Source organism: Aquarana catesbeiana, linkage group LG02 (genome assembly GCF_042186555.1).
Source record: "Aquarana catesbeiana isolate 2022-GZ linkage group LG02, ASM4218655v1, whole genome shotgun sequence".
Classification (NCBI taxonomy): domain Eukaryota; kingdom Metazoa; phylum Chordata; class Amphibia; order Anura; family Ranidae; genus Aquarana; species Aquarana catesbeiana.
The window spans coordinates 401,720,955-401,839,008 of NC_133325.1; the positions used below are offsets into that span (position 1 = coordinate 401,720,955).

At 43.5% G+C, this 118,054-nt stretch overlaps 2 protein-coding genes and 2 non-coding genes across 8 annotated transcripts; all 4 read right to left on the reverse strand.

Moving 5' to 3' along the window:
* Positions 1-297: 297 nt before the first annotated feature.
* Positions 298-24,960, reverse strand: PPIE (peptidylprolyl isomerase E). The gene is made up of 10 exons (XM_073615278.1): positions 24,850-24,960; positions 24,542-24,640; positions 16,304-16,347; positions 15,338-15,364; positions 9,746-9,827; positions 9,431-9,531; positions 8,744-8,867; positions 3,837-4,022; positions 733-875; positions 298-583 (listed from the first exon to the last, which is right to left on the reverse strand). Exons 1-10 carry the CDS (start codon positions 24,878-24,880, stop codon positions 515-517), a joined length of 906 nt encoding a protein of 301 aa, XP_073471379.1. The 5' UTR covers positions 24,881-24,960; the 3' UTR covers positions 298-514.
* Positions 24,961-37,093: 12,133 nt separating this feature from the next.
* Positions 37,094-62,626, reverse strand: PABPC4 (poly(A) binding protein cytoplasmic 4). Of its 5 annotated transcripts, none has more exons than XM_073615280.1 (15): positions 62,048-62,626; positions 48,022-48,215; positions 47,815-47,930; positions 47,283-47,422; positions 46,945-47,039; positions 46,666-46,803; positions 45,421-45,516; positions 44,835-45,107; positions 44,235-44,322; positions 43,719-43,835; positions 43,299-43,417; positions 39,722-39,815; positions 39,507-39,637; positions 38,265-38,364; positions 37,094-37,389 (listed from the first exon to the last, which is right to left on the reverse strand). In XM_073615280.1, the coding sequence occupies exons 1-14, from the start codon at positions 62,238-62,240 to the stop codon at positions 38,278-38,280; spliced, it is 1,881 nt and encodes a 626-aa protein (XP_073471381.1). In that variant the 5' UTR covers positions 62,241-62,626; the 3' UTR covers positions 37,094-37,389; positions 38,265-38,277. The 5 variants fall into 5 exon arrangements, with proteins under 5 accessions (XP_073471381.1, XP_073471380.1, XP_073471382.1 ...); XM_073615279.1 differs by having other exon boundaries at positions 39,722-39,818; positions 62,048-62,625; XM_073615281.1 differs by having other exon boundaries at positions 39,722-39,818; positions 62,478-62,590.
* LOC141130747 (small nucleolar RNA SNORA55) lies at positions 43,550-43,681 on the reverse strand. The gene has a single exon (XR_012242509.1). It is a non-coding gene; the product is annotated as a small nucleolar RNA SNORA55 (small nucleolar RNA).
* Positions 45,195-45,323, reverse strand: LOC141130746 (small nucleolar RNA SNORA55). The gene has a single exon (XR_012242508.1). It is a non-coding gene; the product is annotated as a small nucleolar RNA SNORA55 (small nucleolar RNA).
* Positions 62,627-118,054: the final 55,428 nt, after the last annotated feature.

Genomic DNA, 118,054 nt, shown 5'->3' on the forward strand with positions numbered 1-118,054 from the left:
AAGATTGTTGATCTCAATATTACCTCTATTTTACGTCCATCATTCTTTTATTATACTTCTATTTTCCTTTTATATTATTTTATTCTTACTCCAAATTTTTCATTTTTTTTAATTCTAGTATCTGAGTACTACTATAACCGAAATATTTACTGTACATTTGTACTGTACATAAGACTGTCAGTTGTCTTGTGGAGGTTATTCCTTCTTATCTGTACCCTTTATACAGTTTTATAATCAGTTTTATATTGTAAAAACTTCTTAACAATATACGAAAAGAAAAAAAACAAAAACACAGTCTTATCTGAAAGTAGTACAGTCTTTAATGGTGTAGCCACCCTTTATTTTATAAAAAATAAATCAACACACCAAGTTACAAAACAATATTTATTTATGCATAGAAAATGTACAAAAATCACCAGTGGGGAGATAAAGCCTTCTTGACATGATGTTGGTCAAGTCCCAAACAGATGGGTCACATCAGCCTCATTTAGCCGTAGCTCCTTTTTAAACAATGTCATACATATTCTCCACAATCTGAAATAATGACTTTCTGTTTAGGTTTTCCATCTTTGCTTCCTTGTGCCTTTTAAATGACAAATCCATAACACAAGCATTAGTAGATTCAACCATAAACATAGCATTTTATCTTGGAAGATTCACCTATTTCAAAGTAAAAAAGATAAGAAAAAAAATCTGTTACAAAATATACATTATAAAAGCACCAATATTCACCTCAATCTGACGCACCACATCAATTCCTTCCATCACTTCTCCAAACACTACATGTTTCCCATCAAGCCAATCCGTCTTGTCACATGTGATGTAGAATTGGGATCCATTTGTATTGGGACCAGAATTTGCCATAGAAAGCAAACCTAAAAAATAAATAAATGAAATAAAAAAACAAGACTAAAATAGAGCCAATTAAACCTTATTGTTTTTTTTTTTTTAATAATAAACATGTTATACTTACCTGCTCTGTGTAATGGTTTTGCACAGAGCAGCCCTGAACCTCCTCTTCTGGGGTCCCTTGCTGGCATTCCTGGCTCCACCTTTTCTGCGAGTGCCCCCAAAGGAAGCCGCTTCCAATGGGAACTTGTGCAAGCTTGATCCCCAGCCGTGCTGCCTGCATCTATATGAATGGCTACAGACAATGATTCCTGCTGTTATCAATCTGCCCATTTAGGAGGGAGAGAGCATCTGTTCTCGGAAACAGCGCTGGATTGAGATCGGGCTCAGGTAATTATAAATAAGTGTTATGGGGGAATCATCTGCACAGAAGGTTTTTTATGCTAATGAATAATATGCAGCTGTCCCTTTAAAGCAGAGTTCCACACAAAAATGGAACTTCCGCTTTTCAGAACCCTCTCCCCTCCAGTGTCCCATTTGGCTCCTTTCAGGGGGGAAGGGGGTGCAGATACCTGTATAATACAGGTATTTACACCCACTTCTGGGCATAGACTCCCGCGGGAGCTACGCCACTTCCCGCCCCACCTGCTGTCTGCTGGGAGACACACGGGTCCCAGAGACAGCAGGGACCATTCGGATTGCGCAGCGCGACTCGCGCATGCGCAGATGGTGACCAGGAAGTGAAGTCGCAAGGCTTCCCTTACTGATTCCCTTACTGAAGATGGCGGCGGCAGCATCTGAGGGGCAGATCGGCTTTGGGTGCCGACATCGTGGGCGCCCTGGACAGGTAAGTGTCCATATTTTAAAAGTCAGCAGCTGCAGTATTTGTAGCTGCTGACTTTAAAAAAAAAAAAAATTTGGCGGACCTCCGCTTTAAGTAAACAAATCACCTATAGCAAAATAAAACAAAAAGTGTGGTGCTTGCAATCTTTCCTATGTAACACAAAGTGGTAGATAACAAACATATACGAAAAGTGATATAAATGTGATATTACTCTCACTATGTAAGAAAATAAAAATATGACCAACAATAAATGCAAAACATGCAGTTGCTGTACACAAAGTGCTACAACTCATGAAATGGGTCCATGAAAAATACAGCGCTTGCAATAATCAATGTAATGTAATGTAAACAGTCCAATAAATTATAATATGAAAATCTTAAAAGTGCTCTGTGCTCTAAACAGTCCAAAAAAAGTGCTGAAGTGCTTAAAAAAACATGGTGTGCCGTGTGTCACACTCACCATATGAAATGAAATCCGTTATACCCCACACCAGTTGTATGCTTGTCTGACCCCCAGACTGAAAAGCTGTGGGTCCATTTCTTTTGGTGAGTGGGGCTACAAGAGGGGAGTGTGACACACGGCATAATGTGCTAGCATGCATCGCATACTAGTACATTATGGGAAACTTGCCTGCAAACAAAGCCCTCCATGGATGTGTTGTCACTGCTGGTCGTCACTCACTCATGACCGCATGATGTCACTCCCACGCATGTGCGCGGGAGCTGCCAGTTACAGCACAGGGCTCTGAAGGACTGGCATGGGTGCCCATTCCTTCAGAGTGCATGCGCCGATTACTTCATCGGCTGCATATACAGTAAATATCTCCTAAACGGTGCAGGTTTAGGAGATATTTACAGTACCTTATTATAGGCTTACCTATAGGTACAATTAATCGATGGGAGTTTACAACCAATTTAAGGCTTAAAGTGGTTCTAACACCTAATGTTTTTTCACCTTAATGCATGCTATGCATTAAGGTGAAAAACCTTCTGTGCTGCAGCTCCCCTCAGACTTCCCTTTATCTTACCTGAGCCAGATCCGATCCAGCAATGTGCACGAGAGCAGCGGCTCCAGCCGCTACCTCCCTCCTCATTGAGCAGATTGATAGCAGCGGAAGCCATGGGCTCCCGCTGCTGTTAATCAAAGGGGGGGCGGGGCCAAGTTCTGCTGTCTGTGTCAATAGATGCAGCAGCAGGGCTCTAAAGCGAGCTAGCATCTGGTGCCCCCATTGAAAGTGGCTTCAGCAGGGGACCCCAGAAGTAGGGTCCAGAAGAGGATCAGGGTTTCTCTGTGCAAAACCATTGCACAGAACAGGTAAGTATAACAGGTTTGTTTTTTAAACCGAGGCTAATTAGGCTCCTTTCACATGGGCGGATAGAATTCAGCTTTTAGCTGCGGATATATGAAGTTGTTTACTGAACCTAAACTCACAAAATGCTTTGCCATGGCCCCATTCACACACATTAGCGACGGTTTCCTTACATGGGGTTTTGTGCGGTTAGAAAAAAGAAATATGACTGCGTCCAGGACCGATTTAGCACAGCCATCTCCACATAACCGCAGGTAATAACAGTGAACTATTTTTCCTGCGGATAGCAGCGGCAACGAGGAAAGAAAAACGGGAAGCACATCAGAAATGGCAAGAATGTTCCGCCGCAGCTAAAAACAGTCGCACATAAACGCTGCTAATCGCAATGTACAACTGCAAGTGATCACTGTGCCCAGAGTCTTGGAATCTCAAAATAAAACAAAACTAGCTTTCAACAGAAGCAGAACAGCCGCTTGTGTGAAATAGGCCTTAATGTCATTTTAGGAACCACTTTAGGAAGAATGTTAAAAAAAAATTGCAAAAAATGATCAGTAAACAATTGACTGAGAAATGCTCACACAGTCAGGCACTTAGATTGTCCCAGCCAATTCCACATCCTTCCCATTTAACATGCACAGTACAATGTAGGATTTCCTTTGTATTTTTTGGAAACAATGCGGCGCAAGCTAAAATTCAAATTCACTTTTCATACAATACAAACCATTTCTACTTCTTTTCACAAAAATCGAGGTAATTACTCTTTTACTTTGCAAGCTAGTTAGGACTTTAAATAAGTAAACTGCAAGCTGCTGTTGGTAAGTAAGCTTACATACCTGGTCCTGTGTGTTTCAAAATAAAGTTCTCATCATCAAACTTCCTTCCATAGATGGATTTCCCTCCTGTCCCATTGTGGTTTGTAAAGTCTCCTGCCTGACACATGAACTGTGGGATGACTCTGTGGAAGCTGCTTCCCTTGAAACCAAATCCTTTTTCATGAGTGCAGAGACAGCGGAAGTTTTCTGCATAGTAGAAAAATAATGTACCTGCTTAGTACAACAATAAAAATTCAATGTCACAAAGTTTTTAAAAAAGAACAAAAACATACCATCATTATGCACAAACCTAACTATACATATATTTGTATAGTACTTGTCAATAATTTCAAGGGCTCATGTGCACCTTCTCTAGAAACCCAAAGATTTTGTTCTAAATAATAAAAATAATAATAAAAAAAAAAAAATCGAATTGGTTATAGGTTAGGGGACACCTTTTGAAGCAGGAAACAAAAAAAGTGTTTGCACATACTGAATGTATTCTATCATGTTACACATGAATTGTCTGTGCCTTTGCCTTTAGAAAATCTTGCCCCCATCTTACTCTGCAGCTAGGGCATGCTCTAAAGTGTTTTTCCCACCCTTCTTCATGCTTAGTCTGCATTCTCCACGTGTGCTGTATTCTGATGGGAGCTAGACATGCCATGATTTTTTTTACCTATCTGATGCTCATCTGTTACGATCTACACAAGTTTTGGATTAAAGCTTTCTACGATCTACGGGATGTCATTTGAATCGAGTCACTGTCTGCCAATCTACTGAGATTGAAAGTTAAAAGGGATTGTAAACCCTCAAGGTTTTTCACCTTAATGCATTAAGAGCCGCTGTCTCAGGTCCTCATTAGATAGATTGATAGCAGCAAGAGGCATTGGCTCTTACTGCGGTCAATCAAATCCAGTGACACGAGGGGGGGCAAGTCCTGTTGTCTATTTCAATAGATGCAGCAGCATGACTCGGGAGTGAGCCCACATGAGTGCCCCCATGGAAAGAGTCTCTCTGTGGGGGCACTCAAGAAGAGGAGCCAGGAGTGCCACTGAGGGACCCCAGAAGGAGGAGGATCGGGGCCACTCTGTGAAAAACCCTTGCACAGAGCAGGCAAGTATGACATATTTATATAAATATATATTACACACACACACACACACCAAACACACCTTTACAACCCCTTTAAGGTATCTCACCACAACTGGAAGCAGAAAATATACAGTGTGTAGGGGTGGGGTCTACAAGACTAAGCATTTGCTGCCCAAAAAATGACAACAAGTCAATTGAAATTACAGCTGGATTTGTCCCGTTATTGAGATGAAGGATTAAACTTCGAGTTCCTAACAAGTGTAATTCTGCTTGCAGTATCAATTAATGTTTAAAGCTATACAGCTTATTTTCCTGTTTTTATTATCCTGTTACCTTCTCTTCTAGTCACCCTTCTTATGGTAGAATATATCTCTTACACTACAATAAATTATATCCTAAAAATCAGGGATGTGTACTACTTCAATTATAAATTCAGGACTATCAACGGTATTCAATAAGGAATAGCACACCAAAAGGCAAGGATGCACCCAACCTTTGTTTGGTCCACTGCTGCTTCATTTAACAATGACAGGTCATGAGAACAATACACAGAATGCTATTGCAGATCTCTTGAAAATGCTAGCTGTATTGCTGGCCTTCTGTTTCAAACATGTTCTGAGTCAATAGGGGGTGAGAGTCACACTGTGTTGTCTCTTCATATTTAGAGAAGAGATGAGCTGTAAGAATACAGCACCAAAATGGTCTGTGAATGTCAGGAGGTGAAGGTTTTGGAGCAGTGCCCTGGATCTTATGTTCTGACTGAATGTCCCATATCAGGAGCTCTACCTTTAAACGTCTTCTGGGTCACAGACTGAGAAAGTATGAACACTGGAATATAAATACCACCAGCCAAGCACAGGAATCTAGATGAAAGGAGGGTCCCTAAGCACTATCACATGAGGAGTACATGCTCTGCTGCTTCTAATTGGGAATGAAATTCTAAAAATGCATTATTTGTAACAATATTGAGAAGGAATCACTGTTATTAGACTACAGACACCATGTGATATATACAGCATATTTATTTTGTGAGTAATAAACAAAACTGAACAAAAACCACCGCAAGCCATAGCCCCACAAAGACCTTTTTTTTTTGCACAGAGTATAAAATCACCAATGAATACCCTTTCCCATTAAAATCCCATATTCCCAGTATGCTCAGAGTGTTCCTTTGCAAACATTTTCGACAAGGATTGCCAATAAATTCATTTACCCTCTGTTCAACTAAGGTGAAGCAAGTTGATGTAAATACAGTATGTATAATATATTACACACACATAAAACACAGTAACCCAGTACAATCAATACATTCAAACCTACAAAAATATAATTCCTATTAAGTTAGACCATAGGTCTACCTTGTGCATAACAAAAAACATAATATTGGTTAAACTTTCACAACTGGGTCTATGTGGTTATAATTCTGTGTCATTCCATTACATTAAGTGTAAGTATATCTAGTTTCATAGAGTGCTGCAACATCAAATACTGAACAGTGAAATATTATACATTCAAAGGAACACTGCTCCTTACAATCATTTCAATAGCCCATACAGGTTCCAGGGCTGACTTTCAAACAGCAGTGGAGCGGATATTGATATTACCCAATGATGGTCTCCACATAACAGATGACTCCAGAGTAATCCGTAATGCCTGGTGTACACTAAGTTTTTTTTTCATTCAACCTAGAGGGCTGAAAGAAAAAAAAAACAACTGACAGATTGCTGTACTAACACAAGTGATGTTAGTACAGCAATCTCCCCCGCTGAGCTATTTTGTTCTGACAAGGTTACTGCTCCTACAGAACACACATTGATCAGCACTCTCAGCCATTGGCTGCAAGAGCTGATCAGATGCTGGTTTTTCGGCAAGCCCATATAAAAGGCCATCGTCAGACGGGCTTCTGTCAGACAGGCTGTAATCAAGGGCTGAATGTCGGCCGGTTTACATGTGTACCAGCTTTTACCATGAACATTAGCAAATACAGATAGACATTCTGAAGGGGTAAGTTCCACTGGATATTCTCAGTTGTGGAAGACAGTGTTTCAGCAATCCCCATAGAAGCAAAAAACAAACAAATAATCTTCTTTTACTGTGGATAACACCCTTCTCCTTTATCACAAGGATCCAGAAGTGTATTGTATACACAGATGGTTACCAGAGATGGGATATCCAGGAAATAATATTTGTACTCCTCCACACAACCACTTCTAAGGGTTTTCATAATGTTTGAACACCAGGAATCCACAAGTCTATTTTGAGGTTGCAACCCTCATGTACACAAATCTTCTATAGAATTGATTTCACCAACTTTTTTTCTTCTTACTAACTGCACCGCACACTTCACAACTGTTGGAATCTATAGACTGGAACTTTTGATGTGGAAGACTGTTACTGCTGTTAGGTTTTGAGCTTCCTTAGTTGCTATGACCATCATATTATATGAATACGTTTTTAGATCTCAAATTCCATGTACAGGGGAAAAGGTCAGAAAAGAAGTTTCTCAACCCTATTCCGGACCACAAACCAAGCTTCAGTGTTCCTTTATCATCACTTCTGGATGCCAAAATCAATTTATGTGACATACAATAAAACAACTTGTTTAATATCCAGGAATAAGGTCAACATGTTCCCAAATACATGGAACATAGTTGCATGGCATCGTCGTCAAATGTCCATAAGATGAACCGAACTCCTCACATGCACTAGTTCCAATAGCGTCGCCAGTTGAACGCAGACAGTTTCTAAATGTAGCCCCACAAACTATCCCCCCCCCCAGACACTTACCCGAGTCCTATATCGATCCAGGGCTGTACCCAGCTGCAAGTCTTCTTCTTCCCTCTTTCTGCTTTCACAGGCTTCACTGAGAGCAGCAGAAGCCATAGGTACAAACGAATGAGTGCCCCTACAGCAGCCGGCTTGGTGAGGGGGCACTCATAAAAAGGAGAGCGCGCTGGTGGAGGATGCTAAACAAGAGGTAAAGGACTGCCCTGAGCAATATAATTTTAATTAAAAGAAAAAAAAAAAAAAAAGGACATTTGAACCACTTTAAGTAATACCCGATATGCCTTTTTGGGGGTCACAGTGGATGTACACAATTGTCACCCCTGAAAGTCTGGTGAGTTTTCTTTTATGTTACTGACTGCTTTGCCATATTTAGTTGTGCGACTGAATCCTTGCTACACAGCCATCATTGGATTTTAATTACAGGTTAAATCTATTGGTGCACCCCAAAACTGCCATAACAGCTTTGGTTGGTGCTGGTCTTTTCACCACACCATTACCATATTTTTATTATAGCCACTGGTTTCTCATTGCACAGAGCAAAGGTTTTACAAAAGGGAACAATGTCTAATGTCGGGAATTGTGTGTTATGCCCCGTACACATGGTCGGATTTTCCGACGGAAAATGTGTGATAGGACCTTGTTGTCGGAAATTCCGACCGTGTGTGGGCTCCATCACACATTTTCCATCGGATTTTCCGACACACAAAGTTTGAGAGCTGGATATAAAATTTTCCGACAACAAAATCCGTTGTCGGAAATTCCGATCCTGTGTACACAAATCCGACGGACAAAGTGCCATGCATGCTCAGAATAAATAAAGAGATGAAAGCTATTGGCCACTGCCCCGTTTATAGTCCCGACGTACGTGTTTTACGTCACCGCGTTCAGAACGATCGGATTTTCTGACAACTTTGTGTGACCGTGTGTATGCAAGACAAGTTTGAGCCAACATCCGTCGGAAAAAATCCTAGGATTTTGTTGTCGGAATGTCCGATCAATGTCCGACCGTGTGTATGGGGCATAAGGCATCTCATTCAGGAGCTTACCTACTGTCATTGGAACAACATCAGCACGAAGCAGAAATCTAACACGCCCAGCAGGCTTGTTTCCGATTTTGATGTCCATGTAAACTTGAGGATTGGCTCTAACCTTTTTAGCGGGTGGCTCTCCCTATAGAAAAATAAATTGTGTAAAAGTAGCACATTCAAAATTTTTAATTTACAGCAACGCATATTACATTTAAGTATTAAAAGATTTAAGGAGAACATTTTATAAATCCAAACAAATGCTGAAAAAAGTAAACACTTTTGAAGGTAACCTTCAGTAAAAACCTCACCAATTAATCAGTGGATCCAGAGATATGGAAAGTTGAAGAAGCTGCAAATCTTGACTTGCCCTATAAACAGTTTTCCTGCAATATCCCCCACACATGCCCCGGTTCAGTGAGGTAGTCGTTCACATTACTACGCAATGGGAGGCTTGGTGGAAAGTGGGGGTGGAGCCAAGCTCTACTTACAGAAAAAATAAATATATAATTGCGGCTCTCTAGATTGGAGGATCTATTGATGTCATCATTATATGTAGTTTTCACCGAAGGTAAGTTTTGCATTTTATTTCCCTGTATTCCAAGTTAAAATTGTTCTGGTTTGTGAACTAAAATTTGGAGGAAATAATTTAAATAAAACTAAAATCATAAAACGTATTAATCTCCAACTGTGATGTTAAAGTGTTACCTCCTGTTCTGTTGGTTTGGGTGCTTCTGTCCCCTCAGCCGCTTCATTCTCTTGTAGCGTTTTTCCAGAAAATTTCTTGAGCCAGTCATCATCAGACCACACTAACATCAATTTAAAGAACACAGCTGAAGAAAGTTGTTGCAAAGCAGAGGCTGATTTGTACAAATAAAAATACAGGGCAAAAAACAAAAAAAAAAACCCAAAAACACACACACACAGATGTGCTGCCAACATGTGCGCACCTGCATTTTACAAATGTTTGCTTCTAGTACAGGTTATAAAATTAAAATATGACACACATCCACACAAACTAACCTGCTTTAGAAGAACCTTCCTTTAATCGCATGGGTTTTGCCAAATTTACTCGTATTGTTCTTCCAAATAATTCTGATTCAGTCTATAAAATAAAAGTCAGCATTAACAAACTAAATTGATATATAGTATAAAGATACTGTATTTTGCAGCCACTGATTACCTTTATAAATACATATGAACTTTTCACTTGAAATGGCTCTAACTGCCTCCTATAGAGATGCTTTGCTTAATGTATCCACTTATAATACACATACACATGCACACAGCACCATCTAGAGGCTAAGGCAGGTATTTAACCTTAATTAGGCTGGCCATACACTGGCAGATTCAGATGATTCAAACAGTTGGTTGTCCAGCTGGCTTGATTTTTGTTAAAAGACAAGCCAAACGTTATCAAACAGCTTCTGCAGTGGATTAGCTACAGACACTGTGTGGGTATTCTGACAGCCAACACTAGCAGCTATCAGAATGCATTAGCACAGCAGGGGAGGATTTGTCCACCCATGCAATTTTTTTTTTAATATTATTTTTATTGAGGTTTTTCAGTAGACAAAACAATACAAAGGTGGCGACAATACAGTTAAGGTTGCCATAAGTTAGGCCATGCAGGGCTGCATAAAAAAAAAAAAAAAAAAAAAAAAAAAAAACCTATAACCAAAGTTAGGTGTTCTAGAAAACAGAGTCCTACTATCTACAAAATATAAAGTAGCCCATCACGTCCCACCCCCACCCCTCCACCCTCCACCCTCAACTTCGTTTCCCTATCCACTTTTTAGCCCTGGGGGGCTGGGTGAGTGAAGAGATATATAGGTGTACATTTTCCAGTATCATAAGAATCTGAAGATCTCTCGAGCCCTCCAAAACTAAGAGCACCATGTCAGAAAGATTTTATAACAGGCAGCATCTCACACCAATAAGAGATAAAAGGATACCAAAGATGCTAGAGGTCCAACTGGCTAATCTGGGTTAACACACAGCTTGACTATCTGTAACATACAATCCCCAATATATCAATGCTATACTGCAGAGTATCACCCAACAGTGGAGGAAGAATCCAACCAAGCCTGCCAAACCTTACTGAATTTCTTTTAACATGCCGGGATATATATGGGGCCTTATAGAATGGGATCATGGAGTTAACCAGGCCCCTCAAAAAGAACACAGTGGGGGCAGGTTTCTTTCACTGAAGAAGAATGGCCTTAGGTGCATAAAACAGTGAAACATTAAGTAGGGTTCTATGAGCATTGGATTGGACTATAGCCTCCACCATGCCAAGAAGACATACTGAGATCGGGGGGGGGCGCGGGGACCTGTTCCCACTTCCAAGAGATCCCTCCACGGCGAGATCACTTGGAATTTCGACCCCCCTCCTCCTTACCCCGCCGCTGGGCCTTTCAGAAAGCGCAGCGTGCTTCACGCATGCGCAGTAGGGAACTTACAGTCAATGGTGGTGGCAGCACCCAAGAGCTGAAGAAAACATTTTCTCGGGTGCCGACATCGCTGGATTCCAGGACAGGCAAGTGTGCTAATATTAAAAGTCAGCAGCTACAGTATGTGCAGCTGCTGACTTTTAATTTTTTCCTGGGGTGGGGGGGGGGGCAGAACTCCACTTTAACTTTTTTTTGCTTTGAATCAGGTAGTTTTTTTTAAAACATATTTAGCTAAACACAATATAGCCGATTTATAAATTCGTCATCAGTAGCAAAATAATGTGTATGCAGACATGCTCAAGGTTTGCAAACATTGTTTTTCATTTAAACAGACATCAAAACACTTATGCCCTGTACACACGATCGGACATTGATCGGACATTCCGACAACAAAATCCATGGATTTTTTCCAACGGATGTTGGCTCAAACTTGTCTTGCATACACACGGTCGCACAAAGTTGTCAGAAAATCTGATCGTTCTGAACGCGGTGACGTAAAACACGTACGTCGGGACTATAAACGGGGCAGTAGCCAATAGCTTTCGTCTCTTAATTTCGTCGGAATTGTCAGCACACGGTCACAATTTACGCAAACATATTTTGTTGTCAGAAAATTTTATCTCCTGCTCTCAAACTTTGTGTGTCAGAAATTTAGATGGAAAAAGTCAGATGGAGCCCACACACAGTCAGAATTTCCGACAACAAGCTCCGATCGCACATATTCCGTCGGAAAGTCCGACCGTGTGTACAGGGCATTCTAGTCGGCAAATTACATACAATAACAATACAAGTGTAAGTGTCGATGCAGGTGACCTGCATTCTGTTCCTGTTTGCCATACAGCTTTCAAAATGCATAGCAGTTGTAATCTGCAGCGGGTGTCAATGTTGTGGTAACGACACCCCAAACGCAGGTCATAATCGCAATGCATTTGCCTGCACCTGATTGCATGGTACAGAAGTACCATGCAATCTGGTTGCAGTGTGTTTTTAAAGTAGTGCATGGTCTAGTGCAATTCAGCCCATTCAAGATGAATGAGATCAAAGCGTACTTCATGCGAATCGCACAGGAATGTGCAGCGAGTACCTGTGCAATTCCTGGTGTGAACTAGCCCTTAGGATGGTTAGTTTCAACCACATCACCAAGTGCGCGACCACTACTATATCTCATCAGTCACTGAGTATCTAAACTAGATTAGTCACCTAGGGTACAGAAAAAAATGATAACTGTAGAAGCCTGTGGATAATTCACAGAGGTGGAGCAAGCTCCAGAGTATATAACCAGCTGTGGTGCTTCCGGGCAATGAAAAGTAGTCTTGTCACTGCAATATGGCTAGGGGGTATAAACATTACCTCATCTTAAGAACCCAGAAGCCATAGAACAGGATCTTGGGGTATAATAACAAATATGGATGATATTGTATTAATAACATCATTCTAATATCTAGTTAACTTAGGACATCTCTAAAACATATATATTCAATTTCTTACATGTCTGTTACATTTGGGGCACAGGGGGGAATCTTTTCTACCCCATCTGCACAATTGAGCTGGGGTACTATATGCTCTATGCAAAAGAAATAAGTGGGATAGTTTCTGAGTAGGATAAAGAAATGAGGGGTATAGATGTCAAAACCGCCTCCCACCTCTCTCCAACAGCCAGCTCCCATTTCCCTTTGCAAGTTAAATGGACAGTATCCTGGGTAAGAGTCAAAAGGTTAGTAAATATAGGAAAAAGCATACCCTTTCTTACTGGTTTCAGACATTATTTCATGGATCACATGTGGCTCCTCTAAAATTAAGGTGAAAAGGAGAGCTTGGGCTTGAAGCACATGGCGCAGCTGTAAATGTCCAAAAAACTGTTGTCTTGGGGTATTGAGCTCTGGTAAGGTAATAAAGGACTTTAACAGGTTCAAGGAATAGAACTAAGAAATGAAATGAATACCCACAGCCTGCCAGGAATCTCCTGCAGTTTAGATAATTTCACATAAGTAAGGTAAGCATTGACCCACAGGCTTGCTTTTAAATATTTCCAGAGAATATTTAATAGAGACAGTGTGACAGATGCTGTCAATTCTGTATCTGAGAAAAGTTAACCTACCTATAGAGGCCCACCCCATAAAATGCTGGAGTTGGGTACCTGATAAGTAGATCCTAGAGTTCAGGACTGCCAAACCCACCTGGTCTTTCCCATACTGTAACATAATGAAGTTAATTCTAGCATATTGTCTTTTCCAGATAAGCCCCCTAAATTGGGTATCTATACGGGTGAAACTTCTTTAGCTCTAGTTACCATTTCTGAATAGCACTCCAGCTTGTGTTGTTGCCTGTTGATTGCCTGACACATTATAAAAAGCGTTCACGTTCAGACAACTGACAGGCAGCAACTATCATACCTATGGCCTTTCCAACAAAAGCTGGAGCATCAGACTCAAACATACATGTATAGGGAAATCCTGGAAAAAAAAAAAAAGGTTCCTTTATGAAAATAAACATGGTACATTTGTGGATGTATCACAACTAGTCCTTCCACTGCCTGACTAGCTTTTTTTCCACTATGCACTAGATTTTGTAACACCCTAGATCAGCCATTCTAAATCAGGGTTCTGTGGAAACCTAGTATACCTCCGAGGCTGGTTAGTGGTTTCTTGAGCTGCGGCTGACCTCCTATCTGGTAGTCCCGTTCATAGTTCCAGATCCAACGCTACTTATCAAAGCCACCAGCATGACTGCAAGGGTGTCTTTTCTGGCCACCCATGTAAGTGTGGCATTCTTACCACTTACCACCACCACCAATGAAGAGGGCTTTTGCCCAATAACGCAGATGGACTAATCTTACGAGGGGTTCCCCGAGACCTGAAACTTATTTCAAGAGTTTCTCTGGGGTAAAAAGGTTGAGAAAAGCTGCTCAAAAACAGTATTAAAAACAAAAAAAAAAAAAACTTAAAAATGCAACACAAAAAAAAAATAAAAAAAATATAATGTAAAGTTTTCATTAATTTGAATATCAAATTTAAAAATACATTTTTGAATAAACATTACTTAGAGAACACAACAGCCTAAGTATACAGATATGTTGTTAGGTGTAATTTGTCTAGTTTAACTTGCTGCTGGAGCCATTTTTTATCTGGTGCTAAAATTTGCATTTTGTACATAAAAAAAAAAAAAAAAAAAACACAACACACAAAATCCCAAAACATTACATATTTTTTGAAAGTAAAGGATCAACAGAATTCAATATTAATAATTGAAATTTTTTATGTCACACAATATTTGTGCATTTATCAAGCCTATATTTTCAGTAAAAAATACACAATGGGTTGTGATTGTCTGTCAAGGTGATGACAACTTGGTCATTGTGCTGGGAGAATGCAGTGAACATGCTCTCCGCACAAAAACCTTTCCTTACTGTAACGGCCATTCTCAACCAGTGCTCCATTAAACCCTAGGGCTTCTCCACAGGTTGCTTGAGCTGTGGCCGATTAACCTCCCATTTTGTGGTGCCTTCACAGGATCAAAGCACTTTTAGTTGTCTTAGGTTGCATTCTCCTACCACCATAAGGGGCATTCTTTCTGTTAACCATTGATGTAAGGGGCATTTTTGCTATTGACCCCCTAATGAACTGGTTTTAGTAAGGGTTCTCTGGGACCTGAAAACAGTTGAGAAAAGCTGCCGAATAGGTTATTTTGTTTGCTGTGCCCCTCTTGGAAGATTTCTATTTACTTTCTGTCCTGGAGATGCAGCAGTGAATAAGAGAAAATTCCTTCAAATTGAATGAAACTTAGGAGGTTTGTCCCCATTGAATTTCATATCCTGCTTTGGTGACAACTCAGAATATTTGATTTCCCCCCACTTTCGATCTGGGCACCAATTGTCACCAAGACTAATAGAGGGGTGAACCTCCCCAGTGGGAACACAGACTGCAGTCAAAACTCGACACATTATCTGTGCCTTTACATACACTTTAGGTTCTATTCAAATGACAATCCATGATCAGACATCCCTCGCGTGATACCGATTCAAATTGTAAATGCTACAACAAATGGTTCCACAGTGCAGCCGATAGAAAAATATTTTGTTAAGCGCTCTGGATTTATTCAGCACAATTCCTAAAGCTACAATCAGTGCTACCTAAACCACTAATATAGCAAAAGTAGTCCATACCATGTTATCAATAGCTGCGGCAGCATCCTGCAATATATATAAAAAAGTTAAATCAATAACCATTAAGTGCAAAAAGTACAAAAATATGATCAAGAACCCAATAACTAGATCTTATCCCCCCCATACATGTACTAAAATTCAGTACTTATTCATCTTGCATGTTAAAGCAGGAGTCCGGCGACCAATCTTTTTTTTTTTTTTTTTTAGGTCATTGAGACACTTTGCTAATCCCAAAATAATACTCACAGTTTGGGTGTAATATTTCCGCCTCTGTCTGTTTTCGTACTGAAGAATAACTTAAAAAATTTGAGGCTGGCTGTTTCCATCTTGCTTGTGGGCATGTGAAGCCCACAAGCATTGATTTCCTGTTCCTGTTTCCAATGCTGTTCATTCACAGCTTGTTCACGCGCATGATCATTGTTTCCGTACTGAATCTTGGGAAGCCTGACACTAAGCTCCCAGGAGACAGTGCGGTGCCGGGGAAAGGCAATAAACACGCCTACTGCCATGGGAGGAGAGACAGGAAGTGCCATAATAAAGTACAATATAAAGGTAATTACAGCGATAAAAAAAAAATTCGTGTGGCATTTGAACATCTATGCAATTAACTGAAGGGGGTAAGATTAAGTTAAAAATTTGAGTGGAACCCCGCTTTAAGGTGCTATGTTTTTCTTAGGGTTACTGACACTTGCAGTATACAATAATAATGTACAAATTGCAGTGCCCCCACAAGTCTATTAACAATCATAAAGTTACACAACATACTGTGTACACATGTGCTAAGCTTTTACATGTGAAGCTTCAAAAGCACAAGCAAAAAGTTTAAAAGTACATGTACAGTATATATAAAATACTTGCTCAAAACTGACAGTGCCGGTGAAACATGCAGTGATTTTGATTGGTTGCCCCACCCAGAAATCATCAGTAGCTATCAAAGTAGGTAAATAAAATAAGATGCCCACTGACCTCTGGAAGCTCAAACTCCACAAAAGCAAATCCTCTGTGCTTCTCTAAACAGAAAAAAAGGTAATAAAAGAATAGTTTTAGGTTTTTTTTGAAGCATATAAAGGACCTATTGTACATCTGGCTTGAGGCACTACACTACAGACCTGTTCACACCAGAACGCAGTGCGGGAGACCAACATTCCATGCGCATTTCCCACACAGCGTTTAAAACACACTGCACTAGCGTTCTGCAGGGGGTGTCTATGCAATGCTAATGACACCCCAAATTCAGGTCACAAATGCAGTGCATTTGCCTGCACCAGATCGCATGGTACATAAGTACCATGTGATTCAGTTGCAGTGCGTTCTGTTAAAGTAGTGCATGCACTAATTTTGGTGCAGTGCGATTTCAGCCCATTCAAATATATAGGCTGAAAATGCACTGCACTCAAATCGCACATAACACGGCATGTTCCTGTGCAACTCCTGGTGTGAACCGGCCCTAAGTAAAATAGCAGTTAGAAACCAGTAACCACTGTTTGGTAGCAGTAGTACCATATTATGTTATGAAGCAAATTAGGTTGATTTATTAAAAGACATATAGTCTGTGCATTGCAAGTGCAGTTGCTTTAGATTTGAGCGAAACATGCAAGGAAAAGAAATAAATTTTAAAAATGCATTTTTTCTTGCACATGATTAGATTAAGGATGAGCTCCAGCCTGTTCGCACACCCCACGTGCAGAGCCCGACAGGAAGTCGGCACCGGGGAGCGCTAATCATAGGCAGTGAGACATTGTCCTGATGCGCGGCTGCAGAGATCGGGAAATGTCTCACTGCCTGTGATTAGCGCAGCGCCGTGCCGACTTCCTGGCGGGCTCTGCACGTGGGCTGTGCGAACACGCCGGAGCTCATCCTTAGATTAGATGATAGGAATCATCAGAGCTTCCCTTCAGATCTAGCGCAAAGGCACTTGCAGTGCACAGACTATTTGCCTTTAGTAAATCAACCCCAATGTGTTACATGAGAGGCAAGATAACCATGTTGCAGAAACTCACAATTTTCAAATGTATTCATACATTGCTGACTATGTAGCAATTCTGCAGTTTTTTTTATATATCCTATTTAAATCTCTAAGGCTGGGTTCACACTATGTGTGGGCGCAGAGCATAGCAAATGGTGTTGCGGCTGCGGGGCACAGAAGGGGGTGCGGCCCTGTTCACCATTTCAGGTCTGAATTTTTGCGTGAATTTGAACCTGAAACTGAGCCAAAGACACACAAACCCTTCTGCTGTGTGCTCTGCAACCGCCCTCGGAGATGTGTGAACCGGCTCCATTGAGAGCCAGTCACTCTCCCCTGTCATACGAATTTGATGCGGAGAAAAACCACATCCAATTCGCAGTAGTGTGAACCCACCCTAAAACAAATTCAGAGAGCTGTTTGATGTAGGGAGTTCCCTATACTACAAATTAATATTTTTGCAATGTTTGCTTTAGGCCTCTTGAACACTGAATAAGATCCTGAGTATAAACATCAGTAAATTATTATGTCTGAGAAAGATCCTGAGTAAAATGTCCTCTAAAGACCTTGCGTATACACACATATAGGCACATAAATGTGCCTATGCATATACATGTGATCCTTCTTCAACCTCTTCCAGTTGCTAGTGTTGCAATATATATATATGTGTATGTGCATAAATTACGGCATGCAAACATTCTATTTATATTTTACAGCTCTGATCTTTACACAGTTGTGTGCATTGTTCCATAGACAACAATGCATCTATACTCAGATGATCAGTAAAAAATTTTTTTAACTCCCATGTGCAAGAGGCCTCATACTGTAAAACAGATCCAAATAACGACAAACTCAGTGAAACCGACTTGTAGAATATATTTTGTAAACTTTGCTGTAAATGTGTAGTAAGCATCCCATACAGTAAACATGAAAAAGAGTAAGAGCATATCCCTATAATTAATATTATGATTAGCAACACACAGAGGCTTTATCTGTATACTCATGTGTACTGTCAAAATGTACAAATTAAAATGCCCACAGCTGTATATGTGCACTTGCAAGTGCATAGACAATTTGCCTTTAGTAAATCAACCCCAATATTTCAGCTCTTACATACACTGAAATCTAGGATCCGTTTTTAGATTAGCCTTTATGGGTGAAATTTGCTGGTTGTTGTCTACTGTTTAACTGCCACTGGTTTATTTTACAAGGTTTGAAGAGTTGTCATTAGAAATTTGATCCTAAAACTAATTTTCTACATACTAAATGATCTATGCTTTATGGCGGGGGTAGGTAACCTTAGGACTCCAGCTGTGCTAAAACTACAAATCCCGTCATGCCTGTCTCTGGTAGTCATGCCTGCGGATTTCAAAATCTTGCAATGCCTCATAGGATTAGTTAGTTTCACAAGAGCTGAAGTGCTGAGGTTCCCCTGTTCTATAGTATATGTATATAACATTTTAAAGCAGAATTAACCGCTTCAGCCCCAGAAGATTTTATCCCCTTCCTGACCAGAGCATTTTTTGCGATTCGGCACAGCGTCGCTTTAACTGACAATTGTGTGATCGTGCGACATTGCACCCAAACAAAATTGACGTCTTTTTTTTCCCACAAATAGAGCTTTCTTTTGGTGGTATTTGATCACCTCTGCGGTTTTTATTTTTGGCGCTATAAACAAAAAAAGAGCGATTTTGAAAAAAAGACGCAATATTTTTTACTTTTGCTATAATAAATATCCCCCAAAAATATATAAAAAAATTTTTTTTTTCTCAGTTTAGGCCAATATGTATTCTTCTACATATTTTTGGTAAAAAAAAAAAAAAAAAAAAAAAAAATCGCAATAAGCGTATATTGATTGGTTTGCGCAAAAGTTATAGCATCTACAAAATAGGGGATAGTTTTATGGCATTTTTATTATGTGTTTTTTTTAATTTTATTAGTAATGGCGGCGATCTGCGATTTTTATTGGGACTGCGACATTACGGCGGACACATCAGACACTATTTTGGGACCATTGTCATTTATACAGCGATCAGTGCTATAAAAAATGCACTGATTACTGTATAAATGACACTGACAGGGAAGGGGTTAACCACAAGGGGTCCGAAGAAGGGATTAAGTGTGTCCTAGGGAGTGATTCTAACTGTGGGGGGATGGACTTCAACTCACATGACAGCGATCACTGCTCCCGATAACAGGAAGCAGTGATCTCTGTCATGTCACAAGGCAGAATGGAGAAATGCCTTGTTTACATAGGCACTTCCCAATTCTGCGGCTCCGTGACATGAACACTGGGAGACCGGCAGACATCGAGCCCACCGGTCCCGCGGGCACGGTCACGCTGTACGTGCCTGCTAGCCCCAGCTTCTAAAGGGGACGTACAGGTACGCCCATTTGCCCACCGCTGCCATTGTGCCGATGTACATCGGCGTGCGGCGGTCGGCAAGTGGTTAAAGTGATTGTAAAGTTGTTGTTTTTTTTTTTTTCTTAAAAATAACAAACGTTATACTTATCTGTTCTGTGAAATGGTTTTGTACAGAGCAGCCCAGATCCTCCCCTTCTCTTGTCCCTTTTCGGCTCTCCTGGCCCCTCCCTCCTGAAGAGTTCCCCCACAACAAGCAGCTTGCTATGGCGCACCCAAGCCGAACCGCAGCTGTGTGTGTCCATTTAGACATGGAGCCCTGACTAGGCCCCGTGCCTTCTCCCTCCTCATTGGCTCACTGATTGACAGCAGTGGGAGCCAAAGGCGCTCCGCTGTGATCTCAGCCAATGAGCAGGAGGGTCCCGGGCAGCTGAGTTGCTCGTGCAACATTTCTGGATAGAGATGGGCTCAGGTAAGTATTAGGGGGGCTGCTACACACAGAAGGTTTTTTATCTTAATGCATTGAATGCATTGGGATAGAAAACCTTCTGCCTTCACAATCACTTTAAAGTTTGGCTGTTAGTAAACTCCTTGAGGGCAGGGACTGAGGTGAACGTACAACAAATATGTAAAGCGCTGTGTAAATTGACGGCGATATACAAGTACCTGTATTAAATAAATAAAATAAACTGCGAGCAGGCAGACGCTTTATTGCATAAGAGGTATGCAATGTCTTTTTTTCAATAAAATACAACCACCTGCATGCTCGCAGTGTTCTCTGGCGTTTTGTGATCCAATGGTGCAACCATTTGTGGTTGGGAATCTTCTTTTCTTTCCAGGTCACAGCTCATGCATTTCTTTTTCAATTATATTTCTCGCACAATTTTCACATGATCGATTAGAAATTTGCTTGTTTTTCAAAAAGTTTCCATCATGCTCGAACACTCAAATTTGATGGCTGCACAAAAACTGGACGTTGCTGCGGCCCACTAATGGTAACAAATTCTAATGAAAATTAGTTACAATTACAAATGAAAATTTGTTCGGAATGCGACCTATGTATGGCTGGGCATTAGTTTTGCTCCTCTTTAAAGTATATGTAAAGCTTAATGATGAGTGGTTAGAATCCCCGTAAAGTTTCTTTTGCGCTGTGTGTCCCCACTGAAATTATTCATGCTTGGGATATCCATATTTTGGCCTTATCATGGGAACAGGAGATGAGAGGAATCTTCCAATGGTCAAACTTTGTTGACAACCATATAAGAGGGGATAAGGCCTCAGTTTGGAAAGACCTCATGTCATTTCTGCTGTGTTTCTGGAGGGAAAGGGAAAGGTTTCTGCTGATACACAGGCAAAAAAAAAATCTAAACACAGCTCTTACATTCAAAAACATGGGCAAAAGCCTACAGGCTGGGGATGGGGAGGGAAAGCGTGCTGTGTCACCTGTGCCATCTTTCCTTTCACATTAAAGTGGGACTCTAGTCAGAAAATGAAGTCCTGCTAGATGACTTCAGGCTGACTACTTCTGCAGGTATAGCTATGTAAAACTATGTGCCTATGCTGTTTAAGATCCAATAATACACTGTCTCACCCTGCTCTGCACATGCTCAGTTGCTCTCCATTTTTTGGCACTGACGAGTTTGTAGAGGCCGATCTGCTGACAGCCTAATGCCCCTTTCACATGGGCTTTTCGATCGGGTCTGTCTGTCAGTTTTTCAAGCGGACATGGTCGGATGCTACATGCACCTATATGGAGCGGCGTATGTCAGCGGAGACATGTCCGCTGACATGCACCTATATGGAGCGGCGTATGTCAGCGGAGACATGTCCGCTGACATGCACCTATATGGAGCGGCGTATGTCAGCGGAGACATGTCTGTGAAATCCAGATGGAGGGAAACCCCATATTCCATCCGTCTGGAGGATCAGATGAAAATGGACAGGTGGTCTGTTTTCATCCACTCTCCATAGAGGACAGCGGGGCTTTGACAGGTCCATCTCAGCACAGTGAGTGGAGACGGACCTGTCATCCGCCTGTTCAGCGGATCGATCCCTGCTGAGCAAAGTGGAGTCCGTGTAAAAGGGGCCTTAAAGAGGAATTAAACCCTTCTACCCTTAAAAGCCAAGGAAGCTGCTTCCGTTTGATTAAGGAACTGTCTGTGCCCTATAAACTACATCAGATACACAACATATGCATTGCTGTGTTCCAGAAGCAGCGCAAGGGTTTCTTATGTGCCGTCAGGAAAAAAAAAATCGAGTCTGGCTGAGCTCTTCTCAAAGACATTCACAGGAAGCCTTGTTTTTTTTCTAATCAAAGAAAACAAGGCGTCTGCAGATCGGCTGAGGTAGAGAGGCTGTTGGATGATCTCCCACATCAGCCAATCAGAGGAAGGCTGATATTCATTCATAAAAATACAAGGCTTCCTGTGAATGGCAGAGAAGCGCTCATCTGGAGTCGATTTTGTTCCAGCAGCAGGCGGGAAGTCCCTGCACTGCTTCCTGAACACAGCAGATTTCAAAGGTTGAGTACTTGGGAACGTACAGTATAAGGTGCAAGTCATGTACTGGGCAATGTTTCCCTGGTTGAGGACAGTGTAGCAGTTTTATAAAAGCTGCCATGTTTAAGCACTTCCTGTCTAGTCAATAGCATATTGACATCCGGGAAGTGGTTCTGTTATCCTGACTGGGCATCATATGACGTCCAGTAGGATAACATGCGGCGCGCACCCGTGGGGGGCGTGCAGCATGGCGATCGTGAGTGCGGCGTGTCAGTCTGACATGTTGCATCTCCGATCGTGATAAGAAGCCTTTGTCAGAGACCAATCACAGCTGATCATAGCGTGAACCAGAAAGTGCCGGTAAACGTCATTCCTCGGTTTGCGTTGACAGGGAGAGCCGATCGGCGGCTCTCCCTGTCAGAGTGCGGGGTCTGTGCTGATAATCAGCACATTGAGCCCCCTCAGATGTGCCAATCACATGCCAATAAGTACCCAGCAGTGTCCCCATAATAAAAGACTGTCAGTGCCCACCACAGTGCCAATCAGAGCCCACCACAGTGCCAATCAGTGCCCAGCAGTAACACCTGTCAGTAACACATCAGTACCGCCTGTCAGTGCCTATCACAGCCGCCTGTCAGTGCCCATCAATTCTACATATCAGTGCCGCCTCATCAAGTATTAAAATATAGTATACACCATGTCTGCCTCCTCCTACCCTGACGCGTTGCGTCACACCACGTGACTTTCTCAAAGGGATTCCTTTGAGAAAGTCACGTGGTGTGACGCAACGCGTCAGAGTAGGAGGAGCCAGGTGCCGACGCTTCTTGGGTACGGCCGAACCCAGAAGCCTTCTGTTTTTATACTGTTTGCTGTGGATTTATATGTAAGTTACTACGTGTTTTGCAATAAACTATACTTGGAATATTACACTATGGAGGCTATTTCTTTCTCCCCCACTATCATCCTGGGGCCATTGTGAGTGGCGGTGGTTGCTGCAGAGAGTCGGAGCCACGGACATCCTTTCCAGGGAAGGGGGATTGCCTGAGGAGATCCATCCCCTATACAGAGCACCATCCATCTGGGCATTTTTGCTTGATTCGGCCCACTGGGGGCCGCTACTGCAGGTGAGAGGCTGGGGGAAACAATTTGTCTCGCATCAGAACAAGAGTGGAAGAACTTGTCACATGTCACAAGTCACCTTTAATTGCACCTTTAAATAGACTTTCCTTTTTGGAGATTATAAGTCACATTGCATGTAACAGCGCTTCTGGGGATTTTATCGCACAATTGTCACTTTATATGTATAATATTGTCTATATGGGGATGCTGTTTTTTTAGTCGCATCTTCAGTTGCACAACTGCATTGTTGCTATTTTGCACATTGTGTCACTTTGATTGTTGTTCATTAATAGCAACAGGAGTTGCGTTTTGCAAGGAGCACTGTAATATATGTTTATGAGCACGAGGAATCTTACTGCAATAATTTGATGCACCAATTTTTGATAGTACAACTGTTTGGATTTATGGCTAATTTATGAATTATTATATCCATAGTTGTATTTTTAGCTGCACACATGCACTTTATGGTAATTCTTCACATTGTGTCACCGTTTATATTTTGGGTTTGAACAATTGCAACAGGAGTTGTATTTTGCACGAAGCACTTTAATATATTTTGTATGTGTTTGAGTATGAAGAATCACAATATCTGGATACACTGGTCATCATAGGATAATACTATTATATATGCACACTGCACTTGGAAGAGGATGTCATATTTATTTTTTTATTGTTGAAGCACTGTGTGGTCTTTGCATATTTGGAATTGGTACACTAGGATAGATTAGCGCCACATATATACTATATTTAAATACTTGTTTGGCAGAGGTGTGTGAGTACACTGATCTATGTTGGCAGCTTCTCATCTGGTACTATTTTTTATTTTTATTTTATGAGGGTGTGGTTTTGCGCATTAGTTCCTATATTTCATTTAATTAGTGCCGCCTCATCAGTGCCCATCAGTGAAGGGGAAAACAAAATTTTAGGACGGAAACTGAGAAAAACTTTTTTTTTTTCAAAAATTTTGGTATTTTTTAGTTTGTTTAGCAAAAAATTAAAACCCCAGAGGTGATCAAATACCACCAAAAGAAAGCTCTATTTGTGTGAAGAAAATGATAAAAATTTAGCTTGGGTACAGTGTAGCATGCCCGTGCAATTGTCATTCAAAGTGCAACAGCGCTGAAAGCTGAAAATTGTCCTGGGCAGGAAGGGGGAAAGTGCCTGGTATTGAAGTGGTTAATACTACTTTAATTCTATGTCCTCACAATTCAACCCATGGTGTTCCATACTTTGTCAGAGCCAGCCAGAATAGGAGCCCTAACCTGTCTCATAGTCCAGAGGGATCTGTATGTCTGTGATGTCTCCAAAGGGGATGAAGGCTGCATGCAGGATCTTTTCATCCACCTCCTCAGCCAGTCCTCCTGGAAATGACAGGAAAGGAAACAGCAATGAATGATCCCCCTCCTCCCATACAGAACATGGACTGACACAACACGTCCTCAGCTTCCACATTACTTCATGCAGTCACTCAACTCCTAGGCAGTCCATAGCTCACACCCTGCCAGCCGGCTCACACACCAAGCTAGGCTGATAAACACGTATATCAATCATAAGAACAAATGCCACTAACCAACATATAACACCCGCTTGGTGGCCGCCATATTGCCTGCGATGTGTTACCTTTACCCTCTGACCTCCCAGCAGCGGTACGTCACGAGGTGCAGAATGTTGGCGAACACTAGAGGGAAACACTGAGAGCCGCTCTACAGGCTCCATGTTTCCGGAGACTCCCCCTCAGCACTGTGCATATTGGAGCGATAGTAAGGCAAGTGACAATCCGGACAAAACACAAGCACTCAAAAATATGGAGCTGTACACAATAATGCTAGCAGGCAGAGTTTTTTTTTTCCAGAATTGACGTGTATATAACTCTTGTTCTACCAACAACTTGTCTGCATGTATTTTGTTTTTTGTTTATCCTCATAGGCACACTTCAATACTGTAGACTTTCACCCCCTTCCTGCCCAGGCCAATTTTCAGCGCCATTGCATTGTGAATGACAATTGCGCAGTCATGCAACACTGTATCCAAACTAAATTTTTATAATGTTGGTCCCCACAAATAGAGCTTTCTTTTGGTGGTAATTTGATCACCACTGGGTTTTTTATTTGTTTGCGCTCCAAATAAAAAAAAAAAATAAGAACGGAAATTTTGAAAAAAGTTTTTCTTCGTTTCTGTTACAAAATTTTGTAAATAAGTATGTTTTCTCCTTCACTGATGAGCACTGATGAGGCAGTACTGATTGGCACTGATAGGCGACACTGATAGATGATACTGATAGCATAGTTGCCAACATTGTAAAAAAAAAATGTGGGACACTTTTGTGGCTGTAGGCGGAGCCACACAATAATTAGGGGGTGGGGCATTCATTTGTAGGCGTGGCTTAGGAAAAATATACAAGTGTCTGGTGTGCGAAGCGCGCCGCGGCGAAAAATTGGCATGGTTTACGCGACATAGTGGGCGTCGCTTAAATGGGCGTGGCTCACGAGGGAGCTCCTGCTTCGCCGCCCACCCTCGCCCCGCCTACCTACCGTCCCGCTGCCAGTCTGATATGGAAAGGGGCGGGGGGTAGGCGGGGCGAGACGGAGCGGGGCTCTTTACCAGGATTGGAGATGCAATGTGTCAGACTCACATATCACACCACCGAGCGCTAGCGGCTTATCCTGCTGGAAGTCATATGACGTCCAGTCAGGATAACTTAACCACTTTGCGGCTATCATTTTGTTACATGGTGGGCGGGAAGTGGTTAAAATACTCCTATCTATGCTGGATCTTTCCGCTAGGAGAAAAATCCAGCGTAGAGAAGGTACATTTATGGGCGTATGCATTCAGAAGTGCTTGCGTATAAATTCAGTTTATTTTAATACTCCTCTATTGTAGCCACTTGATTAAAGCGGTTGTAAACCACACTTGGTCATTTTTACCTACAGGTAAGTAAGGCTTACCTGTAGGTAAAATGAATATCTCCTAAATGTGCACCGTTTAGGAGATATTCACCCTGCATGCAGCCAGTGACATCACTGGCGCCAATGCGCTCTGAGGGTCCGGCGTACCTTGCTGGAACTTCAGAGCATCGTGCCGGAACCAAGGGCTCCCGCACATGCGCGGTAGTGACGTCATCGCGGCTCCGGGCCAATCAGATAGCCAGAGTGCGCAAACCCCTTAAGAAAGACTGGGGAAACATGTCAGCCGTCTCAGTGGTGACAGTACGGCGCTGGAGGTCTTCAGTCCTAGGTGTGTATTTCACAGTGTCGGCCTGTCCATAAGGGGCGCCGCCCCCCTAATCTACACGCAGGGCGCCAAACGCATCTATTTTAATGGGGTTTTTATTTGCGCACATGAATAGAGCCTGAGGCTCTAATTGGCTTCAAAATAGGGTGGGCTTCCTAATTGTCCTCCCAGCCAATCAGAAAACAAGTCATGAGACCCCCTATTGGCCAGGGAGTCTTAGGACTCCCTGGCCAAAGGGGTCTCAGAACCAGCTTCACGTTCGGCCGGGGGGAGAAGAAACGGACCTGACTCTTTCCTCGGCAAGCTGAAGCGAGGGGCAGCAGTACTACCCCGGATCCTCGTCATCTGCCTCCTAAGGTAAGGTTTCTGATCATCACCTTCCCGTCCATCTCCCACGGGGGGGGGGGGGTTGGGGAATCGCTGCCTTTCCATCCGCTTCCCATGGGGAGGTGTTGGATTGGATTTGTGGCCCCTTCCTGAGCTCTGAGCTCTTCTTAGATGTGCTCCGGTTCATGGGGAGCCACTTGGCAGCACCTCCAGAGCCAGGATCCGAGCAGCAGGGAAAGAGCTTAATCAGCAGCTTGATAATTGGCAGTACTCCTCCACTCTCCTCTCCATCCCTTCCCATGTTATATAGTATATATAGTATTAGTATTGCACCTCACACCCCTTTTATACTGGAACTACAAATATTTGCCATTGACAGCTCACTGTAAAAGCCCCAAGTCAGTACTTTAACGAACCACCTTTCACGGCAATTACAATTGCAAGTCTTTGTGGGGATGTCTCTACCAGCTTTGCACATCTAGAGAGTGAAATTCTTGCCAATTCTTCATTGCAAAATAGCTCAAGTTCTGTCAAATTGGATGGAGAGCATCTGTGAACAGCAATTTTCATGTCTTGCCACAGATTTTCAGTTGGATTTAGGTCTGGACTTTGACTAGGCCATTCTAACACATGAATATGCTTTGATATAAACCATTACAACTCTGGCTGTATGTTTAGGGTCATTGTCCTGCTGGAAGGTGAACCTCAGCCCCAGTCTCAAGTCTTTTGCAGACCCTAATGCCGCGTACACACGGTCGGACTTTTCGTCTACAAAAGTCCAACGGACGCCGACGGACTAAAGCTGGCTGGTAATCCGATCATGTGTGGGCTTCTCCAGACTTTCAGCAGACTTTTTCAGCCTCAAATCCGACGGACTTTAGATTTGAAACATGCTTCAAATCTTTACGTCGTAACTACGACGGACCCCGAAATCCGCTCGTCTGTGTGCTAGTCCGACGGAAAAAAACCCATGCTAGGGCAGCTATTGGCTACTGGCTATGAACTTCCTTATTTTAGTCCGGTGTACGTCATCACGTACGAATCCGTCGGACTTTTGTGTGGTCGTGTGTAGGCAAGTCCGTTCGTTAGAAAGTCTGCTGCAAGTCCGCCGAAAGTCCGCCGGAAGTCCGCCAGAAGTCTGTCGGACAGGCTGTCGGACTTTTGTAGACGAAAAGTCCGACCGTGTGTACGCGGCATAACAGGTTTTCTTCTAAGATTGCCCTGTATTTGGCTCCATCCATCTTCCCATCAACTCTGACCAGCTTCCCTGTCCCCGCTGAAGAAAAGCATCCCCCCACAGCCTGATGCTTCCACCACCATGTTTCTTGGTGGGGAGGGTGGGTTCATTGTCAGTGTTCTGCCACACATAACGTTTTGCTTTTAGGCCAAAAAGTTACATTTTGGTCTTATCTAACCAGAGCATCTTCTTCCACATGTTTGCTGTGTCCCCCACATGGCTTCTCACAAACTGCAAATGGGACTTCTTATAGCTTTCTTTCAACAATGGCTTTCTTCTTGCCACTCTTCCATAAAGGACAGGTTTGTGGAGTTCACGTCCAAGTTGTCCTGTGGACAGATTCTCCCACCTGAGCTGTGGATCTCCGCAGCTCCTTCAGAGTTACCATGGGGCTCTTGGCTGCTTCTCTGTAGAACATTTTGAAAACCATTTATCATTTTTCTTCCACTTCACAATTATGTGCCACTTTGTGTTGGTCTATCACATAAAATACATTTACTTTTTTGGTTGTAACATGACAAACAGTGGAAAATGTAAAGGGGTATGAATACTGTTTTCAAGGCACCATATGTAGAAACGTTTTTGCTGATCATTAGGCAGGGAAAAAAAGTTACTGCGTAAATATATGTTTTGTAATGTGTAAAAATGTTCCCATTCTTTTTTTCAATGGTATACGTATGTCCTCAGATGCAGATTTTGGATTATGTGTTATGGCAGTGCATGTTTACACACCTGTGTGAATGTCTCTATTGAAAACAATGCAGTTGCATTCAGGTCCATAAATAAAAATGTAAAACACAAACTGCTTCTACAGTATCTCCCAAAAGTGAGTACACCCCTCACATTTTTTGTAAATATTTTATTATATCTTTTCATGTGACAACACTGAAGAAACACTACTTTTCAATGTAAAGTAGTGAGTGTACAGCTTGTATAACAGTGTAAATTTGCTGTCCCCTCAAAATAACTCAACACACAGCCATTAATGTCTAAACCGCTGGCAACAAAAGTGAGTACACCCTTAAGTGAAAATATCCAAATTGGGCCCCATTAGCCATTTTCCCTCCCTGATGTCATGTGACTCATTAGTGTTACAAGGTCTCAGGTGTGAGTGGGGAGCAGGTGTGTTAAATTTGGTGTTATCGCTCTCACTCTCTCATACTGGTCACTGGAAGTTTAACATGGCACCTCATAGCAAAGAACTCTCTGAGGATGTGGGAAAAAAAAAAGGAATTGTTGCTCTATAAAGATGGCCTAGGCCAGTGAAGGCAAACCTTGGCATCCCAGATGTTTTGGAACTACATTTCCCATGATGCTAAACTACACTGCAGAGTGCATGTGCATCATGGGAAATGTAGTTCCAAACATCTGGGGTTCCAAGGTCTGCCATCACTGGCCTAGGCTATAAGGAGATGGCCACTGTGCTGCAGCTCAGTTTCAGGGTCTTGGCAAAGACCATACAGCGGTTTAAACAGGACGGTTTCTACTCAGGACAGGCCTCACCATGGTCGTTCAAAGAAGTTGAGTGCATGTGCTCAGCGTCATATCCAGAGGTTGTCTTTGGGAAATGGACGTACTAGTGCTGCCAGCATTGATGCAGAGCAGGGGCATCGGGGGGGTGGGGGGGGATGGTGGAGCTGAACCCCCGAATCTCAGGCATCCAGCTCTCCATTGTTAGCCCCGAGGGGCGGGACCGATCTGATCCCGAGCACCGCAGAGTGCCATAGCAGGTCCCAGCTTCTGGAGCCTGCAATGCCTATGATGGATGTCCCACTGGTCCAATGCCGGGACCGCGGGACATGTGACGTCCACCATAAGTGCTGCAGGCTCCAGAAGGCAGGAATTACAATGCGGCCACCGTGCCACATCCCCGCTTGGCTTTCCTCTCCGGCTCCTCCTCCAACGACTGACTGCCTGCTGTGACACCTCACACCATGGCTGAGCTGAGGTAGGTCAGATAGTGTATGTAAATGTCAGTGTAGGTAGGTAGGTCACTACCATTAGTATAGGTAGGTCAGTACCGTTAGTGTATGTGGGTCACTACCATCAGTGTATGTAGGTCATGGCCCAGCCAAAAAAAAAAGCCTGCGTCACATCTAATGCCACCCCCCCGCCATTTCCGACCTTGGACTTCAGGCTGAAGCCCCTGGTCTTTTTGCCACCTAGCAATGCCCCTGCTGCAGAGGTTGAAGGGGTGGGGGATCACAGCCTGTCAGTGCTCAGACCATACGCCGTACACTGCATCAAATAGGTCTGCATGGCTGTCGTCCCAGAAGGAAGCCTCTTCTAAAGATGATGCACAAGAAAGCCCGCAAACAGTTTTCTGAGGACAAGCAGACTAAGGACATGGATTACTGGAACCATGTCCTGTGGTCTGATGAGACCAAGATAAACTTATTTGGATCAGATGGTGTCAAGCGTGTGTGGGGGCAACCAGGTGAGGAATACAAAGACAAGTTTGTCTTGCCTACAGTCAAGCATGGTGGTGGGAGTGTCATGGTCTGGGGCTGCATGAGTGCTGCAGGCACTGGGGAGCTACAGTTCATTGAGGGAATCATGAATGCCACATGTACTGTGATATACTGAAGCAGAGCATGATCCCCTCCCTTCAGAGTCTGGACTCGCAGAGCAGTATTCCAACATGATAACCAAACACACTAAGATGACCACTGCCTTGCTAAAGAAGCTGAGGGTAAAGGTGATGGACTGACGAAGCATGTCTCCAGACCTAAACCCTATTGAGCATCTGTGGGGCATCCTCAAAACAGAAGGTGAAGGAGCGCAAGGTCTCTAACATCCACCAGCTCCATGATGTCATCATGGAGGAGTGGAAGAGGACTCCAGTGGCAACCTGTGAAGCTCTGGTGAACTCCATGCCCAAGAGGGTTAAGGCAGTGCTGGAAATTAATGGTGGCCACACAAAATATTAACACTTTGGGCCCAATTTGGACATTTTCACTCAGGGGTGTACTCACTTTTGTTGCCAGCGGTTTAGACATTAATGGCTGTGTTTTGAGTTATTTTGAGGGGACAGCAAATTTACACTGTTACAGTATCTCACAAAAGCGAGTACATCCCTCACATTTTTGTAAATATTTTATTATATCTTTTCATGTGACAACACTGAAGAAATAACACTTTGCTAAAATGTACAGTACAGCTTGTATAACAGTTTCAATTTGCTGTCCCCTCAAAATAACTCAACACACAGCCATTAATGTCTAAACCACTGGCAACAAAAGTGAGTACACCCCTAAGTGAAAATGTCCAAATTGGGCTCAAAGTTTCAATATTTTGTGTGGCCACCATTATTTTCCAGCACTGCCTTAAACCCTCTTGGGCATGGAGTTCACCAGAGCTTTACAGCATGCCACTGGAGTCCTCTTCCACTCCTCCATGACATCACAGAGCTAGTGGATGTTAGAGACCTTGCCCTCTTCCACCTTCAGTTTGAGGATGCCCCACAGATGCTCAATAGGGTTTAGGCCTGGAGTCATGCTTGGCCAGTCCATCACCTTTACCCTCAGCAAGGCAGTGGTAGTCTTGGAGGTGTGTTTGGGGTTGTTATGTTGGAAAACTGCCCTGCGGCTCAGTCTCCGAAGGGAGGGGGTCATGCTCTGCTTCAGTATGTCACTGCACATGTGGCATTCATGGTTCCCTCAATGAACTGTAGCTCCCCAGTGCCAGCAGCACTCATGCAGCCCCAGACCATAACACTCCCACCACCATGCTTGACTGTAGGCAAGACACACTTGTCTTTGTACTTATCACCTGGTTGCCACCACACACACTTGACACCATCTGACCCAAACAAGTTTATCTTGGTCTCATCAGACCACAGGACTTGGTTCCAGTAATCTATGTCTGCTTGTCTTCAGAAAACTGTTTGTGGGCTATCTTGTGCATCATCTTTAGAAGAGGCTTCCTTCTGGGACAACAGCCATGCAGACTAATTTGATGCAGTGTATGGTCTGAGCACTGACAGGCTGACCCCCCCCATCCTTCCATCTCTGCAGCAATCATACACTTTGAGCACGTGCACTCAACTTCTTTGGTCGACCATGGCGAGGCCTGTTTTGAGTGGAACCGGTCCTTTTAAACTGCTGTATGGTCTTGGCCACCGTGCTGCAGTTCAGTTTCAAGGTCTTGGCAATCTTCTTATAGCCTAGGCCAGGGATATGCAATTAGCGGAACTCCAGCTGTTGCAGAACTACAAGGCCCATGAGGCATAGCAAGACTCTGACAGCCACAAGCATGACACCCAGAGGCAGAGGCATGATGGGACTTGTAGTTTTGCAACAGCTGGAGGTCCGCTAATTGCATATCCCTGGCCTAGGCCATCTTTATGTAGCCCAACAATTCTTTTTTTTCATATCCTCAGAAAGTTCTTTGCCATGAGGTGCCATGTTAAACTTCCAGTGACCAGCGTGAGAGCGATAACACCAAATTTACCACACCTACTTCCTATTCACACCCGAGACCTTGTAACACTAATGAGTCACATGACACTGAGGAGGGAAAATGGCTAATTGGGCCCAATTTGTACATTTTCACTTAGGGGTGTACTCACTTTTATTGCCAGTGGTTTAGACATTAATGGCTGTGTGTTGAATCACAGCTGATCACGGATTTAAATAGAAGCTGGTTAGCGGCACTCCTTTCCTCATCCTGAGAGCATTAGGAGAGAAGAGAGCCAATAACTGGCTACTCTAAAAGGGACATCTACACGGATAATCAGGGCATAAGTGTCCTGCTTATCAGTGCAGTCCAACCAGTGCTGCCAATGTGTGCCCACCAGTCCCGCTAATTAGTGCCACCTATCAGTACCCATCAGTGCCAATAATGGCCGCCTCATCAGCACACATCAGCGAAGGAAAAAAATTACCCGTTTCCAAAATTTTATAACAAACTATGAAAACATTTTTTGTTTCAAAATTTTCGGTCTTTATTTAGCAAAGAGTAAAAAAAAACATTGGTGATTAAATAGCACCAAAAGAAAGCTTTATTTGTGTGAAAAAAATTATAAAACTTTCATTTGAGTAGTGTTGCATGTCCACGCAATTGTCATTCAAAGTGCAACAGCGCAGAAAGTTGGCTGGGTCAGGAAGGGGGTAAAAGTGCCCAGTAGGCAAGTAGTTAAACTTAGACAATAAGGCCCCTTTCACATGAGAGGTCCGATCAGGTTTGGGTATCCTTTTTTTCAGCCAGACTCAATCGGACTCTCCCTTCTCCTCTATGGGAAGTCAGATGTAAACAGACTTGTGTCCGCTACCTCCGAGTCCGATCCATTCCCCACCGCCTGGCGAAATCAGATCGGAGGGCAGTTGGGTGTAAATGGATAGCCGGTCCGTTTACATCCAGCTGCCCATAGAGCAGAGCAGGCTGTGTCCGACCGCTCTGCTTAGCAGGGGATCAGCGGATAGATACCCTGCTGAATACTGGATCTGGCCCACATAAAAAAAAGGGTTTAAGCCCTGGTTCTCATTGGAGCGATTTCACATGTCAGATCGGTGTGACGCTGCATCGATTCCCAAAAGTAGTTTCTATACTACTTTTGGCGATTTCCATTGACATCTGTGCAGCAACCCACACAGATGTCTCTGAAATCACCCCCGAAGTCGGGACTGACCTACGGGAATGAAACCGTGCAAGTTCATTCCCACTGTCAGTGTGAGCCTGGGCTAAAACCTAGAAGCTGATTGGTTGTTGGGCACAGCTGCACCAGATTCTGTGTGCACCAGTTTTCGTAAATCTCCAATATTGGCTGAAATGGAGTGGTTCAGAGGCTTAAAAAAATAAAAATAAAGAATGTCTCTAAAAGCAGTATTTTTTTTTTTTATTCTACACCACCTGTGGTGTATGTAAGCGTTCAGCAGTGTCAGGACAATGTAACTCCAGTGCAAGGACACAGGATATACATTATCAGTGGTTGCCCAACAAGCAAAAAAAAAAAAAAAAAAAAAAAAAAAGATCCTCCCATACAGTTCTAAAATCTGACACTGCTGCACACTATACTGCGAAATCCAAGACACTTGGTTCTACACCGAGTAGCAGTGCGGGTTTGGGTGCAGGAACATCGGCGGAGTGATCTTCTGCTCAACAGTCACAGCAGGGTTGGACCTAGTGGGGTGTTGTGGTGGGCTGCACTTTCCTAGATTTTAGTAGTTCCCTCCAAGACCAGTGATGTTAGTATCAGCAAGTGGAGGGCCTCAGTGATGCTGATCGACGGATGCTCGGTCCCCTGCCCTTTTCTGCTGCAACGTATCATTCCTTTCCATGTTGCAGGGGGAACCTGGACACACGGCTATGGTGCTGCCTCTGATGTGAAGGGGGGGGGGGGGGGGACACTTTGATGTTAAAGGGCTGGCTGTGATGTGAAGAGGGGACAACTTCCCTATGTGGCACCAAGAAGAATGTGACATCAAGTCACCAAGTGCGAATGTCAGTGTCCTTCAGCCCAATAAATACAGTTTAGGACAGGGGAGCCTCACTATTTTGCATACTTTTGAAGTGGAATTCTCGTCCAACCATAACTATTCTAACAACATGTTTCCAACCCTCTCCTGCTACCCTATGTAAAAAAAGATGTAAATATTTACCTTTTTCAGCCTGCTGCAGGGGAGAGGAAGGAGTGCTTGACAACGGCTGGGAATTCTAGAAGCAGTCATGTCACCCAGAGGCTCCCATAGTCCAGCCATTGCAGCACTCCCTCCTATCCCCTGCAGCCAGTTGCTCATTGACATGGGAAGCCAGAACTGTGGGGTCATGTGACTGGAGTGGGCTGAAAAAAGCCAAGTATACAGATCTTTTTTACATAGGGTAGGCCAGATAGGTAGTAGGAGGAGAGGGGGGAGGGGTTGTGGCATTTTTAAAAATAATGATTAGGCAGGAATTCCACTTTAACCACTTAAGGACCGGAAATCTCTCCCTATAAACCCCTCAAACTGGTGAGCCTAGTGTCTAATACAACCAACTTAAAAGGTAAATCCCACTGACAAAATCTCTGTGCAAATAACGCAGGAATAAAGTGCAAATTACTCTGTAAAGAAATGCAACATGCTCCTAAAACAATCAATATATAACTAAATATCATAACCATAGATTGTGTGCAATAATATAAAAAGAATCACAAGTTTATATTAATATGCACATATATATATCTATACATCTATATATAATGTAGAACATATCAAAAAGTCCGAAGTGAACAAAAAAGTCCATTAATGCGATCATAGTAGATCCCAGTGACTTCCTTCTCGACAGTGATACTGTGAATTTGCCACCAAGTGTTATCCTACACCAATCACACTAAATAAACTAATCAGAGTTCATGGCTGGTATTATAAACCAGCAACTGCGCCTCTGAGTAATCTCCTGCTCTTAACCGCAACACTGCGAGCTGTCCTCTCCAGATCTTACAGACAGGCAGCACATGGATATGAAATGGAAAGAGGCTCCAATAGTGTGATAACGTATAAAAAGGCTTTATTGCTATAAAATCATCCACTTACATTGTACAAGTGTACGACCCAACACCAGGGAATAAAGGCTTGTAGTTATTGCCAGTCGTCTCCGGTCACTAACACAATACCGTGAACTGCGAGTACGATCCTGGCTAGCGTGGTGATGTTAGCATCCTTGCCCTTTCCTACGCGTTTCATCATACATCTTCCCAGAGCGGCAGCTCATTATGAAATACTTGCTACAGGACAAAGACCCCGGAGCTGCACCCACACACCGCTGAGAGGGCTGAAATCTTCTCTGGTGTTTCTTCTGGGTTCCCGGGCTCTGGAACTGAGTGGCCAGAGCCACGATGACGTCACTCCTGCGCATGCGTGTGGGAGCCACTGGTCACAGCACTGAAGAAATGGCACGGTTGGTTGTTCTTTCAGAGCACATGAGCCAATGTCAATGGCGGGGGTATACAGTACCTCCTAAAAACGGTGCACGTTTAGGAGATATTTACAGTACCTTTTTATAGGCTTACCTATAGAAACAAACAATACAGGGGAGTTTACTTCCTCTTTAAAGAATAAATTCACCTTTGGGAACACGTTACTCCCGTTTTTAGGGTAAAAATGTTCTCACTGCTACAGCCCCTATCCGATCTACCTGATCCCCCCACACATGACAGCAGTACAGGGAGAAGTTCACCCTACTAGCTGTCACTTGCTTAAATCAGCGCAGCCGTGCTGATTACTGGTGCAATGCTTTACAGGCTCAAAATAAATAAATGCACATTTCTTTTTACCTACAAAAAAAGAGTGCATTTTTTTAAGTGAACTTACCCTTAACCACTTCAGCCCCAGAAGACTTTACCCCTTTCCTGACTAGAGCACTTTTTACAATTTGGCACTGCGTCGCTTTAACTGACAAATGCGCGGTCATGCAATGCTGTACCCAAACAAAAAATTTGCATCCTTTTTTTCCCACAGAGCTTTTTTTGAGTGGTATTTGATCACCTCTGGTTTTTATTTTTTGTGCTATAAACGAAAAAATTGACAATTTTGTAAAAAAAAAAAAATATTTTTTTAGTTTTTGCTATAATAATTATCCCCCAAATTAAAAAAAAAAAAAAAAACAAACAAACACATTTCTTCATCAGTTTAGGCCAATATGTATTCTACATTTTTTTTATGGCATTTTTATTATTATTTTTTTTTTTTTACTAGTAATGGCAGTGATCTGCGATTTTTAGCAGTATTCCAGCAGACAAATCAGACACTTGACACATTTTTGGGACCATTGACATTTATAGAGCGATTGCAAATTCCAGCAATGCAATTATACTTTGAAGTATTGCATATATTAAAAAATAAAAAAAAAAATATTATTAGGAAATGCTTTCGATAGTTCCCTACATGAATTGTTTTTAGGAAGTATTTCTTATGCTATTTTTATGTGTAAAAACTTACCACTGTTCACTGTGCAAACTGGTTGTGTTTACTACCACACAGGTGGAAACCATAAAATTCATACCGCTTATGTGCTTTTAGATTTCAAGAATCAGACAGAAACATGCAATTTTTGAAATATTTTATTATTTCACTGAGAAACCATTTGGATGTTAATATTCAAACGTCTCCATATTTAAAACTGCAAAATCCTTTGCAATCTGAAGAAAACTTCAGGATCTCCAGTGAAAGGATCCTAGAGGCAACTTATTATCCCAACAGCATAAAGCGACATAGTGCATAGTCCTCATGTTTAACAAACGAGACAGTATCTCTGGCAGAGATAAGCAGCGTGTAAAGGAGACTCCTAGTGGAGATTTCCCAAACACTCCAAAATTCTGAGATTTGGCTTCTGTATTCCCTGCAATAAAATATAAAGTTGTCAAGCACTCAACCATAAAAACAAGTACAAAGGAGGGAGAGTATTCATCAGGTTGGTGATTTGTTCTACTAGTATTGGTGAATGTGTTCAGTTTGTGTGGAGGCTGCATCGTCAGAAGAAAAAAGTGAAGGCTACTGCAAAATCACACATCTTATACAGGGGCCGATTTATGAAAACTGGAGTTTGTTTCATAAGTAAGATTACTTGTTTCGTTTAAAATATGGACTTGAATTATTTGTTACATAAATCACCAGTCCCATGACTGACCCAGGTGACTGAAATAAACAATAGCGCGAGCTATACAGAGAGCGAGAGATATACATCACTACGTACTCATGAACACTGCTATTATGTACTCTTAAAAAGAAGAAGTACAGCCAAAGCTTGGCTTCTCCTGTGGATCAAAGGAATGCAGTTAATTCAGCACTCCTGTGATCCATTTTCAGCAAACAGCACGCTGTCGGCTGACGTCACAGAGCTCATCCAAGCACGGGGAAAGATCGTGACCATATGGCCGGGATCCGCCCGCATGCCTGGAACGGCACCCAGCCTCTTAGCAATCTGCTGAAAACCTGGGCCAGCCGCTCCCACCCGCTCCACAGCCCAGCACTCAGCGCGTGGGGGGAGGGGATGCGACAGAGCAGAGAGTCAAGTCCCTGGCTCTCTGCTCAGGGAGCCCTGAGTAACGAATGAATGGCTGTGTTCGATGGCTCGGTTCTCAGTGGTAGAACCAGCAAGGGGACTGATGCTGCATCCACCTAGGTAAGTTATTAAAAAACAAAAATCCCATACTTCACTTTTAACATCAGTGGGGTGATTTGGATAAACTGTTGATAAGCAAGCATTACACTTACAGATTGTCCTGGTTCAGGAGGTAGCAGCAACGATTCCCACCTTCTGAGCAGCATCTTTCTTGGCTTGATGAGCTTGCAAAACAGCAACTGCTTCCTCCACCTGTTTAAGGTAAAATTAAAGCTATATATGTATCACTAAGAACTGACAACCAAACAGCAGATCATGGTGGCGAGTAACTGTTAAGGCCTGGCTAGTGGCTCAGGACTTGAACTTTTGAGCACTGTTAATACTACTGCACACATAAAAAGGTGATTTCCATGTTTAATCAGTATAAAACCAGGCAAATTCTGACAATCAAATACATGTAAAAATCTGTATTTTGCACATAAATGCACATTCTTTCATTTTTTTTTACACTAGGAGCCTGCAAAGCATTGCATGAATTTTTTTTTTTTTTTTTTATTGAGTTTTATTGCTATCGCAAGGAACAAATAGGAAAACAAAAAGGGTGGAAGGGAGGAGAGGTGACAGGACAAACTGTTGCCAAAAAGACACAAAAGATTTAAAAAATAGGGGTGTGTCTTTTCTTGCCGATTCTCTCTCTCTCATTGGCAGCTTGTGAACTTCAGCACTAACTCTTCTGTCAGCCTTCTTCTCTAGCTAAGCCACGTCATACAATCAAGGATGTATATGTTTTAATTATAGAAAACGACATAGCTGTTGAAACTAAGGAGAGGGGGAAAGTTTCCAAAAAGAGGCAGGGACTTGCTCTGGCATTCAACAAAATGGTGGCCTCCAGCAAGAACACAGGAGCAACGCTGGAGGGAATTTACAGCACACACTAATGTTGTAATTGGCAGCATATTATTGTGGAATGTATGTTCTTTTGTTAAAGAACATTGTTATGGGTAAAGTTCCGCTTTAGGTCACAGATTCAGAACAAGTATGCAGGTTAGCAGTTGTGACTTCATTCTGACTTGCCTTACTGGCATGCTTGTTCCAAGTTAATGTCTCAGAGCGTTGAAGCCAGAGGCAGCCAGGTAGGCAATGCATTAATAGGTTAGCCATGACAGCCTCAGTATTTCTCTAAACTCTTTTCCTATAAATTGATTGGATACATTTTCTTAGACCTCAGGAAAACAAAATAACTTGTGGACAAAGTATTGCAGTGCAATGTTAGAATTGGATCTAAAATGATAGGATTTGTGTTTTAAAGGTACTATGCAGGTTGGAAACACGGTTTAAGATTTTTTGATAGATATAAAAAGCAGGTTGTACACCTTTAAGTAGTAGACAATTACCTTTGAACGCAGAGACTCTGGGGATTCCAGCATGTGTAGCAGCTCTGAATTGTCAATCTCCAGCAGCATTCCTGTAATCTTACCCGCCAATGAGGGATGCATGACTTGAATAAGAGGGAAGAGACGTTCTCCTAACATTAAGCAAAGACAAGAATTACATACACACAAACCAATATACAAAGCATACCTGCGGGCAAGAACTGGGTGTCACTCACCTAACATCTGTTTTTGTTCTTGGGGTGGAGCAGCAGCTAACATTGAGGCCGTTAGAGGCTCCTGTCCCTGTACATGGACTGCAGGTTGAGGTGTCTGCTGGGGAAAAAAATAAAACATATACATATATATACACACATACACATATATACATACACACATACATACATACACACACACACACAATACATACACACACAATACAATCAGTGCATCTGGAGAGTATTCACAGCGCTTCACTTTTTCCACATTTTGTTATGTTAGAGCCTTATTCCAAAATGGATTATTTTCCGCAAAATTCTACAAATAATACCTCATAATGACAACATGAAAGATGTTTGTCTAAAATCTTTGCAAATGTATTAAAAATAAAACAAAATAAAATCATATGTACAGCCTTTGCCATGACACTCAAAATTGAGCTCGTTCATCCTGTTTCCACTGATCACCCTTAGGATGCTTCTACAAGTCCACCTGTGATAAATTCAGTTGACTGGACATGATTTGGAAGGGCACACACCTGTCTATATAAAGGTCCCACAGTTAACAGTGCATGTCAGAGCACAAACCAAGCCATGAAGTACAAAGAATTGTCTGTAGACCTCAGAGATAGGATTGTATCAAGGCACATATCTGGGGAAGGGTACAGAAAAAAATTCTGCAGCATTGAAGGTCCCAATGAGCACAGTGGCATCCATCATTCGTAAATGGAAGAGGTTTGGAATCACCAGGATTCTTCCTAGAGCGGGCCACCCGATCAAACTGAGCGATCGCGGGAGAAGGGCCTTAGTCAGGGAGGTGAACAAGAACCCCATGGTCACTCTGACAGAGCTCCAGCATTTCTCGGTGGGGAGAGGAGTACCTTTCAGACCCACCATCTTTGCAGCACTCAATCCGGCCTGTATTGTAGAGTGGCCAGACAGAAGCCACTCAGTAAAAGGCACATGACAGCCCACCTGAAGTAGTTTGCCAAAAGGCACCTGAAGGACTCTCAGACAATGAGAAATAAAATTCTCTGGTCTGATGAAACAAAGATTGAACTCTTTGGCCTGAATGGCAAGCGTCATGTCTGGAGGAAATCAGGCACCGCTCATTATCCGGCAAATATCACCCCTACAGTGAAGCAAGGTGGTGGCAGCATCATGCTGCAGGGGGATGTTTTTCAGTGGCAGGAACTGGGAGAATAGTCAGGATCGAGGGAAAGATGAATGCAGCAATGTACAGAGAGACATCCTTGATGAAAACCTGCTTCAGAGCACTCTGGACCTCAGACTGGGGCGAAGGTTCATCTTCCAACAGGAAAACGACCCTAAGCACACAGCCAAGATAACAAAGCAGGGGCTACGGGACAACTCTGAATGTCTCCGAGTGGCCCAGCCAGAGCCCAGACTTGAACCTGATTGAACATCTCTGGAGAGATCTGAAAATGGCTGTACACTGACGCTCCCCATCCAACCTGATGGAGCTTGAGAGGTCCTGCAAAGAAGAATGGGAGAAACTGTCCAAAAATAGGTGTGCCAAGCTTGTAGCATCATACTCAAAAGGACATGATGCTGTAATTGGTGCAAAAGGAGGCTTCAACAAAGTATTGCACAAAGGCTGTGAATACTTTGCAAATTAATAAAAAAAAATTACGTACCTAAGATTTCACACAAACTTCTTTCACGTAATTATAGGGTATAGTTTGTAGAATTTGGAGGAAAATAATTAATTTAATCTGTTTTGGAATAAGGCTGTAACATAAAAAATGTGGAAAAACTGAAGCGCTGTGAATACTTTCCAGATGCACTGTTTGTATATATATACACAGTTGTGCTCATAAGTTAACATACCCTGGCAGAACTTATGATTTTGGCCATTCTTTAGAGAATATGAATGATAACACAAAGTTGGATGGAGTGGCCATCTCAGTCTCCTGACCTCAATATCATTGAGCCACTCTGGGAAGATCTCAAAACGTGCAGTTCATGCAAGACAGCCCAAGAATTTACAGGAACTGGAGGCTTTTTGCCAAGAGGAATGGGCAGCTTTACCATCTGAGAAGATAAAGAGACTTATCCACAAATGACTTCAAGCTGTCATTGATGTTAAAAGGGGGAAATGCACGGTATTAAGAACTGGGGTATGAAAACTTTTGATCAGGGTCATTTGGGTAGTTTCTGTTGTGATTATGCTTTTGAAATCAAATTCTGCCAGGGGTATGTAAACTTATGAGCACAACGGTATATATATTTTAATAGAACCACCTCATGTCATTAAAGGATGTTATTTTTTTTACAAAAAACACAGGTACGCGTTTTTATTTTTCCTAGGAGCCTGGAAAGCTGATCGCTGATGCCATGCAGGTCTCCTGCAGACTCAGTGTGAGCTGTCTGCCCTGTACATCGTATGTTCACACTGACCGGAAGACTTAATGAACTACCACAACGCCGTGGTAGTTTGAGAACTACAAGCCGAAAAAAAGTGTCAGGACTTAAAGTTCATTCACACCCAGAGCTCTGTAAATGAATTATGCAGCCGTCTGGGCAGAGCCTCACACAACCATGCTGTTTTCCAAAAGTGACAACATTATCCTTTATTAAAATGCAGATTTCTTATACATACTACAAACAGTAGGTAGGGTCAGCCAACATTTAACTTCATATTTTCTTCTAAAAATTTCCAATTCAACAAATGTTGTTTAGACTTGGAAATTGTTTTCCACAGAAATGGACATTTACCGGTACCTAATGAAAGCCAACAAATGTCACTAGTGCAAATACCTTCATTTGACTTGGTATTAGCATCATGTAATCACCTTTATATTAAAGTCCATACTGGGAGAAAGAAACTGGTGGTGACAAGAGCTTTATGGAATGAGACAACCAACCCGCAACCCTTTATACATATACAATGGACGATTTTTCCTCTTTCCAGGTGTGCCAGCTCTCTCCATCGATCCGACATCCATTTGGCTCACTGCCCGCCCCCAGGAGCTCCAGGGTTAGACTGGCACACTACCATCATCCTGTATGGGCTTGTGATCGATTCACCTAATGTCATCAGTCTTCAGTTTTCCAATAAACGATTGCCGCTTTGAAATTCTAATCTGTCTCTACCTACTTACTAGAACAGCACTCCATCTGCTGAATTGTGAGTTCTAAACGGCCCACTAGATGGCACTTCTATACACACACAGAAATTGCATGCGATTTGCACCAGTTTTTTGTATTTACGCAAATTCCCCCGCAAAGTATCGGTACTCGGTATCGACGAGTACTTGACCGAAAGTATCGGTACGTGTACTCGCTGATTAAATAAACAGCACAAAACACTGCTTTTCTAAATCATTGGTTCTTCCTAGGTGATCAGAAATATTTTGGTCTATCTTGCATTGGTTATTTAGGACTGTTTTATAATAAAAAAAATAAAATAAAAAAAAAAAAACACACTTTATGCAATGAGTGTACAATGAAGTTGTGTCAAAAGATGAAGGCTTTTATTATAACTTTATTATACAAGAGATAGTGGGGCAATGTGGGTTGAGCAACCTAAGTCCATATTGCACACAGAGCCTAACAAATATTTAGTAAAACAAACCTGTAGTGGTTGCACTCCAGGGAGTGGACATCGTGTATATTTGTACTGAGGCACAGGTCGGGATGGTGGAACAGTAACTGGCTGACGAGGTCCCATTGTCTGAGTAGCAGAAGAAACCCCTATGGAGAAAAGTAAGGAAATTAAAGGAGGACTGAATTTTCACAAATAAGAGATGGCAATAAAATCTATGCTCACAATGACGAACTAAAGCAAAATAAAAGCATTCAGTACATCAATACATACAAGTATCTATGTGTTGCAGAGGTGTAGAGACGGAACACAAGGTGCAACATGCTCTGTCTGGATTTCCTCAGCTATTATTTTCGCACAGAAAGCAACTCTTCCCCGCACCATGGAACTGGAGCAGGATAAGTTTATAGTGCTCTTAGAGAAAACACAGAAATTACCAGATTGCCTTACCAACTCTCTGGGCTACGCTGGAGATACCACGTGTGCCCTGAGAACTCGAAGGTGGGATATGGCGTATTGACTGGCGGGGGCCACTCTGTCGCACTGTGTTAGGCATGGGCTGAAAGCCTGAAAAGAACATTTAAAAAACAAAACACAACATGAATAAACATACTGGTGAAAAAGTATGTGCCGAGCTTGAGAGTAATGCACAGACCTATATTTTGCCTTTTTCTGTTGAAATCTACACCTCACTTGTACCTACAAACCTCTACCTCATGTTTCCAAAATGTTTTACAAATAAATGTCAAAAGGTGAAAACACCTGTGTTATTTTCATCCAACAAATAGAAATGGTGGCAAAGTCACCTAGTGAACAAACAGGACCTACTGTGTATTATCTTCATGCAGTGATTACTGCTGAGAAAAAAAAAAAAACATATCCAATTAGGTTTGTCAGTGGGTTGCCCTATAAGAACGTTTCTCAAGCGATCGACCCATCTCTTGGCAATCACACCTAAATGCTTACCCTGAGGACGTCCTGCTTGCTGCCATCGTGGGCCAGGGCGCATTTGAGCTATATGATTAGGAGCGTAGTATGCAGGTCTGCTTTGAGCCTGAAGAGAGATAAATGCAATTACAGGGGGTCCCCGGGTTACAAACAAGTTAGGGACTGTAGGTTTGTTCTTAAGTTGAATCTGTTTGTAAGTCGGAACAGGTACATTTTTTAAGTGTAGCTCCAGCCAAAAAAACTATTTTTAAGCTTTTTGGATAACATAGGGAAGGGTTAACACCCCTATAACATTTGTTTTGCTGTCTGTGCCCCTGTTAAGAAGATTTCACTTCACTTTCTGTCCCAATGACAATTGGATTTTGAAAATTTTGGGTTGTTGTGGAAACAAGCCTTGGTGATAAAGCATCAGTGGAGGTACCTTTTCCCCATAATAGCTCTTACAGGAGAGAATTTCCCTTCCTAGGGGTAGATTTCCTCTCACTTCCTGTTGTCTCCCTCCGTTTGTAAGTAGGAGTCGTTTGTAAGTCGGATGTTTGTAACTAGGGGACCCCCTGTACACACATTTAAGACCATGCAATTTAAACTTATAAGGCTACTTTCAGATACCAAACCAACCTGCGGAACTGCTGGCACAAAGTACCCTCCGGGAGCTGGTTGAAATTGGCTAATTAAAGTATTGGCAGGCAGGGCCCTCATTCCAGCTATACGTTGCATATACTGATTCGTAAGATGAGCTTTTCTTTCTTCCTTTCTTTGAGCCAATGCAACATAAAGAGGCTTTGAGCCTACAATTCTTCCATTCATTTCAGTGACTGCTTTAGTGGCTTCTTCAGGTGAGGAAAAGCAAACAAATCCAAATCCTTTGCTGCGTCCATCCTCCAGCATTACCTGAAGGAGAAAAATCACATACGATTGTAGTGAAACTCCAAAGGTGTGTTCAGAATTACTTGGTACATTTACACCAAGTGAATGTTTGCATGTGGCAAAGGTGTAGAGACAGAACACAAGGTAAACCATGCTCTGTCTGGATTTCCTCAGCATTTCTTTTGCACTGGAAAACCTCCCCCTGCACTACACAGCAGGGACAGGATGAGTTAACAGTGCACATTTTATGACTGCCAAAAGGCTAAATCTACAGATGACATGAATGGAGCAAAATGTCTACAATGGTTTATATTATCCAGCAAAGAGCTCCTCTCACCTTGGCACTTGTTATTGACCCAAACGGGGAAAACTCCTTCCGCAGCTTCTCATCATCAATTGTGTCATCCAGATTTTTAATATATAAATTTACACCCTGGGAACAAACAAGAAACTATTAACATGCATAAGGAATTGGATAGCTATAACAGACAAAATATTATAGAATACAACAGTTACCTACATCAAAACACTTGTAGGATCAACTAGGAAGCTGGATGAATATCTGGAAATACAAATGTGATAAACCCAGAAGTCATCGTTTTGCAACAAGTGGAGTCTGAGTGAGCTTTGTCAACACTGACTTCTGAGGTGTTAGGATACCAACTCTGTTCCTGTCCAGTAGGGAAGTTTTGAGTGTCATAATTCACCAGAGTGTTTAACACCTTCTATTGTATTAATAATTCTATAAAATAAATTAGAAACCTACAGGAAGAGCAGGAGTGTCACAGTGGCCACAGCAGGTGTGCAGACTCAAAAGCACACATCTAACTAAGGGATGCGGCGGTCAGGGGCGTGGCCGATCTGCACTTTGTCAATGGATGCACACAGCCTGGCTGAGGACCACCTGCACATGTGTCCCCTGAGGAGCAGAGAGCACTGGTGGGGACTACAGAAGGGGAGACAAGGGACCATTCTGTGCAATACAATTGCACAGAGCAGTTAAGTATAACATGTTTTTTAATGAAATATTTTACTTCATGACTGAGAAACAAAATTCTTCTTAGAGCCTTATAACACCAGAAGAAAAAAAAATAAAAAAATAAACACACCACAAAAGCAAGTGTATACACAGACCAGAGTTTTAACTAGATCCTGCCCCTGTGCTTATGAGTATGGCACAAGTAGTTATATTATGTGCCTCTTATTTTGGGCCAGGCTGTATTGCAGTGGAATACGATGAATGGCCACAAAGACTTTGCCCAGAGGAATTAGACCAAGTCACATTCTTTTGAGCATGTCAATAAGAAATTGTGGCCTGAACTTCCTATTTTAGGTGAACTGCATAATGCAGTTCCCTTCATGCTTTTTGAAAAGTGTCTGAATGACCTTCCACTTTGCCCAAAGCAACCATGTCCGGTACGGCTTTCCTGGTGTGCTGGTAGAAAAACCTTACTTACATGGTCCTTTTAAACACTGATAAACGTCATCTCTCAAGACTGAACATGGGCTCTTTTGTAATTAGCAGATATAGAGATATATATATATATATATATATATATATATATATTAATTATACACACACCTGATAGCGGCTGATTCTCTCCTGCTTCAACTGCTCAAATCGCCGTTTCAGCTCTGCTTGTCGCTCAACCTTTTTTTGCGCTCTGCCGACAAACATCACCTTTCCATTGACATCTTTTCCATTCATGTCATCCACGGCCTAGTACAAACAACCATTTGTTAGAGAAATCATAGATACAGGCCCCCACACTGGATAGCACAAGATCTGTAGAGCTCCCGAGCACCTGGCACTCCCCTGCAAACATTCTCTGTCTGCCTGGTCCTTCAAGGGAGCTCTTACCTTATTTGCATCTTCATGTTTTTCAAAGCTGACAAAGCCAAACCCTTTGGACTTGCCACTGGGGTCAGTCATCACCTTAACGCTCAGAGTCTTGCCTACAGCCAAGAGACACCAGTTAACCACAGAGGTCACAGGGTCACAGCATGCAGGTGCACGGCACACGCATGATACCAGGTGCCCACATGCGGGAGCAGAGTTAGAGAACTCAAAAGGTTAACCACGGCATATGCGTGAAACCAGATGCCCACATGCACGAGCAGAGCCAAGGAGCTCATGAGTTTATTCACACGCTAAGCCAGAAGCAAGTGCCCACTTATTAGGATCAGAAATTCAGTTACCGTATTTGCTGAAAGTCTCCTTTAGTCGCTCATCATCCATGTCCTCTCCAAAATTCTTGATGTAAACGTTTGTGAATTCCTTAGCTTTGGCTCCAAGTTCTGCCTCCCTCTCCCGCCTGCATTTAAAACGCCCAACAAACCTGCAAAACAAACATCACAAATATTTTGCACCACGTTTGTAAATGTACAGTAAAAACAGTTATTCCCCAACATCCTGGAAGAAACACTTGCAGCTATGCTTTGGTATGGCAGAACATACATTTCAAACTTAAATTAAAAGTCCACACAAAAACCAGATGTACAGGAATATAGGGCTTTAAGTATTGCATACCAGTAGAAATTCATTAATAATAAATTCCCATTTTAAACACTTCATGCCCAAGCACCAATGCCAGCCATAACTTGACTGAAGCTTGTTTCCCTGTAAATCGTTCCTCAGTGTAGACTAAACAGTTCAAATGCAAAAGCCCACTAAAAACTTCTAGAAAAGAAGTCCACGTTCTACAATCCCTCACAGCACAACTCCTCTCACACTTTGCGGTCGTTCAGCAGCATGCCGTTCATCTTCTCTATGGCTCTGTCTGCAGCGTCTTGTGTCTCAAAGTGCACAAAAGCGTACCCCTTGGAGCCATTCTCATCACACACCACCTGTAGGAGAGTGGGTGTTAGAGGAGTCCTTGGTATAGCAAAAAAAGCATCCCAATAATAGTAGACAAAAATGTCAAGCTCAGAAACTAACCTTACATGAAAGAATGTTGCCAAACGCAGAAAAAGTGTCATAAAGTGCTTTGTTATCTATTGATTTATCAAGGTTCTTTATGAAAACATTGCCCACGCCAGATTTTCTAAGAGATGGATCCCGCTGTGACCACATAATCCGGATCGGCTTTCCTTTTATCACATCAAAGTTCATAGTGTCCAGAGCCCGTTCAGCTGCAAACAAAAAAAGACATCCTTTTTAGAATACAGTTGCACGTTTTGTTTGTGTTGCTTTGAAGTTAGGAGCTCTAGATTGCTTCAATGTTAAACTCTAGGTAAAACACTAAATGTACAGTTGAAAAGAATGAACTATTTTATCAGACAAAAGAGTTAAAATTCTGCAATTCCATTCATGTAATCCAAGTGCTCCTTCCAGACAGCACATCTTGGTGGTCCCTGTTCAGACTACACTGCAGTTAAAGCAGAACAGTTTCCCAAAACAACTACAATCAAGACATGCCATGAACGGTCACAGTTGCTTTGGCTCTCAAACAAACTGTCAAACCATCTAATAAAGGCTAACATGGCAGCTTCCTTGATTGTAAAGGATAGGAGAGTTTAGTTCCGTTTCAAGCTATGCAGTGTGCTGTATTGTGTTTATATTGTGACTAACAGTATTGCACAAAGCCATAAAACTCCCTATGAGAACATTGCTGTGCAGGAGATTCCTGGAGCCTGATTTCAAAACACAATCAGGTACCAAGTCTAAATGTATTTTAAATCATATGTGTAATTGTGATTTTTAAAGTGACCCTGTCACTAGCCAGCAGAAGTTGAACCAGAACAACCCCATAACAGAAGAGGAAGAATACTTAATCTTTCAACAGAACATTAACCACTTCCCGACCGCCTCACGCACATTTACAGAGGCAGTTTGGCTCCCCTGCACAAATCGCCATACCTGTACGTCGGCTCCTTTAACCACTTCAGTCTCGGAAGAATTTACCCCCTTCCTGACCAGAGCACTTTTTGCGATTCTTTAACTGACAATTGCGTGGTCGTGCGATGTGGCTCCCAAGCAAAATCGACGCCCTTTTTTCCCACAAATAGAGCTTTCTTCTGGTGGTATTTGATCGCCTCGGCGGTTTTTATTTTTTTGCGCTATAAACAAAAATAGAGCGACGATTTTGAAAAAAAACGCATTATTTTTTACTTTTTGCTATAATAAATATCCCCCAAAAATATATATAAAAAAAAATGTTTTCCCTCAGTTTAGGCCGATACGTATTCTTCTACATATTTTTGGTAAGGAAAAAAAACAAAACAAAAATCGCAATAAGCGATTATTGATCAGAATGCGCAAAAGTTAGTGTTTACAAAATAGGGGAGTTTTATGGCATTTTTATTAATATATATATATATATATATATATATATATATATATATATATATATTTTTTTTTAAAATGGCGGCGATCAGCGATTTTTATCGTGACTGCGACTTTATGGAGGACACATCGGACATTTTTGACACATTTTTGGGACCATTGTCATTTATACAGCAATCAGTGCTATAAAAATGCAGATTCCTGTGTAAAAGACACTGGCAGTGAAGGGGTTAACCACTAGGTGGCAGTGTAGGGGCTAAGTGTGTCCTAGGGGCGTGTTTCTAACTGTGGGGGGTTGGGCTGTGTGTGACACGACACTGATCTCTGCTCCGATGACAGGGAGCAGAGATCGAGTGACACTGTCACTAGGCAGAACGGGGAGATGCTGTTTACATCAGCATCTCCCCGTTCTTCCTCCCCGTGAGGCGATCGCGGGTATCCCCGCAGTGATCGAGTCCGTGTGACCCGACTCACGGAGCCTGCCGGTGGCGCGCGCGCCCGCTGGCCGCCTCTTAAAGGGCAACGTACAGGTACGCGATTCTGCCTGTACGTGCCCTTCTGCCGACGTATATCGTCGTGAGGCGGTCGGCAAGCGGTTAAGGGCCATAGCAGGCACGCGGCCACCCGCAATTGCGGGCACGAGAGCCAGAATAGGGATTTGTGTGTGTAAACACACAAATCCCCATTCTGAGGGGAGAGGCAGATCTGCTGTTCCTAGTAATTAGGAACAGCAATAGGTCTCCTCCAGTCAGTACACTGCCCCCACAGTTAGAAACACAAAAAAAAACATTTAATCCCTTGAGCGCCTCCTAGTGTTAACCCCTTCACACTGTAATCAGTGCATTTTTATAGCATTGATCGCTGTATAAATGTCAATGGTCCCAAAAAAGTGTCAAAAGTGTCTGATCTGTCCACCGCAATGTCGCAGTTCTGCTAAAAATTGCAGATCACTGCCATTACTAGTAAAAAAATTAAAATAATAATAAAAATACCATAAATCTATCCCCAATTTTGTAGATGATATAACTTTTGCGCAAAACACTTAATATACCCTTTTGCGATTTTTTAACAAAAATATGCAGAATAATACATATTGGCCTAAACAGATGAATACGTTTGTTTGTTTTTTTTTGGGACATTATAAAAAAATGTTTTTTTCCCCAAAATAGTTGCTCTTTTTTGTATATAGCACAAAAAAATAAAAACCGCAGAGGTGATCATATACAACCAAAAGAAAGCTCTATTTGTGGGGAAAAAAAAAGGACATCAATTTTATTTGGGTACAGGGTCACACAACTGCGCAATTGTCAGTTAAATTGACGCAGTGCCGTATCGCAAAAAATGGTCTGTTCATTGAGGAGCCAAATCTTCCGAAGCTGAAGTGGTTAAGATCAAAAAACCTTCTGCCTTTACAACTCCTTTAATCTTCAAGTGATCTCATTAGGACTACTGTCACACAGCCATGCCTACTTCAATCTAGAAAAAAATATAGTACCTTGGTAATTAACTGCAATATACATTTTCGCAGTGAAAAGGGCTTAATTTCCTGAAGTATTAGGCAGCATTATAGTGTAAGGAAGGGCAGCCTTTATTCACTGGAGAACTGCCTGGGGCCTCATTCATGCCAAAGCAACAGGTTCAGTTTAACCTAACCCTCCTCAGTAGCATATATCCAACTTACTTTTTACTCCTCTAGCCAGGAGCGACAAAGTCCAGTCTAAACTAAAAGTCACAGCTCAAACAGAGCTACTGAATTCCCATGTGGCAAAGCTGATTGGCCTAGCGCTGTCAGATGCAGCAAGTTACATGCTCCTCGATACAGAGAAGTACTGGAATTACTACTGTAGTGAAGTACTACTGTAATGCACTGCAGCAAGTCACATGCTCCTCTATAAAGAGAAGTACTGGAATTACTACTGTAGTGAAGTACTACTGTAATGCACTGCAGGCACTTCCTTTAGGTCTTTTTATTGCATATTCACACTTGACAACCTGAGCTTTCACTTGTTCAAAAGTAACGAAGGATTTGATCATTCAACTACTGAAGAGCTGGGACTACTAATATTGTATGGGAAGTTTATTTACAATATACGAAGTACCAGTATATTAAAAATATGCAGGTCAGCCACAGTTCATATGTACACAGGTCAAGCATGTGGGAGCAGCTGACATTTATGAGTTTATTTTTAGCTAGGTAGATTTATGACCTGGTTACAGCTGAAGAGAACACCCTGGGGCTACTGCATATTATTAGTAACTAGCAAAAAAAGGCTCTGTAATAACTGAATATGTACCTCAACATAATCTGTCCACTGGCAAAAACGTATGTGAACTGACCAAATGAATGCACAATATTTGAACACACTTTATTGGAATTTTGGGTACAGAAAATGAAAGAACTAAGCACACACAATAAGGAAATGATGCACTGAAAGGTTCAAGGTTTAGGTAGAGACCTAAAACAGCATCAATGTTACTAGATGACACAGAGAACATTGTAATACAAAATAAATCTTAGGGAACCTGTCAGCATAGAAATACTGAAGCTGTGACTGCTGACTTGTTTTAGATGCTACATATGCTCTGGGGCTGTAATCCTAAGCCCCGGTTCACACTGAGGCAGCGCGACTGCCTCAGGCGACCTGGACATGACAAGGGCGTCGACTTGCAAAATTACTTCTATATAGAAATCTATGCAAGTCGCCCCCAAAGTAGTACAGGAACCTTTTTCTAAGTCGGAGCGACTTGCGTCGCTCCGATTAGAACGGTTCCATTGTACAGAACGGGAAGCTACTTGTTAGGCGACTAGGCCGCCTGACAAGTCGTCCTAGTGTGAACCGACCCTTATTCTTCCCTTACTATTAGAGTGATAGTAAAGTCTTTTTTTGTTTAAAAATAATAAACGTGTCATACTTACCTGCTCTGTGCAGTGGTTTTGCACAGAACAGCCTAGAGCCTTCTCTTCTCGGGTCCCTCACTGGAACTCCTGCCCCCACAGCAAGCAGCTTGCTATGGGGGCAGCCGAGCTGCAGCTCTGGGTGTCCATTCAGAGATGGAGCCGCAGCTCGGCCCCACACCCTCTCTCGTTGGCTCACTGACTTTGACAGCAGCGGGAGCCATTGGCACTGCTGCTGTCTCAGCCAATAAGGAGATAAGGCCAGCCGAGACTCTTGTGCAACATCCCTGGATCAAGATGGGGCTCAGGTAAGTATGGGGGGGGGGGGGTCCTGCTGCACACAGAAGGCGTTTTACCTAGAATGCATGACGGTAAAAAAAAAAACCTTCTGACTTTAGAACCTAAATCAGATGTAAACTATAAATAAATGACACCGAGCTTATTAAAGCACTTGGTAAACAAGTGCCATTATTTAACAATAAAATACTACTTTTCAGCATGTGTTGCATCTTAGTGCTGTTTATCTGAAGCCTTTTTTGCAGCCCCTTCCTGAATGCTGCCTGTGTCAGCTGCAACAAGTCTGAGTACGAAAACCAAAGAGTGCAAAATCTGGTGCAACTCCACATAGAAACCAATCAGCTTCCAGGTTTTATTATATAAGGGGTTGTAAAGGTACGTGTTTTTTCACCTGAATGCATTCTATGCATTCAGGTGAAAAAACACCTGTCAGTGACTGGCCCCTCAGCCCCCGTTTCACTTACCTGAACCCTCGAACTTGACCCGTTGGGGACATGCTATCTCTCTGCCGGGGTTCTCGGCTCTTGATTGGATAGATTGATAGCAGCGCAGTCATTGGCTCCTGCTGCTGTCAATCGAATCCAACGACGCGAGCGCCAGGGCCGAGTTTTGCATTCGGCCTCCATGGACGCCGAATGCTGGACTTGGGAGTGCGCCCGCAAGGTAACCCCCTCGGGGGGGTTATCAGATGTGGGGAGGAGCCGCCGTGGGGGCCCCAGAAGAGCAGGTTCGGGGCCACTCTGTGCAAAAGCTGCACAGTGGAGGTAAGTATATGTTTGCTATTTTTACTTTTATTTTTATTTACCTTTACAATCACTTTAATTGAACAAGCTGACATTAGAATCTGATTGGCTACCATGCACAGTTGTACCAGATTCTGAGTGCACCAGCTTTAGTAAATCTACCCATGAGTGTTGTATACAGTTCTTTAGGTGGCCAAAGATGGAAAATCAACTGGTTCAGAAGAGACCCAAACTTTGATCCATGTGTGGCCACTGTGGCTGAACAGAAGTTAATCTACAAATCGACTTCTGATCAAGCACCCTGTCAGTAAATTTTTGATCAATCAGTGCTGCAGCACTAATTAGTGTATTCTGATGGCAGAGGAGTCTCCCCACTGTCAGAATACACACATCGAATGTGTGGATGCGGGAATCATTGAATGAAAAAAACTGACCCGTGTATGATGACCAACTTTAATAGGAGCCCTGGCTGTGACATTATTCAAATCTTTGTGCAGGCCCTGTAAAAACGTATGCAAAATTTAATGGTCTTAAGGCTAGCTTATGCAATACCCAAAAACAAAAATGTAATAAAATTGCACCTTACAATTGATTGGGTGTGGTGGCTGCATCAGTTTGTTTAGGCTTTTTTCCTTTATTTCACCTGGTGATTTGGCTGGCAACAGATAGAAGTTAGTATTAAGACTACAAGATTAACTGGACTTGACTAACAACTTGAAGCTGAACGCCAACTAACACTTTATAAGCTGTTACAGTAAGTTTTTTCCTTTTAGGATAAAGTTTTTACATAAATAAAACCTAATCATTGTAAGCACCCTTGTCAGTGTTAAATTGTTTGTCTCAACCCTCTAACTCCCAATTTGTCAGGACAGCGTGGTCCATTAAAGCAAGTTAACAGACTAAGGCCCCTTTCACACGGGCGTTCCTTCTGTCCCTTTTTTATTATCCATCAGTTAATGGATGAAAAACAGACAGCAATGCATTGCAATGGGCAAATTGATGCAAACAGATGATCAACCCTTTATATCCTTACTGGCTGGATCAGCAGATGAAAATAATGGAAAAAAGCCTAAGAGAAAACGAACACAGACACCACATCTAAAAATTGGTAAGTTAAAATGTAAGGTTTCCGTTTTTGGGTTTAATATCGCTTTTTCGATTAATCAAAACAATAATCAGCTAACTAATCGATTATGAAAATAATGGTTAGTTGCAGTCCTTCTTTTAACCTCTATCCAATACAATGTTTAAAGTGTTAGTTCATCTTTACAGAAAGAATTAAAAAGGTGAACGCCACACACCCTTCCGCAGTACATACTTCCAGGGATGTTTATACTGTCAGTGTCAACGCAGCCAGGCCAGCCTTACATTTTTTTCTCCGTGCAGCCCTTCTGGGACAGAACAGGTTGATTCTGATTGGTCTGTCCAGGAATTGGCACACAGAGAAGAGAGGGGATTTCAAATCGCTGGACTTGCTGCATGAACCCTGACAACTCAGCATGCCCAGAGGCAAGTACAGTGAGGAGCACAGGGGGTGGGGGAGGGTGTATGGTGTCAGTTAATCTTATCACTTTTTCTGGAAAAGTGAACTAAAGTGTTTGTAAAGGCTCAAGGTTTCTTACCTTCGAATGCATGAAGGTAAAACACCTTCTCTGAGCAGCATCCTCCCCAGTCCCCCAATACTTACCTGAGCCCCATCTCGGTCCAGCGACTGCTCCCTGGAGACTCTACCTCATTGGCTAAGACAGCAGAGGGAGCCATTGGCTCCCACTGCTGTAAATCACATCCACTGAGCCAGGAGAGAGGGGGCAGGGCCAAGACACAACTGTCTGTGAATGGACACGCAGAGCTGCAGCGAGCCTCCTCAGGTGCACCCATAGCAAGCTGCTTGCTCTGGGGGCAGGAGCGCTGGCAAGGGACCCAAGAAGAGGAGATCAGGGCTGCTCTGTGCAAAACCACTACACAGAGCAGGTATGACACGGTTTACTTAATCAAACTGCCTGAAATTCTATAATCATGCCTATTGAACTTAAGCGGAGTTTTGCAAAAAAAAAAATTTTTTAGATGTCAGCAGCTGCAAATACTACAGCAACTGACTTTTAAAATAAAGACACTTACCTGTCCCGGGGTCCAGCGATGTCGGCACCCGAGACCGAACCGTCCCTCGATCCTCGGGTGCTGCCGCCGCTATTCTCACTGAGGGAATCAGGAAGTGAAGCGTTGTGGCTTCACTGCCCGGTTCCCTACTGCGCATGCGCGAGTCGCGCTGCGTGTCTACACTGGTTCCCGTTGTGTTGTGGGAACTGTGTATTTCCCACAACACAACGGGGGTGGGCGGGGGTTTTGCAGCTAGCTGCTCCCCGAAGTGGGTGCAGATACCTGTATTATACAGGTATCTGCACCCCCCTCCCCCCTGAAAGGTGCCAATTGTGACACCGGAGGGGGGGAGGAATCCGATGAGCGGAAGTTCCACTTTAGGGTGGAACTCCGCTTTAGTTTTTGGTCCTAACTGCTTAGAAGCCCATACCTACATCAAGCATCTGTAGGGAGGGGAGAGGAGGGTCCCTTCTCTCCCATCACCTTTCAGAGCTCTCCTCGCTGAACTCTGCAGAGTAACTTCAGCTCTCTGGCTTCTTTTTTGTGAACGCTCAGATAAGCCATCTAAATTCTGGACATTGAATGGACAACAGCAGATAAACAGGTACAACGTATGTAGGAGCATTAGTTTCATCTCTATCACCTGACAATAGACCCTTCACTTGGTGTATATAAGGATTTAGAGAAGTACAAGAGGTTTACCACACTTTAATCTTCAGAGGAACGCAAGCTTTATTGATTAAAATCCAGATAATACAAATATCACAGAACAAAAATATATTTGGTTATGACGAAACACGTTAACCACTGTGCTGTTATCCTGTATTTTGGGTCAGTGATGTTTGTATTATCTGGATTTTAAGCAATACATCTTACATTTCTACAAAAATTGGAGTGCAGTCAACCTCTTGTGCTTATCTGGATTGCTCAAGTCATGGACTGGCACCTATTCGTCCAGAGCAGGGGTCTATTGGGTATGTATCACCTCGAGTGGTATTTACCTGTTCATTTCTAATATATGTAAGGGTTTACATCTACTTTAAAGTGGAACTTCAGTCAAAAAAAAAAAAAAAAAGCACAATCCTTTTTTTCCCCTAGTTTTGACAGGTACCTGCTCCCAACCTCTGCTCATATCACCTAGGTGATCCCAGTGAAAATTCTCCCTGCAACCTTCTAGGACACATCACAGGTTCCAGCAGGCTGCGAGACCATTCACAGGGTGTAGCACAACTCACGTATGAGCAGTATGAAGGAGTCACTGCTGGCTTCTCACAGTTAACATGCTAGCACTGGAATCCCTGGACAGGTGTCTGTTTTTACAATTGTTGTAGCTACTGACCATTAATTTTTGGAAATTTGGCTGAAGAACCACTTTAAGTTGTATTGTGTATGACCAGCTTAAAGTGGTTCTAAAAGGCAGAAGGTTTTTTTATCTTAATACATTCTACGCATTAAGGTAAAAACCCCTCAGTGTGCAGCAGCCCCCTCTCGATCCAGCGATGTTGCAGGAGAGCCTCGGCTGTCCAGGACTCTCCCTCCTGATTGGCTGAGACACAGCAGCTGGCGCCACTGGCTCCCGCTGCTGTCAAAGTCAGTGAGCCAATGAGGAGTGAGAGGGGGCAGGGCCAGGCCACGGCTCTGTCTCTGAATGGAAACAGAGCAGCGGCTCAGCTGCTTGCTGTGGGGGCAGGAGGGAGGAAGGGACCCGAGAAGTGGAGGCCCTGGCCTGCTCTGTGCATAATCACTGCACAGAGCAGGTAAGTATAACATTATTTTTAAACAAAAAAAAAAGGACTTTAAAGCGGAGTTCCACCCAGAAATGGAACTTCCACTTATCCAGTTCCTCCCTCCCTTCAGTGTCACATTTGGCACCTTTCAGGGGGGAGCAGACACCTGTCTAATCCAAGTATTTGCTCCCACTTCCAGCAAAAGATCGCCACAGTATCTGCAGCAATCTACACCATGTCCAGCCCCTCCTCCACCCCCCACCCCACCCCCCGCTGTCTTCTGGGAGACACACAGGTCCCAGAAGACAGCAGGAACCAGTCAGAATGCGCAAGCGCAGTAGGGAAACAGGCTGTGAAGCCGCAAGGCTTCACTTCCCCATTCCCTTACTGAAGATGCCGGAGCCAAGGGAGGGGTCGGCTTTGGGTGAGGACATCACGTGCACCCTGGAGAGGTAAGTGCCCTTATGTTAAAAGTCAGCAGCTGCAGTATTTGTAGCTGCTGACTTAATTTATTTTTTTTTTGCAGGTGGAACTCCGCTTTATGACTGAAACAACTAATTATGAAATGAGTTTTCATAATCAATCGGCGAGTAACATAATGGGGTTAAAAAACTAAAATGAGCCCTTTATAGTACAAAAAGAGCAAATAATCGCTACTGTAAATATTATTTTAACACTTCTACAAAAAAAAAAAAAAAAAAACCCTTACAGTAGCGATTATCTGTTTTTTTTTGTACTATAAAGGGCTAATTTTAGTTTTTTTAACCCCATTATGTTACTAAACGTCTTTGACTTGGTTCACATCTGTGTGTTTTTAGCAGAAACACAATACAGTTCATTTACATGGTTTCCTGTGGGACACGTTCACATCTATGCTTTTTTCAGCCTCTGCATATTTGGAAAGGGTCAGGGACTTTTTTTTTTTTTTTTTTTTTATTACGCAAAATGGTGCTTTTTTTGGTTCAATAGACTTCAATGGAGAAGCTACAGAAAAGCATGTAATGCGTTTTTGCAGCAATTTGTGTTTTTTAATCTGCCCAACAAATTGGCCAAAAAAAAAATGCAAAAACGCAAATCGCAGCAAAATGACATGCGCAAAAATCAAAAAAACGCACAGAAAAAAGCACTGCAGAAACAGATCAAAAGCAAACTGCATAGGTGTGTACCGAGCCTTATGTTGGCCACACAGATCAATTTTCAGGTGAGAATATTCAGACGAAACATCTTTGTACTTTCGCTGAATGAAAGAATGTTTGAAATTTTCACTTGTTTTTAACATTCTGTTTTTAAAATGATTGTAATTTCTGAACGAAAACCACATACACTGTCTGAAAATTTCTTTGACCAAGAAATTTTCTATTACCAAATTTTCCCATCACTGTGGATGAAAATGAACGTCGATTTGACCCCACTAACGATTAGAAAATGAAACTTTCCTAAAATCACTTTTGAAGGAAGACTTCGTTTTTTTTTTTTAATAAAAAAATGTGATCTCCGAGTCTGATATTTACGATTCACCCTTTAATAGTATATACACTATCTCTCTCCTCTAATAGTATATACATTATCTCTCTCCTCTAATAGTATATACCAGGAATAAGCAATTAGCGGACCTCCAGCTGTTGCAAAACTACAAGTCCCATCATACCTCTGGGTGTCATGCTTGTGGCTGTCAGTCTTGCTATGCCTCATGGGACTTGTAGTTCTGCAACAGCTGGAGGTCCGCTAATTGCATATCCCTGGTATATACACCATCTCTCTCCTCTTATAGTATATATACACCCACCATCTCACTCCTCTTATAGTATATATACACCCACCATCTCACTCCTCTTATAGTATATATACACCCACCATCTCACTCCTCTTATAGTATATATACACCCACCATCTCACTCCTCTTATAGTATATATACACCCACCATCTCACTCCTCTTATAGTATATATACACCCACCATCTCACTCCTCTTATAGTATATACACACCCACCATCTCACTCCTCTTATAGTATATATACACACCCACCATCTCACTCCTCTTATAGTATATATACACACCCACCATCTCACTCCTCTTATAGTATATATACACACCCACCATCTCACTCCTCTTATAGTATATATACACACCCACCATCTCACTCCTCTTATAGTATATATACACACCCACCATCTCACTCCTCTTATAGTATATATACACACCCACCATCTCACTCCTCTTATAGTATATATACACACCCACCATCTCACTCCTCTTATAGTATATATACACACCCACCATCTCACTCCTCTTATAGTATATATACACACCCACCATCTCACTCCTCTTATAGTATATATACACACCCACCATCTCACTCCTCTTATAGTATATATACACACCCACCATCTCACTCCTCTTATAGTATATATACACACCCACCATCTCACTCCTCTTATAGTATATATACACACCCACCATCTCACTCCTCTTATAGTATATATACACACCCACCATCTCACTCCTCTTATAGTATATATACACACCCACCATCTCACTCCTCTTATAGTATATATACACACCCACCATCTCACTCCTCTTATAGTATATATACACACCCACCATCTCACTTCTCTTATAGTATATATACACACCCACCATCTCACTCCTCTTATAGTATATATACACCATCTCACTCCTCTTATAGTATATATACACCATCTCACTCCTCTTATAGTATATATACACCATCTCACTCCTCTTATAGTATATATACACCATCTCACTCCTCTTATAGTATATATACACCATCTCACTCCTCTTATAGTATATATACACCATCTCACTCCTCTTATAGTATATATACACCATCTCACTCCTCTTATAGTATATATACACCATCTTATAGTATATATACACCATCTCACTCCTCTTATAGTATATATACACCATCTCACTCCTCTTATAGTATATATACACCATCTCACTCCTCTTATAGTATATATACACCATCTCACTCCTCTTATAGTATATATACACCATCTCACTCCTCTTATAGTATATATACACCATCTCACTCCTCTTATAGTATATATACACCATCTCACTCCTCTTATAGTATATATACACCATCTCACTCCTCTTATAGTATATATACACCATCTTATAGTATATATACACCATCTCACTCCTCTTATAGTATATATACACCATCTCACTCCTCTTATAGTATATATACACCATCTCACTCCTCTTATAGTATATATATACACCATCTCACTCCTCTTATAGTATACATACATCATCTCACTCCTCTTATAGTATACATACAGTATCTCACTCCTCTTATAGTACATACAGTATCTCACTCCTCTTATAGTACATACAGTATCTCACTCCTCTTATAGTACATACAGTATCTCACTCCTCTTATAGTACATACAGTATCTCACTCCTCTTATAGTACATACAGTATCTCACTCCTCTTATAGTACATACAGTATCTCTCTCCTCTTATAGTATATACAGTATCTCTATCTCTCGCCTCTTATATACAGTATATCTCCTCTAATAGTATATACAGTATCTCTCTTCTGTCTGTTATTCTCAGAGTGGATTAGATATTTTGCCCCCTAATCATATAGTTGGTTATTTATATTTACCACTGCAGAGAGATTTAAAGCGGGGGTCCACCCACACCGCCAAAAAAAAAAAAAAAAAAAAATTAAAAGCTGGCAGCTACAAATACTGCAGCTGCTGACTTTTAATACATGGCCACTTACCTGTCCCAGGGTCCAGCGATGTCGGCAGGCGACGCCAAGAACCCGCTCGGTTCTCGGCAGCTGCCGCCGCCATCCTAGGTGAGGGAATCAGGAAGTGAAGCGTTGCGGCTTCACTTCCCGGTTCCCTACTGCGCATGCTCGAATCGCGCTGCGCGTCCCAAGTGGTCCCCGCTCTCTCCTGGGAGCTGTGTATTTCCCAGGAGACAGCGCGGTGGGGACGGGAAGAGGCGTAGACTCCCATGGGAGTCTATGCCAGAAGTGGGTGCAAATACCTGTCTTAGACAGGTATCTGCACCCCCCTCCCCCCTGAAAGGTGCCAAATGTGACACCGGAGCGGGGGGAGGGTTCCGAAAAGTGGAAGTTCCATTTTTGCGTGGAACTCCGCTTTAAGAATAAATTGCCTTTTTTTCAAACTTTACATATTAACTAAATTATACACCACACTTTTTTTAAGGTTAACAGATTAATCGAAACAATAATTGGCCAACTAACCGATTATGAAAATAATCGTTAATTGCAGCCCTACTCTAATATCACTTTGAGCTTGGGTTCACACTTGTGCGATGCACACACAGCATGTGTCACACAGAAATCACAGCACATTCCTGTGCACATCACGTGTATGTCTGTGTGGTGCGATTTCAACCATACATTTTGCATGGCTAAAATCGCATCCGCACCAAAACAGTGCAGGACCCTCCCTGCACCTGAATCCCATTGCATGGGTGTTCACACCCACGTGATGCGATTCTGGCAATCGCATTTTGCAATCTGTTTCAGGGTGTCGTTAAGATAACATTGACACCCGCAGCAGATCGCATGAATGCCATGCGACTGCAATGCGGTGCAGGAAATGCACAGGATTCGCTGCGTTTGCCACATCACAAGTGTGAACCAGGGCTAAATGTGACTATACAATGTGATTATGCAATCACCTCTAGAGCCGACTAATTCCATGGCTTACATGATTGGATACAAGCTGAATGAATTGTTTTGGTAAAATTAAAAGATTGTAACGTGTATAACAACTTCATGGCTATCCAGTTTTGAGTAACCAGGTTGCAAAATGGGCCTAATCCAAACGGGAGCTAGTAGCCTTTGGATCCTTATCTAGTGCAGTGCGTGTCAGCTCCTATGCCCAGGTGTGGCCCACTCACCATCTGCAGGCTGCTGGAAGTTGACATAGGCATATCCGAGCGATCTCCGAGTGATCATGTCCCTGCACACTCGTATAGACAGGACAGGTCCTGCAGGACTGAACTTCTCATACAGCATGGCCTCCGTGACATCAGGGTGCAGGTCCCCCACATACAGGGACGCCATAGGGTAGCTGCTGGTAGCAGTGTGCATCTCCCAACCCTCAACTCAGCCAACAAGGAGAAGGACTCGGTCTCCACAGGAGAAATACCAGGCTTCTTAAGGCGAGAGGCAACAGGTGTGTGGTGAGCGGGGTACAGGGGGGTTGCAGACAGAGCGCGGCCTAGGCAGGGACAGCACAGCGTGGACGATGGAAGAGAGCAGCGTGTGTGTGGAGCGAAGTGTGCTTTCACTGGTGTTTGGTGAAGGGACCGGGGGGTTATTACTTGCTTTAGGCTCTATGGAACGAGCGTCGTACGGTTACCCCTTCGTCTTTATAGTAGTTTTTTTACGCCCCGGTCACCCACGGGAAAGCACGTTCTAGCCAGCACCCCGCTGCGCAGGGAGGACGAGAGAGACCGGAGGAGGCTGGATGGGCTGCTTTTATATCCAGGTCTCAGGAAAGCCGGTGTGCTGACAATTCACAGCGCCCTCTGCTGCTCGCCAGGGGCATAGCGAAATGGCGTTCTATTACCGATGAATTATTTTATGTGGAGCAAATTGTTCCAATGTTGTGCTTATCTAATGGCGTGAAATAGTATTAAAGTGGTTGTAAACTCTTTTGTGTGACTTCTACCTATAGGTAAGCCTATAATAAGGCTTACCTATAGGTAGTGGAGATATCTTCTAAAGTGCGCCGTTCAGGAGATATTTTACTTTTAGTTCGCCAATGTCATCGGGACATGCGCTGTGAAGTGCATCAAATCAACGTGCCATGTCTTACCCAGCATGCGCGCGGGAGTGACGTCATGCGGCTCCGGCCAGTCACAGAGCCCCGGAAGGAAGAGGGGCGAAGATGGAAGCGGCCTGCACAGGGGACAGCGCGGGCTTCATTTGCAGGTAAGTGTCACATAATGGGCTAGTATGCAGTGCATACTAGCCCATTATGCTTTTGGTTTGCAGGGAGCAAAAGAGGAAGTAAAACCCATCAGGGTTTACTTCCTCTTTAACCACTTCAATACAGAGCACTTATACACCTTCCTGCCCAGACCAATTTTCAGCTTTCAGCGCTGTCGCAGTTTGAATGACAATTGCGCGGTCATCCAACATTGTACCCAAACTACATTTTTATCATTTTATTCCCACAAATAGAGCTTTCTTTTGGTGGTATTTGATCACCTCTGCAGTTTTTATTTTTTGCTAAACAAATAAAAAAAAGACCAAAAATTTTGAAAAAAATAAAAGTTTTGTTTTTGTTTCTGTTAAAACATTTTGTAAATAAGTAAGTTTTCTGTTTCACTGATGGGCACTGATAAGGCAGCACTGACAGGCACTGATAAGGCGGCATCGATGAGGTGGCACCAATAAGTGGGCACTGACGGCACTGACGATGGGCACTGATATGCGGCACTGATGGGCACTGGTAGGCGGCACTGATATGCAGCATTGATGGGCATTGATAGGCGGCACTGATAGGCACTCATGGGTGGCACTGATAGGCGACACTGATGGGCACTGAAAGGCTGCAAAGATGGGTTCTTATGGGTGGCACTGATGGGCACTGATAGGCGGCACCGCTGGGCACTGATAGGCGGCACTGCTGGGCACTGATACGTGGCACTGATGGGCACTGATACGCGGGACTGATAGGCATCCCTGGTGGCACTGGCAGTGGTAGGCATTGTGAGTGGGCACTGATTGGCAGCTGCCTGGGCATTGATTGGCAGCTGCCTGGGCACAGATTAGTATTTTCCTGGGGGTCTAGGGGGCATACCTGGTGGTCCAGTGTGGATGGCTTCCCTGGGCAGCTTCCCTGGTGGTCCTGGGCGGGATCCGAGGAGGGGCTGTGCTGATGAACAATCAGCACAGACCCCCCCCCCCTGTCAGGACAGCAGCCGATCGGCTCTCCTCTACTCGCATCTGTCAGAAGCGAGTGAGGAAAAGCCGATCACCGGCTCTTCCTATTTACATCGTGATCAGCCGTGATTGGACACGGCTGATCACGTGGTAAAGAGTCTCCGTCAGAGACTCTTTACCTAGATCGGTGTTGCGGGGTGTCAGACTGACACCCCGCAACAACGATGGCCGCGATGCACAACCCCGGGGGCGTGCAGCGGCTCAATATCCTGCGGACGTCATATGACGCCCAGTCAGGATATTGAAACTACTTTGCCGACGTCATTCTGCTATATGGCGGGCGGCAAGTGGTTAAACCCTCAGTGTATTTTTTTAGCTTAAAGTAAGTAAAGTCTCGTATTTTTTTTCTATTAAAATAACAAACATGTTATACTTACTTGCTTTATGTAGTAGTTTTGTACAGGGCAGCCCGGATCTTCCTTTTCTCAGGTCCCTGACTGGAGCTCCTGGCCCCTCCCTCCCTTTCAGTGCCCCCACAGCAAGCAGCTTGCTATGGGGCACCCAAGCCAGGCCGCAGCTCCCTGTGTCCATTCAGACACAGAGCCACGGTTCACCTCCGCCCCCTCTTTCTCCTTATAGGCTAACTGAGTTTAATTGACAGCAGCGGGAGCCAATGGCCAAGGACCCACGGTCGAAGTACTCGTGGACATCACTGGATCGAGATGGGGCTCAGGTAAGTATTAGGGGGGGGCTGCTGCACACATAAGGTTTTTTATCTTAATGCATAAAATGCATTAAGTTAAAAAGCCTTCTGCCTTTACAATCATTTTAAAGTAGAACTATAGACAAAACTTTTTTTTTCATTTTGGTCAGAGTAAGAGAGGGTTATAACCCCTGTAAAACAAAAAATGTCTATCAAATACTTACCATAATTTTTCTTTCCAGACAGACTTCCATGCAGCATATGTTTGGGTAGTTCCGCCCTCGCTCCTCCCCCATAGCACCCCACTCCCACAAATTTTCATGCTGATCCAGAAGCCGCGTTCCGTAACTAGCTTACTCATGACACTGGGTGGGAACTCCTGTTGCCATGGAGTCCATCAGGAAAGGTTAATTAGGGTAAGTATTTGATAGGAAAATTTCAGTTTTACTGACAAACTCCATGGCAGCATACATTAGGAAACCAAATAGCCCCAAAAAAACAAAGGTGGGGTGCTGAAAAAGTAGGGTTTCAATCATAGCACATAGCCAACAGAAACTTTATAGATAGATATTAAGGGCTAGTTTACACTAGCTTCAAAACAAGGCTTCAGACAGGCTTTGTTAACCACTTGCAGACCAGCTCACGTCGATATACGTCGGCAAAGTGGTTCGTTCCCGCAAATCGCCGTATGGGTACATCTGTACCTTTAAAGGCAATAGCAGGCCTGCATCCGCTGTACGTCGGGGAACCCAATGTGCATGGCCAATGGGCGTGATCGCATGCACAAGAGCAGGAACAGGGATTTGTGTATGTAAACTAGTCAGTCCTATCCCCTCACAGTTAGAACACACCCAGGGAACACACATTTAACCCCTTGATTGCCCCTAGTGTTAACCCCTTCACTACCAGTGACATTTACACAGTAAGCAGTGCATTTTTATAGCACTGATCGCTGTATGAATGTCAATGGTCCCAAAAATGTGTCAGATCTGTCCGCAATGTCGCAGTACCGCTAAAAATCGCAGATCACCGCCATTACTAGTAAAAAAAAAAAAAAAAATGTATAAAAATGCCATAAATCTTACCCATAGTTTGTAGACGCTATAACGTTTGCGCAAACCAATCAATATACGCTTATTGTGATTTTTTTTTTTTTTACCATAAATATGTAGAAGACTATATATTGGCCTAAACTAAGGAAGAAATTTGTTTTTTAAAAACATTTTTGGGGATATTTATTATAGCAATATTTTTTACTTTTTTGCTATAATAAATATCCCAAATTAAAAAAAAAACAAAAAACTAATTTCTTCCTCAGTTTAGGCCGATATGTATTCTTCTACATATTTTTGGTAAAAAAAAAAAAAATCACGATAAGCATATTCTGATTGGTTTGCACAAAAGTTATAGCATCTACAAAATAGGGGATAGATTTATGGCATTTTTTTTTTTTTTTACTAGTAATAGCGGCGATCTGCGATTTTTATCAGGACTGCGACATTGTGGTGGACAGATCGGACACTTTTGACACTTTTTTGGGACCACTGACATTTATACAGCGATAAGTGCTTTAACCACTTGCCGCCCGCCATATAGCAAAGTGATGTCAGCAAAGTGGTTGTGTTATCCTGACTGGACATCATATGACGTGGTCAGTATAACAAGCCACTGCGCGGCCCCGGGGGCGCGCATCGCGGCGATCGCTGATCACTGTGTAAACAGGAAGAGCCGTTGATCGGCTTTTCCTCACTCCTGACAGATGCGAGTAGAGGAGAGCCGATCAGCTGCTCTCCTGAAAGGGGGGTCTGTGCTGATTGTTTATCAGCGCAGCCCCCCCTCGGATGCCCGCCCAGGACCACCAGTATGCCGCCAGGACCACCAGTGATGGCCCCCACACTGGACCACCAGGTATGCCACCCTAGACCACCAGGGAAATGCTAATCAGTGCCAATGAAAAATGCCTGCCAGTGCCACCAGTGATGCCTATCAGTGAAATCTATCAGTGCCAGCCATCAGAAAACGTACTTATTTACAAAATTTTATAACAAAAACAAAGGAAAATTATTTTTTGTCAAAATTTTCGGCCTTTTTTTATTCGTTTAGCAAAAAATAAAAACCGCAGGAGGTGATCAAATACCACCAAAAGAAAGCTCTATTTGTGGGAACAAATTGATAAAAATTTAGTTTGGGTACAGTGTAGCATGACCGCGCAATTGTCATTTAAAAGTGACAGCACTGAAAGCTGAAAATTGGCCTGGGCAGGAAGGTGCGAAAGTGCCCTGTAGTGAAGTGGTTAAATAGCCACTGATTACTGTATAAATGTCATTGGCAGGAAAGGGGTTAACACTAGGGGGTGATCAAGGGGTTAACTGTGTTCCCTGTGTGTGTTCTAACTGTAGGGGGGATGGGACTGACTAGGGAAGGAGACTGATCGGTGTGCCTATATACTAGGAACACACAATCTGTCTTCTCTCCCCTGACAGGACGTGGATGTGTGTGTTTACACACACACATCCCCGTTCCTGCTCTGTCACGAGCGATCGTGAGTGCGCCAGCTGACATCGCGGACATCCTCCTATATATATCCACTGCATCCAGTTTAGCTAGATCTGACTGCAGTCCATTTCTGGTGTACTGTTTCTAATATACTTCAGGCAGGCAGGTGATTCAGCTAGCTGCAGTGCATTTTATATATACAGTCTCCTACATATATATCCACTGCATTCTAGTCTAGCCAAGCCTATATCTGACTGCAGGCCATTCCTGGTGTATGTTTTCAAATACACTTTCAGGCAGGCAGGCAGGTGATTCAGTGATCTGCAGTGCATAAAATATATATACAGTCTCCTACATATATATCCACTGCATTCCAGTCTAGCCAAGCCTATATCTGAATGCAGGCCATTACTGGTGTAGACTAGAATGCAGTGGATATATATGTAGGAGACTGTATATATATTTTACGCACTGCAGCTCAATGAATCACCTGCCTGCCTGAAAGTATATTTGAAAACGTACACCAGGTGATTCAGTGATCTGCAGTGCATAAAATATATATACAGTCTCCTACATATATATCCACTGCATTCTAGTCTAGCCAAGCCTATATCTGACTGCAGGCCATTCCTGGTGTACGGTTTCAAATATATTTTCAGGCAGGCAGGTGATTCAGTAATCTGCAGTGCATAAAATATATATAGTCTCCTACATATATATCCACTACATTCTAGTCTAGCCAGGCCTATATCTGACTGCAGGCCATTCATGGTGTATGTTTTCAAATACACTTTCAGGCAGGCAGGTGATTCAGTGATCTGCAGTGCATAAAATATATATACAGTCTCCTACATATATATCCACTGCATTCTAGTCTAGCCAAGACTTTATCTGACCGCAGGCCATTCCTGGTGTACGTTTTCAAATACACTTTCAGGCAGGCAGGCAGGCAGGCAGGGGATTCAGTGATCTGCATTGCATTAAATATATATACAATCTCCTACATATATATATATATATCCACTGCATTCTAGTCCAGCCAAGCCTATGTCTGACTGCAGGCCATTCTTGGTGTAAGTTTTCAAATACACTTTCAGGCAGGCAAGAAGGTGATTCAGTGATCTCCAGTGTATTAAATATAAATACAGTCTCCTACATATATATATCCACTGCATTCCAGTCTAGCCAAGCCTATATCTGACTGCAGGCCATTCCTGGTGTACGTTTTCAAATACACTTTCAGGCAGGCAGGCAGGTAATTCAGTGATCTGCAGTGCATTAAATATATGTACAGTCTCCTACATACTGTATATATATATATATATATATATATATATATATATATATATATATATATATATCTACTGCATTCCAGTCTAGCCAAGCCTATATCTGACTGAAGCCCAATTCTGGTGTACTTTTTCTAGTAAACTTCAGGTGGTGATTTGCTAATAAAATTTTACAGTATGTCTGGAAGGCCACCAAGGAGAGGCAGATGCTCACAGGCCACTAAAAGAGGGCAAGCATTCTCTGTGTCTACAGCCAACAGCGCTGGTCATGCACACAGTGCATCCCCAGCACGTGGCCATGGGGCACGCTTGTCCTTTTTTTCGGCAGCTGCTGTGTTGATCCACAACATGTAGAAGAGTTGGTAGAGTGTATAACTAAGCCGTCCTCATCCTCCTCATCCTCTGTCACCCAGGCTCAGAGTAGTTTGCCTGCCAATGCAGCTGCCAAAGCGGCCTATTCCATCGGCTCAATGTCATCAGTCACTCCTTCCCTAGCCCCACCATCATACACGGAGGAGTCCCCTGAACTGTTCGACCACAGTGTCGGGTACATGCTGCAGGAGGTTGCGCAGCGTTTTGAAGGCTCCGATGATGGTACCCGGGTTGAGGAAGGCAGTAACGTGAGCCCAGAGAGAGGGGGTGCCCAAGAAGGACAAGAAACTAGCAGTCATGTTCCCCCAGCTACAGCATACTGCCAGGTTTGCTCCAGTGACGAAGAGGGAGGGGATGATGAGGTCACTGACTCTACGTGGGTGCCTGATAGAAGAGAGGAGGAGGAGGCACATCTCCAACGAGGCAGGATGCCCTCCAGGGGCCAGCTTAAGGGCAGCCACCCGACTGCAACACACCACAGAGCTCCGCATGTGCAGGGCGCTGCTGACTCCTTGCGTATTTTGAAAAGTTCTTTGGTGTGGGCCTTTTTTGATATGTGTGTAGCAGATCGCACCGTTGCTGTTTGCAACATATGTCTGAAGCGTATCAAGCGTGGCCAAAACAGCAGCCGCTTGGGCACCACATGCTTGACCAGACATATGTCGACCTCCCATGCAGTCCATTGGCAACAGTACTTAAAAGACCCACACCAAAGAACAAGGCGGACCTCTCCTTGCTGCTCATCAGCTGGGAACTCCAACCCCACTATACCTTCAGTCCTCTCAGAAACCTGCACTGAGAGGAATGAAGGTGTAGAATTAGGTGTGCTAAGTACTTGCAGGCAATCTGCTATAACATCTGATTGTAGCAGGCAAATTTCCCTACCCCAGTTGCTAAACCGTCGAAAGAAATTCGGTCCCAGACATACACATGCTCAGCGGCTGAATGCTAACCTGGCTAAATTGCTAGCACTCCAACTGCTGCCTTTTCAGCTGGTAGACTCTGCCCCCTTTCGTGAATTTGTGGAATGTGCGGTACCTCAGTGGCAGGTTCCCAAACACCATTTCTTTTCACGAAAAGCCATTCCGGCTCTCTACCGGCATGTGGAAGGCAATGTCTTGGCCTCGTTGGACAGGGCGGTCAGCGGTAAGGTGCATATTACCGCTGACTCATGGTCCATCAGCTATGGACAGGGATGTTACCTTTCTTTCACGACGCACTGGGTAACTCTGCTGGCAGCTGGGAAGGATGCAGGACAGGGTGCAGTATTGTTGGAGCTTGTTCCACCACCACGCCTCCAAAATGCCAGTAGTGGTGATTCTGCCACACCTCTCTCCTCCACCCCCTCCTCTTCTTCTTCCTCTATGGCCTCTTCCTCTGCAGATTTGTCCTCGGAACCAGCGGTGCTCCGTAGGCGTTCAAGGGGCTACGCAAGCACTCAGGCAAAAAGATGCCATGCGGTGCTTGAGTTGGTCTGCTTAGGGGACAGGAGCCACACTGGGGCAGAGATTCTGTCAGCTCTGCAGGGGCAGACTCAGAGATGGTTGATGCCACGCCAGCTTCAGCCAGGAATGGTGGTTGGCGACAATGGCACCAACTTCCTCTCCGCCTTTCCGACAGGAACACTTGACCCATGTTCCCTGTTTGGCTCATGTCTTTAATTTTGTGGTGCAGCGGTTCTTGTCCAGGTACCCGGGCTTACAGGATCCCATGAGGCAGGCCAAGAAAGTCTGTGGGCATTTCCACCGGTCATATAATGCCAGTGCTCGGCTGGCTGACCTTCAAAAGGAATGCAATCTGCCCAAAAATCGCCTCATTTGTGACATGCCCACTAGGTGGAACTCAACGTTGGCAATGCTGCCGCGGCTGCACACGCAGCAGAGGGCCATCAATGAGTACCTGTGTGAGTATGACACAGGACAGGGTTGGGGGAGCTTGGCTTTTTTTCGCCACGCCAGTGGCTACTGATCAAGGATGCATGCACTGTCCTGCCACCATTTGAGGAGGCCACGAGGATGGTGAGCAGTGAGAGTGCATGCATCAGTGATACTGTCCCTCTTGTCTTCCTGTTGGAGCACACGCTTCATGGAATAATGAACAGGGCACTTGAGGCAGAACAGAGGGAGGAAGAGGAGGACTTCCTTACCTCTCAAGGCCCCCTTTATCCAGACAGTCAGTATTCCTGCGGGCCTGCCAATCACACAGGAAGAGGATGAGGATTGTGTCAGCATGGAGGTGGAGCCTAGCACTCAGCATCAGCAGCAGTCTTCAAGGGGTAATTTTCAGTCCCCAGAAACCCATGGACTTGTACGTAGCTGGGAGGAGGTGGCTGTGGATCATGTCATCCTTAGTGACCCAGAGGACTCGGGATTGAACGCCTCAGCAAACCTTGGCTGCATGACCTCCCTGATCCTGCAAAGCCTGCAAAAGGACCCTCAGATTCAAGGAGAGGGATCATTACTGGCTGGCAACCCTTCTTGATCCACATTACAAGGGTAATTTTGCAGAATTTATCCACAAAACAGTAAATTGGGGTAGATGGCGCTACCTACTCATGATTAAAAACCAAGATGTGGACAAAAAAGAGAGAGGGGGGGCTGAGTGCTACACCACTAGTAGGTGTGCCACACCTATACTCAATGTATATGATCCCACCTCAAGTGAAATACCAGTGGTTCAGATATAGGGGTGTCTATGATCTGTCACTGAGTGATATGTTAGCATCCTATGCTGTATATATAATCCCAAACTCAATTATAACACCATTACTTCAAAAATAAATATGTCTGTGATATATATTAGCATTCCATGCCCCATAAGAGTATGTGCCTAAGTGATCTTGCAGAAGTTTTCAACCTCTTAGTGCAGGTTAAATAAACTAAACGTGATCTGTGACAAATATGTCCCAAAAATTTTTTTAGAGAACATATGAAAACCCACTATGCCATAACCTTATAATGATTCCCTAGTGGTTCCCTGGTAGTGATACCCAGAATATAAGACCTGATGCCAATATTGAAAATAAAATTATTGAATTATAAACCACAATCATAAATATATCACCATGTGTATATCCAAAATACAAGTAGCAAATTAAGTGAAACCGCACTATGCGGACACACTATGCATCCGTAACAAGTATAAGAAAAAGTTCACATATAAATGTGCAAATAACAGTCCATATAGTGTGCATTAAATATTCTTCAAAAAATGTGACAAAGGTCAGATGGTGACTTAGGTGCTCGCAGTATCCTCTGGTGACTTTTTGCTCCCCCTCAAGGGTCCCCACTCACCGAATCCACTCACCCCAAAGGGGCAATGCGCATATAGATGTAACCGCTGCAATCAATTTGCCACCGTAGTTATTACTATTCCAAGGCCTCAATCTTCAGATAGATTATAGTATGATCTTTAATTAGTTCCTCATAGGAGAAAAGAGATGTAGACTCCCATAGTGTAGTAAAATGATGTGAATTGATTAAAAAACATTAAACAGATAAAAAGAAAAAGTCCCACAGCAAAAACTTTCAAATAGGCATTCCAAAAGCCATATACTGCAATGTGTAAGTATATAAGTCGAGCCTCAGATCACACAACAAGCGCTAGACGCAGGATGGAGACAGCAGCGGTGCACTCCGTTCCATCTGCGTTCCACCAGCTCATAAACCAGGAAGTGACATGACTTTTTTGTCCACATCTTGATATTAATCATGAGTAGGTAGCGCCATCTACCCCAATTTATTGTTTTGTGTTTACCTGGAGACCCCCTAGGGGAGCTCTATTAGGGGAGGCTGCAGACCTATCCGGTGTCCTAAGCGCAGTCATATATATATTTTTGTATGCAGAATTTATCCAGCCTTCGCAGAGGGAGCAGAGGATGAAACATCTTCGGGAGGCCTTGCAGAAAGGTTTGTGCAATGCGTTTCCAGAGTCTGAGAGGTTACAATTTCCTGGTCCTCCTGGACAACATGTTGCTGAGGCTTCGGTCAGTTACAGAAGGAGCGGTGGAGAAGGTGGCCATCTGCCCGATGCGTTCAGACAATTCTTCAGTCCTCAGCTCCAAGGTCTGATCAGTTCCAGCAACCATCGCCAGCGTCTGATTTACATGGTGCAAGAATACCTAGGGGCAAGATCAGACTTGGAGACCTTTCCAACCGAGAATCCACTGGGTTACTGGGTCTTGAGGATGGATCACTGACCAGAGCTTGCACAATATGCAATTGAGCTACTGGTCTGTCCTACGTCCAGCGTTCTTTCTGAACGCACATTCAGTGCTGCTGGAAGCTTTTTAACTGATCACAGAGTCCGCCTGTCCACAGACGCAGTTGATCGGCTCACCTTCGTAAAAATGAATCAGTCTTAGATCACCAGCTACCAAGCACCTGATGCTGATGTAACCGATTAATTTTTCTATGAATGTGAGATCCCTTAAAGACTACCTATGCTGATTGACTATCCTGTTATGCTGAGTGACTATCCTATTCCTCCTCAATGTTCATGTTGATAGCTTCTAAGAACATTTTTGTTTCAAGGCACCACCACCAGTGCCTAAGGCCCAATTTTTCTGCCCCTGTTTAACACGGCCGTATAATTATAATTTCTGCTGTAATATTTCGCAGCAGGGCTCATTCTTGCACTCAACTAGAGTATCTGTGAGGAGTTGCAGTGTTGTGGCACCACCACCAGTGCCCAAGGCCCAGTTTTTCTACCCCTATTTAACAGGGACATGTAATTACAATATTTGCTCTAATATTTCACAACAGGACCCGTTCCTGCGCTCAACAAGAGTATCTGTGAGGCTTTACAGTGTTGTGCCACCACCACCACCACTGCCTAAGGCCCAATTTGTCTGCCCCTGTTCAACAGGGGCATGTAATTACAATGTTTGGGCTAATATTTCACAGCAGGGCTCGTTCCTGCGCTCAACAGAATCTGTGAGGGTTACAGTGTTGTGGCACCACCACCACTGCCTAAGACCCAATTTTTCTGCCCCTGTTTAACAGGGGCATGTAATTACAATTTTTGATCTAATATTTCACAGCAGGGCCCGTTCCTGCGCCCACCAAGAGTAACTGTGAGGGCTTACAGTGTTTTGGCACCACCACCAAAGGCCCAATTTTTCTGCCCCTGTTCAACAGAAGCATGTAATTACAATTCTTGATATAATATTTCACAGCAGGGCCCGTTCCAGTGCCCACCAAGAGTAACTGTGAGGGCTTACAGTGTTCTGGTACCACCAACAGCTAAGGCCCAATTTTCTGCAGAGTATATAGGGCAGGCCGTATAGTATATACAGGCGGTCACCCTACTTTCAAACATCCGACTTAAACGACTCCTACTTACAAACGGAGGGAGACAACAGGAAGTGAAAGGAAATCTACCCCTAGGAAGGGAAATTCTCTCCTGTAAGAGTTAATATGGGAAAAAGGTGTCTCCACTGATGCTTTATCACCCATCCTTGTTTCCCTAATAACCCCAAATTTTCAAAATCCAATTGTCATTGGGACAGAAAGTGAGGTGAAATCTTCTGAACAGGGTACAGACAGCAAAACAAATGTTACAGGGGTGATAACCCTTCCTTTTGTTATCCAAAAAGCTTAAAAATTGATTTTTTGGCTGGAGCTACACTTACAAAAGGTACCTGTTCCAAATTACAAACAGACTCAACTTAAGAACAAACCTATAGTCCCTGTCTTGTTTGGACCACCTGTATACTGCTGTTCAGAGTATATAGGGTCTGGGGGCCCAACGCCTTTTCTTTTTTTAATTTGGGTGCGGGGTTCCCCTTGATATCCATACAAGACCCAAAGGGCCTGGTAATGGGCTGGGGGGGGGGGTTCCCATGCCATTTTTCTCAATAATTTTCATCCATATTGCTGGGACCCGACATTACATTACAGCGGAAAGCAGTTTTAGATGACTTTAATGCCTTTAGAAATGTCATTTTGTGCAGGGACCAATCTAAACACGTGCCACTTTACAGGCATACTATAGTCACCCCCCAGGTACAATATTTAAAGAAATATTTTACTTTTATTTTTTCACTTTAAGCATTATTAAAATCACTGCTCCCGAAAAAAAAAGCCGTTTTTAAAACTTTTTTTGCACTGATACATGTCCCCTGGGGCAGGACCTGGGTCCCCAAACAATTTTTAGGACAATAACTTGCATATTAGCCTTTAAAATTCGCACTTTTGATTTTTCACATTCGGGTCTCATAGGCTTTAACGGTGTTCGAATGTTCGCACGAACTTTCGGTCCATTCGCATGTTCTGCCGCGAACCGGGGGGTGTTCGGCTCATCCCTAGTACTGAAATATGCAGTATATTATTTAAAGGTAATCTGCTTTTAAACTGTGTGAAAAAGTGATTTCTACACTGAAATATCTTTAAAAGTCTGAGAAGAGATAAATTCCCTGTTTTTGTACAACTAGGTACCAACACAACTGAGCATGCTCAGACCTGCAAATAGCTCTCATTTTAGCTCCAATGTCTTTTTTACAAGGCGCTATAGTGAATACGAAAATGAGCGCTGAGTTAAAGAGCATTTTTTGGAAGTGAAAATCGGCGCTATTATAGTCCAATGCAAGTTTTAGCCATTGATTCTAATGGAACAATTGTAACTTTCACAAATAAATCCTTTTAATGTTGAGATGAAATGTATCTTTCTCTGAAATAAATTTTCCATTGCAACATTGTTGCTTCTACGTCAAATATTTTGTTTTTAAGAATGCTAGAATGTGGAATGTTTTGATGTTTTGGTAAAATATATTTTTCTCTGTCACTTTCACTTGTTACTTTCCATCTCACAACAATCTTTACCCAAACTGACACTAGTGTCTTTACAAAGCACAAACAATACCATTACTGATGCAAATATAAAATGAGTCACAATTTTTTGTGCTTTTTATTATTTCCAAATAATCATCATTTGAGGCCAAAAATGTGATATGTGTACCAACATCAGAAATCAAAATGTAATTCCCAAATTTTGAGGGTAATATCACTATTCTACACTGACCCACAAAGAACCAGCAAATATCACAGAATAAATCAAGAAGAATAACTCTTGAGCAATGTAATTCCATCACCTGTATGTCCAAAGAAATGCAGTATTTATGAGTATTTATGTGTAGGAGGTTTTCACATGTGGCAGCTCCGTGGCTTAGAGGTTAGAATGTCTGCTTAGCATCCCTGAGTGTCTGGGTTCAAATTCCAAACATGCCGCTGAATGTAGAGAAGTTCTCCCATCTCCCAGGTCCAAAAACTATGTCTAAATGTAGTATTTATGTGTAGGAGGGTTCCACCGCCATTGTAAATCTTGCCAGATACACTATCTAGTCAAAAGTATTGTGACACCTGCCTTTACACACACATGAACTTTAATGGCAGCCCAGCCTTAGTCCGTAGGGTTAAAATTTGATTTGGCCCACCCTTTGCAGCTAGAACAGCTTCTGGGAAGGCTAGGAAGGCTGTCCACAAGGTTTAGTGTGTCTATGGGAATGTTTGACCATTGTTCCAGAAGCGCATTTGTGAGGCCAGGCACTGATGTTGGATGAGAATACCTGGCTCGCAGTCTGCTCTAATTCAGTCAAAAGGTGTTCTATCGGGTTGAGGTCAGTCAAGTTCCTCCACCCCAAACTCATTCATCCATGTCTTTATGGAACTCGACTGGCCTGGACAGAGTCCTGACCTCAACACAACATAAGACATTGGGAATGAATTGGAGTGGAGACTGTAAGCCAGACCTTCTCGTCCAACATCAGTGCCTGACCTCACAAATGCACTTGAAAGAATGGTCAAACATTCCCATAGACACACTTCTAAACCTTGTGGACAGCCTTCCCGGAAGAGTTGAAGCTGTTATAGATGCAAAGGGTGGGCCAAATGAATTTTGAACCCTACAGACTAAGACTGGGATTCCATTACAGTTCATGTGCATTTAAAGGCAGGCGTCAGAAATACTTAGGCCTATATATTGTATATTGCTTGTGACACTGAGCATGGCTATGGACTTAGGGCTGGTTCACACCACAGAGATGCAGAGAACATGTGTGAGGCTGCTTGCTGGCTAAGTGGGTAGCAATTCTGTCTAGCAGCACTGCGGTTGCTGGTTCAATTCCCCAACATGCTAATGCTTGTGTTGAAGTTTATATGTTCTCCCTGTGTGGGTTTCTCACTACAATCCAAAGACATGCTGGCATTTTATTTGTCTCCTGTCAAAATAGTCTCTAATGTAATTAAGTTAGTTTGCCCTCAACATGGGGAGGGTGCTTTGGAGTAGCCCCCCAAAGCACCTTGTCCCCATGTTGATGGGGACAAGGGCCTCATCCCCACAACCCTTGCCCGGTGGTTGTGGGGGTCTGCGGGCAGGGGGCTTATCGGAATCTGGAAGACCCCTTTAATAAGAGGGCCCCCAGATCCCTGCCCCCCATGTGAATGGGTATCGAGTACATTGTACCCCTACACATTCACCAAAAAAAGTGGTGAAAATGTGACAAAAGACAATAGCCGGTTTTTGACAATTCCTTTATTTAAAATATCTTCTTCTTTCCCCGCTCCTTCCTCCGGTCTTCCTCCAGCTTCTTCTTCCCCCTTGCTCCTTCCTCTGGTCTTCCTTCAGTTTTCTTATTCTTCCTCCAGCTTCTTCTTCCCCCGCTTCGTCCTCCATCTTCCTCCGGTCTTCTCCATCTTCCTCCAGCTCCAGTTTTTCTCCTCCGCCACTACCACCACCGACCAGCCAAGAAAACAATGAATCTTCTCCTACGCTGTGGCCAGCCGATCTGTCTGCTTCCATAGCGCACATTTCATATGTAACTATTGTCAAAATTGTCAAAAACCAGCTATTGTCTTTTGTCACATTTTACTGCTTTTTTTGGTGACTGTGTAGGGGTACAATGTACCTGATACCCATTCACATGGGGGGAGCAGGAATCTGGGGACCCCCTCATGAAAGGGGCTTAAGATTCCGATAAGCCCCCCACCCGCAGACCCCCACAACCACCGGGCAAGGGTTGTGGGGATGAGGCCCTTGTCCCCATCAACATGGGGACAAGGTGTTTTGGGGGGGACCTCAAAGCATCCTTCCCATGTTGAGGGCATGTGGCCTGGTATGGTTCAGGAGGGGGGGCGCTCTTTCGTCCCCCCCTCATTTCCTGCGGCCTGCCAGGTTGCATGCTTGGATAAGGGTCCGGTATGGATTTTGGGGGGACCCCCACGCCATTTTGTTTTTCAAATTCTGGCGCAGGATTCCCCTTAATATCCATACCAGACCCATCTCTGGTATGGATTTTGGGGGGGACCCCTACGCCATTTTTTTATTTGATTTGGCGTGGAGTTCCCCTAATATCCATATCAAACCCAAAGGGCCTGGTATGGACCGGTGGGGGGAACCTACGCCGTTTTTTTTCTTTGATTTTAACTCTATATTGTCAGGAACTGGCAATTCATTACAGCTGTGAGAAATTTTGAATGAAATGTTTTCCTTTAGAAATGTCATTTTGCTGCGGTACAGTAACAAACACGGGAAAGGTGTGCTACTTTACAGGCATACTATAGACACCCCCCAGGCACAATATTTAAAGGAATTTTTCATTTTTATTGTTTCACATTAAGCATTATTAAAATCACTGCTCCTAAAAAAACGGCCGTTTTAAAAACATTTTTTCCAATTGATACATATCCCCTGGGGCAGGACCCGGGTCCCCATACACTTTTTATGGCAAAGAACTTGCATATAAGCCTTCAGTGAAAACTTTGGATTTTGCAGGTTCGAACCCCATTGACTTCCACTATTCCCGCATATGTGATCTGACAGGCATTTTTGCCGCAATAGCGCTGCTTTCCATTTGCATTAGCGCTCAATTTCTGAGAGTTGAAGTCTTAATTGGCCTTATTTGGCTGCTATTTTCTGGGACTGCAGGATCATTTTTCGGCAATATAGTAAATGATCCCCATAGTGTCTATCTACAAATTACACTATCTATTTACATCTTTAGATACCCACATAGCATCCGCTCCTGATAAGTGGAGATATTCCAGGAAACGCATCGAGCAATTGGATGCTACTCACGTTGTTACCATCTAGGAATAAATTTGCAATCTTACTGCACTATGCTGATGTTATGTATATGTTTTACATTCTTGTTTTTCATATGGAATAAAAGAGTCTGGCAACACTATGCACTAATATTTTATTATGCCATTATACTTGTATGTATTACTGTATGGAATAAATATTTTATCTTTATATAAAATTGTTCCTTGTTTACACTTTACTATTATATAGCAGTTTGCATATTACTGTTACTAGCCAGCCATATTTGTACCCATTTACCTCGTATGCTTCATATAAAGTCCCACTGTTCTTCCCCCTAGTTAGTCTTGCAGTTTAGGGATGGAGGCTATGAACTTTTAATTTGTTATAGCCTCATATAAAGTCCCACATGTTTTTATCCTTTATCAAATTATTAGGGATGGAAGTATGCGTTATCTATAGCCTTTTACTGGATTATTCTTACTATACAGCAATAGTGCAGATGTATACTTTTTATACCAATTTTTTTCTCCTATGTGTCAATGGGATCACATTCAGCAGTCATCATGGTGGGCGGTGACAGTGAGGATAGTTTTTGCTGCACAAAAAGCATCACATTTGCAGCAAATGTACTTTCCCCTCTTCTGCCTTTGCAGAATAAGGGCTCTTTCACACAGATCTGCTCAGCGGGGGGAATCTGTGAGTGGATTCCCTTTTGAACTGGAGCTGAACGGGTCAGATGTCATTATCTGTACAGTCGGCAGGAGTGGACTTGGACCTGCAGTGGACCTGCTCTATGGGTGGCCAGATGTAAATAGGCTTGTGTCCACTTACATCAGGCTACCTCTGATCCATCACATTTACAGCAGGTCTGGAAAAAGATAAAGGATGCAGCCCTTTTTTCTTTCTGGATTCAAACAGACTTGAAGTTAGGCGGGTGTAAGGGACACTAGTCTGTTTACATCCGGCCACCTGTAAACCTACATGGAGCTTTCAATTAGGGCTGCATGAAAAACTGACAGGTGGACCTAAATGGAAAGCTTGGATGAAAGGGTCTGGGGAGTGGAGCCATTTGTTTTTACTGCCCCTAAACACGTGTAAACTAGCATCTCACTGTGCTTATGATCATCATCATTATGATGATCACAGCAGGTGTTCTATGGCTCTGTCACTGTGTCCATGACTGTTGGATGCTGACTTTGTTATGACTGTACTGTGCTAGAGTCTGTAACACACAGCACAGCTATAAGAAATTGATGATAATCATAAGCACACAGTGAGGAGCCTGGGGACAGTACCATTCTTCCACAGTAGTTGTGCTGTGTCAGTGTCACTGTGTGCCGTCACCCACTGCTGGGATTTCAGACTTGCACCCTCTCAGCTACTTCACATCAGCCTCTCCCTCGCACCTCTTTGGTGCTTACTGAAGGAGTGGCTGTACAAAGAATCACTCCGCCAGGGAGGGCAGCCCGCCTGAACAAATTGTACAGCGGGACATGCGGAACGGACTTTATGTGCATATGCCCCCGAAGCTTCCTGGGCCCCCCTGTTTAGCTGATGGTGCCTGGGCCCAGTACAACAGGACCAGCTGTACTGCCTTATCAGTGGCCTTGCTCGGCACTGTGCTGATGGTGAGGGGATCCCTGCTGCCAGCCAGTTTTCGAGCTACTATTCACTCCAAAGTATCCAGGACTGAATGAATACTTATCAGGTGGAGGGGATGTGATCTATACTGTACAGATGGCATATGACTAGAGGTGGACCTACTAACATTACAGCACAATGTATTTATATAGAACTATATAGTGTGTGTGTGTGTGTGTGTGTGTGTGTATACACACACACTATGTTCTGTGCTAGGAGTTCTTGGCAAAGCGGTGTTGATCATATGTGTACAGTACATGAATAAGATGTTTGTCCTGTTGTGTTGAATGGCAGATGTACAAAGAGCAGACACTGAAGGAGAGGGGTAACAATGGTTCTTGCAGTAAAAGTACTATGAAGTAAGACGAACCATAAGGCCCCTTTCACACGGACGGATAGAATGGTGCTTTTAGCTGCGGATTTTCTAATTTTCTACCGCAGCTAAAAGCACACAATGCTTTCCTATGGCCCCATTCACACACTGCGTTTAGCTGCGAATTAGATACATGCGGTTCTGTGCGGATAGAAAAAATAGAATTGACTGCGTCCAGGAGCGATTTAGCGCAGCTATCCGCACATAACCGCAGGTAATCGCAGTGCACTGTGTCAGCTGCAGATAACAGCGCCGAGCTGCTCATCGGGAAAGGAAAAATGATTTTTCCTTTCCCAATGAGCGTCAAGCACGGGGATCCGACTCGTATCCCCGCTAATGCCTGACGCTGTTTGGTATGCATCTTGAGGGAGAACTCCACGCCAAATTTTAAATAAAAAGATGGCGTGGGTTCCTCCCTAGGGGCATACCAGGCCCTTCGGTCTGGTATGGATTTTAAGAGGAGCCCCTACGCCGAAAAAACGGCGTGGGGTCCCCCCCACAATCCATACCAGACCCTTATCCAAGCACGCAGCCTGGTCGGTCAGGAAAGGGGGTGGGGACGGGCGAGCGCCCCCCCCAAGCCATACTAGGCCGCGTGCCCTCAACATCGGGGGTTGGTGCTTTGGGGGAGGGGGCGCCCTGCGGCCCCCCACCCCAAAGCACCTTGTTCCCATGTTGATGAGGACAAGGGCCTCTTCCCGACAACCCTAGCCGTTGGTTGTCGGGGTCTGCGGGCGGAGGGCTTATCGGAATCCGGGAGCCCCCTTTAAAAGGGAGCCCCCCGGATCCCGGCCCCCCACCCTATGTGAATGAGTATGGGGTACATGGTACCCCTACCCATTCACCTAGGGAAAAAGTGTCAATAATAAAAACACTACACAGATTTTTAAAGTAATTTATTAGACAGCTCCGGGGGTCTTCTTCCGGCTTCGGGGGTCTTCTTCCGACTTCGGGGGTCTCTCCGATTCTTCTCCGCGCTCTCCGGGTCTTCTGCCGGGCTCCTCCGCTATCTTGTGCTCTTTTGCCGCTCTTTTGCTAGCGGAGGAGCCCGGTTTGCTGCCTTCTGCCTTCTTCCCTTTTCTTTTCTTCTGATGTTGACACGACGCTCTCTCTGACCACTTCCCCTAAAACGTCACAGTCCCAGCATGCCCAGGGACTGTGACGGCATAAGGGGCGGGGTCACCGCCTATATAAGTTAGAGCGGAGCGCCCAGAGTGCATTCCAGCTGGAGAGAGCGTCGTGTCAACATCAGAAGAAAAGAAGAGGTAAGAAGGCAGAAGGCAGCAGACCGGGCTCCTCCGGGCTCCTAAGTATATCACTGCTAGCAATGAACAACACAGCAAAGGTGAATGATACATTTCTATACATCCACAAGTCACAGTTTAGTGATCAGATAGACTTATGCTGTGCTGGTCTATGCTCCGTGGAATGCTGTGCTTTGCCTGATGGACCCTACAAGCAGAGTTCCCTCCCCCCCTGTACTTAGCCCAGATAGTACGACTAGCCACTGTAATCCACATACCAACACTGACAACCATAACTCAGCAAGGTTTACTGATGGTCTTTCTCCCAGACCCCCTACACAGACCCATCACCCAGAAGACACGCTGTTGCAGGGAATATAGAGGCTCATATTGCCCCATGCATTCCTCACAGCACACAGTCAAATAAAATGCAATTTCCATTGGCAGGCACAGCTAAGAGAATACAGGACAGCACAGAATGACAAGCAATGGAAGCCAGGCATGATATTCCTGTGTCAGGGGATAACATCTCACTCACATTCAGAGCATTAGACACATCTCTTCTTTCTCTCCTCACAGACACTCCTGTCCGCAGCCACTCTCCCTTCCTGACCTGAGCATCGGTGGGTGTCAGGCAAGAGAGAGCTCTGAGCATTCATGCAAAAGGAGGGAGACAACAGCGAAATGCCTCACATTCCTAACAAGCCCTGCTACTGACTACATGCATCCAGCGAGCTTACATTCGGCATTAGGTCCGTCCCAGCAGTGCAGGTTCTGTGTCCTCTCCCTGCCGACCTCCTCCTCTAACAGTCAAATGTGCCGGGCTGAGAAAGGGGGCAGGTTACAGTGCCACTCTCATTGGCTGAAAAGGCAATGGAAAGACGGAGCAGCCGCATGGTCAGCACAGGCAGTGTGTTCGTAACACACATTCGGAGACAAGACAAGACAAAAAGTCCACCCCTGGGCACAAGTGACACTTCTCACCTGCAACCATTGATGGCTGTTGAGTAATGCAAATTAGGTGGCCAGGAGGCCCCTGTGAGTGCAAGGCCTAACTGCCTAATCTGCTTAATTAGAGAGCCGCCTCTGCTGACAAGTGCCCATCAGTGCAGCCTCACCAGTCCACATCAATGCAGCCTGATCAGTGACCAGTAATGCAGCCTCACCAGTTCACATTAATGCAGCCTGAGCAGTGACCATTAATGCAGCAGAGGTCACCAAGCTAGCAGAGGGATGGTTGCAGCACACAAGGAGTCTGGGGATTTAAGCAGGTCAGGCCAGGAGATGGCGGTGGGCCATGCAGCCAGCAGATCAACAAGTGAGAGATGACAGAGTTTGAGGGACTAAAGCAGGGGATGGATGGATGGAGGGAGGCAGGCTTAGAAGAGAGAATCACCATGATCAGAAGCACGGATGGTGCAGGAGAAAGGTCAGAGCTCCTGTTACTGTCCGCCGTGACTCACATCCAGACACACCCCCGCCACAGGTAAATGGCTTTGGTGGGCCAGGTGTGGCCCGCGGGCCGTAGTTTGAGGATCCCTGCATTAGACCTTTAACAAATTAACAAATAATGCCAAACTAATTTGTAACCTGCATAAAAGATTTCCCTCATGGTCTTGGATTTGGTGAAGATATACTATGGAAGTCTTCACCTGCTTTGGATGTCTAGGCTTCTGGTTTGCTCTGCTGTACCCAGGGCTGGCCCAAGACATTGTGCTGCCTGGGTCCAAGAATAAAATGCTGCCCCCCCCCAAAAAAAACGCCTACCAAAAGGCCCCGCATCCATTATTTTATATCATGATAATTCAAACTAAAAATTTAATTTATCAGGAAGTCAGGTTTACATGCAACAACAACAGCCCTGATTAGCATCAGGAACCCCCTTAAACATTATGAGCCCCTAATTAACTTTAAGAGTCTCCTTTTACATCAGAAGTCCCCCCCCTTTCAATTAGGAGTCCCCCTTTGCATCAGAAGTCCCCCTTTAACATCAGAGTCCCTCTTTACATCAAAAGGCCTCCTTCTGAACATCAGGTGTCTCCCTTTATGTCAGAATCCCTTTTTACATCAGAAGTCTCCTCCTTCACATTAGGAGTTCCCCTTCACATCAGCAGTGGCCATTTAAACCAGGAGCCCCCCTCACATACCTAATACAGCAGCTGGTCTTGCTCTCCACTAAGTTTATGGAACCAATCAGAAGGCCTGGAACTGCAGCCAGTTAGGAATGGTCTACCACTATCACATGACAGTATCAGAATTTCCTTATTGGGTACACATTATCATAATGACAGCCTAACACACTGAACTGCGGGTTCAGCTGTCAGGAGAAATCTTTCAGTATGTTGTTGTCCCCCACGACACTTGCGGTTATCCTCACCGTGCTTCCCTGGCGCCACCTCCGTTGGCCCAGTTCTCCACCAGCTTGTTACTCTCTACCTGGTCCAGAGCTGCCCCCTCTTCAGCCATTCTCACCTGTGGCTTTGTTTCTTCCACCCCCTATGTGCGTGCCCATGTCCTCCTCCTTCATGCAATTGCCCAGGTCCGACCCCGGTGCTGTCCCGAAACATACACAGGCTGGTGAGGTCAACAAGCAGCCCGCCGGCCAAGACCTCCATTACCATCAGCGGCTGCTCGACAGCCTACAAACATTTGCACCCCAAACTATCTTTTCCATGCAGAGTGACCTGAGGAGCCTGCTCAGCTACTGATGCCTGCCTGCCATTGGCTGAGCCAGGACGGGAATGGAGAGATGCACAGCCTGAGGAAAGAGCTGCTGCCTTTGTATGGGTCAACATAGCGGCATGGGAGGAAATTGCCACCCTGTCCTCTGGTAGGGTGACCAAATTTGCAAACTGCCATTCAGGGACAATTTTTTGGTGTTGAATTGGAAGACATGCAGCTGCATGAATCAACTGAAACAAAAAACCTAGTTTTATAGCTTTCCTTTGTATTGTTATATACAGTATAACTTATATATAATACCTTAACTATCTTCAATGTAAAGAAGAACAAGGAGTCCTGGAAGTGATGGTTTGGCCCCCACAGAGCCCTGATCTCAATATCATCAAGTCTGTCTGGGATTACATAAACAGAACAGAGGATTTGAGGCAGCCTTCATCCACAGAAGATCTGTCGCTAGTTCTCCAAGATGTTTGGATCAACCTACCTGCTAAGTTCCTTCAAAAACTGTGCAAGTGTACCTAGAAGGATTGATGCTGGTTTAAAGCCAATGCATTATAAGACACAAAATATTGATTTAGATTTTTTTCTTCTATTCATTTACTTTCCATTTTGTTAATTGATAAAAATAAACTATTAATACTTCTATTTCTGAAAACATTCTAACTTTACAGCATTTTTTCACACCTGCCTAAAATGTTTGCACAGTAAATATATATATATAGAGAATAAGGGAGAAAGATGGAAGAGAAAAGAAAAAACATTTTTTTAAACCTCCTATTAGTTTTAGGCCAATTGATGATCTTCTTCTTTATACTCGGTAGCAGTGTGCAGTTCAGTTGTGTATGTGGAATCCAGGGTGTAAACTGATTGCGAAGTTTTGGGGTAAGAAGGTATTTTTTTCACCTTTGAGGTATAATTGGTCTTAAATGTCTCTTAACCTTCCTCTGGATCCACAGAGTACTGACTCCTAAACTTGATGTTCTGCTTACTGCTAAATAAAATATTCAGCTTTAAAATGATAACCTTATGAGCTGCTTTTCTATATATTATTTATACATTAAATATACAAAAGAGGCCGAATACTGGTGCCATTACAGCACAGTTGCTTTGGGTCTGAATGGAAAATTATGATTCTGTATTTTATTTTACACTTTTAAAATGTAAAGTGCTGCTTAAGAGGAGAGATAGGAGATACAACACATGCTCCTACCGTTTATGAGTCAGAAATGCTGAGATCTGCCAATGTACACTGAAAATTCTTCAGTGGGGATGATCTCAGGTGTGTTTAGATATGAGTCCGAAACTGCCTAAGCTATCTCGCCAGGAAGCTGTCAATACCAACAGCCAATCATAGATGGCAGAGGTATTCCCCACCCCTCAAGTGTATGTTTACACGCCTCTTGAATGTGCAGCTGCGTGCGGAATGTCTCCGTCACCTATTATTGGTTGTTGACATTAACAGCTTCTCGGTGTGATAGCTCTGGCGGGTTTGAACTCATGTCCAAACATACCTGAGGTCATCCCTATTCTTCAATAGCTTTTAGCAGCACTTTCATTGAACATGAAGGTGGCAGTAGGTAGATCTTAGCCATGAAGTTAGAGAAAGTTAGGAGTCAGTACTGAAGTGACATTAAATAAGAAAGCCACACAGAAAACTTTTAATTTGCTAATAAAGGTAATACATGGCATCGTCTGGTGTATGCTCTAACTCAAGGCTTTCAGTTTTAAAAGCTTAAAGTGGGAGTAAACTCCCATGTTGTGCAGATGTCCTAAACCCCACCGTTATTGGCAAGGAGTTATTACTACTGTTAATTTGGTCTTTCAGATAAACATAATAGAAGACCTGGGAACATGCCTTTTGGGTATAGTGGATGAATCTCTGCTCCCTGAAAACACCTATATACTGTACCTATTGTAACTGTCCGCTTGTCACTTTAATCCCTTGTTCAGAACTGACTGACAGATGGAACCTTTATGCCCTCCTCTTGTTTCCCTAGGGAATGTTTTAGTCATCAGACACTTCCTCCTTCCTCTAGTTTTGGAGAAAGGGGGTTCTTATTGATTCAGCATTCAGAGGCAAGCAAGCCAGCAGTACCTTGTGGGAAGGCGATTGTTTATTGAAGTTTTCTAAATTTTAATATTGCACCCCTTGGCAAGCGGAGCAAGGTATGCAGTAAAGGTGCATTGTCTATAAAAGTATATATGTTTTTAGGCATAAATTGAGTCCATGCTGTTAATTAAAAGATGTGCTGTAGACAATTAAAATCTTTGAACATATAGTAATGTTTCCTTAGCTGTTTAATGTTAATTTAGATATGTGTGTAGAGAACGGAACCCAACTTTGTAATTCCACATTTGTAATTCTGTTGTAACCCCCTTTTTGTGATCTCTGTAAACTAATGTATTGTATGTTATTTTACAGTCTTCACTTGTTCTTAAAGTGGTGTTCCAGCCGAAATTATACTTTTTAAATAAAAATACCCCAATAATACACAAGCTTAATGTATTCTAGTAAAGTTAGTCTGTAAACTAAGATCTGTTTTGTTAGTTTATAGCAGTAGTTTGTTATTTTCTAAAATTACAGCAGGCCGTGGCCATCTTACGTGTGGGCATCTGAAGCCAGACTGTATTTCTTCCTGGATCTCATCCTTGCAGATCTCGCACATGCTCAGTGCAGCACAAGCAGTGTAATAGGTTTCAGGTCAGGTTTCCATAGCAACGGCAGTGTCAGAGGAAGTTGCTGCCCCTTCCCAGAAGGCATTGCAAACAGGAAATGATGCGATGGGCCACGACCAAGGAGGAGGAAGTGAAAAAATGAATACAGCAGATATGCAGTAGGTGCTGAGAAAAAAAATGTAAAATTATCCAATTCGTTTACAGTCAACAGTTTAGTGAGGGATGCTGAAGAGTTGTAAAAGTGGGTGGAACTCCACTTTAAGGAGTTAAAAGGATAAACCTCTGTGGTATTCAACCCTACTGCACACCTTTGGAGGCAAAAGAATAAAAGTACTGCACCCCTCAGAAGCTCTCCTCTCGTTATTTACTCAAAGCCAATGGGGCCGCTACAGTGAAAACTCGTCGCTGCGGTGGAGACTCAACGCCGCATCTCTGCCATCACCAGCTGTGTCGCTGTCTTCATCAAACTGTGAGTAAGAGCTTCCTAATGCCTCGCAAGCACACATGCGGAAGCCATCTTAGCAACAGAGAATAGGCTGAAAAGTAAACGCGTCACGTGAACATTTAAATTTAGCGGGCTGCTTTATACGTGATTGTGATTACGTGATTATGATTTCTGAAACCCATACCCAATGGGATATAGCCTGAGTACCTATATAAAGAGTTCAATGGTCCCAAGAAGTCTAAGATGGGAAATTTCTCCCCAAAAGGGGGAGACTGAATTAGAGGAATGGTTCAAATATTTTAATCAAGCAGGCCTATCACTCTAATAGGGCATACACACGGTCGGACTTTGTTCGGACATTCCGACAACAAAATCCTAGGATTTTTTCTGACGGATGTTGGCTCAAACTTGTCTTGCATACACACGGTCACACAAAGTTGTCGGAAAATCCGATCGTTCTGAACGCGGTGACGTAAAACACGTACGTCGGGACTATAAATGGGGCAGTGGCCAATAGCTTTCATCTCTTTATTTATTCTGAGCATGCGTGGCACTTTGTCCGTCGGATTTGTGTACACACGATCGGAATTTCCGACAACGGATTTTGTTGTCGGAAAATTTTATCTCCTGCTCTCCAACTTTGTGTGTCGGAAAATCCGATGGAAAATGTCCGATGGAGCCCACACACGGTCGGAATTTCCGACAACACAATCCGATCGGACATTTTCCATCGGAAAATCCGACCGTGTGTACGGGGCATTACAGTTTTTGATTGATAGGAAGTCTGCGAAGTTGATTAAAATTGATACCGAGATTAAGGTTATTAAAGAAAAACTTGGTACTAGTAAAGATAGTGATGAATATAGGGAAAGATCGCAGAATCTGTTAAAGGTCCTTGAAAAAGAGGACAGGGACCAAAAGTATAAAAAAAAGAAAAAAATATAATCGCGATCTGAATGATTATTGCAACAATGTTGTCTTTGACTGGCAGAAGAAACTGATAGAAGATGCAGCTGGTCAGGCCAACACTGAGATGGAGGTGTCTACCCAGGGCCATGGGGAAACCTCTAATGGTTCTTTTAGACCATCCCAACAACCTAAAAATAACAAAAAAGGTCCCCTTAATAAAATACAGAAAGGTTTAGGCCTTCAAAATTATCGATCCCCTCAGAGATCATCAGGGGGGAATAAACCTACATATGCTCCCCCTAACCACCCCCAGAACTTTGGGCCATCTGGGTCAAATTATGTCCAAAGAGGTGGTGGGTCACGCTATATACAGCCACCCCCTTGGAGAGGAGGCCATCATATAGGAACAAGAGGGCGGGGCAAATCGAATTACAATAGAGGTCGTGGCCAAAATGGAGGCCATCCTGAATGGTGGAGGCCTAATCAAAACTATGATGATTCGTTTCAAAGACCATCGTACCATGATACCTACGATGCCAGTTGGGATTATAATTTACCCACGTACAATAGATTTTTTCCAATTAGTGATTTAAATCCTTGTGAGGAAAGTCCTGATCCCTTAGGGACATATGGACACCAACAGAATGTCTATGGCCCCTCTGGATATTATCCATCCCAAGATTCGATCACGCCCAATTGCACTGTCCGGACTCCTAGGCTACAGAGTACTTGGGGTTTTTCCAGACCCGGCCAGGGTCTAAAAAGGCCGGTAGAAAAAAGTGAGGAACTAGAGGGGGGAGGCGCTTGCGAGCAAAAAAGAGCCAGAACTTAACAGGTCAAGGTATTTTTAATTTGAGTGCACAAGAACTGTCTCACTCTGAAAAGGCAGTTCTAGACAAGGGCCTCAAATCCCCCCCCCCTTGGAGCCTAGACAAGTTTCAAACTTTTATGGACGTACATAAATTTGTGCGCAGGTTAAATATTAAAAGGTACATGATTGGCAATCCCATTACAAGGAATTGTTTACCAACTGAACAATTTGTCCATTCAGGTTTGGCCAATGCATCCTTATTTAATCCCCCTTGGGTTCTTGCTCCCACACTGAAAGTGCTTAGGGACGTTATCCTTAGGGACCTCGAATCATTGGAAGTTAAAAGGGCAAAGAATTCCAAAATTATTCAAGAAGGTTTAGATTCCCTGTGTAAAAACAGGGATCTTGTTATCCGTCCTGCCGATAAGGGGGGTGGGATTGTGGTGCTAGATCGCAAGGATTGCATGGCCGAAATGGGCAGGATCCTTAGCGATACTGGTACCTATACCCCCCTCCCCTCGGACCCTAAGAGTAGCTATTTAAAGGATTTGAAAAAAATTATATCAAAAGGCTCTTCAACTGGCATTTTGAAAGATAAAGAAAGTTTATTTTTAATTCCCAAGGCCCCCAGGACACCAACCATCTACTATTTGCCTAAAGTCCATAAGAACCCTAACTGCTCCCTGGGACGCCCCATTGTGAGTGGCATTGATTCAATCGCATCCCGGGTGGGCAGATACATTGATTTTTACCTTCAGCCTTTAGTTCAAAAGATGCCCTCCTATATTAAAGATACACGACAGGTGTTGAATCTTCTTTCAGGTATAGACATCAGGCCAGGCCTATGGATGGTGACCGCTGACGTCACCTCCTTATATACCATTATTCCGCACAGTTTGGGTTTGAGTGCTGTAGAGGGTGCTTTGACTAGAGATTCAGGACTCCCTGCACGTCAAATTTTTTTTTATCATGGAGCTCCTCGAATACGCTGCCTCCCACAACTATTTTTGGTTTGCCAATAAATTTTATCGTCAAAGTCGGGGGGTTGCTATGGGGGCTAAATATGCCCCCAGCTTGGCCAATCTGTTCATGGCCAAGTGGGAGGAGGATGCCATCTATGTCCACAGGAGTCCCCATCTTATCCTGTGGGCTAGGTATATAGATGACATCCTCCTCCTATGGGATGGTAATGAACTTCATGAGTTTATGTCCTCTCTTAATTTAAATGACCGGGGCATCCATCTCAATTTTGAGATGAGTCAGACCCAGGTTCATTTCCTTGATTTAACATTAACTATTGAAGGGGGTGTTTTGTCCACATCCACCTTCTTTAAAAACACTGATCACAATTCCTACATCTCATTGGATAGCTGTCATCATAGGCCTTGGCTCAATTCAATACCCAAGAGCCAATATATGAGATTGCGTAGGAATTTCTCAGATCCAAGAGTGTTTTTAACACAGAGCAACACCCTCACTAGCAGGTTCCTAGAAAAAGGATACACCATGGAAACATTGTTGCCTGTGCTCAATGAAGTGCATGAGATGGACAGGGAACTACTGCTCCGGGATAAACCGCAGACAAATAATCTAGGCCAAGAGTTTGGAGTACCCTTTATCACTACTTATTCCCTCCAGCATAAAAAAGTGAAACAGTTGATTTCCAAACACTGGCATATTGTCAGTAATGATAAGATTTTGAATAAAGTTTTACCATCCAAACCAAAAATAGTATTCAGAGGGGCTCCTTCATTTAGAAATAGAGTGGCCCCTAATATATTAGACCCTCCAATGAAAAAGACAACCTTTTTTGACCAGCTAACCGGTTTTTATAAGTGCAAAAAACGTAGAGTTTGTTCTATAAATAGTTTTCTACATAGGAGAACCCAGTCTTTTGTTTCTACCAGTACTGGTGAGACCCATACTATTACTCCATTTGTTACCTGCTCCACTTTTGGTGTGGTTTATATGTTGCAATGCCCTTGTGGCTTGCAATATATTGGGCGGACCAAACGCCCACTCCAAGTTAGGCTCAACGAGCATATTACCAACATTTTGACTGGGTTCAAGAACCATTCAGTCTCTAAACATTATCGTTTAGTGCACAATAGAGACCCCTCTAACATCCTCTTTTTAGGTATTGATAGATACAAACCTCACTGGCGTGGGAGCTCTAGGGTGCGCAAAATTTCCAAACTTGAGATGTCCTGGATCCATAGGATTAGAACTTATACGCCATATGGATTAAACGTTGACGTAGATGTTAATGCTTTTATTGATAATTCCTAACATCTGGGTCGCCTTGGGTCCTAATAGAGGTTTCTATTAGTATTTATTTATTAATATATTCATTTAACAATAAAATAGACACTAGTTATATCATTTTACAAATTAAATTTTTTCAAAAAAAATAATTTTTGATTTTTGATTTTTCATATTATTTTTAATTATTTTTATATTTATTTTTATTTTTATTTTATTTATTATTTAAATAAAGGAATTTCATATATATATATATATATATATATATATATATATATATATATATATATATATATATATATATATATGTATATGTATGTGTATATATATATATATATATATATATATATATATATATGTATATATGTATATATATATATATATATATATATATATATGTATATATATATATATATATATGTATATATGTATATATATATATATATATATATATACGTATATATATATATATATATATATATATATATATATATATATATATATATATATATATATATATGTATATATATATATATATATATATATATATATATATATATATATATATATATATATAGTGTTTATTTCAGTTATTTTTTACCATTAAATATTTAATCGAGACAGTTAATACATTTTTAAGTTATTTAATTTTTAGGCTATATTATTATTTTTAGTTCTGATGTAACATTCAGAGCTATCAGCCACTTACCTTTTTGTAAGATGTGACAATTACTTTATTTTTGAATTGATCTCTAAATGGGAGAATGTTTTTTTGTATCTTTAGATTCATGGGATATTTTTTATCCTTCAAGAGGTTAAAAATAGTTCCCCTTCTCCTTTTTTAATGGTAATTATTGGCTGCGCCCACACCTAAGATGGCGCCCTGAAACTCTCATAGCGGGACCCAAGGCGAGGCTTGGTGTATGTATAAAAGGTGAATGTATAAAAGGTGTATGTATAAAAGCCACAACAACTGGTATACGATGTACATGACTTAGTTTACTAGACTGAAGATTCAGAGGACTTGAAGGTTCAGCACGCTGCCCGTTCCCTATTGAAAACGTCGCCTTATGACGAAACGCGTCTGCAAGGTACGTGCTGACGTCACCACGTTGCCCCATTGAGGAGGATGGGAGTTTGTTCGTTGCCAGCCGGCATTGTTTTTTAACCAAGAATTCATTGTAAGTGCAATTTCGTTTTTTTAAATAAACAAGTCTAAATGGTATTACACTATTGTTGCTACTATTTTTTATACTATGTGCATCGCGGAGCCTTTGACATGTCTGTATGATGGATTCACACCGCTTTCTATATAAGCCGATTGTTTCTTCTGGCTGTGTCATTCTGATTACTGAAGTTTGATATCTGTTTGATATCTGGTAAGCAGGCTCTGTATGTGGTTTGCTGCACGCATACAATTTCTTTATGGATTAGCACTCAGTTGATTGATATACTATTCGCATCTGTTATATAATATCTGGTAAGCGGACCCTCTGTGTGGTGCTGGTCTAATACCCATCTTTCTCACTAGAAGACGATTCACTATCTGCATGATTTGCATAACCATCCTTATAAAAGGGTGTCACTTGCTGTATCCAAGCACTGGGTGTTTATACAATTTTTCTCACTTTTGTGAGTGTCACTTTTCTTTTTCATATATTATTTTATCAGTATTACGCTATGTTGTTTTTTATTTTTTGGGTAAATTTTTTATGAATCCACGTCAATCTCACGAGTGAAAATTGTTTAATATACTGCGATTGGATCCTTAAAGGCCCAGGCTGGGTTTAAGACACCCGCTCCTTTTGGCTTACTATCTGGTAAGCATGTCATTCAACAGTTGGGACTTTTTTTTTTTTTTTTAAACAAGGTTTTATTGAATATTCAGTGCATACAAAAAGAAAAAATTAAAGATTACGTTGTCATGTTGACACTATAACAGTATTGTAATTATCGTCATTGAAATAAAGAAAAAATCTATATATCATTACATTTAAACATTTCTGGCGTATCTTGTCATTCAAGGTATACATATTTTGTTTTTAATACTGTCCATCCATACTTATATCTATATATCACTGTACGGTCACACAATTGCATTAGACACAGGTAGAAGATTCTTGAAGCCATCTATCCCAGATCTTACTGTATTATGCTGGACAACCTCTATTGATATATATACATTTCTTGTATGGTAATGTATTATTTATCTCCACCTTCCATTCCACAATTTTGGGGGCCTCTTGTCTCATCCACTTTTTGGCTATAACCTTTCTTGCTGCAAAGAGTGTTTCATGCAAGAAGGTTTTCGTATATTTGTCGGTTATTTCTGGAACTATACCCCAGAGACACTTTTTGGGGTCTAGGGTTAAAGGTGAACCCATCGTGTCGTGTAAAAATGCCACAATTTGTTCCCAAAAGCCTTTTATTTTAGGGCATGCCCATATAAGATGGAAAAAGGTACCTGTCTCTCTCCCACACATCTGACATGTGGTGGTTTTTGTGCGCTTGTATCTTGCAACTCTGAGGGGTGTGAGGTATGCCCTATGGAGAATATAGAGCTGGGTCAGACGATCTGAGAGTTTAGGGGATACAGTTTTACAGGCCTCCAATGCTTCTCCCCACTCCTCATCCTCCACCGGTCCCACCTCCCTCTCCCATCTTGGTTTAAGACCATATGCTATTTTAGCAGCTATAGGGGTTAAGAGCAAGTTGCAGAATGCCGAAATCAATTTTTGAGAGTCTGTACTTTTTATTATGGCAATGAGTACATTAGGAGCAGGGCTAGGGCAGGAGTCAGGGAATTGTGATTGTGTTGCGTGACGGATTTGTAAGAATCTATAGAACATCTGGTCCTGTATTGTAAATTCTTCTTTGAGTAAGTCAAAGGTTTTGAGTTGTCCATCTTTTAATATATGATGTAGGTAAAATATTCCCTGTGTGTGGACCATATAGATGTGTCCTGTATTTTATTAAATTCCTGAAGATTTTTGTTGTGCCATAGCGGCGTGTAATCGTTAAACTGTGAGATATCAAGTCTAGAGGTTGCTAAATTCCATATTTTCCTGTAGTGGTATAGTATAGTATGTCTTCTATCTCCTAGTTCCATCCCTCCCTTGTCTGTCGCTATTGCATATATCGGGTCTTTGGTGTATTGTGCCCATTTAGGGCACATGAGCGTAAGAAATCTCTCACTGTCGGTTTTGTCTAGATGAAAAAGCTGTGATAACTGTGCTGCAATGTAGTATAAATTAAAGTCGGGTAGAGCAGTGCCACCTAGATCAGTCGAATTTTTGAGGGCTTGCCATGTCAATTTATGCCTGTTATTTCCCCACACAAATGTCTTTAACCACTTGGGCCCCGGACCATTATGCTGCCTAAGGACCAGAGGTCTTTTTCCAATTTGGCACTGCGTCGCTTTAACTGCTAATTGCGCGGTCATGCAATGCTGTACCCAAACGAAATTTGCGTCCTTTTCTTCCCACAAATAGAGCTTTCTTTTGATGGTATTTGATCACCTCTGCGGTTTTTATTTTTTGCGCTATAAACGGAAAAAGACCGAAAATTTTGAAAAAAAATGATATTTTCTACTTTTTGTTATAAAAAAAATCCAATAAACTAAATTTTAGTCATACATTTAGGCCAAAATGTATTCGGCCACATGTCTTTGGTAAAAAAAATGTCAATAAGCGTATATTTATTGGTTTGCGCAAAAGTTATAGCGTCTACAAACTAGGGTACATTTTCTGGAATTTACACAGCTTTTAGTTTATGACTGCCTATGTCATTTCTTGAGGTGCTAAAATGGCAGGGCAGTACAAAACCCCCACAAATGACCCCATTTTGGAAAGTAGACACCCCAAGGATTTTGCTGAGAGGCATGTTGAACCCATTGAATATTTATTTTTTTTTGTCCCAAGTGATTGAAAAATGACAAAAAAAAAAAAAAAAAAATATTTACAAAAAGTTGTCACTAAATGATATATTGCTCACACAGGCCATGGGCCTATGTGGAATTGCACCCCAAAATACATTCAGCTGCTTCTCCTGAGTACGGGGATACCACATGTGTGGGACTTTTTGGGAGCCTAGCCGCGTACGGGGCCCCGAAAACCAATCACCGCCTTCAGGATTTCTAAGGGTGTAAATTTTTGCTTTCACTCTTCACTGCCTATCACAGTTTCGGAGGCCATGGAATGCCCAGGTGGCACAAAACCCCCCAAAATGACCCCATTTTGGAAAGTAGACACCCCAAGCTATTTGCTGAGAGGCATATTGAGTCCATGGAATATTTTGACACAAGTTGCGGGAAAGTGACACTTTTTTTTTTTTTTTTTTTTTCATAAAGTTGTCACTAAATGATATATTGCTCACACAGGCCATGGGCATATGTGGAATTGCACCCCAAAATACATTTAGCTGCTTCTCCTGAGTATGGGGATACCACATGTGTGGGACTTTTTGGGAGCCTAGCCGCGTACGGGACCCCGAAAACCAATCACTGCCTTCAGGATTTCTAAGGGTGAAAATTTTTGATTTCACTCTTTACTGCCTATCACAGTTTCGGAGGCCATGGAATGCCCAGGTGGCATAAAACCCCCCCAAATGACCCCATTTTGGAAAGTAGACACCCCAAGCTATTTGCTGAGAGGCATGGTGAGTATTTTGCAGCTCTCATTTGTTTTTGAAAATGAAGAAAGACAAGAAAAAACATTTTTTTTTTCCTTTTTTCAATTTTCAAAACTTTGTGACAAAAAGTGAGGTCTGCAAAATACTCACTATACCTCTCAGCAAATAGCTTGGGGTGTCTACTTTCCAAAATGGGGTCATTTGGGGGGGTTTTGTGCCACCTGGGCATTCCATGGCCTCCGAAACTGTGATAGGCAGTGAAGAGTGAAATCAAAAATTCACGCCCTTAGAAAGCCTGAAGGCGGTGCTTGGTTTTCGGGGTCCCGTACGCGGCTAGGCTCCCAAAAAGTCTCACACATGTGGTATCCCCGTACTCAGGAGAAGCAGCAGAATGTATTTTGGGGTGTAATTTCACATATTCCCATGGCATGTTTGAGCAATATATCATTTAGTGACAACTTTGTGCAAAAAAAAAAAAAAAAAAATTTGTCTCTTTCCCGCAACTTGTGTCGCAATATAAAATATTCCATGGACTCGATATGCCTCTCAGCAAATAGCTTGGGGTGTCTACTTTCCAAAATGGGGTCATTTGGGGGGGTTTTGAACTGTCCTGGCATTTTATGCACAACATTTAGAAGCTTATGTCACACATCACTCACTCTTCTAACCACTTGAAGACAAAGCCCTTTCTGACACTTATTGTTTACATGAAAAAGTTTTTTTTTTTTGCAAAAAAATTACTTTGAACCCCCAAACATTATATATTTTTTTAAAGCAAATGCCCTACAGATTAAAATGGTGGGTGTTTCATTTTTTTTTTTCACACAGTAATTGCGCAGCGATTTTTCAAACGCATTTTTTGGGGAAAAAACACACTTTTTTAAATTTTAATGCACTAAAACACACTATATTGCCCAAATGTTTGATGAAATAAAAAAGATGATCTTAGGCCGAGTACATGGATACCAAACATGACATGCTTTAAAATTGCGCACAAACGTGCAGTGGCAACAAAATAAATACATGTTTAAAAGCCTTCAAAAGCCTTTACAGGTTACCACTTTAGATTTACAGAGGAGGTCTACTGGAAAAATTACTGCACTCGATCTGGCCTTCGCGGTGATACCTCACATGCATGGTGCAATTGCTGTTTACATATGACGCCAGACCGCCGCTTGCGTTCGCCTTAGCGCGAGAGCAGGGGGCGACAGGGGTGCTTTTTTTTTTTTTTTTTTTTTTCTTTATTATTTTTTTGCTTTTTTAATCTTACTTTTAAACTGTTCCTTTCATATTTTTTTTTTTAATCATTTTTATTGTTATCTCGGGGAATGTAAATATCCCCTATGATAGCAATAGGTAGTGACAGGTACTCTTTTTTGAAAAAATTGTGGTCTATTAGACCCTAGATCTCTCCTCTACCCTCAAAGCATCTGACCACACCAAGATCGGTGTGATAAAATGCTTCCCCAATTTCCCAATGGCGCTATTTACATCCGGCGAAATCTAAGTCATGAAATACTCGTAGCTTCCGGTTTCTTAGGCCATAGAGATGTTTGGAGCCACTCTGGTCTCTGATCAGCTCTATGGTCAGCTGGCTGAATCACCGGCTGCATTCTCAGGTTCCCTGTTGAGACAGGAGAGCCAGAGAAAAACACGGAAGACGGTGGGGGTGGGGGGGGCATTCCCTCCCACGGCTTGTAAAGGCAGTCTAGAGGCTAATTAGCCGCTAGGATTGCTTTTACATGAAAGCCGACCGCTGGCTGAAAAGAATGATACCAAGATGATACCTAAACCTGCAAGCATCATTCTGGTATAACCACTCAAAGTCGTGAATGGCGTACCTGAAGACAAAAAAATGGTTAACAATAAAGCACAGTAAACAGTAAAGTATAAATAATTACACACCTGAAAAACAAACATGATAAAACATAATAACAATAACAATAACAATAAAACATTGCAGAATAGAATACAGTAAAAAAGAGCAGAACAATAGAGAGAGAGAATAGAGAGAGAGAGAACAATAAAACGACAACTATTTTTTTTTTATTTCATATTTTTTTTTTTTTTACACTTTTTTTGTAACTAACTTTTATAACGGTAACCGGTTCCAGGTTCGGGTCTCTCAAAATGCGATGGCATCTTGGGAGACCCTGTGAAAGTGTGCCTAGTCTGTGCAATGCTGTACTCTACGCTAATACTCAACTAGTGTATGGTAGCGTTCAAAACATTCACCAATGCAAAGACCAGGATTGTCAGGACAGGAGGGACAATAATAGCGGGTGTCACGCCTATATCCGCGCTTGCTGCAGACACAACATCTTTTTTGGGGGGTTCGTTGGGTAGGGGTACTCGGGAGGACATAAAGAAAATGCCTCTCATGCAGCCGACTGCATTTGGTTGGGGATGTGAATGGGGGAAGTATGGGCGCTGCAGAAGTGGTGGGTTCCCAATTAGGATTGGCGAATGCAGCAGGAAGGGCATTATGGGCACGACGGGCCTGTGTTTGTCTTTTTGGTGGCAGCGGGACACTACTTGTGCTTGCCACCTCACCAGCTTGAACTGCACTTATGGGACTCGCCACGTCACCACGTGTTACTGCAGTGCTGGTTTGACTACGACCGGGGTGTACTAGGCCGCTGGCGCTTGCCAGTTCCCCAAAACGCTACCAAAAAACTGTTAGCGATCGCAGGGATCAGGCCTGACTCTGCGAACGCTGCAGTTATGCGTTTAGTGTTTTGTAAGTGACAGTGATCGATCGATACTGCACTTGGGTGGGCTGGGCCGGGCGGAGGGGCAAAACGCAGGTGCTAGCAGGTATCTGGGCTGATCCCGCTAACACTGCGTTTTTGGGAACCCTAAACTGCTGGTGACGCTAGTATTGATCTGATCGGATCAGATATTGATGCGATCAGATACTATACCACTAAGGGAGGTGTACGGTGCGTGCGTGGGTGTTAGCGGTACTGGCGCTAACCTGACGCTGCCTGGGGCTGGTGCTTGCCAGTTCACCAAAACGCTACAAAAAAAACTGTTAGCGATCGCAGGGATCAGACCTGACTCTGCGAACGCTGCAGTTATGCGTTTAGTGTTCTGTAAGTGACAGTGATCGATCGATACTGCACTTGGGTGCGCTGGGCTGGGCCGGGCGGAGGGGCAAAACGCAGGTGCTAGCAGGTATCTGGGCTGATCCCGCTAACACTGCGTTTTTGGGAACCCTAAACTGCTGGTGACGCTAGTATAGATCTGATCGGATCAGATATTGATCCGTTCAGATACTATACCACTAAGGGAGGTGTACGGTGCGTGCGTGGGTGTTAGCGGTACTGGCGCTAACCTGACGCTGCCTGGGGCTGGTGCTTGCCAGTTCACCAAAATGCTACCAAAAAAACTGTTAGCGATTGCAGGGATCAGGCCTGACTATGCGAACGCTGCAGTTATGCGTTTAGTGCCTTGTAAGTGACAGTGATCGATCGATACTGCACTTGGGTGGGCTGGGCGGAGGGGCAAAACGCAGGTGCTAGCAGGTATCTGGGCTGATCCCGCTAACACTGCGTTTTTGGGAACCCTAAACTGCTGGGGACGCTAGTATAGATCTGATCGGATCAGATATTGATCCGATCAGATACTATACCACTAAGGGAGGCGCATGCTGTGTGCGTGGGTGTTAGCGGTACTGGCGCTAATCTGACGCTGCCTGGGGCGACGCATATCACCGCCGGGCGATCGGGGGGCTAAACCTTTATTCGGTAATAAACGGCGGGTGCCCTGACACTATAAAAAAAAAACAAACTAACCAGCGTCAACCGTAACGGTTATACAGTGATCAGTGGTGAAAGGGTTAACTAGGGGGCAATCAAGGGGTTAAAACATTTATTAGGTAGTATATGGGGGTCCCTGACGCTATAAAACGCTGACGGCGAACCTAAATATTTACCTCACTAACTAGCGTCACCAGCGACACTAATACAGCGATCAGAAAAATGATCGCTTAGCGACACTGGTGACAGGGGGTGATCAAGGGGTTAAAACTTTATTAGGGGGGGTTAGGGGGGTACCCTAGACCTACAGGGGGGTAACAGTAACTGTGCTAACACAGTAACTGTCACAAACTGACACAGCAGTAATCAGAAAAAAAAAAAAAACTGCTGGTGTCAGTTTGTGACAGGGGGGGGGGGGTGATTGGGGGGGGGATCGGGGGGCGATCGGGGGGGGATCGGGGTGTAATGTGTGCCTGGCATGTTCTACTGTGTGTGTGTGTGTTGGTGCACTCACTCACATGTCTTCTCTCCTCGGGCCGGAACGGAAACTACCGACCCGAGGGGAGATTACATCACTTCCTTTGCTGCTGTTTAGCATACAGCAGCAAAGGAGTGTTCCCATTGGCCGGCGGCGATCGCGAGGGGGGGGCCACGAACGGATGGCCTCCCCCTCGTCTCTGATCGCCGGGGGACAGAACGGGACCGCCTCGGGCGGCGGGGGGGGTCCGATCGGACCCCCCACCCGCGGAAGGCAAATCACGTACCCTGTACGTGATTTTGCCTGTCCGTGCCGCCTTGCCGACGTACATCGGCGTGAGGCGGTCGTCAAGTGGTTAAGAGGGACTCTAGAGATTTAAAATGTTTTAAGGGTAAATAAACGGGGGTGTGCCATAGAATATAGAGTATTTTGGGTAGTAGAATCATTTTAATTAAGTTTATGCGTCCCCAGACTCCCAGTGGTAGTTTGGACCAGACCCGTATTTTATTTTTAACTAGGGAAATGAGAGGGGTTATATTTAGGGATATGTAGTCTGCAGGGGATCTAGTTATATAAATCCCTAAATATTTAATGACATCTACTCTCTGTAGTGGGAGCCTGGTTTGGGATTCTGGGGGTGGGAAACTATCAATTGGCAAAATTTGGGATTTGTCCCAATTGATTTTTAGACCTGAAAATATTCCAAATTGTTCTATCGTGTGGAGTGCATTACGTAATGATGTGCCCGAGTCTGCCAGGTATAATAGCGTATCATCTGCATACATGCTAATTTTTTCAATCAGAGAGCCCACCTTAAGTCCCCTGATCTCTGGGTTTGCTTGGATGGATATTGCCAGTGGTTCAGCCGCCAGGGCATATAGGAGTGGGGATAGGGGACAACCCTGTCTCGTGCCTCTACTGAGGTCGAATGACTGAGACGACCATCCATTAGCTACCACTTTGGCCCTGGGTGCCTGGTATAGAAGTTGGACCCATTTAATAAATTTTGGGCCAAAGCCATAGCCCTCCAAGCATCTCCAGAGATACCTCCACTCTACCGAGTCGAAGGCTTTCGCCGTGTCTAAGGTCACAACCACTCGTGTACCCACTTCCTCATGTGTAGCTTGCAGGTTAATGTATAGTTTCCTAAGATTAAACGAAGTGTTGCGTCCAGGCATGAAACCAGCCTGGTCCGCGTGTATTAATGTCAATATTACCTGATTGAGCCTAATCGATAGAACTTTGGCAAGTATTTTGATATCAACCTGTAGGAGTGATATCGGTTGATAGGATTCTGGAAACCCCAGGTCCTTACCGGGTTTAGGGATGAGGACTATTGTAGCCTCTGTCATAGAGGGAGGTAAAGTCCCAGTTTCAAATAGATAATTATATAATTTTAATAGTTTAGGGGTTAGTATTTTGCTGAATTGGGAATAGAACTCTATTGGAAGTCCATCTGAACCAGGGGATTTGGACCTAGCAAAGCTAGCCATGGCATTTGATATTTCGTCTAAGGTAAGTGGGGCTTCCAATAAGTCTACTTGTTCTTCCGTTAACTGTGGGAAGGACACCTTTTCAAGAAAAAGAGACATGAGGTGGGTCTCAGTGGGGGCTGCCGTTGTGTATAAATCTGCGAAAAAGTCTCTAAACATTGAGGTTACCGTAGGTGGGTCTGTTATTTTTTGTCCTCCGGGGCCATGTAATGTAATAACCACTGGGGGTCTATCTTCGCTGTGGACCAGGTATGCAAGTAACTTGCCTGCCTTTTCCCCATGTTCAAACATTTTTTGCTTAGAAAAAAACATTTTTTGTTTCGCTTTCTGGTACTGCAGCTGATTAACCACTCTAGTCTGTAATTTAAGTTGGTCTACAGTTATTGATGTCGGGGTGTTGGCATACTCTCTTTCTGCAGAGGACAAGTCCTCCAGTGCCTTACCGAGGGCACCAGAAGAGTCCATCTTAATTTTATTAATCGCCTTTATCAATGTGTGCCTAGCAAAGAGCTTAAAAGAGTCCCAGACTGCGGGTGGTGATGCTGACTCATCATTTTCTATAAAGTACAATTTCCATTTGTCTATGAGCTCATCGTCTTCTGGTAGAAGAGATAGCCAGAATGGATTCAGGCGCCATGCTCGTGGTGGTTTTGTCACTGGAATACTTAATGTAATCCAATAAGGACTATGGTCCGACAGTACTCTAGGGCAAAACATTACCTCCGATAATCTTGGGGTCAATCTGCGGGAAATAAGTATAAAGTCTATACGGGACATAGAGCCCCGAGATGCAGAGAAACATGAATATGACTTAACCAGTGGGAATTTATGTCTCCATGTATCTATCAGATGGAAGGTGGAGATAAGCTTGGAGAACTTAGTTTCGGTGGGAGCACCGGGTGCTATTGATGTCAACTGTAGCCTGTCTAGAGCCGGGTTCAAGGTAACATTAAAATCCCCTAACCAAACCGCTGCTATATTTGGATGACGGGTCATATATGATATGCCTTCCTTGACCATGGATACGTTAAATGGAGGTGGTATATAGAAAGCCATTATAAGCAAAGGCTCCCCATATACTTTGGCATGAATGAATACATAGCGGCCATTCGGGTCAGTAGTTAGCTCGCATAATTCAAAATGTACTGATTTAGCAACTAATACAGAAACTCCCCTAGAGTGTGATGTGTGTGTAGAGTGGTACGCCCAACCAACATATGGCCTGCGGAGCGCCATCTGAATGCTTCCCTCGATATGGGTTTCCACTAGTGCTATTATGTCAGCGTGTTGCTTCTTCAGGAATGTGAAGACTGCTGCGCGCTTAAATTTCTCACGCAGACCCCTCACATTCCATGTCAAAAATTTCAAAGATGCCATAGGCCAAGCAGTTCAACCATTAATATAGCATTTATATAGAACAATTTGCTCTTTCTGCACAAGGCATACAGAATATTAACTTGCAGAGATATCTGACTCAAATACCTGTGGTATGGTACATAGATATTCTCCCATAGATCTGTTATATGTAACGTTACCTGTTTTCTATTATAGGTATGCACATTCAAAATTAAACGAACCAAAAACATTTGAACCCCCTCCCCCCCTCCCTGCCCTATACTGACCCCAACTTGTGCGGGCATGATCCCTAAACTGGTTGTTATCTGGGAAACATTCTAACTTCCTCCTGAATAGTGGAATGTAGATCAATTGGTTCAGCCTCCGGACACTAAATAAAGTAAAAAATATCAACCATATCACTTGCAAAACATGTAATACGATCTCTCGATCTTCTTGTTTCCATTTAGTTGCAACTGTTAAGTTCCGGATAGAGTTCCAATGGACATGGTGCTGCTTCCCAGAACTGTGTGGGGTAAAGTCTCGCTGCACGATGCATGTTGGCTGTAGGACTTTTTCTCACTCCGGAGCCCCGGAGGGTAATGTGACTCTTGTGCTGTAGGTAATCAGGATTTGTGCTTTAAATTTGCACTGGTAGGAGACATTTACCGGTCTCAGACACGTTATCAAAGGAACTTGATCAATCAGCTTGTTGAGGGTTAACTCATCGTTCCAACCAGGAGATTACTTCCTCTGGGTCCTCGAAGAAAACCGCGTGCCCTTCATGCTCCACCCTAAGCTGGGCTGGGAAAAGCATTGAGTATTTATATTGCAGATTTCTTAGCTTACGTTTGGCCTCCGCAAAACTCTGACAGCGGCGCTGCACCTCTGCCGAGAAGTCTGGGAATATGGCCACCTTGACATTCCCAACTGGGATATTGCCCTTCTCTCATGCCATTCTCAAAGCAGTGTCCCGATCCTTATAGTTAAGGAGTTTAGCTATGAACGTGCGGGGAGGAGCTCCTTGTGGAGGGGGTCTTGCTGGCATGCGATGTGCCCGTTCCACCGCAAACATGGGGGAAAAAACTTCTCTTCCATAAGTATTGATCAGTAGTTGTTCCAAAAAAGTAGAAGTGTCCTTACCTTCAGACCCTTCCGGCAGACCTATCAGGCGTATATTACATCTTCTCAGCCTATTCTCCATATCATCTTGTTTTAAAAGGAGTTGCTGTATTTGCCTTTGCACGCGGTCTGAGGAGGTTTGTAAGGGCGGGATAGCATCCTCCACTTCACCCAGTCTGGTCTCAGTTTCTTTCACTCTTTCCCTGAGCTTTTGAAAGTCCTGTCTGATAAGGGAAATATCCACCTTGACCTCCTCGATTTGTGCTGTGAAAGAGGTTCTGCAAAAAGGTGATTGCTTCCAGGAGTTTGTCAGTGTCGCCCGCAGTTCGTTCTCCTGCTCCAGTTTTCTCAGTTGTTCCCTCCTCCTCCATGTCTTCTTTTTCTGTTCTGCGGTATTGATCTAGTTTTGCTGCCGCTGCCTTTTGTGCCTTGGTTGGTGACATTGTACGGAGGTCCCAGGTGGAACCTAGAGACCCTCCAAACTTAGTGTACCACCCCGACTTGCTGTTTAGTGAAAGACGAACACTGTCCCAGGCCCTGAAGCCCTCAGGGGTTAAGGATAGGCGTTATTGTACTATGCAGATGTGTGCAGTCTCTCCTCACCTCTTTAGCTGATGATATTTTGGGGCTATGTCCCTCAGGATATAGGGGATTCCAGTGAAGGCTGTCAGGAGGGATATACCAGGGCTGTAGCTATGCAGAGTACACAGACAGGGAGGGGAGGTGTGCCAAGATGGCCGCTGTGCACCTCATATAAGCCTAGTCCGCAGTCCGGGCGGGTGTAATTTTTGGCCTTCTCGGGGTCCCCACTGGCCAGATAAGCTTTGTCTATCTTGTCCCTCTCCCTGGAGGAAGTGTCCATAAACAGGTTACCTTTTATCAGCAGGTAGCTCGACTCAGGGCCGGAGGAGCGGAGGACCAAGATGGCCGCGGCCTCCAGGAGTAGGCCGAAGCCGCGGTCTTGCCTAGATGCGGGCGCCGTGTAGGAGATCGCCGCTCCGTTCGGGCCGCCGTGGGACCAATCGTTTCAGGAACGAGCCCAGTGTGTTTCCCGAGCTACAGGGATGTGATCCAGCTAGTTTCGAAGCACATAGAGTCCAGGATGGAGAAGATTGAGGAGTAATGGACGGAGCTCTCAAGAAAAACGTCCTACTCCATGCTGTGCCAGGCCACCCCCCCACAACAGTTGGGACTTTTTATGTCTACATTAAGTGTTACCAATTGGACAGTCAAATAGTTTTTGATTTCCTTTTTTGTTGTTGGACTTTTATTAGTTCTGTATTATCAAAGAATTTTTCACATATGTTTTTCACAGGTTTATCTATATTGTAATATATTAATCTATTCACGCATTTATCAGTTTAGTGCGCGGCTTTACCACTTTATGCTTTATATGTGGCCCGGAAATCGCCTTTAATTAGTATACGAACCAAATAATTAATATTTTACTAAAGCAATGATTAAGTTATTATATTTGTGATATGAGTGCCTAGTGTTTTGAGGACTAGTGTCAAATTGTAAGTAACGCTAACTCCTAAGTTCCTAATCCACTAAACTGTTGTTAATTGCTTAAAGGATAAATTGTCTGGTTAAAAAACATCAGCAGTATATTCTTTTAAAAACATTTTGTCTTATGGTATGCATTGTTTGCTAATCTTTATAAGTTACAAGTGTAAATGCCTATTTTCTTTTGTAGCCCCTTGGTAGCAAGTTTGAGCCAACTCTCATTCAAATTAGGTTTTAGGCACACACACTTGAAAGGCAAAGGCACATTAGAACAAAATGTTGTCACCCACTAAAGAAACAGACAAACCCACCGAGTCACAACAAGTGCGGTCCAGCTCCAGAGAGCGAAGCTTAACAGAAAAGGCCAAGAAATGCACAAAGAAACAGTTAAGAAAAATGAAATAGCATTCAACAAGGCGTATAACTCTTGGAAGGAGCTAGCAAAAGAATTTAGGGTGAAGTTAAGGAACTTCTGCCTAGCCGAAGACTTTGATACAAGAATGAAGGAGATTAAAGAAGTGTTAGTACACCAACAGTATGAGTCAATTTGCCAAAATCATTCCACTACCTCATACTTTGTTAAAAGAATGGATGCATGCACCACGTTAACAGCTGAAATCTGCAACTTCATCAGCAAATGGCTAGAGAATGTAGAGGAAACTTAATGATCAACTTGAGAGGGAAAGAGTGAGAAATGTACTTAATAAAGAAGAGCACGAGTCAGTCTTTGGAAACACAGAAACAGAAACTGTGTTCAGAGTCATTACCAGACTTTAGCTCAAGCTCGAGAGCCACTTCCAGATCTTCTAGCAAATGCGCAGAAGCCGGCCTTGCAGCCAAGATAGAACAGGCAAAGGTTATGCAACAGATGCGTGAGAAACAAGCTAAGCTGAGCAAAATGAAGGCAGAAATTAAACTTAAGAGATGAGGAAAAGACAAGACTGCAACAGCTACAAGCAGAAAAAAAAGGTAGCTGCAGCAAGAGTTAAAGCTTACAACGCCTATGATAATTTTGAATATTGCGAACAGGAGACAGACTACAAGGTACAAAACCTTTACAAAAAAAATGAACCACAAACCTCATTGAATCCGAAAGCTGTGCCATTTCAACCTTCAACTACAGCACTTGAGGTGTCAAGACCACAAGAAGAAGGTAGTCTAATTCCAGGATTTGCAAGTTTGCTCATCTACAACCATCTCCCTATACCTGAACCAACTGTATTTACAGGTGATCCTTTAACCGCCTCCCGACCGCCGCGGCTCTCGTTGCGGGAGGGCGTCATATGACGTCCTCCCATTTAAACAGGGAATGCGCGCGATCGTGCGCGCGCATCCCTGTTCCTTCGGTGGCGGCGTGTCACGGAGACACCGCTCGCCACCGTGGGGGGTGAACAGCCATTGGACATGGCTGTTTACCACGTGATCGGCCGTGATGAAGTCACGGCCGATCACAGATAGGTCCACCCCATTGTGCACGGCGCACGCGCGCGATCGCGAGCGCGCTGCGCGTGCACATCGGTGACGGAGTGTTCCCGGGAACACTACTCGTCACCAACGCCGGTAAACAGCCATTGGCTGGCTGTTTACCCACGTGATCGGCTGTGATCCATTCACAGCCGATCATAAATGTAAACACAGAGCGGTAACTAGCTGTTACCAGCTCTTCTCTCCTCACACACCGTTTCCAGTGTGAGGAGAGAAGAGCCAGAAGCAGTGAGTTACCGATCTGTGTTCTGTAGTGTCTGCACCAACACCACACCTGTCCCATCGCCCCCCCCAATTGTCATCTGTCACCCAACAGTCACCAGTGTCACCCAATAAAGTGCACCTGTCACATAAGGGACTGCCATCAGTGACCGTCAGCGGTGCTCCTGTCACCCGTCACAAATCAGTGACCATCAGCGGTGCACCTGTCACCCGTCAGCCATCACCCGTCACCCATCAGTGACCGCCAGCCGTCACCCGTCACCCATCAGTGACCGCCAGCCGTCACCCGTCACCCATCAGTGACCGCCAGCCGTCACCCATCAGTGACCACCAGCCATCACCCGTCACCCATCAGTGACCACCAGCGGTGCTCCTGTCACCCGTCACAAATCCGTGACCATCAGCGGTGCACCTGTCACCCGTCAGCCATCACCCGTCACCCATCAGTGACCACCAGCCGTCACCCATCAGTGACCGCCAGCCGTCACCCATCAGTGACCGCCAGCCGTCACCCATCAGTGACCGCCAGCCGTCACCCATCACCCATCAGTGACCGCCAGCGGTGCTCCTGTCACCCGTCACAAATCAGTGACCATCAGCGGTGCACCTGTCACCCGTCAGCCATCACCCGTCACCCATCAGTGACCGCCAGCCGTCACCCGTCACCCATCAGTGACCGCCAGCCGTCACCCGTCACCCATCAGTGACCGCCAGCCGTCACCCATCAGTGACCGCCAGCCATCACCCGTCACCCATCAGTGACCGCCAGCCATCACCCGTTACCCATCACCTGTCACCCATCAGTGACCGTCAGCCATCACCGATCACCTGTCACCTTTTAGTGACCGTCACCCATCACCAGAAAGTGTCCGTGGCCTGTCACCCATCAGTGACCATCGCCTGTCACACCGTCATCACCGATCAGTGAACGTCAGCTGCCACCTATCGCACAGCCCATCAGTGACCGTCACCTGCCACCTGTCACACCGCGTCATGTCCAAAAGAGTATACAGCAGTGAGGAGGCGTTCCAGATCCTCTTCATGACCGATGAGAGTAACGGGGAGTTCTCATCAGATTCCAATTTGGATTCTGATTCAAGTTCAGCATTTGAACCAAATAGTGAATCGACAAATGATTCGGAGGAAGAATGGGTCCCTCCCAAAAGGGCACGGCACTCTGGAAACCAGGATTATATTCCCAGGCCCAGTACCAGCGCTGCCACCACCAATAGGCCCCAGGAACAAATTCCCAGGCCCAGTACCAGCGCTGCCGCCAGTGTTAGGCCCCGGGAACAAATGCCCAGTACCAGCGCTGCCACCACCAATAGGCCCCAGGAACAAATTCCCAGGCCCAGTACCAGCGCTGCCGCCAGTGTTAGGCCCCGGGAACAAATGCCCAGTACCAGCGCTGCCACCACCAATAGGCCCCAGAAACAAATTCCCAGGCCCAGTACCAGCGCTGCCACCAGCGTTAGGCCCTGGGAACAATTGCCCAGTACCAGCGCTGCCGCCGGCGATAGGCCCCAGGAACAAATGCCCAGACCCAGTACCAGTCCTGCCACATCACGCCTGAGTACCAGCACAGGAAATTCCAATCCAACTACTGGAGTGTCACACCCCCCAAGAGCCAGGGTCTCTACATACATGCCAGATGGTCTTGCCAACCCAATATGGCTGCCTTCCAACTCGGCATCGCCAATTATTCCCCCGTTCACAGCACTGCTAGGTGTGCAGACAAACACCCAAAATTTCTCAGAGATTGATTTCTTTCATATGTTTTTGCCCGACACTATGCTGCAATTTATTGTGGACCAGACAAATTTGTATGCCCAGCAATATATTGCCAACAACCCCCAATCATCCTATGCCCGTCCTTTTGAGTGGAGAGATCTGAATTTGGAGGAGTTCAAAATGTTTATGGGCCTCACCCTAAACATGGGGATTACAAAAAAAAATGAAGGACATGCCTATTGGTCCACCCACCCCATCCACAATATGCCCATTTATTCTGCCCTAATGTCCAGGTCCCGATACAAGATGATAATGCGCTTTCTTCACTTCAGCGACAACACCCAGTGCCCTCCCCACAATCATCCAAATTACGACAAGTTATACAAGATTCGCCCACTGATAAATTTCTTTTCTCAACAATTTGCAGAACTCTATGTCCCCGATCAGAAAATTTGCGTCGATGAGTCCCTGGTACCCTTTTCAGGCCGGCTAGGAATAAAGCAGTATATTCCTAGCAAAAGGGCCAGATACGGAGTAAAGTTATACAAGCTATGTGAGAGAGCCATGGGATATTTGTATGCATTCCGCATATATGAAGGAAAAGATTCCCAGCTCCAGCCCCCTGAGTGCCCGGCCTACATGGGCACAACTGGAAAGATTGTATGGGACCTGGCATACCCACTTCTAAACAAAGGATATCACATTTACGTTGACAACTTTTACACCAGCCTGCCCCTTTTCAAACACTTATACATCGCAAAAACCCTGGCCTGTGGAACCTCCAGAAAAAATAGAAAGGGCTTCCCACAATCTTTAGTGAACAAAAAGCTGCGAAGGGGGGAAAGAGCATCATTGAGATGCAACGAAGTGCTGGCCTTGAGGTGGAAGGATAAGAGGGACGTGCACATGATGTCCACCATCCATGAAGACACTGCAATTGTGGTACAAAGAAGACAAGGTCCCATTGAAAAGCCAACATGTGTCCAAGATTATAATCTCTACATGGGGGGGGGTAGATTTTAACGATCAAATGATTCAGCCCTATTTGTCAATCAGGAGGTCCCGATTCTGGTATAAGAAGGTAGCAATTTATCTCATCCATTTGGCCATTTACAATTCCTACGTAGTCTACACCAAATCCATTGAAAGCCCCGCCCCCTTCCTAAAATTCATAGAAGAAGTTGTCACGTTCCTCATCTATCACCAAAGACCCCCCCAAGAAGACCTTCGCTCTGAGGCTGTTTGCCGACTCCATGAGCGCCACTTCCTCTTCAGCATTCCACCATCTGAAGCAGGCCGAAGACGGCAAAAAAAATGTCGCGTGTGCACCAAAAGAGGATTTAGAAGAGATACCAGCTACCATTGTCCCCAGTGTCCCTCCCAACCTGGCCTTTGCATTGGTGAATGCTTCCAAATTTATCACACATCCATAAACTATTAGCCCATATTTTTAACCATTTCCCCATTTTCATCATCTGTGCTGACCATTTTCCATTCTTTCCCAAATAACCATGCCACTGCCTTCCATGTGAACTGACCCTGGCCTGTTTTGTGACTATGCCTCTGCCTACCGTTTGGACTGCCTCCACGTGAACTGACCCTGGCCTGTTTTATCAACTACTCTACTGCCTACCGCTTGGACTGCTTACATGTGAACCGACCCTGGCCTGTTTTATGGACTATGCTTTTGCCTACCGCTTGGACTGATCTGTTGCCCTGCTGCTGTAGTACACAGGGGTCTCACATATGTGAGGGGCTCCAGAATTGTTTTTCCGGTTGGAGAAAACAATTATTTTTGTTTTCTCCGGGTTTCGGAATTAGGGTCTGGAGTCCGGAGGCTTCATAGAGATTTGGGTGGGTCGAAGCCTCTACCCCTGTGCCCCTGTGCACAGGTCTTACCTGATTGTGGCCCTCAGCCTGCTGCTGACTTACTGCCACCATGCCCATGCCTGTCGCGGTACAATAATGAGTGTCTGCAGTTAACAGTGTACCAGGACCAATATTATGGCTGTGCTGGCTGTCTCTGCCTGGACAATTTCTATGGACTGTGCTGTGCCGACTATAGACAATATTCCTGCCTGCTGCCTGGATAGTTAATATTGCTGTCGCTAAGCACCTCCCTGCCTGCTGCCTGGACCAGTGCTCTCCTCTGTGGATACTACTAAAAGCACAGGTAATGCTTTTTTTTTACCCTTTCTGCAATAGAATTTATTTTGGATTGTAATTCTTGGTATGTGCATGCTATGTGTTAGAAATATGAAGGGTTTTCAAAAATGATAGGTTGCCAGGAAATTATATATGTCATTTATGCTCCTAGAACGCCTGATGGTGCTACTTTGATGTTGGGCCTCTGTATGTGGCCAGGCTGTGTAAAAGTCTCACACATGTGGTATCGCCATACTCAGGAGGAGTAGCAGAATGTATTTTGGGTTGTCATCTTTGCTACGTACATGCTATGTGTTGGAAATATCTGATAAATAGACAACTTTGTGTAAAAAAAAATGTGTTTTCATTTTTTTCCACATTTTCCAAAAACTTTTGGAAAAAAATGAACCGTTCAAAAGACTCATTATGCCTCATAGATTATACGTTGGGGTGTTTGCTTTCCAAAATGGGGTCATTTTGGGTGCAATTCCATTGTCCTGATACTCCAGGGCCTTCAAAAATGCAATAGGTGGTTGAGAAATAAGATGTGTCATTTATGCTCGTAGATCGCCTGATGGTGCTACTTCAATGTTGGGCCTTTGTATGTGGCCATGCTGTGTAAAAGTCTCACACATGTGGTATCGCTATACTCAGGAGGAGTAGCAGAATGTATTTTGGGTTGTCATCTTTGCTACGTACATGCTATGTGTTGGAAATATCTGATAAATAGACAACTTTGTGTAAAAAAAAATGTGTTTTCATTTTTTTCCACATTTTCCAAAAACTTCTGGAAAAAAAAGAACCATTCAAAAGACTCATTATGCCTCATAGATTATACGTTGGGGTGTTTGCTTTCCAAAATGGGGTCATTTTGGGGGCAATTCCATTGTCCTGGTGCTCCAGGGCCTTCAAAAATGCAATAGGTGGTTGAGAAATGAGATGTGTCGTTTATGCTCGTAGATCACCTGATGGTGCTACTTCAATGTTGGGCCTTTGTATGTGGCCAGGCTGTGTAAAAGTCTCACACATGTGGTATCGCCATACTCAGGAGGAGTAGCAGAATGTATTTTGGGGTGTCATCTTTGCTACGTACATGCTATGTGTTGGAAATATCTGATAAATGGACAACTTTGTGTAAAAAAAAATGCGTTTTCATTTTTTTTCCACATTTTCCAAAAACTTCTGGAAAAAAATGAACCGTTCAAAAGACTCATTATGCCTCATAGATTATACGTTGGGGTGTTTGCTTTCCAAAATGGGGTCATTTTGGGAGCAATTCCATTGTCCTGGTGCTCCAGGGCCTTCAAAAGTGTAATAGGTGGTTGAGAACTGAGATGTGACATTTATGCTAGTAGAACGCATGGAGATGCTACTTCAATGTTGGGCCTTTGTATGTGGCCAGGCTGTGTAAAAGTCTCACATATGTGGTATCGCCATACTCAGGAGGAGTAGCATAATGTATTTTGGGGTGTCATCTTTGCTACGTACATGCTATGTGTTGGAAATATCTGATAAATGGACAACTTTGTGTAAAAAAAAAATGTGTTTTCATTTTTTTCCACATTTTCCAAAAACTTCTGGAAAAAAATGAACCGTTCAAAAGACTCATTATGCCTCATAGATTATACGTTGGGGTGTTTGCTTTCCAAAATGGGGTCAAATGTGGTCAGTTTGGGGGCAATTCTATTGTCCTGGTGCTCCAGGGCCTTCAAAAGTGTAAATGGTGGTTGAGAAATGAGATGTGTCATTTAGGCTCGTAGAACGCATGAAGATGCTACTTCAATGTTCGGCCTTTGTATGTGGCCAGGCTGTGTAAAAGTCTCACACATGTGGTATCGCCATACTCAGGAAGAGTAGCAGAATGTATTTTGGGGTGTAATTTGTTGTATGCATATGCTCTGAGAGAGAAATAACCTGTTAATATGACAATTTTGTAAAAAAAAAAAAATCTTCATTTTGCAAAGAATTGTGGGAAAAAATTACAACTTAAAAAAAATCACCATGCTACTTACTTAATACCTTGGAATGTCTACTTTCTAAAAAGGGGTCATTTAGGGGGTATTTGTACTTTTCTGACTTGTTAGTGTACCAAGAAATGAGATAGACCATCACTACATCTGTGTGATCAGATGTGATCAATTTTCAGTGATTGGCACCATAGTTTGTAGACTCTATAACTTTCACAAAGATCAAATAATTTACACTAATTTGGGTTATTTTTACCAAAGCTATGTAGCAGTATAAATTTTGGCCAAAATTTATGAAGAAAAATTACTAATTTGCAAAATTTTATGACAGAAACAAAGAAAAAGGCATTTTTTTCACAAAATTTACGGTCTTTTTTATTTATAGCACAAAAAATAAAAAACCCACTAGTGATTAAATACCACCAAAAGAAAGCTCTATTTGTGTGAAAAAAAGGACGCAAATTTCATATGGGTACAGTGTTGCACGACTGAGTAATTGTCATTCAAAGTGTGAGAGCGCTGAAAGCTGAAAATTGGTCTGGGCAGGAAGGGGGTGTAAGTGCACTGTATTGAGGTGGTTAAAGTTCATAAACTGGAAGATATCCTCTATGGTGCTGATTGATCAAAAACCACTCCCTGTGTGTGAAAAAATACTGTATTTATAGTATCTCAGGGGTGAAGCTCATAAGGCAGTGGAAGGTTTCTTCTATCGAAATTTAGAAGACGCTTATCTAGGTGCCTGGGGGATCATAAAGGACAGGTAGGAAAGTCCATTTATAGTACAAAGAGCTTTCAGAGAAAGGCTGACTAAATAGCCAAAGATAACAGCAAACGACCCTATAGTATTAAAAAAGCTGGCGGATTTCCTTCAAGGTTGTGTGGAGGCCATTCCCCATGTTAAAGGCCTAGCTATTCTAAATGATTGTGAAGAAAACCACAAGCTTCTCAAGAAACTGCCTGAAAGGGTCATGCGCAGGTCGAGTCGCATCATTGTGGATCATTAGACAAGTCTCAAGAATACCCAACCTTTGCTTGTTTCACAGAGTTCCAGCAGAAGGAAGCAAGATAGCATGCTACCCCATTGCCTCCCCCTTCCTCCTCAGTACCAAGACCACAGATGAGAGAATTCCCAAAAGAGCCAAGGCGCTCAACACAAGCACTCAAATGAAGCGCTCCACCTCCAGCATTCCAGAGATATCAGCTTCAAGACGAAAACCACCTTGCCTAGTCTGCAAAGACAAAACGCACAGTGTCACTAAATGTCTGACTTTTCCAGCAAGGACCATCAATGAAAGGATGGCCTTCTTTTATGAAAACCACCTCTGCATTGGTTGCTTAAGAAAGGGCCACTAAAAAACTGCAAGGGAAGACACACATATAGCATATGTAGTCGATGTCATCCAACCTGTTTGCACATACAAAGAAACACTGAGCCTGTCAAAACACCAAACGATGATTCAGTAGCTACAAGAGATAAGGTAAACGACAATGTTCCCAAAGTTATGTCCCATACATTGACAAGGCATACTCTTGCCACATCCTGCATTGTTCCAGTTCTGTTGTCAGCTGCGGTGGAGCCTCAGAGAGAAATCCTCACTTATGCCTTACTTGACACGCAGAGGGATTCAACCTTTATTTTGGCAGACCTGGTATCTAAGCTAAGTGAGAGCACCAAGCCGTTACAGCTAAGGCTCAGCACCATGACAGCCATTGATACAGTTATATCAAGCCAAATTGCTCACGATTTGTGAGTGCGTGGTTTCAACTCTAAAGCTCTAGTCCAACTCCGTCAAGCCTATATGAGAGATTTCATTCCAGTAGATAAGTCTCACATCCCCACCAAGGAGACTGCACTTCAGTGGCCACACCTCAAGCATTTGGCAAACAAGTTACAGCCACTTCAAGACTGAGAAGTCGGACTGCTGAACGGTTACGATTGCCCATCAGCACTGGCTCCCTTGGAGCTCGTTACTGGCTCCGAAGATGGACCCTTTGCGCAAAAAGCTATGGTCGGCTGGAGCATCATAGGATCAGCAAATCCACATTTTGATAGACAGGGTAGCCAGAGCTTCATAGACAGAGTCGCAGTAAAAGAAATGTCAATGTCACTGATGTGTTAAAGGCTCTAGAAATGGACTTCTCTGAAAGCAATCATGAAGATAAGTATGTGTCTCAAGATAACGTTCGTTTTGGGCAGTTTCTCCCTGAAACCATAATGAAAAGGAAAGATGGACACTATGAGATTAACCTTCAAAGACAACAGTCATTCGGCACTACCAAACAATAAGAGGCTGGCCATTATTCGACTTCAACATCTAAAGAAAAGGTTAAAGGCCAATAAACAGTACTACGAACACTATACTGTATTCATGGAAGATATGATCAGAAAAGGTGATGCAGAACCAGCAGTTTCATTATCAGAGGAAGAAACAGTGTGGTAAAGCCCACATCACAGGGTTTATCACCCCAAGAAGCCAGACAAGTTAAGAGTCATCTTCAATTGTTCAGCAAAGTTTAAAGGCATCTCCCTAAATGACACCTTGTTGACAGGTCCATTCTCTAGTGGGAGTCCTCTGTCTCTTCAGGAAGGAAGCAGTTGCTGTGATATGCGACACTGAAAAGATGTTCCACCAGTTCTACATCCCCCCAGAAATGCGCAATTACTTAAGGTTCCTTTGGTGGGAGAACGGCCAGTTGGAAACAGAACCCAAAGAATACAGAATGGCAGTTCACCTCTTCTGTGCCAGTTCCTCTCCAGGATGTGCCAACTGCGGCCTCAAGTATCTTGCACAACAATACAAGGCAGAATACCCTTCAGTATCAGCTTTCATTGAGAAGAACTTTTATGTCGACGACGGCCTAACCAGTATTTCAACAGTCAGTGAAGCTACAAATCTAATCCTTGAAGTGCAAGGATTATGTAAAAATGCTGGCTTGACTGCACAAGTTCAACTCTAATAAAAGGGACGTCCTGTCTTGTGTAGCTCCGTCAGAAAGAGCAACAACTAGTGAACCTCTCAAACTTAGCCTAGACTCAACATCAAAAGGACAAGTGCATTCAGTGGTCAATTGAAAACGACACCTTCAGCTTCAGCGTCGACATAAAGGATCGACCCTCAATCGATTCTGTCAGTCATAGCCTCTCTTTATGATCCTCTAGGCTTCATAGCTCCCTTCATATTGAGTGGCAAGTGCATTTTTCAGGAGCAGGGGCATCAGTTGGGATGAAGCACTTCCTGAGAGCTTAAGCCTGCGGTGGGAGGCCTGGAAGAGTAGTCTGCAACTTTTAAGGGAAATCAAGATACCCAGATGCTACCATCCTCCTGACTTTTGTATTATGCCCCGTACACACAGTCAGACATTGATCGGACATTCCGACAACAAAATCCTAGGATTTTTTCCGATGGATGTTGGCTCAAACTTGTTTTGCGTACACACGGTCGCACAAAGTTGTCGGAATTTCCAATCACCAAGAATGCGGTGACGTAAACCACGTACGACGAGACTAGAAAAGGCCAGTTCAGAACCAAGCGCGGCACCCTTTGGGCTCCTTTTGCTAATCTCGTGTTAGTAAAAGTTTGGTGTGAGACGATTCTCGCTTTTTCAGACTCGTGGTTTTCAGATCGTTTTCTGCTGTTCAGTTTGTGCTTGTGGGTTTGTATCTGCTCTTCAGTGCGTGCAGCGAGTACCATTGACTTGTCAGTGTGTTCTTGTTCGTTTGTTACTGTTTTTCAGGTCGCTCTTCACAGGCCTTGCTGTTCTTCAGTGCGTTCTGTTACTTCGTTCTGAGCAGCTGACCGTTTTCTAGCCATGTTGCGTATACGTACTCCTCGTAGAGTTCGTGCTGTGCGGGGGCTTGGTGTTGGGGTCCTGACCTTGACACAAGTCCAGTCCATGAACAGGGTGGGGAGGAGTTCATGGACCAAGAATTGGTTGCTTCAGCGTGACCAGTTCTGTCATATGCCTTTGCTCCGTGAGATCCGTGAGAATAATCCTGATGATTTCAGGAACTTTCTCCGGATGACGGACCTCGTATTTCACCGTTTGTTGGCTTTGCTGACCCCCTATATCAGCAGGCAGGATACCTGCATGAGGCAAGCCATCACTCCGGAGCAGAGGCTAGTCCCTACCCTGCGGTACTTGGCGACGGGGAGAAGCCTGAAGTTCTCGACAGGCATCTCCCCCCAGGCTCTGGG

What these genes read in the sequence shown, in the direction of transcription:
- PPIE (XM_073615278.1), bottom strand. Translation starts at nt 24,880, where the DNA reads ATGGCGGCCACCAAGCGGGTGTTATATGTTG. An exon ending in CCGCAGCTATTGATAACATG is followed by an intron (nt 9,828 to 15,337) that starts GTATGGACTACT and finishes TTTATTTTATAG; the next exon opens with ACTGAATCAGAATTATTTGG. An exon ending in ATGTGGTGCGTCAGATTGAG is followed by an intron (nt 584 to 732) that starts GTGAATATTGGT and finishes GTCATTTAAAAG; the next exon opens with GCACAAGGAAGCAAAGATGG.
- PABPC4 (XM_073615279.1), bottom strand. Translation starts at nt 62,240, where the DNA reads ATGCACACTGCTACCAGCAGCTACCCTATGGCGTCCCTGTATGTGGGG. An exon ending in GCAAGCAGGACGTCCTCAGG is followed by an intron (nt 43,836 to 44,234) that starts GTAAGCATTTAG and finishes TGTTCTTTTCAG; the next exon opens with GCTTTCAGCCCATGCCTAAC. An exon ending in CTGGAGTGCAACCACTACAG is followed by an intron (nt 39,819 to 43,298) that starts GTTTGTTTTACT and finishes TTTTTTCCCCAG; the next exon opens with CAGACACCTCAACCTGCAGT.